Raw genomic sequence first — 144,179 nt, forward strand, 5'->3', positions numbered from 1 at the left:
TGAATTTTTTATTAAAATGTATTTTATAATATAGTTTGCATACTTTTTCCTGGTTTGAGAAGCAAGAAATCGGTGAAGGTCCTGTTCACATCTCAATGCATCATACGACTCAACAATTTTTTTTTTTTAACAAAGACATGTCTTGCACATAAACTTCTCACGATTAAAAAAAGACTACTGATATAATAAGACACTGACATTATACAGTCTTTACATGATTGGCATGGCAAGGACATAAAGTCGTAGATTTTTTCCTTGTGTATCCTGCATAAAAAGAACTATGATTCTGTGCATTTGTCACATTAACCACATACAGATCTCTTACCTTCATCAAGACTCAAGAAAAAATTATTAACCAACTCACATTAAATCATACGTGCTATATACACGGTTGAAGTGACAAAGACATAGAATCATAGATCTTTTTCTTCAGGATACATAAGAAAAAAGATCTATGATTCTGTGCCCTAGTCACATCATCCGCATACAAATCATGTATGATGTACAACATTCATTCATCATTTTACTTCTTTAAACCTTATCATGTATTAATATTGTCCTAGTTGCAATTAGGAACGACCAAGGTATACTATTAAACTTTTAAAAATAATGATTTTATTTTCATTTAAAAAAATTATTTTTGTAATGTGAAATTAACATATTTTCACGTGAAATGCACGTGCACTTTACTATATTTTAAAAATGGGTAAATAACAGTAATTTCGACATCTCAGTCGCCCCGTTTCGGTAAAACACCTCGTTCGTCTTGGGCAAGCAACCGTACAAAGAGGAATGCGAAGTTTCAATTCAATTTTTTCAACTCACTTATAAAATCAACAAAAGCAAAGCTATTTTTAGTTTCTTCTTCGAAGAGACAAGCAACCCCAACCCCTTCTCTCTATATTTCCTCCGCAACCAATCAAACCAACCCGCGAAAAAGAAAACACCTTAAAAGGCTTTCAACCATCTCTCTGCACCAAATCTCCTCGTACGCACATTTGTGGATCTTTTCCTCTCTTTAAATCTCTCGAAGCGATAGCAGAAGAAGCCGATTTGAGAACGAGAGAAGAAAAAAAAACGAGATTGAGATTTGTAGATCTGTGAAAGGGTGTGAAGAGTTATCTTGCTTTGTTTTTTAGGGTTGAAGTGACGAATGGCCGTTGTGGCCTCTTGGAAGCGGGGGTTGCAGTATGGGACGAATACGGGGGTTTCATTGATCAAATTAAGAGGGTTTAGTTCTTCAACAGTTGATCGAGTTCCAATCGATGACTCATTGATTAGGTTGTTTGCTTCTCCGCAGTTGAATTCTCGAATTAACAAATTTGATTGCAGGCAGATATCTCAACTTGTCCAATCTAATGGAAGGCGAGCGTTTCTCGTTGATACATTAGCTCTGGTAACTAATCTTGATCATCTTACTTTTTAATATTTTTTTTTTAATAGCCGAGAATTTCTAAGAAACGATTAGAAGAAAGCAATGTAAGTTTAGGGTTGAAGATGTAATTTGATGTGTTGGAGTCATGTAATTGTGCAAATGAAGTGTTTATTTGAATGTCCAGGTTAGAAAATTGGAAGCACAGGGCGTTCCCACAAAACAAGCGGAGGCGATAACTGCTGCTATAACCGAAGTCTTGAACGATAGCTTAGAAAATGTTGCTCAGTCCTTTGTTTCAAAGGGAGAAATGCAGAAGGTATGGTTTCATTTTTGTCCAATTTTAATTAGCATTACGTTCATCAATATGTTTCTCACATAATCATTTCTAAAGAGACAATCTTATTGCTCATTGCTCTGGAAGTGAAATCCTTTGATGATTACAAATGCTATATAAATTCTTATTCTGTAAACTTCCTTGTGTGTATAGTCTGAGATGATTCAGGAATCCAGTTTGTCCAAGTTTAAATCAGAAGTGCAGAGCTCCCAGGTACTAACTTCAATTTTTTTTTATATATTTATTTATTATAAGCTTGTAATTTGTTTTCCTGCTAGGTGAATCAAATGTTGATTATGATTTCATGGGTTTTAATCGTGTTTGAAACGTTCAAATGGCATTATATGTATACAAAATTCATCAATTACAAGTTTCTTGAATGTATGTCATATCCCATTTTGATAAGGTTTGTTAAAGAAGGAATATCAGCGTGCACACATTTTGATCACAAAGAATTTACAATTCATGAAACTAGATCACCAAAACAGGTCTCCTAAACTAGAAGGACAAATAGACTGATAGAGAAGTAGGTAAGGGATGGACTCCAAAATACAAGACATACTTGTTCATACAATTTAATATATGTACTTGGATTGTTTAACTGATTTCTGAAAATGAATCCAAATTGTAATCGACCTACAACTAGTTCGTTGGATTAAGTGTGCCCTTTAGCAACCAATCGACCATTAAATTGATCAACCGTAACTCTGGATTATATTTCGTCCACACCAATTTGCAACCAATTGGCTTGTTCTTATGAGAATGTGTCATTGGATCCTATGTGATTCATGTGAAAGGATGAGATCTCATCCTTCATTATTGCTCTCCAATCAATGTTAGATATAGTTTCTTGATAGGACTTAGGAATAGAGCATGAAGAGATGAATAAAGAAAATGTAAGGAAACTTTATTGCATGCTAGTGGAAGATTTATGGCTCTTGAGTAGCTTGGAATACTCATTGCAGGAGAATACAATATACTTTCTTGAAGTGCCAATAGAAGGTTACCGAATGCAAATGTCAAAAGGTTTCGGATCCTAATGATCCTATGTAGCATATACGTGATTAGCCTATGTGAGCTTGCCATGAAAATCACAACATTTATAAACTGTGTCTTGTCAAACTACAATGTAAACTATTCCAATTTCCAAGGCCTTTACCTTATAACACCTAGTTTGTAACCTCAGCCGTGAGATGGACGACCTCCAAGTCTACAATGATTTATGTTACCTCTACCCGAGGATGATATGAAAGAAAATTGAGTACCAATATTTGTTATGATACTCCTTCAAATGGAAACACATCTGCAAACAAGTATAAACCTCAACAATTTATGGAATACCATGTCCTCCTAATGTATGAGCTCTAATTGGCTCATAATGTGGGTATCGTCACGTAATAATTCCTCTTAATTAGATGAATCTTCTAAGTGCTTATTTGCGGAAAGATATGTCATTTTTCAATTATCTGTTAAGAAAACCCTTGTAATGTTGGCCGTTGTAAATAATTCATCCTTTCAATTTGATAATGATTATTTTTCCACCCACTGTATAATTAGTGACAACGTTAGAACTTTTGTTTTCATTTTATCAATGAAAATATTCAGATTTTCATATTTTTTCTCATATATATGGAAAAAAAAGGCAATCATTTACATGTATGATGAGGAATATAGTACACGGTCACTTTTTGAGAACCTTAAACACCATACATTAATCGTTTCTTGAATTTCAGCACTACTCTGTTAGTAACTTAACTGATCACATCAAATTCTCTTGTTATTTTTTCAAGAAGGGGAACGGTACACTAGGAATGGTCGCACACTTCCATATCTTCTTCATAGATTTCGAAATCCCAATAGAGTAAGAAAGAAATCCCAATATCAGATTAGGATTTTTTTGATTCAATGTCAAAGACAAGAGGATGAAAAGAAAAAGAATAAGAGGAAAAGAAAGGAAACCCCCCCCCCCCCCTAGCTGTATAGCTTTCATACCGTGTTGTAGTTCCATGATTTCTCAAAATGAAGAAGAATAAGAAGAGGACAATTTGGGTCGTTGCACATATATTGCACCCGTCACCCATTTATATTTTGCAAATGGTGGGATTTTCAGCATCAGTTTTCCATGGGGAATGCATGTAAATGTTTTTATCCCTTTCATAGGGTACTTCTTTGTCCTTATTTTTGTTTACATATATATATTATTGTGCTTATCCAACTCATATATTTGTTTCCTACATTGCCTTCTTTTTTAGAACCATTCCTTCATCCATTCAACTTCTTGATCATAGTAATCAAATTCAGATTCAGTTATTATTCAGTGGGTGGCCAGTTTGATTAATTTTGATAAATTAAAAAAAAAAACTGAAGAAAAAATTCAGGGAAATTTCGGAGACTATAAAAATGATATTTTTCAGTTTATTTTAAAACACGTGCATTTTTTTTATAAACTACAAATTAAACCTAGACTAAAGAATGTATTGTGATAATAAAAACAATGTTTCTATTGATGAACCTTAAGGTATTGATTGTAAAATTAGAAGTTTAAGTATATGATTGTTCGAATGGTTCATCTCAATGATTTGAATCGTTGACGATTTCTATTTGCACATTTTATGGGGTGAGGAGGAACGAAGAAAGAAAAGGTGAGAAGGGCATTAAGAAAGAAAATTTTGTATGGGGGTGAGGGGGCATTAAGGAAAAAAAATTATGGGGTGAGAGGACGTTAAAAAAGAGATTTTTAATGTTGTTAATAGAACGTCCAAAACTCAGGTTGTATTTACAAAGAAGTCCATGTCATAGGGTTATTAAGTAAAATCTATTTTATTTCTTACATGAGGAGATGATAACTTTTGGAAGCTGAACCGCATTTTTAAATTAATCGGCGAATCACTGATTTAATTAGAGATTCAATGATTTATGTAATTAATTGTTGATTAACACTTAAGCCTTCAGATTTTACCAAATTTAGCTGAAAATTCAACGAATTTTGTGACTATGTTCTAGATGATATTGAATTTTTTTCATATCCTTCATGGTGGCAGATGCCATGCATTGTGTCACCCCTTAATATTTGTCAAAGGCCAATGTTAAAGGTGCCCAACAATTTAGCTTGGCTGGGGGCCCACATATTGTTGAAAAATCGAATTTCTTTGCTTTAGTGGGGCCTGATTTGGGTGCCCACACGTTTTTTCAAAAAATTGGTTAGTGTTGACTGGACTATGTTGACACTGCCTAAAAATACTTTCTAATCTCATGTCGATAGGACCCTGTCAACATAGGATGTTTTTTTTCTTTATAAAAAAAATGCTAGTGTCAACAAGGTCTTGTTGACATAGCCTTAATGGTGTCGGCAGGATCCTGTTGACATTGCCTAAAAAAACTTGGTGCCCATGTGATTGAGGGTGCCTCTACTAAACTAAATAAGTCAGAAATAAAATGTGGGTGCCCCTCTGAAAATGGGTTCCCCGACTAAATATATGGGTGCGCCCTTAACACTAGCCTATGTCAAATGCTAGTGAGTTTAAGCATCAGTTTCCCATTTGAAATATCTGTGAATGAATTTATCCCTTGTGGAGGATCCATATTTGTAGATAGCTTTGGTGTTTTTCTTGTGCTTATTGAACACAAATTCGTTTCATGTTTCGCATATTGTTCTAATACCCTTCATGCATCATTCAACTTCTTTATAATATTGATTTCTCCATATTCTTCATGGGGATAGTTACTATGATCAATAGATTTAAGGATCCTAAGATAAATAAGACTTGGGGAAATATTGGATTATGCATAAACTAATTATTCTTTCTATGTCAAATTCACCATTTTGTGTAAGAACCTGCATATTTGTAATATGAAAAAAAAAAACAAAATATCTTTCTTTGGGGACAAATAATCAAGCATTATTTCACAAATCCCCAGAAAATGAGTATTAAAGACTTTACACTTGCTACTTTTATACAGAAATTTTTATGGGCTTCCCTGTTGGAAGTTCCCATGTTGATTCAGCCTTGCTTTTCTTTCAATTGCCCTTATGGGTATGGAGTCTACCTACATTGAGAAACAAAAGAAGGTTTTTTAACTCTATTGTGTCAGCAAAAGACGTTCCCAATGGGACCAAGTATTTTCTCTTTAACTTTAAAAAGAAGAATTTTGTTTGTCATTATTGGCTATTTATTCATCTTATATTAAGTTGGTTGCATTTTGTTTTTGTGCTTTGATTCCAAGGATACTGGCTAATCTATTACGTCGGCAAGATATGCATGAGACCTTAAAGTCTTATGGATGTTTTGTACATCAGTGCACATCTAATTTTTAGAAGTCTGGCTGTCACAAGAACTTGTCAACAGCTGTAACTCCATAAATCACTATAAACAAAGTTTGTCTCTTGCGACTCATTGGCGCCATGTGGAATCCTGAATCAAGGAGCCACTGATGCACCTAGTGGTGATTTTGTATAGTTTTTTATCACTAGGCTAGGGATTTAAGGATCTTGCAGATCCTGTCTGTTATCTCTTTTCCTGGTGAGACCTAAAGCTCATCTGGTCATAGGTTCTCTACAGGGAATTTCAATATGTTAGGCATACTTGGCTCAGCCCCATTAGTTGCAAGTATCCCTCTTTATATCAAGTAGTCATGCTATGCCTGGAAGAGATACCTATGATAAATAAATCTTAATTTGTTTGTCCATAGATATAGATAAGAGTTGTACTGGTTGAAGTATGGCCTTCTTGTTTAATTTGTGTGCCCTTACTTGAAATAAAGATTGGGCATTGGATTCTAGTGAGTATTGGGCAGTTTGGGCCTTAAGAACTAATGTATTTCACTCATTTCTTTGTGTATTGTCCTATACTTGCCAAGTGTAAAATCATTGGTTTTTTCTTTGAACAGTATATGTTTGGCCATGGATGCATTGACCTTACAGATGCAGAAGCAGATTTATTTTCTAAGTGTCTCCTGGAGTATCATGATTCTCTGAAGCTTTTCCTACTATAGTTAACAATGTAATTTTGATTCAGGAGCACCATTTTTCTCTATTGCAACGTGAGACTGAAAAACTTAAAAGTGATATAGAGAAGATGCGCAGTGAATTGAGGTCTGTTTGGACTCAAAAAGGTTTATGATGCTACTGCATACAAGTTGTGACGTGGTTTTGAAAGCATTTACACTTCGAATATGTGATTTTTTGACACAGGTATGAGATTGACAAAGTCACTGCTGGACAACGTTTGGATCTGAACCTTGAAAGAGGGTAAGGAAAATAGAAATCCATAATTTTCTTGCTTATTGCAACTTGAAAGTTGGTCTTTCTGTTCTATGCTTGTTCAAATGATTCACTTTCTATGCACGCATTTCTGTTAATCGATGAGTACAGACGCATACGGGATGAGCTAGCGAATCAGAATGCAGAAACTACCAACCTCACTAACAAGCTTGATCGGGTGAGCTTTTTGAATTTACATTTGTGAAATGGTCGAGTTATAATTGGGTTTTATGACATTAAATATGATCTTATGGATTTTTAATTTTTTTTTTTTCTGTAGGAAATTCATGGTTTGAGGGCCCAATTGGAAGCAGCAAAGTATGATGTGATAAAATATTGCATAGGTACTCTTGTCTCCATCTCCGCTGTTGGTCTCGCCATAATCCGCATTGTGATGTAAGGACCTCTTGCAATCAAAAAGTGATACACAAAAAGAAATTTTAATATGTTCATTTTTTTTCTGGAGGATATTGGACACAAAAAATTTAGAAGATTCAATGGCAGTGTCTATTGGACATGGTCGCTTAGGGATGCATTTCAATAGATCTGACTTCTGACCAATTGACTTTTATTTGATGGCAATTTTTGTGAACTAAGTTTGTACCATGATTGTTGTTGTCCAGTAATCAGTTCATCATCATCAATGAATGAACCCATGAATTTGATGTTGGCTAAGCCAATCCTGTTTCTCCATTGGATTGAACTTGTTATTCAATTTTTTAAATAATTTTATTGAATAAAAGTAAATTTTTGATTGCTTAGAAGCTCACCTTTCGGATTGGATTGAATACTAAACCACCTCCATTGAAGCCTCTTTGGTGTTGGCCAGACGAATTTTGTTCCTCCATTCATCCAACTTTTATTTATTTATTTATATATTGAAAGTGAACTAATAATACCTACTTCCAATATAATAACCCTCCATGATCTTTTCGGTCTTGCTTTTGTTCTTTTAGGTCCTTCAACTTGAATATTTATTTTCTATTTGGAGTCGTATGCCACCTGAATGGTTGAACATCTATTCGACAAATCTGACAAATTTTCAATCCAAATATAAATTAAAAATATATCTTTTATATTCCAGTGCCAAAAGTTCAATTGATGCAAGTCCAGTGATTGATTAAAGAAACTTTTAAAATATTGAGAACTCTCTGTTCTGTTCGGGAGAGGTTCTATGTATATTTATAATGTTGTTACAAAGAATTCTATTTTATCTACAATTGTAAGAGATTAGCTTTAAATAGGAGAGCTGATACGTAGAGATGTAGATACGCAGAAATCAAGTAGTGGTGTACACTGTTGGTTGAACTAGAGCCGTGTGATCCTTAAGTGAATCTGGAGAATTGTTGATATTGATCGATTCAAGAAACAACCAAAACTAGATTCTGAAGAAAGAGTCTGACTATACCTCTTTAATGAATAGAGAGACAACGTTAGCGTTATAACCAAACATCCCTTTTAATGAAACGGTTAAATCCCATGAGTGATTAGTGTTTGTTTTATTGTTCTCCAACACTTACGTTACATTAGCAATATTATGTGGGACATCCAAGTGTTGCTTTATCCGCCCAAATATTTGGACTTAGAGAGGGTGGTGGCCTGCTAGGGCTGTGCAAGTTGCACCAACTAGACAATCCAATCCAATCCAATCCGTCCGATTGATTCATTCTTTAAAAATAAAAGTTTGGATAGTGTGCCAATACCCACATAATTGACCATCATCATTGATTGTGAGGAGGCAAAACGGATGAGCAGTCAACACCTCTTTTTTTCTTGCCATCTGGCATATTCTTTAGGGTCTTTGCCTTATCTTTGGTGGTCCTACATGTAATCAATCATTTTGATTGGTGGTGTGGGTTACAAAATCTGCTGGTCTTCTATCTCCCTGAACTCTTTCTGTGGGTGATGCTCAACTTTTGTTATTAACTCTTGAGAATCTTGCAAGATTTTTTTTTTCTTTTTTGAGTTTCCATTTGTGTATTGGCTACTAATAGGATTTCAAATTTATTATTTGTATCTCATAGTATCCTACTTATATCAAGTCAATAATTGAAATTTCACGTATAATTTTTTTCACATATTAATCACGTGTCAGTAAGGCATGCGTTTATTAAGGAATTGTGTCGCTACTGAATTCACACAATTATATGGTCCTAGAATATGTAATTTTGTGTCATGGATATATTATTTTTCGGAAGCTTCTCTGTTAAAATAGCTTACAGAATGCGGTAATGGTAAAATTCTAATTGATCATGGGGATGGGGAGCAAACCAACGGCTGGGTCATAAAATCAATGATGAAATATATATATATTATATAAAATGGGGCGAGTGTAGCAATTAGGAATTTGGGTCCACCAAACATGGAGTCAAAAATGGTCATAGACCAGTAGGCCCAAATGGCATGACAAGTGGGAGGACAAAATTGGTGGCTTTGGGATAACGATACTCTTTCTAACACGAGGAGTAGAGGATCCGCATTGGCATTGGTGGGGGTGGGCATTTCAATGATGGACAGAAGTTGTAAAGCTAAGCTTTCTTTCTATTTTAAGTGGAATTCACCCAAGGATCTCCACCCTCTCTCTCTCTCTCTCTTACTCTCTCTTAATGCTTTTAAATATCTTAATCACCATCACAAGCTCTTCTCCTTTTAGAGAGAGAGAGAGAGAGAGGGAAAATCTCCAAATGCTACCATCTCTTCGTCTCTTGGTGGGTGAGAAATGCGAATACTACAAGAACCCAACAACGGTAACAAAATCATCAAAAACTAAACAACAAAAGCAACCTCATCATATAAACAACCACCTGCCTAGCCCCCCATGATAAGTCTCAGTATTGTCCACCAGCAAGATGGATAGACAAGTCAAACGCATCGGACAAGATTTAAAATTCTGCTTCATTTTTCTCAATGTTGAACGAGCGACTCAAATGTATCATAAAACTCGTCTGAGTCATTCAAGGACAAGACTTCAAAACGAGTTTTAAAACCATGCCTTAGCCACATAGAACATTCTTTCGAGACCCTTAAACTTTGGCCCATTACGTATACATTACTTAAAAATTAGTGAACCATTTTTTGTAATCCATTTTATTAAGAATCTCTAAGAAATTATTCTGCAAAGTTCTTAGTCAATGTATTGTGATCAACGGATTAGACTTCTTGTATACTTTAAGTGTCCCACGAGAGTCCCGATCTAATCTTAAGTTCATACTTTAAATAGGTAGCGAACCATGTCTTAAAGGCACCTATTATATGCTTTGAATTCACCATCTGTTACTACATTATTTTCATCGTTGGATTTTCAAATTCTTATTTTTTCTCAGAAGAAATCATTAGTCCCCTAGTTGGGCCAAACCTCAGTGGACCAAAATGAATTTCCACATGAAACAATTTTTTTTTTATCAGATCAATCTTTCAATCATCCATCCATCTCTTTTTTATAGCCTTTTTCTTTCACTAGGTATCAATTTCATCCTTTAATTAGTAAACAGAACTACACTATTTTTCACTCTCCTTTACTAACCATCTTTATAGCTAAATGAGATTGATCAGTCATCACCCAGTATTAGAATTTTTCTAGGGATACAAATTCCTTCAATTACCCCAACAACTCTAAATGCCACGTGGCATAACCTCTCCTCCCTCGTTTGATCCAAATAACAAATGATCAAGTTGAAAATCAATATATTTTCGACATGGAAGAGGAACAAATAAAATAAAATAAATAATTTTTATATGCCACGTGGAAACAGCTCAGTGGAGTCAATGGAAATGAAAATTATAACAGGTGGCAAGTTAGGATGTGGGACCCACATGCATTTATGAATTTATTTTTGTTTAGGTTTTGGGTTGGTTTGATTTTGGTGGAAAGTAGTTTAAACTTTGAAACCAAATGTGAAGAGTGAATAGGAACCAGCACTCATCATCACATCACGTGATACTCCCCCCCCCTCTCTCTCTCTCTCTTATAATTCTTTGGCCATAAACCAAACTAAATTGCGGAAAATCTTCGAAACTGTGGACCGGAGAACAGAAACAAAAGCGAAAAAGAAAAAAAAAATTAAATAAAAAAAGCTGTTTTCTTCTCTCATTAAAACAAACAGTCAGGAATCTTTTCTCTCTAAAACTCTCTTCTTTTAACACTGCAAATAAATGGATTAAAAACCCTAACTAACGCTACATAAAAACCTCCCTAAGATCCGTTACAGCCCTACAAACCTAATACCCACCATTAAAATGTACATTCGAACCGGACCCGGTTCAAACTCGGTTTAACCATCACCGGTTCTCTTTTCATTCTATTCTTCTATTTTCTAACCAAATTTCAAAAGCTTTGAACCGCTGGTTCCAATCCATATTCCAACTGAACCGTCTCTTTCTTCCGACGCATCTCCAGCACTTTTCGGTGATTGTTGGAATGAACTTCGCTTAAGAAAGTCGGACTACAAGCCGGTCGGTACTCGGGTAAGAGCCGACCGGATTTATAGCGAACTCCACATGCGTTACAAAGGGTTTTGGCTCCCAAGGGTCCGGTTCTCCACTGTGGGGTCTTCTGAACACCGCAATGGCTACACCTACGTTGTGGCTGGGTCGAACCGGTTTCCAAAACCGGTTTTTTCTTCTGCTTCTTTGGTGGTTTCCCGAAATGGTTTAATAATTCCACGTTTTGTCTGGTACTGAAACTGAACCGAGACGAAGGTGAAGATATCGAAGATGAAGACGACGAAGACGAAGATGAAGATTCCGTAAACGAAAGAGACCCAAGAGACCAAACTCGCCCACCTGTTCTTGAACGTTTGCTTCTAGCCTTTGATGGAACCGAGTTAAGAAAACCGATGGTTCTAATCATAGGTGTTGAGACCATGTCCGGTTCAGACCGGTTCTGTTTTGGTGTTTGGGTTTTCTCTGGTTGGGGTCCCTCCAAATATTGTAGAGAGAAATCTGAGAAGGAATCGTCCACAAAATGAGATAACCATTCAAGATTCTCCAAATCATCCGCCTGAAAAATCAGTTTTTTTCTCAAAATTTAGTTTAAAAAAATTAATAATTTTCCAAACAAAAAAAAAACGGATTTTTATCAAAGAAACCGCTTACAGGAACGCTGAGTTCGCTCTCTGGAAGAGACGCAAAATCATCTTTAACAGAGAAGTTGGAGTTCTGACATTGAGAAGAAACAGAGAAAAACCCCTTCTCTTCCTCACCTTCTTCTTCTTCTTCTTCAACATCATCATTAGAGAAATCAAGAAGACCATCAACAAAAAAATCATCTCCAGAGACACTATTTGCTCCATTTCCAGTCCATAAATCCTCACAGAAAGATTGTTGGCTTGATTTCGAAGTCATTTCTGGCAAAAAACAAGTTTTCAAAGCTTTCTCTTCAACCAACTCCATGTTTTCTTTGGGTTTTAACTGAAATGAAAGAGAAGAGAAGGATTGAAAGATATGAGAAGGAAAAAGAGGAGATGAAGAGGAAGAAATGGAGGAGAATTGAATGAGGTCTGAAAGCGTCCGTGGGCGAAACAAGTGCCCCTGTTTGTGGTTTATCTTCCTTTATTTACTTTTTCTCTCTCTCATATATATTGAATTATTAATAAATAAATATTAAAATGTTTTTATCTGGAAAAGATAACGCCAGACATTTTATTTTTTTAATTAATATGATAGGTATAACCACTCTTTGAAAACTACTGGCGCGTAAGTTCGATTTTGGGTATCTAATGTATTTAGAATCGGAATCTAATCTATCGGTTGTAACGCTTGTACTATTTTTTAAATTTTTTTGTTTTAATTCTGACATTAGAAACAGATAAATCCGGGATTGGACATAATATTTCTTTAGTTTTAAAATATAACGTAATTTTATTTTTTTTAAAGAATCAAAATAAAAAACATTAAACCATATTGATTGTTGATTTTTCTTCACATGTAACAAAAAAAACTGTCTTGAGAAAATGTAATTTTAATAATATAGGTAATTTTTTTTAATTTGGGGATAATAATAATAATAAATTACATCATTATATATCAAATAAACTCCCAATTACAAATATATTAGGGAACGGATCTTTTGTCATACTTTTTTCCCTAAAGTTATTTGTAGTGATTTTTCTATAATTTTGATGGGGTTATTTTGAAAATCAAGAAGAATCAAATCCTCTAATTTTTTTAAGTATAGATCAGATTTGAAAATTAAAAAAAATAACATAATTTTTTTTTAAGACATCAAAGATTTTGAAAATGAGCAATCACTGAACTACTACATTTGTAAGGTTTTGAATTTAATGTTCTAATTACGTGAAATATTTCAATTGTCCAAAATCAATGTTGAAAATTTACAAAAATAAAGTATTGATAAGTGGAGGTAGTGAGATCAATTGGTAGCAACATTAGTAACACACTAGCAAAGTGAATATATTTACAATTATTTCATGTAGAAAAAGAGAGGTAATGGTGTTAGGTCAAGAATTGATTTTGCGTGAGTTCCATTATAGATACGTTTACATGTGATGTTGCTAGGGTCTTCAAGATCCTAAAAAGTATTTTAAACTATGCACCCATTCATTCCTCTTCGACTCTTCCAATACTATTAATTGATTCAATAATCGATTATATTGATTTGAAAATCAATACGGGTGAAATGGATGCAAACACGTTTCTTTAATAATAGAAGACATGAGTCTAAACCAAGTGGAATGGAGGAATGACTTATCCGATGATGATCTATTATCAAATACCTAATTAAACCACTAATAAGAAGGATAATTTATTTATTTTTATATAATATATTTAAATTTTATCAACTATATGTTTATGTAAAATAACTATATTTTTTGAAAAATGCAGAAGAAACATCAAAATTGACATTGTTGAAGACATTGCTGACATGGATGTGTCCATAAAATCATAGATACATTTCATCGAGATGCGAGTGAGAATCATCTATGGTTCAGTGCACAACAATGTCAACGATGTCAATTTTAATGTTACTCAGGACCCAACTCATATTTTATTTTATTTTTGTATTATTTTTAATTTTCAGAGTCCAAGTGCGAAGGAGCGTTGGACCGCATTCTAAGTTCACAAGATTTTGAATCCCAAATCCACCAAAAACCAACCAAAACGGACTTTCCCACGAAACCCACCACCTTTCTGTTATCTTCTTTTTATCTTTATAAAATACTATACCCTCCCTTTTTAAACTTATTTACATATATACCCTCCAAAACTCGCCTGCTTTTTCTTGGAGATTTGTCCACTCTGTTCAGTCGCCGCTCTTTTTGGTTGTTTTCCCCGCTCGTTTATTTTTTCTAATTTTATTATTTATTATTATAAAGATCTAAAGTTTTAGACAGAAATTCTTTTTCTTTTGTTCTAAAAAGTTGACCGCATACTGTCGTTACGATCAGCAGTTTTTAAATAAATAAAAATTAAAAAAAAAACTTTCACCTATCAGACGCTTAAGATCTTACTTTCAAGATTATTATGTGGGGCCCAGTAGTCAGAATTTCTGTAAGTCTTTAACGTCCTTTATGTAGGTACGAATTTGCTGTGTGTACGAATATAAATCTTGATGCTAACACCTGTTATGTCATGTGATATACTTTATAAGTCCACTAGCCATACAGAGATCTTTCAGTGGATCTATATATATATATAAATAAATATTCAAGTTGGTAAGAGATTTTTACTTACTTGATTTGATCAATTATTTGTTCCTTAGATGTAAAGTTAGATTCTTTTTCTAATAATAAAAATAAATATAAATCAAATCCCTAATGACGTGTCAACATGTGCGCGTTTCCCGTTGGTTTTCTTATGGACAGCAGAGTTCACATCAAACTCGTTTCTAGTGTAACATTGTGTCCTATAATATTTGCTACTTTGCCGTACTAAAGATTAGTTGAGGATATTTTCCATAGTTCGATTTTCCTCGAGATATCTCTAAAGAATAACGAGGACTATCAGCGGCTTAGGATTTGAAAGGGCGTCATACACGAGGCAAATAGCGACACAGTTTCAAACGAAGACAGCAACAATGATGAACAAAGGTCCGCGACATGACATGGTCTGGAAACAAGAGGGAAGAGACGAAAGGCATACGGTCTCTGGGCCAGCTTTTGTCCACAAGTAGCGCAATAGAAATGATTTCTTCGCCAAGGGTAAAAATGACTTTTTCTGAAAACTTAGATATACATAATATTTTTCAAGTTGATAACATGTCTTCTTTAATATCCTATCAAAAATGACTTAAAACCTTCAACCTTAACTGTAAAATCTCTTGACTTTCTTTTTCATATAATTTTTTTACTCTTCTCTTCAATTTTAAGATTTTATTTACTTTCAATTAAGGACAAGATAAAATATTAGGAGAATCAGATTATAAAATTTTGGATAAAAAATTTATGAATTCTTATAAAAAAAATTTGAAAGAGGTAAATTAATTGAAAATGAGATTGAATAAATTAATGAGATCTGGAAGATGATTGATCTCGTGAAATAAAGAAAAAAAAATTAAGAATTTTTAACTAAAATATGAGCAATATTCACTTATTGGGACATTTCCACACTTATCTAATGTGTGTGATGCGCGGGCGATGCACATGCCTAAGGGATGGTCCCATATGCATTGGTTCTGATTCTAGTTCATCTGATCCCCTACTCAAATGTAAATATGGACACCTCATTACAAAAATAAAATTAAAAAAAGAAAAGATAATGATGATATTTTGAGCATTTTTTTATTAATCAATAAGAGAAGACTGTGGTGAGGGGGGGAATGTAATGAGTTTGAAAATACAGGGGTATCTCAAACATTCACAAAAATAAGGAGGGCATGTAAACTACTTCAAATTGGCTTAAACCGGACCGGTAATTAATATATAAGAAAAGTAGGTGTGGGGAGAAATTTGAAAAGAGAGAATACATTTACTTAAATACGACGGTTTTACTGGGTAAACGTACGACCGCCGGCTTAAGTCCACTTTGGCAACCCATGCCATTTTTAAGGTACACGTGTGATATTCTTATTTGTTAAGATACGTGGCAATTCATAGATTCCCCAAACATCTCTCTCTTGTTGAAAACCAGTTTTTTCCTACCAAAAGCCTATTGTCGTCAATCTCTAGGGCTTAAATATTTTTACTCTCTTCCTCACCCTCAGGATGTAGATTAGGCAAAAATAAATTTCGCAAAATCAATATTCAGAAATAGTATTACTAGTCAATGAGATATTGATTTTAGATTATAAAATCAATTTTCAAAATATAATGTTATCAAAAGAGATTTTGGATTCTAGAAATCAATGTCAATAGTGACAGTCAATAATTAGAATCAAGTCTTATGATCCTAACTAAATGTCGTTTATGGCATTTAGGGTCTACATGATCTCAGAGAAAATATTTTATTGAGTAAAGTAATTTTTCATAAAATAGATTTTATTTTTAATTTTTTTGCATGCATTTGATTTTACCTAGGAAAATGTCTCAATAAGTTTTTTTTTTTTTTTTAACTTCAGAGAGTGGGGGATAATCATGATAGAATATAGTAGGATTTTCCCACACTTATGAGAAAATCATTTTCTTATAGGATGTTGAAGAATATTTTATACCAAGATGAGAAAATGATTTGCATATGTTCTAATAATTCTAAATTGTATTTTTTGAATAAAATGTTTTTCAACTTGTTCTTTTTCTCAATGAATCAGATTTAATTTTAATAATGAATTTTTTTTAATAAAGTTGTGGGAGTAGGGCATAAAAATGGGTCAAATTTTATTTAAAATCCAAGTAATCAGAATTTGAATTTTACGTGTTTGGACTCTAGGAGTAGACCCAAACAAAAAATGGTTGGATACGGGTTGACATCCCTTGATTTGAGTTGGATACGGATCCATCCCTTTGCCTTGATACAAATGATATATTGCTTTGCAAATTATATTTTAATATTTTTCAAAATATTTTTTTTTTACTAAATAATAACATGAATTATTATAAATAAAAGAATTATAATAATAAAATAAAATAATAGAGCAAGAAAATGTTAAATGGTAAAGAGTTATTTTACCCAATCGACCTGAATCAAATAGGTCAATGAGGTCGGGTCGAATCCGGATTTAGTGAAAGCAAAATGGTTTGGATATTGTTTTAACTAATAGGATTCGAGTTAGATTCAAATACAAATCCATATCCAAATAAAAAAATTCAGGTCTAAATATGGATATACTCAATTGGTCAAGACCAATTAATCATTATTGATCTTGATAATTCACTTTTAAATGTCGAGACCAATCACTGTAATCTCAACAGTTTGAATGTTGATCTCAATGATTCTTGTTCAATCATTGAGATTGATTTACGAATTTTTATCTCAAGTCTTTAACCATTGTAAAATGTTATCTTGACGATTCTAACAAATGTCAACGTCAAGAATTGTCCATCTCGACAATTTGAATAATCAATCTCAATAATTGAAATTGTGTGAGGGACCATTAAGAAACAAAAACCTTACCAAATAGACCTCCACGTTCCTGCGAAAAAAGAGAACCCTCCCGCAAGGTCTATAAAGTAATTTTCCCGTAGAGTTTCCATACCACTTCTTGACCTTGTCTATATAATTGATTGGGATTTGAGACTGAAAGGTGACCGAGATGAGACGCAAACCAAACAATAATTTAATGGAAATATCCTCAACTCTTCTTCCTCTTCTCTCCAATTGTTGGTTATTCAACATGTTCATCACTTACTTTTCCCAGTCTTCGTCACATTTAATGGACTCAAACAGTGTTCTAAAAATTGGACCGAACCAGTGGTCCAATCTGGCTTGATTGGGTTTTTTAATAAAGTCAGTTTGTACAGTGGTTCAGCTTTTATTTTATGAATGTTTTTCTATGAAAAAAAGAAAAACATATACAATTTTAATGCTTTTTTATAAATAAAAATTGGTCCAATAATATTTAGTCAAGGTCTAACCATGATATATGGTTTTAGAAAGTTATTATAGACTATGTTCTTGATAGTATATCATCAGCCCACTAATCTTCCATAGAAAATTTAGTATGTAAAATATTCTCACTGGTAATTTGATTGTGATTATAATCCAGAGTATTGGCAAAGGCTTTGCTATAAAATCTTATAGCTTTGATGTAGGAACATTGCCGCGTTTCAAAGAACAAAATGCTCCTTATGTATGGGTAAAAATTTGATTTGTTAGTCTGAATTAGAAGTTTAATGGACAACTTATAATTATGATTGAAATCTCTTGTGTAAAGGTTTTGGAAAGCCCTTTACTTCTTACATGACCATAATTTTGAGGATATTAAAAAAAAAAAAAACACAAAAGTCATGATAATCTAACACCCCCATCATAGAATTGTAGATCATTTGCCTCGGGATACATAGTATAAAGATGTTTGGTTCTGTATATCTCAAGGCAAATGACTAAAATTCTGTGATGAGGGCATAGTGGGGGCATATGTCAAAAGGGGGGAGTAAGGTATTTTAGTTGGAAAAATGCCCAATTTAATACAAATAATTTTCAACGCCAATCCTCTTGTTTGTTATATTTTAGTTGTCAAGATTTAACTCTATTGCCCTTGTGATTACATTTAGATTATCGAATCAATAGAAATTTTGATAGAATGATGGGATTACTTCAAATAAAAGTGTGTACCTTCGCAATTTTTTTTTTCTATATAATTTCTAAAAATCTATATTCATGTCATGCTTACCTTGTAATACATTAAAAAATCACAACACATGATTTTTCGAGGTTTTGTGGAAGCTCTTTCTACATGTGGTTGATAGTGTCACTATTCGATTAAACAATTTATAGACATGTTGTTTAGTTACATCGGCCTTGCTCATAATATGGAATTTACATATTTGCCATTTTGAGCCTCTTACTCAAAATATGTAATTTATCGAGACAATCCTAAGGATTGCGTGTCAGGACAATCATGGTTTTCAACTTATTAATTATGGGGTAATGGATTTAATTAGATTTTCTTGATATATAACAAGTCATTGTAGTTCTCGGATTCAGAAAATTTTCATATTCATGTCATGTTCCCATGAATAATATATCTAGATATGATAGAAAACACCCATACATCTAGGCTTTTGGTTCCTTAAGAGTAAAACAATCATCAACAAACAAAATATAAATTATTAGGTAGGTGGTACTTACCTGCCCTTTGGATAAGCTATGAAGGGTGAATAAATGTCAAGGCACAGAAGTTTGTGCCAACCGCTTGCCCACCTTAAAAAGGAAAAGTAATATACAATAATTTTATATATAAAAAATTGATTGATGGTGGCTTTTATTTATTTATTTATTTATTATTTTTTTTTGTGGTGTGGATGATCCTTGTAAAAATTCATGAAAATTAATGTTGTTAGAAAATTTACTAAGAAAAGATTTATAGTGAATAACCATTTCATCAGCCGAATATAATGAAATTCTCATTTCGGCAAACTTTTCATTTTAATTCTCAAAACGTGAATTTACAAGATTGCAAATTTTTCAAGAGACATGATCACGGGTTTAAAGTGAAAATTTCACTAGGTTTTTTCTCTCCTAAAGTGACTATCTTGTTGGTTAAATTTAGCGAACGTACGAGATAATCACTTGATATATTTTTTTTTATAACTTTGATGGATTGCACATACCAACCACCCTACACATGACAATAATTAAATATAATCAAACTAGTGGAAGGGCATATATGATTCAAAGTTGTGATCTGAGAAACATACTCAATCACCTTTACCATCTCAACTAGCTCCTGGTGGATAGTCATTTGATACCTGCGAGATTGTCACTTTGAACTTGTAAAACTATTATTTAAAAATCTCTGAAATTACCATCATTCACGCTGTGATAATTGAGATGAACAACGAGTCGAAAATGGTAATTTCATTAAAAGTTGATCACCCTTTGATAAATCTCTCTAAGATTTGTTTTGTACATTAAAAATTTGTTTATCTTTTCTTCTATTTTTGTAAAATATAATTATTGTACGAGGTAGAAAAATATGAGATTTTCCTCCTATTTTCTTAAAGAATGAAACGCAACCTAAAAATATCTAATTTATAATTTCTAGATAGGCAAAACGTTAGACCACCATTCACAAATCGAAATCAAACACCAAAATAAATAAAAGTAAAAAATATAATATCAAATCAAGTAGTCTTCGGATCCATAAAAAAAGTCCACGTGGGCTTCAATTGCGTGCGAAGTTGGATTTGAACAAGGTGAAGTCCAACGTAGACGATGGTCTGACTAATAAATAGTTCACGACCAACACGTGGCAGTAAGAGATAGAGTGCAAATACTAACGACCGCAACGATGCCAATCACGTGATTGACGGATGAGAAAGATTGGTGCAAAATGACACCGCTCATTTCGGTGCCATCACATGTAACGCGTTCTAATCCTTACACCCCTAACTGAACCAACTTTCGTAGGGTTCGGCTGGAAAGCATTTACTTTGCCTTTCCCTTCTTTGGGTCATTTACCATGCCCCCCCCCCCCCCCCCCTAACTTGTTCCTCTCTTACACATTAATGAAAAATTACCCAAATGCCTTTATTTTCAATATAGAACTATAAACTCTTGATTTTTCTTCTTAAAATAAATTATTTATAAGCTCACTAATTCAACTTTTTTGATATACAACCAACAAGTATTGGGCACAGTGACAAAGATATCCCTTCAAAAGAGAGAGGTTTTAAGTTCAATCTTCCTCGTTGATTATATTCTAGGATTTATTCTTGCTTACTTGATATATGTGATTTATAAGGTATAGCATGTACCTAATGGATTTTGATGAGATTTGGTGCTTTAAGAGGCAATTGTCTCACTCCTATTTCTTGAGCCTATTGGTCCAGAATCCTGTCATAAATATATATAAAAAAACTCTATGGTATATTATAATTTTATATAGTTAACCTTAGTTTCAGAAAATCATTTTTTTAATTTTTTCTTAAAATTCTTTTAATTAAAAATCTTAATTTTTTCTATTTAAATTCCTTATCTTCAACCTCAAAAGTCCTATCTTGTTATTAAGAATTGAAGGGTAAAATGAATAGAATCTTAAGGTTGACAATGACAATAAAATTTTCAAAGTTAAAGTATACTGAATCTTAAGATTGATATCTAAGAGTTTAAATATGTCTAATTTTGGAAAGAAAAAACAATTGTGTTTCATTTTTTTTTTTTTTTGATAACGAAGGGTATCTGGGCCAGCTTGCGGGCACCAGACTAGTCCCTACGCCCCGCACTCAGGTTATACCCCACTACGTAGAGCGGTGCGTGGCCACCAAGATTTTTTTATAGGTATTTAAGTTATTTTATATTAATCTATTTGAGAAGATCAAGTCAAGGGGGGCATGTCAACAGTTTTAAAACATAGCGATAAAGGGATATCTCAAATATTCACCAAAATGTGGAGGGGTATCTCTCGATCGCCCTTTCCCTTTTCCTATTTTTTTTTCTTATTAACTTTCCCTGTGAATTATCTACTTGTTTGGTTGTTTTAGAATCTTTTCCTTTCCAACCAATTATTCGAGAACACATTTAATCGATTTTTTTCCCAAAAAAATATTTGCTCACAGACTCTCAGTGTTTGCCACGTCAAATAATTTTATAATTAAAAAAAGATATTTTTATAAATTAGGAATGCCATTTAATACACATGGGTACATGTGATTGGTGGATTCCAGATTTTTGTGCGCAAAAAAAAATTAATGATTAAACTGTTAAAAATACCAAAATACCCTTCAACTTCATAAATATGTAATGTTAATATGGTGCACATGCAAATGATGTGATAACCACTTGTTGGTGGGGCCATTTGAATAGGTAATGCACCCTACCACCTGCTTGAATGTGGACTATGATCGATGTTTTCTTACTGTTTAGTAGCGTTGGTTCATGAAATCCGGACATGTTAGGAGAGCCACACACTTCTTGACCACACGAAGTAGGATGTGTATTCCAGCACAGTAAGGGATTAATTGTAAGGTAAGGTTGTCAAGTTGGCCCACTAACCCACCTCTCATAAGATAAAGTTTAGGATTTTCAGTCCCAAAACGTATAGTCGAGTCCAAAACTTTTTAGTCCACTAAATTTGGTTTAAGGTATTATACAGCATGATTTCAAATCTCGTCCAAGACTTGGACGAGTTGGAATGACACAAAGGTGATATAAATGATGTGGTGACGCGCACATAATCGTAAATGCTTTTTTACTTGTATATCGTAGAAAAACATTTACAGTAATATGCGCGACACCACATCATTTTGGTCACCCTTGCACAACTCTTTCATGATATCTCAAGTTTCACACCATCACACGAGATAAATGAGATTACTCAAATGCTAATTTTGAAAATCCTATCCAAATCAATAAAACCCTGTCAAATAAAGGGATTTTGTATATTTTAAGTAAAATAATATATATATAAACCTAGTTAAATGATTTATCTTGTCCGAGACAACTTGGTCTCATCCATGTACAAGATGAAACATCAAACCGAGATTTGAAATCATGGGGATAATTTTTATCATGATGGAGATTAGATTCGGTATTTTATGTATAGTTATTTCAAACAATTTTAAAACTTGAAAGGTGCATGTATTTATATCTTAGAAGTCTGAAAGTCAACCATAACCTATCTAGGGTTCGTTGGGGCTCGAAGTAATTGATTTAGATCATATTATTATCCTATTTTCTTATATTTTTTGTTATTAGTTTAACATCTTAGTAATATTTTAGTTATTAATTAAAAATTAAAGACACTACCCACCACAAAAACTAAAAACAAAAACAAAAACAAAAAAAATTATCATAAACTTTAAACAAATTCTAACTTTTGCCCATTTTAAACTTCTACATTTGAGAGTAATGTTGGGGTGACATTGGAATTTACTATCATTCTCACATTTTTGACATGAAGGTGTGCACATAACCATAAATGCTTTTTAATTTGTATGTCCGTAAAACACATCTATGGCTATGTACTCTCCTCCACGTCAGAAATGTGAGAATCGAAAGTCACCCCAGGATTTTCCTTATCATTTTTTATCCTATCAATTAGACTATAGGACTTTAAGAGCGTGAATCAGATTGATTCCAATTATGGTATCAATCCTGTTATAAGCTGTTGTTTTTGTCCTCAAATTCTAATCTTGAAAAAAAATCATAGAATTTTAAAGAGAGCTGCTATTGTCACACCAACTTTTGCTAATGCCACCCCATGACATGTGTCAATTCTTTGTGATTTACATATGAATAAGAGTGACGGTAGCAAAAGTTGGTGTGTCAATAGAATCTCTCATTTTAAATAATTGGTTCCAATTTGAATTATATCAATATAAAATGCTACAATGCCATCCAAGAAATTATATGTCCAGCCGTCCATATGCAACACGTGTAATAGAATTGTCATCCTACAAGTGTCTACCATGCAGCCTGATCAACGACTCGCTCAATTTAGTAATATTTCAAAAATTCAAATCAATGGACGAAATAAGTCAGAGCAAGGTCAAGTCAAACCAATCACTCTCATGGAATTTTATATTCAACTTGTTGTGGTTGAATTGGAACAGAATTGGCCCACTTACACATGCAATGGAAACGTTATACCAGTGAGAAATAGTCTAGGTCCACGAGTCTATTTATTGATCCAAGTCGTTTTAATAGCCTAACATCCAAAAAATTGCCACTTGCCTTGCTCTCTCGTGCTATTGACCATAGTCACGAAAATTTTGTAATTTATTGACAAAGTCATAATTAAATTATGATTTTTTTCTTTTATTTCACCAATTAAGCTTACTGATTAAATCACGATTAATTGCTACTTTTCAATATATCACAATTTTTATGAAATTTGCGATTAAATAACAAATTTCATGATTAAATTGAAAAAAAGTTTAAAATAAGAGAGGTATTATTGTAGTGTTTTAATAATATCAAACATGTCAAGCTAGATAATATTTCAACTTTATCATATACAGTTAGATATGATGCATTAGTTAGAGAACCTGAAATTGATTAGATGATGGTGACCACTATACCTATGAGCATCAAAGAGAGTATTCAAATATAAATAGCATTGATGCTAATTATTTTCATCAGAATATGAATCCTTACTTGGATTCGTGATTATGGTTGTTTTATATTTCACATTTAGGGTATGTTTGATGGTATGGAAAGTGACTTTCCATAAAATTTGAAATCCATAGAAAAATAGTAGTGAAAAATAAGTAAGATTTGGAAAATCAAATTCAATTGTTTGATTATACTTGGATAAAATCATAAAAAATTATATGAGAAAAGAGAAGAAGAAGGAGAGGAAGAGGAGAAAAGAGAAGATGAGAAGAGAGGGAGAGGAAGAAGAAGATGATGAGGAAGAGGGAGGGGGGAGGATATGGTGGTGGCGGTGGCGACGAATGAGGTGAGGGATGGAGAAAGAGAAGAAGAGAGAGATAGAAGCTGGCCAGAGATGGTGATGATAGTGATGACGGTGACGACGATGGTAGTATGAAGGTGGTGGTGGTGGTGATGGTGGTAGGGAAGAAGAAGATATGAGTGGGGAAGAATTGGAGATGAAAATTTTGGGTGGTTTGATGGACTTTTTGATTGAGGTGGAAAATGCATTTCTATTTCCATGTGCAATCAAATACTTGAAAAATGTCATTTTCCATGGAATGTAATTTTCCACCCTATTTTCCATGTGCAATCAAACATACCCTTAATGTGTTGTGGGTCTATAATTACTTTTTGTGGATATGAATCATATAAGCATCCCAAGCCAAACACGAAAATCCGATTATCAAAATTAATCCCTTATAACAATCAAACAATCAATTTCAATAACCAAACCTTAAAAATGTCTTGCAAAGCAAATACAAGTAAAATAAAGAAAGTATAAAAATAAAATAAAAAAATTACAACACAAGATATATGTGATTCACCCATTATGAAACTACATCCACGAGCAAGCCAACAAGTAGAAATCCACTACTCAATGAAAAATTACAAGAATGAAGGTTTATATTTACTTCTAACTCTCTTGTGAAACTCACAAAATCTCTACACGTAAGAATCAAAATAAGAAATTGATCCACTCCCATTGTTACAAACCCATAATAACAATTTTTAAATCACCCTCAAGTACCTTGAGCTTTTAGGTTTTACAAGAGAAAAAGAAATAAATATATAGAGATTCAATGTTTTCTCAAACTCTCTAATAAAGAGAAAATCTCATTTTAAAGAAACCCCTTTTATGAACAACAACTATCATCTTGGACAAAATCATTAACCTTAAGAAATAAAAGAATGGTGATTTTATATAACTAAACCCAACAATTTCCACTTTGATAGAAAATCACCTACATGCCAATGCCAAATAATCAAATTTATATTGACTTTAAATCTAGAGAAGTCGAGCTCTTTTTCAACTTTTCTACTTGAATTGTCTTTATTAACATATCCGTTAAATTCTCCTTGGTTCCAACCTTTATCAATCACACCATGTCTTCTTCACTCATGTGGCCTAACCTCCAATGCCATAACCTTATTGAAAGGTCATCATTTTCCCCCACCATGTTTGCATTTCCAACCATCGTTTCTTCAACTAACTTGTACAAGTTATTAATTTGAACACCTTTTGGTCAACCAATGCTCATTTGATGATCTTGAGAACTACACCTTGCCTAGTGAATTTGTAACCACTTGAGACTAATTTGAAAAAAGATATCCAACTCTTATTTAACTCCGGTACATGTCTAACACCTTCTAGTGTTCTCATCATCCCATCAAACATTCTCAACCTTACCATGCCAACTACAATTGTTTTGCTAGTTGAGTTGTTTCCCATCAAAATCGAATTATCTTCACATGGTTTATATGAATTAAACCAAGATCGATAGGGGCACCTGTGATGAGTAGCACCACTATCAATAATCAAATTTTCTTAGAACATGGGATTGTCTTGAGCCATATGCACTTCATCTTTCATAAATCAAGATGTAGACTCCTCAACTTGATTAGCTTCTTTCTTTCCATTGGCACTTTGTTTTTCGTTATTAATATCTTTGTTGGAACTTGAATTTTTACTCGATCTCTTTCTTTTCCAACAATCCATTTTTATATGTCTCATTTTGCCATAATACCAACAACCTTTCTTGTCAAAATGACCTTTAAATCTTGATTGATGCTTGGATTTGCTTCTTGACATGTGAGACTCCATATTTGAGTCTCTTCAGCTTCCCAAGGATGACTTCCTTTGAAGCTCATCGACAAGTAATGCACCACACATCACATCCAAGTTAAGAGCATCTTCTTTAATGCAACTCAAAGTAATGACCACATTTTCATAAGACTCCGATAACACGCATAACAAATTCATCGTCTTATCCTTTATTTTCATCCTCACATAAATGCTTTCAAGTTGACAAATAATGTTGTTAAACTCATTTAAGTACTCCGAAATCTTCGTGTCTTCCTTCATTTTTATAGAATATAATTTTCTCTTCAAGAAAATTCGATTAGTTAGAGATTTTGTTTGATACAATCTTCTAACTTCACCTATAGGTCTTTTGTCGTTTTCTTCTCAATAATATTGAATAGCACCCCATTCGTTAAACACAAACGAATGGTTGCTCGTACCTTCAAATCAAGTTCTTCCCAATCATCTTCGCTCATTGTTTTTTATTTTTGTCTTACTATACATAACCTTGTATTGTCCTTGTTGAATTAACAAGTCATGGATCTTCATCTTCCAGAACTCAAAATCTTTTTTCCCATCAAGTTTCTCCACCTCAAATCGAATACTTGCCATCTTTCTTGCAAAAATCTCTTACAAGCAATTTATCAAAAACTTTGTATACACAAACTGGATGCTATGATACTACTTGTTGTAAAGAACTCCCACAATAATAATATAAAAGATATCAGAAGAACAATAGCAAGCAAAATATGTTTGATAAAAATTAATGGAGGCAAGAGAAAATTAGGAAAAACAACCACAACGCAAAGAGTTATGTGGTTCATCCAATGAGGGTTATATCCATAGGTACTCCGACAACGAAATTACCACTATCAATCTTGGAGAAAATTACAAGGTTGAGTTTACAGAGAATGCCTTATAATGAAGAGAAAATCAATAAGAACCTCTCATACCAACACATGCCATCAAACCCATCTATCTTTTTGCTTCAACTTTGTTCCCACAAGCTTGTAGATCAAAATCCTCTCAAAGATTTTCAATAATGACAATGTATTTGAGACAAAGAAAAAACCCCAACCAAGAAAACCGTCTCTAAGAATTTAGAAAAATTACAAAAAAACCAAATTGACCCCAAATAACTAGGAGACCAAAATACCTTTAAGAAGAGTGATTTTGGATCATTATCCTAATAATCTAATTTTTTATGAGGATGATCTCAAGCCCTCACATAAAATCAGCCCATTCTAAAACTTCTAACCCAAGTGGTTTACAATTTAATGGTAAAAGGGTTAGAAGTTTCAGAGTGGGCTGATTTGTGTGTGTGTGTTTGTCAGGGATGATCTCTTCACCATAGATATCATTCTAACAAAAAATCAGTCAAATTCGAAACTTTTAGTTTTAACCCATATAGCACAACTTTTTGCTCTCAATATTGAGTGCCACACCTGACCCATCATATAAATATGATATTTGACAATTTATTTTTTTCATTTAATATTTGATTCGATGATATAATATGTGAACACAACTTAAGAACAATTACAAAAGCTTAGTTCTAACAGGATTTTTTTTTTCTCAGTTTATCCAACTTATTCCCAAATCCCGACTTGGTGGCCAAGTCATTGACACCGTAAAATTTATGAATCGAAACTTTTCACCTAAGAAAAGTGCACATAATCCAATCTATAGAAATCACCAATCAGATGGATGTTATGATGTTTATCATTTTATTGCTCAACTGGTATTGCGTTATGGCGCGGGGCAACAAGATGATTAGGCATTCGGCTGACCACCATGGTAGTTACATTCTTTACTTGCATAGAAGAGCTGCCGACCAAATAATGTTAGTTAGGAGGCTTTAGACAATGGCAACAATGAAAAACTCCAAGAACAAAGGCCAAAGTGAGGGATCTCAATTCTTATACTTCCACCATTATAGAAGAAAAAAAAATGATGCTGACATCCTGAGGAAGACATTCTACCCAGATCTGGATCATTAGATGGTCATCGTGAATCGTGTTTTATCAATCCCACGGACCATCAACATGGAGAGAAGCCAAAGATCTCCTAGATTATGGTTTGGATCTAAGAATTGTTTATAGTATGAATATCTTGGTCAAAATCAAGGGTATTAATGAACTAGATTTGGGCTAGGCTGTTTCTGCTAAAGCCCTGGTAGAAATATGCTTTCTTAGCTTAAAGATGGCACGGCATGTTTTAGGCCCAAGCCCATTATAATAGTAGGCATAATTGTGTGGGTCTCCATGCTTAAGCATACATACATCATTCAATAAAGAGCTTAATGAAGAAGTTAGATTACAACCTTCATTCAATAGTACTTGAAACTTAATGATAACTTACTAATTAGAAGAAATTATTAAAGATGAAATTACACATAACACCTGATGCACATGTATGTTCAGTACCAGTCACAGATGAAGTTTTTGTCTCTCAGATTTACAAACTTAAGCAATAATTCTGTGTTCTCTCAAGAATTTTGGAAGTTTGTTCAGTTTTCTCAATTTGTTCCACTTCACTTGATGAAGCACTTATCTGGTTTAATTTATTTCTCTCGTAGTGCATCGTTTCAAATACTAAGTTAGCTGAACGACACATATTAAGTCACGAACAATAGATGCTTCGGTAGTTGGAGCCCCATAATTTGCCTTGTTTCCATTGAGGTTATCTTTCCAATTATTATTGTTGCTGCTGCAAACATGCCAATAGGTTGCCAAGGACATGTGAGAGGATACAGCAGGACGTAGTCAATATGCTATACAACTTCCAGGGTCGGCCTCATTAATAACAGTTCGAACGACCAATGGAATCCTTACTACATGTGTTCCATCTTTCCACGAAAGACTTCCAAAGGAGTATCTGCTTTGCACCCTCAGCTTAGAACGGAAAATTACCTTGAACTTTATCTTCTTGGCTGTAGAATTGAATTCTAAAATTGATGGCTCAACTCGCACAGTCACCCCAGGAGGAGATTTAACACGTGCAGTATAAATGGACCTAGCAGGACCAACATTTGTAACCGTTCTTGAGACGGTCAAACTCTCCCTTAGATCCGGAATGGATATGGAAGGAAGATTCAGGTCAGTTTGCAATGTAGACATTTTATGGCACTTTGTTTCACGCATCATCATTAAGCTAATGGCGGAGTCATTGTAGCCCATAGAGCAAAGGAATTGTATATAGTCTGAGATTCCCGCGTCGTAGATGAGGCCAGGTTTTGCTGCTTTGTTTGGATCAACATGACCACCTCCATAGTCAAATGGGTCAGCCTGTTTGTGCGGAAATCCCTCAGCGGTGTTAGGTTGACCATATTCATCTTTTATGGAGGCTGGATGAAAGAAAGAGAGGTCCATGAATTGGTTCAGGACATTTTAATTAGGGTTGCAACTTGGCCCAGTTCAAACCAATAGCTTTGGGCTGGTTTAGCTTGGTTTGGAACAAGTTTGTTGTTCGGTTCTCCATTCAAGGAGAGCATGGATAAATGATATATATATATATGGGCAATGTTCAGCACCCTAAGTTTTACCATACACTTTAACAAACGTTTTTTGTCCTACATGGGTTAGAAGTTTTGGAATGGGCTGATTTTTGGTGAGGATGATCTCTATGATTAGAAGATCATCCTCCCCAAAAATCAACTCATTCCAAAATGTTTAGCCCCATGTTTACACGTTGAAAAATCGTAGACCGTCCATTTTTTGTAAATCATTTTTGATGGGGTTAGAAGTTTTGGAATGAGCTGATTTTTGGTGAGGATGATCTCCTCAGCATAGAGATCATCCTCACCAAAAATCAGCCCATTCCAAAACTTCTAACCCATGTAAGACAAAACACGTTTGTTAAAGTGTGTGGTAAAGCTTAGGGTGCTGAACCGGACCCTATATATATATATATATATGTGGGTGACTTTCGGAGGCCCTAAAGAGAGCCAAACATTTTTTCAATGTATGGGTTAGAAGTTTCAGAATGGGCTGACTTTTTGTGAGGATGATCTCTAAAATTCGGTGCATTCCAAAACTTCAAACCCTTATTTTGAAAAATGTTTGGCTCTCTTTAGGGCCTCCGAATGCTTGCCTATATATATTGGATGGAGTAATGAATTTTTTTTATGGATAGATTAGTAACTTATTATATAAAATTCCAAAGAGGTTTATAAGATATTGGCAACCCACCTTAGTTTGGTTTGGTTCTATTGGAAATTCAGTTTGATTCTTGTTCTTATTTAGTACAACCGATCTATGTCAGTTCGGTTCTGACTTGACCCTAAACCGAACCAAGTTGCATCCCTAATTTTAATAACAGATAATAATGAAACACCAACTGGAAGAAATGCCAGAAAAAGATCTGTTTTTCACCTGTTGTGACCAACGCAGACATTATTGCAGCAGGGCTCCAGTTGGGATGGATGGACTTGAGAAGAGCCACGATTCCGGATATGTGGGGACAGGCCATGGATGTTCCCGATTCAATTTTGAAATTAAGTGGAGCTATTTGGTGATGATACATATCAGGTGAGGGAGAAGCGGGGGACCATGAAGCTAAGATATTCACCCCAGGGGCCGCAATGTCAGGCTGCATAAGAAAATCCAAGATATATTATGTACTCGTCAATGGAATATAATTTTGTAAATAAAAAATAATAGAAGCACCTTCAAAATCGTGGGAGAGAGTGTATTGGGTCCTCTAGAAGAAAAGAATGCCACTTCTGGGGAAATTACTCTGCCCACAGTCGTCTTTGTAATGCTGAACTTAACTTTTGGGTGTCTATAACAAAAACAATTCGTCAAGAAATCTTAAAAAACTTGATGTTTAACAAGCTCAATTTTAACCTCTACATTTTTTATTTTTTTTGGATAAATATAAAATTTTCTATTGAAAAGAAAGGAGAAAAAGTGGCTAAGATAGCCCCCAAACAACAAGACAAAAAAACACGAATAAGCTAAAAACAAAAGAAAGAAAAGAAAAGAAAGTTACACGCCCGAAGGGGTGCTACGAGTCACAAATGGTATCCCAATTGAAAACAAAATCTTGGAAGCATACGCCCTCGAAGTAATTACTCATCTTCAACCAAAAGAAGAGTAACCCAAAAATCACCGTATCAGATGAGCTCTCCTTACTCTAGAACACTTGGTTGTTGCACTCTTTCCAGAGATCCCACGCAATGGCTGAAGGAAGGATAGTCCAAAAATACCTCTTTCTAGAAGAGAAGATATTGAATTTCCAACCCTCAAAAAGTGCGAAAAGAGAAAGAGGGAAAACTCTAATCACCTGGAAATGAGATAAAAAGAATATCCAAATACCACACAAGAAGGGACAATGAATAAGAATGTGGTTGCCGGACTCCCCCATTCTTCGAGCACAAGTAACAAAATTTTGGGGTGATCCACCCCTGAAAGATCAAATTGTCCAAGGTTAGGATTCTACCCAAAGAGGCAAGCCATTAGAAGAAGGAAACCTTGAGTGGTATAAGAGTTGACCAAATGATGGACGGTGACAGAAGCAAGCAATTATAAAGGGATTTAACAGAAAACCTCTTGTCCTTGACCTTGAACCATTCCCTCCTACTATACTCCTTCTCTCTAAATTGAAGCGAATTAAGACGATAAGAAAGATGTGACCTCAGTTAACTCCCAGTCCTTGAAGTTCCTCCTAAAACCAGATCCTAAGAATCCGTATTACTGTCCCGAATCAAACACTGTCTCACCGAGTTGTACTTTTTCAATAAACAAGCGTACAAGGATGGAAATTGAGTAGCCAAAGACAAAGTACAGCACTAAATATCCTCCCAAAATCTAACCTTGTCCCCCAACCCAACTTTGAATCTAATCTCCCTATCAAACATATCAACACCCTTCAAAATACCTTTCCACACACTACACCTGTAAGATCCTTTAGCCCCACCACTATACCAACCAAACCTCTTTTCTCCATATTTAGCATGAATCACCCTCTTCCACAAGTTGTTTCTTTCTTTCCCGAATCTCCAAAGCCACTTGCCTAGGAGAGTCTTATTAGTTGATCTTAGCCCTCTACATCATTTATTAAAATAAGGAAATTTCAATAGCATTGAGGAAAGTATTTATGGCCCAACTAAGCAAATGAAATTTTAGGAGGACCTCATACAGAACGATAACACTAGAAAGCAATTTTAATTGGAGTGCAGGTTGTGCCCAAACACTTACTGCTGTCGGGAATTACCTCGTGGTCTGCATGTATGATATCACAGATGTCCCCTTTTCAAAATCAAGTTGGACATTGGGAATAGCATAGGAAGAAGAAATATCCATGGTTGGAAACTGTGAGAATATGAATCCAACGCCCCCGACTCCCATTACAGTTCTTGCAGCAACTGTGCTTGACCTCTGTTGCCGAGATCGGAAACAGATGACCACCTTTCCTTTTGCTAATGTTTTATTCAGAGATCCCACATCACAACTTCTGGAAAGAAAAAAAAAAAACTTTATACAGAGAATTAACTTTTTTCCCTATATAATTCGAGCTTGAGGAGCTAAATTTTATAGACAAATCACAAATGCACGGCAGTTTTACATTGCTTTATCTTCATCTGAATCTTTGGAAGCAATGGTTTTTCCATACGCTAGTGGGTAGAACTTGTCCACATGTTTCCCTCTATATAAAGCTTGCCCCTGCATGAGAAAATGAATTGCTGAGTTCCGGTTGTCTCTATTATGAAAATTTAAGAAACTAAAAGTGACGTTGAAATAAGGGGTGAATATTATACAAGCTTCCAAGCTGACCCCAAATCTTTGGGGGTAAGGCTTGAGGATAATGAGGATTATGATATTATACAAGGTTCAGATCTGTTTCAGGCCTACGTCTACATACTTCCTTGTGACCACATCAAGAACTAAAGGAATTATTCCGATGTGGCACTTGTTCACTAAAATAAGGTCAACTTGACTACAAATTAACTACATCAGCCTATAAGATAGTACATTTTCAAAGTCAATGTTTGACTGTTCTTGGTGGAAACCAACAATTCAAACAAGTGAGTTGTGACTTGTATTCCACTTTTTTTTTTCTTTTAGTATCTCATAAATACATACATTTAAACATATATATGCATGCATGTATGCTGACATACATATGTAGACATGTATGAGTGTATATGTATGCAGGAAAGTAGGTATGTATGCATATCCTTTCTTTGCCTATCAAAAGAAATATATCAGTTATTTATCATTCAAAATTTAGACTTGCATAATTACACACACACACACACACACACATACATACATACATGCATTGTATATATATTTGTATTACTATTTATACAATATTAGAAGTTAGGAAACAACATGATGCATAATTAGCTTGAATAATTCAACATAGTATCTGCAAAAGCAAAATTGATCCAAACAGTTCAATATAGTTCGGCCAGAATTTAAATGTTTTCATGCATCATTCTGCTCACATGCATCCTTGTGCCTACATGTACTAAAAACACTTATTTACCATTAAAAAGGGGCGCAGGAAATACCACAATCGTTTGGTTGTTCCCAAGAGTGATTGTAGTAGGGAAAGCTCTATCAATTGTGCTTGCTGCAACAGATATAATCCAAGGGGCAGTATTTATAACTGTTTCAGGATTAGGACCGGCATTTCCTGCAGAACAGACTACACTTATTCCTTTGGCCACAGCATGGAAAGCACCAATGGCCAAAACGTCATCAACATAACTATCAAGTGGAGGTGATGCACCCAGAGACGCCGAAATCACATCAACACCATCAGAAATGGCATCATCAAAAGCAGCAAGAATATCGGCTGAGCTACAGCCACCAGTAGCCCAGCAGACTTTGTAAACGGCCAATCGAGCTGCAGAAGCACCACCTCTTGCTAGTCCTCCAGCGAGTCCCATAAAGTTTGCATTTCCTACTGGAGCCCCAGCAGCGGTAGATGAGGTGTGAGTACCATGCCCTACCGCATCACGGGGAGATAAGAACTCTACGCCATCACTCTTATTCAACTTTCCAAACTCAGATTCAAATCCTTTGATGTACCAACGTGCACCAATAATTTTCCTGCAGAAAGAAGTCTAGAAATTGATGAGTTGAACTGAGTGAATTTCAATTAATTTGATCATCACATAAATATCATAGTTTAGAATTTTTGTGAATATTTCATTTTTTTTTTTTTTCACAATAAGATAAAATCACTTGTCCAACAGCTCCAATTTAAGAATGGTTTTAGTGATCTAAAACTGAATCACCCCAAACACCCTAAAACTCTTGACATGAGATTCTTGTTGGAACTCTAAAACTAGAATATGGCGAGCGACCTATTTTTTATAGAATCTAAGCAGGCCTAACTTTTTATTTTGATAAAAATTTATCCTTCAAGGATGTTAATTTTCCAAAATGGGATAAGTTGCTAAACCACATGTGCCAAACAGACAATTTATCTTGAATACGAAAGAACTACAGGACATTTTTCAACTTTACTCTTTAAAATAATATCACGTGGATCTAAACTATACAAAATTTTGTTCACGTTTGTTGAAGGCCATGGGCATGGGCCTTCTTTTTGATGAGCAAGTGGGTGAAGGGAAAATTTGAACCCATCAATATCATCCCTCAGAGATTATATTTGCCTATTAATTTCAAAGGGAACTAGAACAAGAGATGCAATTGTAAAGATCACAAGCGAATTCTAGTGAAATTTTGATGTATGATCATTGTGATGGAGACATGTTCAAAGTGGCAATCAATTGGAAATGTCCACTTAGACATTATTTTAGTTCAAAAAGAAAAAATTATGAGAAAGTGCAAAGTAAAACAAATACGAAACTAAAGTGAAATGAGAAGCTATTTAACCTGTTACAATTGGAAACTTTGAATTTTTCTCCTTCTTGACACACCCCATGCCATTGAGTTGGAACCTTTCCCATTCCATAATCTTTGAAACTCTTGGATTCAGGCCATATCCCTGCACCAACATACATGAACATAAATAAACTCAATTCCCCAATGAAACACTCACAAACAAACCTATGCGTAGGGGTGTCAACGGGTCGGTTCCACATATACCTAGAACTCGGTTCCAGTTCTTATCAATTTCAGTTCCGTGTATGGGATCCTTAGAAGACCCTACAAATATCCGATACCCCTCAGGCACCTATCGGGTACCCATTAAGATAGAGAATATTTTTTTTAAATGGGAAAAATAAATGAGTATCCTTAGAAATAGAATTATTTATAAATGTAACAACTTGTAATTTCTCAATTGAAAGTTAAGATCAACAATGAATTCTTCCAGCAAATCAAACTTTTGAGAATAAAGTTGTAGAAAATTATGGTATGGACCATTTATTTGTTATTGATATTGTATAAAAATGTGTAAAATGAATGAACATTCACGTAAAGAAAAAGTAAAAAAAATTAGACTTCAAATTTTCTTTATATTTTAATTTAGTTCAAGTACAATTGCTTCAAGATATTTTGTTGTAAGTATTTAATTAGACGGCTAATTTTATTATAAATGTTATAAATAAAATAAATTTACTAATCTGATACCCAAAGGAAACCCAATTCTTATTGGGTCCTTAAGATAGTTACCCAGAACCGGACCCAAAGCGATCGGGTCCATAATGGTAGACCCAAAACCAACTAACCGATTTTGGGTACATCGGGTAATTGGGTACCCATTGACACCCTAACCTACCAGTATCCAGGATGCCAATTATTGACCCATTGCCCGATTGACTTCTCGAGAGAATTCCATCCGTCGGATGAGATTTTAGCTCCAGAAAATCCCAACTTCTAGTTGTATGTAAGCTAAGAATTCGATTAGGAATGACGCGAACAACTTCGGGTAATCCTGCATTCGCATTACAATTAAAAGATCATCAATCTCCACTCCATACACTTGGAAACAGAAGATGTGTTAATGGGCACACCTGCAATAGCCTCGGCTTGAGACTGAGTTAACTTTGCAGCAAACCCAGAAAATCCATGCTTGTAACTATACAGAACCGACGCCCTAGCAACTTCTTTGCTACAATTCCAATGTTGGATAAAGAAGTAAAGTACAGTTAACTTAGGGTTCTTAAACAAAGTCGTTTTTCTATGTAACAGTGTATTTAGAACTACTAAATTAGACTGTTTTCAAGCTTAACCTTTTAAAACAAGTAAAAATTCAATAAAAGATCAAAAGCAAATAACACTCCACCTTTTGAGCAGAGTAGAAAGGACGTCGAGATGAGAGCTCTCAACAAGTTGAGGATCCAAATGACGTCTCTCCCCCATGTAAACAATGTGAACCTAGAAATCGAAGAAAACCCATTTCAAGAAAGAAAACGAAAAACCAAACAAACCCATAAATCCAAGAAAACTCACTTTGCTTGCAGAGATGAAGACTAGTTGCAGAGCAAGAGCAAGTACAAGAACAAGAACAAGAACAAGAAGAGAAAACGAAGTAAACATGTTTAGTAGAGTAGACTCCAAGAGATAAGAAGTATGTAGAATCCAGAGAGATTTTATAGTAGCTGAAAGAGAAGAAAAGTAGTTGAACACTTGAACTTGAAGACACGTCAGCAAAGCTATTTGTAAAGAGCTATTAGTCTTTGTCATCGCAGTAAGTATACCTGCTCTGCCACTACTGCTAATAGTGCACCATAATATTGTTTGCCTTTTGGGTTAAATCGACGGGCACGTGACCCAAAACGCGTGAGATATAGTTTGAAAAGGTAAAGGCGAGTTTGGGAAAGATGGACGGATGTGATTTGTTCTCCAATCGTCAAAAATCTGTAATCGTTGACTTGACTTCCATAAATGGTCTAATGTCGCATTTGCAAAAACAAGGTTGAGATTTTCAAAGTGGCTCTCAAAGATATGATAGAAAATAACAGCACTTTCGGTTGTCAAAGGTGATCAGTAGTGCTATGAAAATAATCTCCCATTGACCTTGGTGAGACCCACATTCTACTTGACGCCAAATATATTGCAGTGAGTTTGGCAAAAAAAATATCAACTTTAGATTGTATCATGGACTAACATGATAAGCTCGATCCGTTCCAGATTGGAACTCAATTAAATTGCAATAAATCTGAATCAGACCCGTTGTAGAAAACGAATGGTGGAAGCGTGAATCCCTTCTTTTATTCTTTTAGGACCTTCAACTTGTATTTTATTTCCACTCAAGACAATTGGGGTGGGTCTTCGTTGAACATGATTTTCTCTTAGTTTGTTATCTGTTGAAACTAATGCATTTACTTAAAGAATCACGATAAGCTGATGCGATTGATGTGGTAGTGCATAAAACCATATATCTTTTTTCTTCAGGATACACAAGGGATAAAAGATCTATGGTTCTATGCATATGCCACATCAAGCACGTCATCAGCATGTCAATTTATAGTTAGTCTTAGTAAACCACAGTCATTATTTATTTATTTCCTCTCATCCGCCTATATATCCCATGATCTTGTTACATTCAATTTATTAATAGGAATAATGTTTATTGATCATACAACATTTAATTCTATAAAAGCTTAGTTGATTGTATTGTTGTCTTTTAGATTTGTCAAACAATATTAAAGATTCATATGATCTTCACTTCACGCTGACCTAAATTTGAATTGCACGTTCATATCACGCATATAAGGGAAATTATAGTCTCTATCGACATGGGAAGCTCGGTGTCCAAAGAACAATTGAGTACGTGTAAGCGTGACTTATTTCCTACAATATGTATTTCTCTTCCCCGTACTTGTTTGTTGACACTAATCCTAGTTCCTAAAAGGTCACAGGAGAATAGAGATGAGGTAGATACATGCATTATATTGACACTTGTATGTTATTACTAGTGGGTGCACTAAGTTACTACAAATGAGGCTTAGACCCATAGATAACTTTGAGGTCGTGGGTTCAAGTTATGTTAGCTTACCCATCACCGGAAAAAAAAAAGAAAAAAAGTTACAACAAATGGTATTTTATACAAGGTTTTAGAATTGTCATTTTTACTAATTTAAGATATTGTTAGAAGTTTCAAATAAATAATCTAACTTTATAATATGTTGTATCATTTAAAAATAATGCAAATATATTTTTGGAATTTAAAAAAAAAAATTAACTACTGTTGATTTGCATCATCAATACTCACCCTTTGCTCATTATAGTAATAAATATTTTTTTCTTTTATTTTTTTATTGTTCTTGCTTTGGATAAAAGGAACAATAGCTCACACCTACCATGGATAGAGACGTTGAATGCCGTTGAAGAAAATGCATCCATGGAGTGATTTGTGAAAATTAGGAGGCACAAAAAATGAAATGGGACGATCTACAAGGATGACACAGACAGTAGTAAAGAAACGATAGATGACAGCTTTTATATTCTCTTTCAAAAATTCGTTCTAATTTGCATAGAATAGCTTTTGCATTTTTTTGTTAAAATGTCTTTGTTCTATAATATTCATTGTTCATCACCATCCCAAAATCTTGATCCAAGGGATTTGGAGTTGGTTGAATGAGATCTATTTCTCAATTCAAATTTGTTTTACATCTAAGGAAACATATTGATTACATTACAAACAGTTCATAATGATGCAAATCTAACTGTGAGAGTATTACTTTATGATTTATATTATTAAAGTGTTTTGAAATGCGTTGAAAGATTAAATCATGTAATTAGGATAATTATTAAGTTATGTAACTTGTAATTGATATATTTTTTTAATATTTAATGTATTCTTATCGAAGAAGCATTCCAATATTCAAATCATCTTGAATTTTATCACTAACCAATACACCAAAGCATCTAATGTTAGTGGTACTAAAATGGTAAAGCCCTCGTCTTTTTAAGGGTTGTGACTTGTGAAACACTATCACACTTTGAAGTTGATATCGTTGATGGTCCACTATGTGACAACTTTCAACTTTGTACCTGGACACAAGCCCTTTTCCCAAAGAGAGTTTTTATTACCACACAAACTTTTGATAATGCCACCCCAAATGTTTGCTAATCCTTCGACAATTTTCATATGAATTAGTGTCGCGTTAGCTAATGTTGGTGTGGCAATAGAATCTCTCTTTTTCAAACCTCCATAATAGTTTTATAATGGTTTTTGCATTGTTAAACTTTTCAAATACAGGGCTTGTCCTTTTCACACGGTGTCATTTCCACCAATGTCATCAATGACTCACTTTATGGTCAATTTCTCTTAGGTACTTGTAGATGCAAAAATTTGCTCTACCTTGTGATTCTTACTAATAAGAACTCTCGTCTTCCTACTTTTTAAGGTACGCCTGCAACAACACCACTTTGACATCTAAGTCAAGACTTTTTATATATATCATGTAGAGTATTTTCGGAGAAAAAATTGCATGTCTTTCGATGTGTTGTACTTTTGTATTTATAGGGATTTCTTCCCTTAAATCTTCCCAAATTTTCTCCGTGATTCCCTCCATTGAGTTTCAAATCCTTGGAACTCGGTTTAATGCGAATCGATTTCTCTAATAATTCGGGCGTTCAACTAAATTTCCTCTAGATTGGCACATGTTACATTTTTCAAAAAATACCCCCCACACTACTCTTATTAGATTCCTAAGTAAATATTTCCATGAGTTGCTAATATCAAAGCTTGAACCCACATAGCATTGACTATTATAGCATTTGATAAGGAGTCATTGTATATTCCAAGTTAAAATGTTAATCTTGATTGGTTCCTGTTTGGTTCTTATAAGAACCATAATTAGAATCGTTATTTTTTTTTAATTCCAATTCTTATTGGCTCCATTTCTCAAATCAATGGAACTAGAATTGGAATTATCAAAAAATTCTCTGTAAACAATTTTGATTCTCTATTTTTATTGGTTTCTACCAGTTCTGACTCTCAATCTACTCGACTCCAATAGACCCGACTCTAATGGATTTCAATAAAAAAGGACAGAACCTCCCATCAGTTCAGTTAAATGGGTGCCCATTGAATTTGACACCCTTAATTTGGATAATATGATCAATGGATCTTATGTAAGAGAACTCCTTTATCAAAATAAATAAATAAATAAAAAGTCTGATTGAATGATTCTAACCATCTAATTGCTTGAGCGGGAGAAGTGTGCTCAAACATAGATAAAAATAACATGATACACATTTATAAAAAAAAAAATTCCTTCTAAGATATATGCTTGGGAGATGGGATTATTGAATAAGGACAGTGGTTTAAAATTATTATTGTAAGAAAATTCAAATATAACTGGAACACCCTGGAACTGTTTCAGTTTTTCAGAAAATAAATTATTTCATTTGCCAGCGCCAGCTATTGTGGTTGTTATTTTTGTGTGGATAACTTACACAGGTAAATTTGTTGAACCTATTATTAAAAAAAAAAAATGCTTTTTGAAGAAATAGTTTTGAAACTTTAGCAACATTACTATTTCACTGCTTTGGTCAACAATGATCATAGTTGCTTTTAATTATTTATGCTATAAATTAATAATTCAAATATTATTTAAAAATATTTAGAGCATGCGATACATTCTATATATATTTCAAACACGGGAGACGCCGAATTCTTATGTTTTGTTTTTGAAGGTCTACAGACCAAAAAACTATTTATTGTATATAATCATTTTGATGTATATTTATTGAATACTGATGAATGCATGCGGTAAATCATACGTGGCTGATGTGGCAAGGGTACAAAACAGCAGATCTTTTCTTTGTGTATCCCGAAGAAAAAGATCTATGATTTTGTGCCTTTGTCACATCAACTGCGTATGATTTACCATGTGCATTCATCACAACTCATTTATTTTTACCAAAATTGATGTCCATTGTATGATCCTTTTAATAAGTATATTTTGAAATATTGACCTCGCTATATTAATCAGGCTGCTAGAACTATGGCTGCAACCTGGGCGGGTTGGAGGGTAGATCCATGCTCAACTCTAGTGGCAAAATCCTCAACCTCGACTCTCAACTTGAGTATTGAGTTTGAGCTCAATAACCTCAGTTCAACTTGAACTTAAGTTTCTAAACTAGGGTTGAGTTCGAGTTAATTTGAATTGGACAAGTTGGCTGAATTGGACTTGTTGAACAAGCTTCGTTTCGTGTTGATTAGCAAAGATTTTTTATATATTAAACTATATAAAAATACTTATATTATTAAATAGTCTTGGGTTCAGATTGAATTGGGTTTCCCAATCCCTCACTTGAGCTCAAACCCAAATTAAGGTTGATTAATCTAGGCTCAACTCAAGTTATACATTACTCGGCCCAACCTATCAATTGGGTTGAACCCAGGTTGATCCCAAGTTGTGGTCCTAGCCAGAACCCTTGCTAAGACTGTGTAAAGGAAAAAAACCGGTCACATGGGCCGCCCAAAACAAATAATCAATTATAGTCAATTTCTCTTGCATGCAACACATCAAGAAGTCTTTGTAAGATTGGGAGAATCATTCCTTTTTTATCTTTATTACTAGAGTTTGCCCGTGCCTACAACACATGCATTCTCTTTGAAATTAAAGGAGTATAAGCAAAAAAATAAAAAATAAGGAGTTTCATTAAAAAAATCAAGTTTAGGGATAAAAAATGAAAATAATAAAATATTATTAAAGGAATAAAAAATGAAATATGGTAAAATTAGAAAGAGTGAAGAGGAATTACAATAAAGTGGATCTCACAAAAAATATTATTGGATGGAATGTTTATTCTAAGTAGATGGAAGATTCCCCCACAAAAATGAGCCCTACACTTGTGCTTTTATTTAGTAATCGTTTGCTCACAAACCAACACCATTTTGACATGTGGATGATATAAGGAATAATAAGAGAATTTTTCTCTCTCCAACTCATGGTAAATGACAGAAAATTTCTAATAAGATCATCTTGTCACAATCAAAATATAATCCAATACAAAAATGTTGTAGAGGATGAAATTCTATGAATTTAAAAAATATATTTATTTTTCACCATTATATTTTTATTTTAAATTTGGGTGCTCGGTAGCCGTCCATTTTCAACACCATTGATCAAGCTCAAAATTATATATATGTATTTCATTTTTTTTACCATGAAGTTTTTCATGAAATCTAAAAGTTCCTGATGTTCGATTGCCAATATGATAATCCATATGTATTCCACAATACTTTTTAAGATTTGAAATCTAAAAATAAAGATTTATGAGAAATAGATGTTTGGGTAGAAGTGAAATTTTCTTCTTATTACTTACGTCATCAATACCACATGCTAAAACAATGTTGGTTTGTTAGCAAATAATCACTCGTGTTTTATTAAATAAATTATAATGAGAGAAGATAGAGTAGAAGTGGTTCGACACCAAAATTTGAGTGATCATAAATGCCCTCACTTTTACATTTAAATATAATATAATCTCGTTACTTAATTTTCAAAATTACAAATAAATCCTTTTAATACATGTGCTTTTGCACATGCCACCTTCTAGCACCCTTAATTTGAATTTAATACACACAAAAAAAAAAAATCTTATTCAAATTCAAAGTAAACCATGAAAATCACATATCTGTTTTGGTAAAAATAAATAAATAAATACCAAAACGGAAATATGCTATTGTCTAATAAATATAAATATATTATAAAAAGCGATAGTCAAATAAAGGAAATGGTCATCAAATCCATCGGTTAGAACAACTAACTGGGAGAAATATTTCATACAGCGTAAAGTGTACGTACACTGGTACACACTCGGACAAAGAGCTCCCTCTCCCTCTCGCTCTCTCACAGATCGTCGGACGAGGTCTTGGTTTGCATCTTAGACCGAAGAAGCTCTGAACAACTAACCATTTCGGGAATGGAAGCAATCAGGAAACAAGCCACGAAGCTAAGAGAACAGGTCGCCAAGCAACAACAGGTTTTTCTTTTCTCCCTCCAATCTCTTTTTCTCCATTAACACCAAACCCTATTTGATTTTTGAATCTCTTTAATCGATCTAACGCAATCTCCACTCTTTCAATCTTCGCGATCGATCTGTTCAGATATCTTGAGATTTCTATCTCTCTTTTTTTCTTTTTCTTTTTTCGAATTTCGTTTCGTTTTGTTTATCAGTGTATATAGGTCATAGGCTCAAAGTTAGGTTTCTAAAAAAACTTTGTTCGATGAAGTTTTTGGTAACTTTTATAGGATCAGAGATTGTTTCGATAACATTAGTAATTCGAGGTATCTAGGTTTTGGATTGTGTTTGAGTTTGTTTTGTTTGGATCTGATTAAGTAGCATTGTTATTAAATCACTAAATATTGGATCTAAGTTACAACATCCAAACATCAGTAATCCTGGACACGTTGCGGGGCTGTACTTATGATTAAAGGCAATGAAACAACAATCTTTTAGGAAGTTTTCACAAAAATCTCCTTGAGGCACAAATTTGGATTTAGTTGTCTCACTTAGTTCTGTAGAAATCGTGGTGTTATCTGATCCATTGGATCACTAATCAGGTTCAAATTAATCCGTGAAGAAAATCTCAATGGCTTGATTCCACGAGTGTCAAACTAATTAATTACCCCTATTTGCCGCTGCAAATGGCTTTACTGATAGGTGGAAAAAAGACATTTGGATTGACAGATAGGGATTTAGATAGTTTGTTTGAGTTGCCTTTTTGTTCTTGCCAATTGAAAGTGGTCTCGGTAGTTTATCTTTTTGGTTAGATTAAATTAGATAGATCGAAGTTTGTTATTATTGTTCTTGAAACATTGCAGAGGTGTTTTTACATGTTTGATCTTCAGCCTCCTCGATAGAAGGTGTCCAGGAGGCTAATCCAAATTCAGTGTTGGGTCAATTGCTCTTTGTTATTTGATTTTGAATCCTCATTACTTATAGTTCAACAATCATCGTCGAAGCTTTATCCCTAAGATTTGGCATCTGCTAATCGAATATTGTTCCTGCATTCAGTTCTGTCCAGAGCACTTATAGTTTAACCCAAAAAGAAAAGAACAAAACTTTTTATTTTTTCTATTATTGCATTTTTCGTGGCTTTGCTGAAACATGTTTTTTTTTTTTTTTTTTAAATCTTATGTTGAATTTTCCTTTAGGCTGTCCTCAAGCAGTTTGGGGCTGGGGGATATGGAGGTTCAGATAATCTGGTTACTGATGAGGCAGAACTTCAGCAGCATCAAAAGCTTGAGAAGCTTTATATATCAACTCGTGCGGGCAAGGTAGTCTATCCTGCTTTATTAGTTATAATATTACTTCACTTTTTGTTGTGTGCACCCCTTTGGTATAGTTGTCAGTTTACTCCATTTTTCTTCCTTATTCTTTAAATGTCTTTTTTCTTTCTCTTTTCAGCATTTTCAAAGGGATATTGTCCGTGGTGTGGAAGGTTACATTGTTACTGGATCCAAACAAGTTGAAATAGGTAAACCAGCTTTGACCCGCTGTTTTAATTTTTAGGGGTTGAATTATTTTTTATGTTGCCGCGCCACGTGCTTAAACCATAATTTTTCGTAAGGTACAAAGCTGTCAGAAGATAGCAGGAAATATGGTTCTGAAAATACTTGTACTAGTGGCAATACATTGTCGAAAGCTGCATTAAGTTATGGACGGGCTCGCTCTCAAATAGAAAAGGAGCGTGGAAATCTTCTGAAAGCCCTCGGTACACAGGTGTGATCAAGTATTTGATGCTAAAAAGTGAAATCTTGTTAATCCTATCATCTGGATTTATTTATTTTTATATTTTTTTGTAAAAAAAAAAAACTCTGGAAAGGAGGAATAAAAGTTTGTATCACAACAGTAAGTTATTTACCTCAAGCCTCACTTAACAGTCCACAATGGTATGGGTTATGTTCACTTTGCAAGTTTAATCTATGAAGAGGATGAAGCTCTCAATGATTTGAATATCTGGAAGTGATGTCATAAGTTGTCCGCTTCTCTATAACTACTTCCATTTTCTTATGATTGAAGAAACCTTATATGTTTTTTTTTTTCCTTTGATCCGTGAATTCAAATTTTAACAGCGGTATCTTATATGGCTCTAAAGTCCAAATGCAGGCACTCTTACACTTTTTTTTTTTCTTTCTGTATCTGTATAGTCCTGCATATGTAGTTCTAATTGTGAAAATTGTCCTCTTTTTGAAGCATGTATTGGCTGGACACACATACTGTATGATGTTGATTCAAAATAGTGCTTTTTGTGTGGACCTTACCCATGCCTGAAGTGCCCTCTTCTTATTGTATTTATGCTACTTTCTTAGGAATAGTTTTGGAGAAGTGTTCTTATGGTTTTTTTTTTTTTTTAAATTAAATTCTTTTATCAATGTAGTTTACATGTTAGCTTAGTATTAATCTGTTCTTCCACTGCAGTGGGTGACACCTTGCTTTCTTTCTAATCCTTAGTACAGTAAGTCTGTTGTTCCACTCTAGTGAGTGACAACTTACCTCCTTTCTAGTACTTTGTATTCTGGGGACACGAAGGTATTCTGCAGTATTTCCTTTTCAAGCATAACTTTGTGTTCCGTGGATACGAAAGTATTCCGTGGTTTTTCCTTGTCAAGCATACAAAGCCATATCTTGCTTGTTGTCAAGCATACAAAGGTACTTGTGAGTGGTTTTTCCTTGTCAACCATGTTTGCTTGTTGTCAAGGATACCATCCGTGTTACCCAACATGGCTCAGGTCATTAAATGATGTTAAAGGCCCCATAAAGTTTGATTTGATATTTTGGTTAAATTTTAATGACCTTTTCTGGCATCATGATTTCAGCAGTATGATTTTCTTTTTCTTTTCCTGCATTTTTTTTTCCCGCTTTACTTTGTGTTTTATAGGATTTGATAATGAACTAATCATGTGGTGTCCAAACACCTTGAATCTTTAGGTTGCGGAGCCATTAAGAGCAATGGTAATGGGAGCTCCATTGGAGGACGCTCGGCATCTTGCTCAGCGATATGATAGAATGAGACAAGAAGCTGAAGCTCAGGTAAAATTATAGATGTACTTCGTTTTAGCAAGATGTATTACTCTATATACTTGTTTAGGTTATAATTCTTTTACTACGAACCATAATTTCTTTCCATTTGGTCTAGAAAGAGTATTGCTTCAAATGATTTTCTTCTGTTCATTGTATAATTGTTTTGCAATTCTAAGCTCTACCTGACCTCCGAACAAACAATCTGTGGTACTTTTTTTGTCAAATACTTGAAGATACATAAATAATAAATCTCAGTTTGTGAGTTCTTCCATGCTTTGCTGTTGACAATTCATTTTGGATTATTGCAGGCTATTGAAGTCTCCAAACGTCAGGCGAAAGCAAGGGAATCAATGACTACTGCTGATAGTACTTTAAAGCTGGAAGCTGCGGAAACTAAGCTGCAGGAGCTGAAGTCAAACGTTGCAACGTTGGGGAAGGAAGCTTCTGCTGCAATGGCTGCCGTGGAGTCCCAACAACAAAGGTTAACACTACAGCGACTTATTTCCATGGTAATGCATTATGACTCATAAATCTGATGTAGGTACTGTATAATGCAAAATCGCATGCCAAATACTTTGGGAACTGATTTTGAAATTTTAATTTTAATTTTTTTTTTTTTTGAAATTCTGCATTGAAGGTTGAATCTGAGCGCACTTATCATCAGAGAGTCCTACAAATACTTGATCAACTTGAAGGCGAGGTATGGACTAAGTTCAACAAGTTCTTTTGCTATAGTGACGGCTTCTATTGCTGTTGCATTTGGATTCCTGTTCATTTAATGAAGTTCACTATTTGTGGCCACTCAACAATTCTGCTTATTTAACCACGATTTTTTTGTGATTTTGGTAGATGGTATCAGAGCGCCAACGAATTGAAGCTCCTCCTAGTCCAGTTGTGGACATTCCAATGCCGCCGCCTCCATCATATGAAGAAGTTAATGGTGTCTTTGCCTCTTCAACATTTGATGGGGCAACAGACAGCATGGGGTACTTTTTAGGAGAGGTGATTGTCTCGTTTTTCTGTTTTGTAAATAATGACTTATTTATTTATTTAACATGGTTGTTTAGTGCTTGTTCACTTTCTACATTGTTTCTTTTCAATTTCATGTAGGTTTTGCATTCATATCAAGCGGAGTCTGACGTGGAATTGAATTTGTCAGTTGGTGACTATGTTGTTGTCCGAAAGGTTGTTAGTCGGACTCTGCCAAACTGATGTTTTGTTTATGACATTTGATTACGTATACATTCATTGTGAAGATTCTACTAACGGATTGTATTTTTTATTTCTCAATCCTCGATTTTGACAGGTATCAAATAATGGTTGGGCAGAGGGTGAATGCAAAGGGAAGGCAGGTTGGTTCCCTTTTGGATACGTTGAAAGACGGGACCGCGTTCTTGCCAGCAAGGTTGCTGAAGTGTTTTAAAATATATGATGAGTCAACTTTAGAAGATGGATGGACCTAGCATTTGTATGTGTGTATTTTTGGCTCGGAGGTAAGAGTATGTGTTTATTCTTTCGAAGAGAAGAAAACTCGCTTTTTAGGAGGTTAGAATTTCAGTTTACACTGTCACCACATGGCACCTTTCGCTCCCATATTTTGTGATAAATTTGTGTCTTCCCCCATTTATATATACTGTTTGTTGATAACCAGTGAAGGGACCTTTTGTTTGGTTTTTTAGTTTGTTAATAGTGCTTAGGTAATATTTGTTGTTCCTGGGGAGTTCTTTATAACTTCAGGGTTGGTTCTTAATGTCCTTAAAACCAGGTTATGTTTAAGTTTTAGGTGAAACATTTAAAGTGAATAAGGTATTTAAGTTTTGTTAAAAAAAATTTAAATTAAATTTTAATAAACAAGTTCGTAGAATGGATCAAAATTTAAATAGATATTATGATGGTGGTGTTCCTGCTGGTATTTCAAGACACTCTTTAAGAATACTTTCTTTAATGTTCAAAATCAATTGTTTTTTTTTTTTCAAAATATTATGCTAAAATAACATTGGAAAAAGTACTATAAAAGCTGTAATTTCATCCATAAAAAATAATAATAATAATAATAAATAAAAACAGCCGAGATGACTCGCAAGGCATCTTGGTATCGTGCATGAACAAGCCCGGTGTCTCAGCCTTGCCGAATTTCATGAGATAAATGATATGACTTTGCTGAGATTTTGAAAATCTCGTCCATATCATTAAAACTCGGCTGAGTCAACAACTGGGATTTTGTATATTTTAATTAAAAATAAATAATTTTTTAAAATTTAAATATCTTCTAATCAACATTATTTTATAAAAGAGAATTATAATTATTTTTATATAAATATGCATGACTAAATAATTGTAAAATGAGGTGAAGGATTTATGGACTAGAAAAGACGGCAAACCGAGTTTTGAAACCATGCTGCTGGCAAGTAATCACTGGAAGACTTGTCATGGCGTAATTGATGTGCCCGTTACTTTCAAAGTCATGGAATGAACGATGAATGGATGAATGTAAAGCAAGGTTGATATGACCCAATTTGAGGCTTATCGACCAAAGAATGGCTTTTTAGAGCATTAGTACTTGGTTCTAATTGGTCTTATTCGCTTGCTTTTCCATTAATGGTAATTAACATCATTGTCAATGAGTTGTCTTACAAATATGTAGTTTTTTTTTTTTTTTTTTTCCATTCTTATAGAATGTCCCTCCAATATGTAGGGTGAGGCACAGAGATATCTACCCCCTCCACGTTTTGTTGAATATTTGAGATTCCCTCATTTTTGACCCCAGTCTACTCTGGAAGACTAACAAAAGAAAACCGAAATGCCCTTGTTTTTAACTCTCTAGCCAGAGACCCTCAGATTTTTCTCCCCAAACTTTGCCATCTTCACACCCTTGAACCTCTAGTAGAAACTCCTTGATTTTTTTCTTTCCAATAAAAAAAATCCGAAGCATTATATACTTCCCTAAAATCCCATGTTCTTCTAGTTTAAATGTTGGGTGAAAAATATTCCTCCGACACATTGAAAATGACTGATATTGGAGAGAAAAGAAGCAAGGATTTTTTACTTTTTACCTAGATGTCAAAGATAGACATTTAGGGGCGTATGTCAACTGTTTAAAAACATAAAGAGTATCTCTAAATCACCCATAACAATACCCATGTGGAGGAGAAAAAAACAAACGGATTTTGCCTAGATGTCAATGATGGACATTTAACGGCGTAAGTCAACATTTTAAAAACATAAAGAGTCTAAAAAGTCATGCTTCACTGCTTGCATTGGACACCACGTTCAACACTGAGATGACGTGACAATGCACAGATAACCATAGATTTGTTTTCTAAGTTAAAATCGTCCGACTCAGTGTTGAACGCAGTGTACAGTCCAACTCAGTGTCCAACGCAGTATCTAAATCACCCATTGTTGGATGAGTTATGAGTAGACATAATCAGTAACAGGAGTGAACTGAGATATCAAATACCATAGATGATAAACTAACACAACAATACACCTCAAAATAAATTAACCGTTGGCCCTTCTGAAGTATGGCACCAGGTAAGCTTTTACTAGGCAGCTTCAAGCCAAAGGAACAGTACTGAGGGACATATATTCCATACAAGAAGATTTATTATTTTTTCTGCTACAAATAGATGCATAATAATACAGTCGTGAAACAAACATTTCGTTAAATAGACTTGCAAACGTGCGGCACACTCGTCCATGCTGACAGGAAAACCAGCCCTGAACAAAGAAATGGACAAATTTAGTTCCCGATTAAAGCAAACAAGTGAAAGGTCAGGTAGCAACACTCACACTGATCTGATTCCACAGATCACTTGGTGGAGAGAAATGCGATTATGACTGCTAGCAGAATGAAGAAGGTTACGATCTGCATTGAAATTACTTTAAAATCAGCAGATATTCTTTGTTAATAGTGTCAGGGAGATAAATAAAATGGGGGATTTATTTACCAGAGCTGAATTGTACTTTGGCTGGCTCACAACTATGTAAGATCTCCTGCAAATACCAGAAGGCCTTTGTCATGCAAAGTTACAAACAGAAATCGCATCATTCACCGAGGGACACTAGAAATAGCAACAAACCTTTGGTCCAGCAAACCAGAGTCCCTGCAAACCTTCTGTATTGCTTCTATTCGACTCAGCGTTTTTGTGGCATTGGGATCATTATTCTCAACCTGCATTATTAATAAAGCCAATTTGCGGTTCTCGGAATTTGACAAAATTACAATAGTACAATGTATGGACTAACAAAATTAAAATACTAAGACATCATACCTTAGACTTCAGCATACAAGAAAAATCAAAGAAAGCACCATACACGTCTGCCATTGATTTTGTTCGGTCAATAACTTTAGCAGTAAGACCTAGAAAAATGCCAAAACAGAAAAGAAATTAAAAACAACTCATATGAGATCATCACAATCATTTCAACATCCCAGTAATATCAATTGCGAAACAGAAAGTTATAATAATGTTTTTCTTAAGTGAGGCTAAAAAATAATCAACAACCAGGAACTACTACATCATGCAATAACAACTTTAAAAAAAACACTTAAAAGATAGCGTGCACAAACATCATTTACCTTGCATACATTTCTCTTGGAAAAATAATAAAAACCCCAACTGATCAAAGAAAAAAAGAAAGAAAAAGAGATCGTTTTTTTTCATGAATTCTGATATCCAGGTCTAGGTATCCATGAACAAAAATAGGAGGAATCCTGAGCAGGGGCAGAGCCAGGATTTTGCCCATGTGGGGGCAATCAAGAGTAGAAATTTTTTTGTGGGGACAACTAAGAGTGAAAAAAATAGTTGTGGGGGCAACTAAGACTGGGAAAAAAAATTGCGGGGGCAATAGTAGCAGATTTTTTTATCCGCCGCTAAAATCTGTCGCAATAGCTCACTAATCCATAGACTTTGAAAATTCTTGTGGGGGCAAGTGCCCCCACTCTAAATCCGCCCCTGATCCTGAGTGTGGGTATTCATCATGAAATAGAAATGAGTGTTTTAACACTTTTAAGATAAGTTTCATGCATGCAAAGTTTGCTATTTTTAGGTGCACTAAAATGATAACCAATGACTCGAAGAGGCATTTCCATTATGAACTAGCACACGTCATATTTTGAGTGTATTACACTTAATGTTTGTCCACCAATATCTAGGAGTGACATTTGGTGTTGAGAAGTGTGTCCCTAGTGTCATCATGGTTAAAAAGGCTTCTAGGTAACAGTCAGTCAATTGACATTGATTATGAAATACTCTGCAATTTTAGGCCACAAATTCCAACATCTTTCTTTGGATAAAGATTTTGGATTCTGATCCACTGTTGTTAATAATTTTACATGGAGATTTTTTGTTGGTGCAGATGGTAGCATCACTTGAACTTTTGACCTTTTGGTTGAAGTTTTTACGTTGCTTCCAAGAAAGCAACCTAGTGATGATAATAGGCTAATGGGCTATTGTCAAGAATTTTACAAGGAGATTAATAGGCTAAATACAGTGAGCATTGGAACCAGATAAAAAATTGTTGACAGTATGACCAACTTTTAAAATTGTTAACAAGAAATCAAATTAAACAGAATGACCAACTTTTAAATACTAAAGAATTCTGACCCTAATGCCTCCAATTTCAATAGCTAATAGAAGACAGTTCTCTTACCACGCCTCATTTTCACTACTCCTCTAAAGACTTCAATGTTATTGTAGCATAAAGCCATTGTTCCAATTGCCATGATCTGGTACAAATGAAACAATATCAGTTCAAAGGAAAATTTCAATCTAAGAATATTCTCGAACACATCAATAATGACACATGATTAATCACACATGAAATCATGATATCTTATTGAAAGTGGTGTTTGACCCAAATGCAAAACCTTTATTAATCCTTTTTCATAATCACACATTTAAATTCAAATTCAAAACTTGGAATTGATGAAAGATGATGATTAATACAACTAGGAAAAGCATCTATAGTTCTGTGCACACCACCACGTCAGTGCAGTGGTAGGGGCAGTGTTGTAGGAAGTCAGTTTAGCATTTTTCTTTAAATAGATTACCTTTCTGTAAACTAAAGAAAAAGTTGAATTAGCACATCCCAAAAGACTTACCGATTAAATGATAGCATATTTGGTAGTAGCAGACTATGAAAATCTTTCAAATTCCCTCAAAAATAAATAAATAAATAAATAAAATTCAAATTCCCTAGGTTGACTTTATTATTGTTCCCAAAGTATACTTTCACCCTCAAGTAACTGCTCTTAGAACAGTGTACAGCTACTGCATATTTTTTTCTTGTTCTTTGATTAGATTTGCCAGATTCGGGTATCATGGCATGGTTTATGCCATCATCAGTATAGGTGTTATTGGATCTCTTGTTTGGCCTTTTAGTCGGAACTTTAGGTGGTTCTCGAAAAAAGATAGCGAAAAAAATTATTCCTAGAGTCGAGACTAAGAGGAATGTATAAACCAATGCTTCCATAGATTCGATTGTGGTTTACAATTATAGCTTCCACACCTGTTCGTTTGGGATCATCTCCCAGATAAAGAAAGGGCAAGAGTCAAAGAAAGGGCGGTGATTCAACTCAAGATTTCTCGGGTACCCAATGTTGTATCAGACTACTTGTCTCTTTGTAGTTGGATCTCCAAGTTTTTGGAATGCTCCAAATTCCAAAAGAATTCACCACAAATGGGACCATATTTAATCAGGGGACAGAATAGCAAGACAGATAAGCAAAATAAAGCAAAAAAATCTGCAACGAAATAGTGTAGGATGCTTGTTAGTTCTAGTTCTGGCTTTGGACAACAGTTAAGAGGGGTAAGAGACATATTGAACAGTTCAGTTTGGAAATTTTCACACCTGAGGAATAGCACAAAATCGGAATATAGCAGGATCTCGCAAATTAGACATGTACTTCAGACAATCTTCCGCATGTAGTAATGCATTGGTGACCATGTCATTCAAGCATTGCACTGCTTTGACAGAGTTTTGTTCGTATTTCAAGTCCTGAAGTACACACAAACCAAACCAAACCAAATAAGCCAAATACATTCCTTAATATTGTAAGGCTCAAATTTCAACTTTAGGTATTGAACTTGCGTGTGCAAAATGAAAATTTTGAATAAAAATCAATGATTTTGGATCCATATGAAACAAAAAATGGTAATCTAAAAGAGTTAAATCTCAAGCATAATATATAAGATCACCTCAAGCTTGTCAACATATTTACTCCAGACTTGTCGAGGCCAGAACATACGTGACTTTGGTATCTCATTTATATCCTCCAAATAGTCTCGAATAATATTTATTTTCTGCAATTCGATAGATACAAAGATATAGTATGTGATACTTAGATCAGCAAATAGACAGATTGATTTGAACCATAAAATAAGTTACTTGGATCCATAAATGTCAAAAAGGACCACCTGAAGAAATAGGCCCATTGAATTGGAGAGAGAATCTGGAGGCAAATCTTCCAACTTGGAGGCATGGAAAAGCTTGGACAACCCTAATCCAACAAGTCCTGCTACATAGTGGCAATACTCATCATACTCATCAACTGTTTCTACCTACAGAAAAAAAGGAGAAAGTAATAAGTGATACACTTGAAATGCAATACAACTTGTCTTTATGCCATAACTTTCAGGATGACTTAAGCTTTGTAACTGTCACAGATGCAGTTTTACAACAGAGAGTGACATGAGCTGGATAAGACTCGGCAAGCTTCAAACAGTTAGTAACTGATGAATCTTAATTGCTTCAACAATTATCAAGTAGTCCAGTGAATTGCAAGTGTGTTGGACGTATGCATGTGATCTCCTTCACATACATTAGTGAAGGGATTGCTAGGAGTGCAAATATCCAAGGCTGTAATTTTGTGTGTGCTTGTTAATGAATCCACCTAACCCGACCTTATCCACCAAAGCCAAAAGCTGAAAAACTTTTGTAATATGTGTACCCTTTAGTTCAAAATATTTAAATTGCAGTAAATAAGCATTACAAACCTCTTTCAATATAAATTTCGCCATTCCTGCACCCATTCTTTTGGTTATATCTTCAATTGCCTCCTGATAACTGCAAATAATTTTTAAAGAAAATATTAAAATTAAAACAAAAGCCTGCTTGCATACTTATCAAAAAAAATTATTAATAAAGTATGCATACTGATCATGTTAAAGTGAGCACAGCGAAAAACAAAAGCCTGCTACCTATCTATTTTTTTGATAACCAATGGGTGAAGTTTCAATGTGTTTTTTAACAGAAAGATTTCTTTGGTCCATAGTTCCCTTTGCAATAGCTGGGGTCTTTGGAAGGAGAGAGATAGAATGGTCATTCAAGGAAAGGAAAAAAAAAAAACACAACTCATGATGTCATCCTAGAATACTGGGGCTGCTTTTTTGTTGGTGTAAACCAAGCAAAGATTACAAGGGGTGCTTTCCTTGAGGATTGTCTTCAAATGGGATTTGATGTGTTCTGTTTATATCCTAGTCAGCTTGTTTCTGCTTTTGTTGTTTGTTGTTGCTATCTTATTTAGTCTGTTTTTGTACTTAGGGGATGTCATGTCATCCTCCTGTTTCTTTGAATAAAATTATACTTTAAAACAAATATATTAAAGTCAACTGAAGCTCATATTCACCAAACATGGGTGTAAGCAAGCACAAGGTGTTGCATTTATGGCACCAATTGACGAGGAGTGCCATAGTGAAAAATGCTATCAAAGCCTGTTGGTATGAAATCGTTGAAAATGGATAGCCAAAAAGTTCAGAAAACTGATCCAAAGTTAAAGACAAAGTATGGCAATTCATCTGCAGCACTAAGTTAAACTTGCTAGGAGAAACATAATAATTGAGGAAATACAGGATCCCCATCAACTAGTGAATACAAAAATATAAAATAATGCTGACAATTCCCTGTGATTCAAACTGCTGTAACTGGCAATGAGACAGTCAGAAGAAACACAGAAAGGTCATGCAGTGTACCCTATTTTCTACTTTTATTTGTTTCTATTTCGGTTCTATAGCAGATGGAAATTTTCTTTGGACTTGTAAGCTAAAAGGGTCAGAAGTTGCTCTCATGCTCAAGTTGATATGTATTTAGTGTTGGAACAATTGTACAGGTGACGGGCTTCAAGTTCTACAGTTTCTCCTTCAATAATAAAGTTTTTTATATCTCGAGTGCTTGAACCACAATGTATCTTTACTTATAATAATAATAATAGAATGGATAATAAATTTCCTTCAGTCAATTATATCAGAAAAAAGTGCTGGGATAAATACCCTCTTCCAAGCTCTAAAAATGCAGTTGAGACATCATGAAACTGGTCCATGAGAACTTTGTAGTGCTTCGTACCACCTTAATACAAAAGAAATCAATAGGATTAGCAAACATGCTTAGTCAGAACTGAAACAGCCTTTTTGTAGATGTGAATAAAGACTGAAAAGTAAAGCATGTGACTACCACAATGTGCCTCACCAGGGAGATCTTCCAGGTAGCTTCTTTTTGTTTTTGTTTTTTATAGATAAAACCAAATTTATTAGTCGTTTTCATTTTCTTAACAATTACCCTTTTTTCTCAACACCCAAATGAATGTGACAAGTCAGATAACTAGGATAACTTCTTTTTTTTTTTTTAATAGGTGAAGAAGTATGGGTTCAAGAGGGTCTGAATTTAGGATGTGGGAACAACTTTCCACATCTTGCCACTTAGCTAAGCGACACTTCTGATGACTAGGATAACTTGATGGCTTGATTTTTGACCTTCGATATCCTTGGAGCAACCCAATGAACAATGTTGCAGCTTCTTTTGCCCCATCTGCATATAGGCCATCCTTTATGGTCTATCCAACAGGCACCCTATATTCCTCATTTAAAGAATACAAACCTTAAGTTATCCAGTTCAATTTGGAAAAGATGGATTGTGCTGTTCTTCATTTGCTTAAAACTACTAGCCACGAAACCTCTCAATCCACACCCACATGTTGGATTTCAACATTAAAACGTAGAATTTCCCCACACCGAAATGAATAAATAGTAGCTTCTTAGTGAGCTCCATTAAGTGACACATAGGTTGCTGTGACCTTGCTTTCAGTTTGGCAGCAACCCAAGGGAGCATGGATTCTGGTGTGCACATGCAATATGTGAGGGTAATTGGGTATCTATGTACAGAAAATTGGTAGTTCATGTGCATAAGAGTCCACCTATTTTCATATTTGACAGAAAAAACAGATAAAGTGTAAAATAATGCAATGAATGGTTCAGGAAAACTACAAAAAAGAATAATGTCCAGAAGAAATACTTGGGTGTTAGATTTCCAGAATGCTTACATGAGAAATGCCAATTACGATCATATATGTGGCGATGAAAAGCTTTCAGAATGGGTACTTTTATATCATTAGCTATGCTTGTATCATCCTCTGAGAAATAACAACACGGGAGTTAGATGAGAAGGAAAATAAGAAATAAATGAAACAAGAAATGTTGAATCCGTATGGCTCAAAGCCAACCATCACTAACCATGGTACAAGACCTGTTGGAACAAATTATTTTCTTTTTCTACTAATTTAAAGGTGAGGAGTTGTTGTTTTTTTCTTTTTTCTTTTAATTAGTAATTCAGAAGTAAGAGCTTGAAAAGAGAAAATTATAAGCATAAATCTATCATTCAAACATAACAAATATAAGCATACTGTCGGTTTATTAGTAGGAACATGATATAAACTTGGGCATAGTTCCAAGAAGTTGAGAAGTCTAGCATAAGGCAGATTACTACAATTGAAAATCAAGACCATCAATTTGAAGGAGGTTCTTCACAATGAAAACCAAGTTCATCAACCAAAAATGCTGACTCCAATTGCTTGACCAAAACATGTTTCCTGATGTAACTAAAAAACCAACAGAGATACGAGGCATTATTTGAGGATTGCTCCTGTAGGCTGCAATGAATCTTAGAAAGTGTACTAAGATCTAATAGAAGGAAGAGATTACTCAAGCTAGATGGTAGAAATCTCCAACTTACTACACTTATGCATTTTAAAATTAAAAAAAACTATGAGACTGTATAAGGGTGATTAACAAAACCTAGAACATCTTGATTTATTTATTTATTTTAAAAGAAAAAAAAAAGTGTTACATACAATATCATGTAACTGATGAAAAAAGGTGGAAATGATTTCAGAAAGAAAATCACGCACTGGAAAAAAAAATGTATCAATCAGAAAGCTTTTTATGAGATCACGTGCAAAACAAAAGGCAAAGATAATAGGGACAAACCAACGGTATCAAGGGCTCTGAGAACCAAATAGAAAATGCACACCTGCACAAAGGAAAGAATAAATCAAACAGCACAACTATGAGAATATAAAACTTGGACCTAATTCAAGAGGGTAATGAACTAGAAACAAGAAAATACATGCATATGCTTAAACAAATAATTACAATACTCTAAAGTAGTCAATGCACACATGTATATCCTACTTTTGATTGTGATGAAGAGTCAAAACAAGTACACAATTGTTAATCAAAAGGCATACTAACAAACAAGTTGCTTCGTGTTTTATCAGCAAACTGATTTGCAGGAGTAAGATAATCCCAAACCTCTACTATTAAAAATGAGAGAAGGCGGAGTAGTAGTGGTTCGAGACCAAAATTTGAGGGGCCATAAATTCCCCCACTTTTATATTTAAATTTAATATCATCAGGGTCATTTTAGTATATATATATATATATATAAAATAAAATAAAAACAAGAAAAAAATTGCAACCCATTGCTTAGTGTTCAAAATTACAAAAGTATCATCTTCACAATGTAATCTTCCTTTACTCAAGTTTTGAATTACAAATAAGCCCTTTTGATACATGTGCCTTTGCACATGCCACCTTCTAGTATGTACTTTGAAAAAAAAATTATTAACCAATTGCTTTTGGAACACCATTCAAAAATGTGCCTAGTGGGAAAGAGGGGGGGGGGGGGGGGTGAGGATATTTTAATTGGAAATCTCATCTTACTAATTGCACTCCTTCCACATTTCATTGTTCCCCCCAGACCAAAACCAGAAGACCTAAAGCTGTGATAATGTACCAACTTTCTTATACCTGCACCATTAACCTTGAATTTTTATCAACGAACACATGATTCTTTAGTATATGACCATAGTGTCCCCATGCATTGAACTGAAACATGTTTGGTAATGTGGTCAAAGCTCCACTTAAATGTCAGTTAGGCAAATCCTTTGCTTGGTCGGAACTCCTAGCTCCTCAAACACGGCCTATGGACACACTAATAAAAAAGAGGACTTATGGACCACCTAAGTTGATAAGATGCTACACATGATCCGGACAGACACCTGATTAAAAATGAAATTAGGAAATTTTCTCTTTCTGCTTATATCTTGACTCTTGTGGAGTACTTTTTCAAACAAGAGAGAGAATAATATATTTTCTTTCTCAAACCTTAGGGCAAAGTTGATGTTTTTTCCAACTTTTTTTCTTTTCTTTCATGAGCCCTGAAAGTTAAGACATCAACTATACATAAACCGATCCTGATCATACATGCATAGATAATCTTCCTCACACCAGATCTCCAATTCCACGATCCACATATCTCACAATTTTCTCCAATTTTTTTACCGAGATTTAACATCAATTTATAACCCTATACTAAAACTTTCCAACAATTCACACGTTTGCACCCAAATTTACGCCAAAAAAAGAGGTAAAATTAAACATGCACCCTAACAAACAACACGAATACCTCCAACAAATCTAGCTATCCATTTATTTGATCTTCGAAACTCTATAAATAAGCTCTAGAGCAAATAATAATTAAAGAAGATCTGAAATCCATAACCGATCCTTTAATTACGATTCATTTTAATCTTTCAACAAAATCAGGCAATAATTAACAAATGATGAGTGAGAGAGAGAGTTAGCTTACAGCGTTGCGAAGATCTGGACCAAGTTGTTGAATAACGAGGGCAAAACTACGCGAGACCTTATGAAGCATCGTATAACAAAAGGCCCAATGAGGCTCTGGTGGAATCTGCTTCTCCGCATGCCTTGCTGCGAACTTCAATTTCAAAAGCGGGTAGAAATCGTCTGGATGCTTTAGAATCGCTCCTAAACTTCCCATTATTTCCCTCTCTCGTCACCCCTAAACAGATCTTTCTAACAGCGAGCGAGAAAGAGATATAGAGGGAGGGAGGGGTAGGTGACACTGCTACTCTCTCTTGGTCAGTTGGCCAGTTGGTCTAACAAGGCTGCCTTTCTCAAATAGGTAAATAAATAAATAAAGTTTTGAGTTGAGATAGAGTACATTATCCCGCTCCTATAGTAATATACGGTATCTACGTGGCACACTTTGGTTGAAGGTTAAATACATCGTAAATGTGCAATTTTGAAAACGGCTTGATTAGGAGCCCAATGTATTTTAAACTCCAATCAAAGTGTACCCCGTAGATACTGTTTCCACACTATACCTGATTCGAAAGTTATCTACTAACTCGTAAACAATGGAAACCACGTGATTTGATTTCCCAAACGTGATGAAATCTAATCTAATACAGAAAGGCCAAGACAGAGATTCAGATAACGAAAATAAAAATCTCGAGGAAAGTCAATGGTATATAACATTGAATGATCAATAATGGAGGCAAGTTATTATTTTTCTTCCATTTTTCTACTGCATTATACGGGAAAAGTTTGTTGTAGCCACCCAAGAGCAAAATAGATGCGAACGTGAGTTCAGTGATTTAATAAATGAAAAACAATCATTTTAAAATGTGTGGATCCCACCTATGTTCGTATACGTGGTGGAGCTTTAGCTTGAGAAATGATATTTGCTGTATATTATCAGCAGCAAAAAGTTTCTCATTTGTGGTGTATGGCGAAGACGCTACCTACTCACTCCATTTTGGACCAAACCTGTTATGGTCCCATCTTTTTTTTTTTTTGTCGCGATTCATGAAATTATTGGCCTAATAAATAACAAAAGAGTTGAAAATTCCTCACGATTTCTTCGTGAAGATATCGAGGATCTAAACGGTTTGAACCTTACCACGACATGTTTGACATCTGATTCATGGAGGAGGTAGATATGTTGCTATCAACTGGTTACGGAATGCGTTTAAGTCCAGTCAAATGGACTTCTATTAGGTCCAACGCGTTGGACACTTGGTATCTAATGGAGGGGTTGAGATGAAATGATGAAATATAAGTTTCTTGAGATAAGTACAGATGTTTTAGCCATCAGTTTCTCTGTGGAATCTCTACCGTTGGTTATCTCAGGTGGGCCCATGCAAGCCCAACAGTCAACAGCTCCTTCAATGTCTTCCAGTTCCCACTAATCGGATAGGATTGCATAATGGAAAACGTGGCCTAAATTTTAGGGCATAAAAGGGTCGAGATTTGGTCGGATATGTGTCTATTCATATTCATATATTTCGAGCCTAGATCCAACTATCTTAAATCATGTCTGATTTTTTTACTTTCATTAAACCTATATCTGCATCTTATCTGATCAAATTAATTAATTCGGATTGAATAATGTCAAATCATTACAAAGTAATTTATTAAAAAATATGACTTAAATTTGATTTGAAACCAAGGCCTAACACCTTTTGAAAAAAAGTTTTGACCACTAAACATAATGCTCATTTGTTGATAAATAATAGACGAAAAAATATAAAAATATAACATACAATATACAAAATAATATATCATTCAAATATAGGTGAATATAGGGATGGGTCCGTATCCAACTCGAGTCAAGGGACATCAACTCATATTTTTATTTGGATATGCTTAAAGAAACCATATCCGCAAAAAAAATCGGATTCGGATCACTTGGATTTTAGATAAAATCCAACCCATTTTAAGTCTGACTAAATTTGTCTAAGGTGTTGGTTTCACTTTCAACTTGCCTGGCTAGACCCTGAGGTTACGGTCTTTGTTCCAAAATAGGAAAATTTGAGCGTCCAATGTGACAGTCCAACCAATGGTTAGGATGAGAAGATCTTCCTTAGAGTGAGTCCAACGTTGACTTTAAGTTTTGTCTTCAAATTGGCATCTTCTTCATTTTGAACTCCAATCTGCCGAGATTTCAAAATCACTGTTGAATCACTAAAACACTATTCACTCATCAAAAATCAGCCCATTTCAAAACTTCTAAGTCATATAAGACAAAAATCAATAGTATAAATTTTGTCACAATTATTGTCCCATGAACTGCCCCCATGTATATACACTCATGAAGGAAATTTCTTACTTGGCTAGCGGAATTTATATCATTCTTTCAGTGAAACTTGTCTAACATAAGATGTTTATTCTGTTTCTTAATTAGGTGATAGACAACTTGCTTGATCCACCAACATGACAAAAGCTGCCTGTTAGAGAAGATGCATAGTTTTGAAACTTAACTTGTGAATTCTGATCCTGAAACTTATTAGCATGCATGTTAATAAGGGTACAGTCTGCACTTGTATCTTAGTTCTTGTTTGCTTCATTGTTTTGTGAAAACCATATGCCAATTGATTCTAAAGACATACTATATCAATGCCAAGCAAACCCGTTTCAGTCTCTCCTCTTGGAAAGTGTAATTTCCCCATCTATAGCCAATAAGTTGGCATCAACATTGGATTCCTACGAGTACGAGTACAAGTACAAGCAATGGCATTACAAAAGTTACTTATCGTATTTGGCCTTCATTTTGCTCTAAACTGATCTTTAGACACCCTCCTCTTTCCATCTTACCAGGGTAACCTTGAACTTCTCATTCTGTCATGAACAAAACACGACAGAATAATTTTTCTAAATAGGTATTTCTAACTTTTTTCTGGGATTTATGATCCAAATCTAGTGGATTAATAAAAGGGTTTTTATTTTTTCATTTTTGAAATGGTTTTGCAGTTTTTCCATGTAGTCAATATTTTTGGCCCCTATTTGTACCCAAAACCATGTGACATATTTATTTCTCACAACCTTTAAATTCTAGCTGAATATATCTGTGGCAATCAGCATTCATTACTAAAATGCCGGTTGAAGTCTCCTTTTAGGCTTCCCTTCATCGAACCTAAGAAATACTAAATAAAATCTTTATGGTTGAGACCGGTGTCTCTGTACCTTGTATAGTTCCAGACTTCTCTGGACTATAGATACTTCGCCATCTCTGCACAGTTCCCCGAATTGAATAACAAGAATCGGACAATGGTTTGCCTATAATATATAATATATAAAAAAGTTGTCAAGTGAGGAGGTAGATCAAAAGCAATTTCTAGGTGGCGACAACTAATGACATTGCCATTTTTCTCTTTTGGTGCACATCCATTTGTAAGCTATTTCTACTTTTGTTCTACAGATCGAGTGTTAGGACCTTTCACAACTTCCTAAGTCACTGTAAAATGTAACCGCTCGACCTGTTGTCCATGCTGCACTGGAGAGCGTCATTGGTATTGCATCATATACTCATGATCTCCCAAGTCTTGATCAAAGCTTAGTTGCCAACCAAAATGGATTTTAGTTTTCGTTTCTTTTGGTTTTTTTTATATTTAAGTTGATGGTATTCCTAGTTGAATGCTTTTATTGACTAAACAGAGTTGATTGTATTGAAAAGCTGCCGAATGCAAACTTTACTTGTTTACATTGCAGGGATCATTTTTGCCGATGCTGTTAAGGAATTTCGATGAATATGAAGCCTCTATCCTATGAATATTTGCGTTAACCCATAACCTTGAAGTTGCTTTGCAATGTGTCAAACCAACTGAGCCATAGGTCTAAGCCCCACTATAGATTTGTTTGGTGTTATGGGTATGGGGTTTCTGAAATTTTCTTAGTTTAACTATTCATTTGGGTAGTTATTAGGTTTATTTATTTTTAGTCGTGCTTTCACAATTCATTTCCTTAACTTATATGTATTAATTTGATCAATTTCTGTATGATGTTAATCTCCTTATACCATGGAAGTGTTTTTCTTGATCTATACTATTGTTACTTGACTCTATTCCAAAGTTCAAGGCTTCAAAAAATTGTATCCTCTTTTGACTTATCCCCGAATTAGTTTTTTGCACGGTTGCCAATCTCCTTGCGAACTACAGGGAGAGTTCTTGCTCTGTGTGTCATATCTTGAAATTTATGAGGTCAGTATAAATATACATTTTTTCAATGTATCTAGTGATACTTCATGTCCGCGAATCTTTAATTTGTTTATTTATGCTTTCTTTTCCTAGTTACTCTTAAAGATGTAATTAACGAGCATTCTTTGGTGCTTTTAGTCTATGTATATTCTTTGGTTTTTGAATATCAATTTTTAACAATGTAAAAAAAAAAATTATGTCATTCTTTCAGTGAATCATCTAACATAAAATGCTTATTTCGTTTCTTATTTAGGTGATAAATGACTTGATTGATCCAATAGGACAAAGCTGCTTGTTAGAGAAGAAGCACAGGTTTGAAATTTAACTCGTGAATTCTGATCCTGCAACTTATTAGCATTCATGTTAATAAGGGTACAGTCCACAGTCCGCACTTGTGTCTTAGCTCTTGTTTGCTTTTTTGTTCCTTCATTCCTTCTGGTCCTTTAGTATGGCTTTATTGATTATGAAAATTGTATGCCATTTGATTCTAAAGACCTATAATTTATCAATGCCAAGCAAACCTGTTTCAGTCTCTCCTCTGGGAAAATATAATTTCATTATCTGATTTGGTCAGTGTTTCTCAATTTTTTGGGTTTTTTTTGTTGTTGTTGTTTTTATCTTCTTATCCCTTTTCCAAGTACATAATTTACTCTGATTGTTTTAGTACATTACTTTTTGTATTTCTGATTTTCTTTTCATTCCTGATTGCATGGTTTCAAAAGTTGTAAGACCTTGTGGAGCTTGTTCCCAAGGTCTTAGGTTCAATCCCCTTAAATCCCTTCTTATACTAAATGTCAATTGTTAACCATTAACCCCACCAAGAAAAAAAAACTCACTACATTATTACTACATGTGTCATGTTAAATGTGATTTCTACTTCTTTGGCAAGAATAAGGCGCCCAAAGCCTATCTTTTTCTCCTGAAAATGGTTTCTTTAATTTACTAGTGATATTAAATTTTTAGTTTTCTATGTATTGCTTTCTGCTGTAAAATTTGTACATTGTGAATGTTTTACTTACTACTGTGGGATGCAGATTATCAGTAGTATTTTACGTAAATTTGAAAAGTAAACAAACTTGTGATTGCAATTTTATTGGTTTTTGACCAGAATGACATTGATTATGTCTTGTTTAAATATAAAAGTGGAGTCATTTATGACCTCTCAAATTTTGGTGTCGAGCCATTTCAACTCCGCCTTTTCTCGTTATAATAATACTAAAGATTAGGTCACTTATAGCACTTTGAATTATAACATAGATAATAAAAATAAAATTTAAACAAAAATAGAAATTTGCTTAATAAATTAGAAATTAAATAAAATAGAGACTTGTCAAGGTTAAAATGAAACTAACTGAATATCTAAATTATTTAAAATTGAAAAGAACTATACATATAAGACTGAAATCAAAATTTGGTTGAGTATGGACCCAATGTGGTCAACTCGAAACTGGTTGGTGAAATCAAGTGGAAACATTGTACATTGATTTGATCACAATTTGTCCAATGTTAAATATAACATACCAATTGACAACATTGAGAAACAATCTAAAAACATTGTACATTTATTAGATTCCAATCTTTCCCCGACTTTGTCACTATTCCAATAAGGCAAGTAAATGGATATATTTATTGTGTAGGTAAAAAGTGGTACAAGACACGTAGCATAAATAAGACAAATGTTGATCACATGGTATATTTTGAATTTTATTTTATTTAGTTAAAAATGTAAACTTATCCAAAAATAGAAAGTCTACTAAAGAATTTCTATTTTAGGAGAATACTAGATTTGAATATTGGAGGGAAAATTCCTTGATTGGGGAGAAATTGACTCATTCTATTAGGGTTTAGTTTGATCTTTCTATATATAAAGGGGGGCTACCATGTAAAAGGGAGGAGGTTTTTGGTAAATCTCAAGGGAGAGATTTTGTAATGACTTCAAGAATAAGAGAATGGCTATTCAGAGTCCGGAAACGTAGTCCGATTTTGGGACAAATCCTGTGAACAAATCTTTTTTTTTCCCTCTCTCTCTTTTTTTTTTTTTCTCTCTGATTATTATTTTTATATGATTTTTGATCATTTGTGCGCATCAAGAACAATGAAGATTGATTGTTAGAAGTAAATCTCGAAGAATCAACAACATCCGAGATTTTACCTCTACCTTTACTATTGCCATAATCTCAGATAATCTTATATTCTATTAGTGGATGCGACAAGAGCTCCATAAGTCTTGAAATCTATTAGGGTTTATATGGAATCTAGAAATAGGATGCTTAACCTTTTTGTGTCATGAAAAACTATAAAATCACATGACAATATTTCAGTTCTAGTATTGACATGATAGGCAACATTAAAGATCTTCAAAATATAACTCCAAACTTACATACAACAAACGATGCTTCGTTGCTAGGATACAAAAGCTATGAAATCAAGCAAGATATTGCTAAAAATTACCGAACTGCATTTTGGGAAAAAGGCTGGTGCTTCCCACCATTTATGCCTCACTTCATAGGTGTGGCGCCTTGTGGATATTATGTACACCGCGTCAAATAATTTAAGATGTTTAATTTTTATCTTTATTTTCATCTTTAGGCCCCCATCTTCCATTCCTTTTATTAAATAATGTAAGGTATTCTTATCTTATATAACAAAGTTTAAAAAATAAAAATAAAAATTATCTTTCCACATAAATTTTTAAATGTTGCTTTTTTACTAATATCCATTGTTACATTTATTTAGTGTTCATTTAGAAAGACATGCTCATAGGCTTACTCTCAATCCTTAATTCTTATGCTTCACTATTTGGTCCATTGACTTGCCAGACTCTCCCAAGTTTAAAAACATGAGATCACTGTAGGAATAATTTAAGAGTCGTGTTGGAGTGACCTCAAACTGGACTCTCATATCGCACCTCTTGACGAAACAATGGATAGGAATCATAGATGCTTTTCACTCATATCTGAATGAAAACATCTATGATTCCCATTCACTTTCACGTCAAAAAGTGAGATACAAGGTTCTAGCCTGAAATCACTTCAGCATTATTCATAATTTAATAGAGGAACAAGATTTGTTCAGATTTTTCACAATAGAAGATAAATAAGTAATACTAAAAATTAATTTTTCTAATCAATCCATATCATTTCCCTACCAAATTTTGAAACCAAGATCCAGAAAAATCGTTACAACCGTTAGATATAAGAAGATCTAACGAGATCCGACGATATAGAATATGTAAATATCATGTGCAAAATTAATTCATTTAATATTTTCAATTATTCGCAAACACCTCCTCGATATCCCAAACGAAAAAAATCAAAAACCCAAATCTGATTTTGTTCTCTTTGCTCTCCTCTTCTCTTCTGTAACCCTAGCCCTCTCCCTTTCCCTATCCGTTGTTTTGGTTTCTCCACTCACCAACGACAACGAGTGTATAGCCCATCAGATTTCTCGCAAGGTGCACGACCTCTTCAACTTGAGCACCAAACTTCAGCTTGGGAGCTTCGCTTGAGATAGAGCGTTGGGGAGAGATGAAGACGAAGATGGAGGTCAGTGAAGCAGATGGTGAACTGGGTTTCTGTGAAGAAGAGCTTTGGGGGGTTTTAATTAAGGGCGCAACTTTGGTCAGGTTCAAATCGATAACTAAACCAAACCGATAGCTTCGGAGTGGTTTGGTTTGCTTTGGTTTGATTTGGCTTAGAATAAGTTGTGGTTGGATTCCAGATTACGGAAATGGAGAACCGACCAATTTGATTCGATTCTCGGATCAAGTTTGTATAGAATCAAACTCTTGTGAAATAAATAAGTATATGTATATAATAATTATTATAAATTATTTTAATAGTTAGGACATAGATTAATGATTTTTTATGGATAAATTTAATGATTTTTTATAGATATATTAATGATTTATTTTATGAAATTTTATATTTATTATACAATTGATTTTTCATAAAAAAAATGTTATTTATAAATTAATTTATAGAATATTGGCAACCCATAAAATCGAATTGAAATAAACTGACTTTAATTCGGTCTAGGTTGGTTTGATTCTAATGGAATTTGATTCGGTTCTGATTCTTATTTAGTAGAACCAATCTATGTTGGTTCAAATCCAATTTGACCTCAATCCGAATCAAGTTGCACCTCTAATTTTAATAAATAGAGCACAAACAGATATTTGCAACATTGGAGAGGAGTTGGTAACATCTTATAAGTTTTCAGGGGTAATTGTGCACGTGGTGCTTGAATAGATTTCTACCTTAGGATTGTCATCTATTAAGTGAGATCGGATGGTCTAAACGATTTGTGTGGATTTTTTATTGAGAGTTTGTCAATTAAACCCAACCCATAACATAAAATTTATTATAACTCAAATAGAACATGCGCAAATGCACATTTATCAAAAGTTTTAGTTTTTGATTTTTGTAATTATAATATTGATTTAAAGGTGTTTTGAAGATTACACGATAAAATTGATATTTATGTAATTTTGAAAAGTAAACAAACATGTAGTTGCAATTTTCTTGGGTGTTTTGTCCGGAATGACCTTGATTATGTTAAATTTAAATATAAAAATGGGCGCATTTATGACCTCTCAATTTTTTTATGTCGAAGCACTTCAACTCAACCTTTTCTCATTATAATACTAAAGATTATGACACTAATAGCACTTTGAATTATACCATAAATAATAAAAATAAAATTTAAACAAAAAATAGAAATTTGCAAAATATAATAGAAATGAAAAAAAATCGGAATTTCCTAAGGTTGAAATGAAAATAACTGGACTTATAAATCATTTAAAATCAAATGAAATTAAACACATAGGATTGGAATCAAAATTGGGTTGAGTATGAACCCAATTTGGTAAACTTGAACTAGATTGGTGAAATTGGGTGAATTTGGTCAAGCCAAGTCACTTTGGTCAAATCTGGATGAGTTGATTAGGGTATGACAATTCTTCTCTTTGTCTATTTTTTCTCATTCATTTCCTTTAGAAATTCAATAACAATATATTCTACATCATGGTTAAAGTATCTTTATCTATAAAATTTATATAGGCACCAACATTTGAGGCTATATCTTATCAAACAAGTCAGTAAAAACCTTGCGTAATTAGTGCTTGTCATCTTTTTTCAAATTTAAATTTCGCTCGCCCCTACATTTTCTTTTCTTAATGTCCCCTCATCTCATAATATGTATATATTTGTCTTAATGGTCCTCGCATTTCTTTCTTAATGCCCCATACCTCTCAAAATGCATATACTCAAGTCGTCCATGATTCAAATCATTGAAACGAATCATTCATATGGTCATACTTAAGCTTTTAGCTCTTATAAAAGAAAATGTATTGTATTGCTATGACACATTTTTTTACCTAGATTTAAATTGTAATGTATATGAAAATTGCACATGTTTTAAAATATCATTTTTATAGTTTTCGAAAATTTCCCCCTTTATTTGTTGAAAATTTTCTTGAATTTATCTGAAATTATTGAATTAACCCCTCATCGAATAATAATCAAATCCGATTTTTGTTATTATGCTACCGATCCTGTTAACCAAGATTTGAAACCAACACACAAAACAAAGGGATTCACAAGAGAAATTATGTTCGCTAGGTACTTACAAAAATTGTTTTGTAATGTTCGAGAGATACCTACCAAACAAATTTTTTAAGGTTTTACCTATCAAATCAGCTAAAACATGGGTGTTCCATAATAAGCCAAATATATTTTGAATTGAGGTATAGTTGGTTCCCAATTTTTTTAATCTATGTTGTTAATTGTTTGATTGGATTGAGTCCATCCAATGCCAATTATAAATCTTTAGACACATATGGATTGATGGCTCATTAATATGTTTCCATCAATACTCTAGGATTTAAGAATGACAACAAACAACTCGCTCAGGTTGGTCGCGTCACTTTTTTCACCTGACCACTAATGAGCACATGCAATTAAAATGCACTCGGACTAACCTTACTAAATTAGTTTGGATTCCACCTTTACAAAGGGTCCTTGGACTCATCTTGTACCATCCAAAAAAATAATCCAGATTGTAAAGGATAAATTTCTATCAAATTTCAATATATATAATTTTATCATTGAAATTAGATTTTAAATTTAAGAGTTCCGTGGAAGATGAAGAGACACACACGCACACAAAAAAAATAAAAAGCAAAAACATCTTTTGGATTTGGGTGTTAGAGTGCCAATGGGGTAATTCATTTTAGTAAAGGAAAATCTTTGGGGATTTTGTTTTTTCATTGCGTTGATGTGATAGTCATAAATGTATTTTCTCGAAATACGAGTAAAAAGCATCTAAGACTATGCGCACACCTCCGCCTCATCAGAAATGTGAGAATTACAATAAATCCTAATGTTTCCCCAGCATTACTCTTCAGCAAAGGACCTTCTGTAAGGTTTAAAAGCAAACATACTAAATTAAGCAAGGAAAGTGTTTTTCATTAAAATGTGTAATCTTTATTTGGTACAAGTACCAGTACTACGTGATAGGTGTTTTGGAACTAACAGAAGGGGGAAGGGTTTTGCCCCCCAACAGCTCAAGCCATCAATTCTACGTAATCCCACGTACGAGTTGAACATTGGGATCTGAGTAAATAGTGTACGGCTCCCTAAGGGAACAGGGAATCGCAGAGAAACAATAAGTGGCACGAATCAGTTCGTCGGTCACATCACATCAACCCTTTGATCCTGGGTGTAAAGCGTGTCAGTTGAAGCGCCCGTCACATGGGAGAGTATGCCCATCCTCACCGGGTACCGGCCAAACCGGTTGGGCACGTCTTATAAGTGTGTTAGGAACGACGATGTGATGGTCTGGGACCATTGTAGACTCAGTGACCCCATGTCTGCAAAAATGCATTATAAATCACTATTGGGCCTAGACCAGTACCTTGTGTGTTTCTTACACTGGATCTGAGTGTTTTCATTGTCGACTTGAAAATCAATTTTATTTTACTCGTGATCCCTAATCAATGTTAAATTATTATTTGATGGGATGATTGAAGAGGTGTTGGTGCAGTACATTACACTAGATCTAGAATCGGACATGTGAAATCTTAATATACACATTTTGATCAAATAAGTTAAAAAGAGTTTATTGGAATATTAAATGAAATATGCAGCACTAGGGACTTTAATTTCCAGACAAAAGACTACCCGTGTCTAAAGGGAATCAGTCTCATTCAAAATACTACTTTGTTCATAAACAAAAGATTACTCAAACAAAATCAAAAGTTGATCTAATTATATGCTTATTTTTCACTCAGATTTAAGATCCAACTTAAGAGACACATGTAGAGGTAATTTTGGGTTATCTCTATCAATTTTGTCATGCAACCTTGATAAAATATTTCTTACTCCTTTCATCGTCCTGTGACACTGATGCGGTATTTGTCAAAAATCTTTCAACGATCAAGTTAGATTTGTACACTGATGCGGTATTTGTCAAAAATCTTTCAATGATCAAGTTAGATTTGTAGGAAAAAAGATTGTTAGGTGACCTCTTTCTTATGTCTAGGAAGAAATAAAGGAGAAGAACCATTGTGTTCTCAATCTCTCTCTTTTTTATGGGATTTATCCCATAATGGGTGCTTCTTATTTGGTTCATTTCAATTCAAGACTCGATCATGGAAGATCCTATGTTCTATGGAGTCACAATCGAATAAGAATTATTCCTCTTCTCGTTCCAAGACTCTTGGGATTTCACCTTGATTTTTGAAAGTCAGATCCGTCAAATCTTACCTATTTTACTTTGCTCTAACATCAGAGTGGGTATCTAATATTACCCTATCTTGCAACTGAATAAAATTGGGCCGCTTGATTGATCTAGATACCACTTTCACGGAGTCTTTTATTTCTATTAAACTTCTTTCCTTAGTCAAGGTTCAAACACTTGTTCGGTTTAGATATGTTACAACTTTTATCCTTTATAAGACGTACATAAGATAAGAAAAATGCTAAAGTAACATTAAAATTGATATCGATTCTCACATTGCTGACATGATAGTACATAACCATATATTCTTTCATCGAGATATGAGTGAAAAGCACTTATGGCAATGTATGCACCTCCACATCAGCAATGTGAGAATCAATACATGATGTGATAAGCAATACAACATTGTACTGAAATATAATTTTGTGATCCGAGGCATGTACATCATGGCTCATGTGGTCGATTCATTAAATCATGATTATCAAAGTAAATTCTGAAGCACGAATTACAATTGGATATTCACACGGATAGATGGATTGGACCCGCGGTCCAAAACTTTTGACTTACAGCTTTCTTTGGATTTGAAGATCAATCAATGAAAATCTATATGGGACTGTTTCTGTCATAGGATCACAATGACTTCTATACTAGAGTATTACACAAGGCGTATACAATGAGTGATGCTTCCAACTGCGTCTTATTTTGCACACGTGTCACAAATGTTACCGTCAAGGCGTTAAAATAACATTTCGCGAGCTAAAGCGGACGGTTCCACGTGAAGAAGCATCAGAGTTTGCTGCACAAAATGCCAAGTAAGTCTCTCTCAAGGCAATTGACACGTGGAGAACAATGGGGTAGCTTTTCTCACTCCGCTCCTCGCCTCCACACGTACTTCGGTTTTGTTGGACAATGCTGGCGTCAGCCCGGGCAAACGAAATCCCTTGGTACAGAGTAAGCCATCTTCTTTGTTATACACATGGTATTTACTAAGGGACGACCGTTTACTCGGGCTGATATTAAGTTTTCCTTCAGATTTGATTTTCTATTGTTGTATAATTCTGGCATGCCTCGTGTCTGTCGTCCTCTTCTCCTTACTCTCTTTAATCTGTCTACACTAAAGCCTACGGTTTTTCCCGCTCGTTTTAGTTTAGTTTTCAAAGTTTGGCTTAAAGCGCGGGCAAGATTCTTCCAAGTTTAAAAATTGTCTATATTTCTGAGCCAACCTCTCTCCACGTCATTAAAACACACCAGCTCATCACTAATTAAAGTTTTTTCTCTAAATAATTCTAAACGTAAACCCCCCTTAATTGTTAAAAAACTTAAAAAAATCCCTCAATTTCACTCTCACCAGCTATTTCGGATGGACTTCGCTCCTCTTCTGCAACTCTATCTGGCTTAAAACAGAAGGAACGAAGTCCATCTCTCCCCACTCTCTCTCTCCAACCTAAAATGAAGACTTCTCAGCTTTAAAGTCTCTATAAGGAACCAAAAAAGAAAAAAAAAAATAATCCTAGTTGTTGCTCTATCTCTTTTCTCATTCGGAGCATGTGAAGACTGTCAGATTCTACTTTCTCACCTCCTCCTTTTATTCTTTAGTTTGAGGAGAATCGATCGATCGATAGTTCTTTTGATTGATCAATGGCGGCATCTTCTTCAAGAGGACGAAGTAGTTCTCCATTTGGCTACAGGAAACCTTCAAGCCCTTTCTCTTCGACTTCATCGTCATCTTCACTTATAAATGGGAGATCGATTCCTCGTTCTTGTTCTTCTTCAGCTTCTTCATTTTACGGCTCTGGTAATGGTCTACCTTCCAAATCTTTGACGCAGAATCGCGGCCGAAGCGATTCAATGTACCGTGGCTCGAGAAGCCAGGGAAATCGAACACCGGTTCCTTTTCCTTCTGTGGAAGAGCTCATTGGAGAGCCGGTTGATCCATCGAGATCTGGAGATAGCATTTCGGTTACCATTCGATTTAGGCCGTTGAGGTATGGATTAGATCTGGATGGATTTTGGTAGATCTGTGTGTTTTGGGACTAGAGGGATTGGAATTTTGGGGATTTAGGGTTGCATTGTTTATTTGTGGAGTTTAGAGAACGTGTTTTGGTCATTTTGTTGTTGCAGTGAGCGGGAATTTCAACGTGGAGATGAGATCGCGTGGTATGCAGATGGTGATAAGATTGTTCGGCATGAATTTAATCCCGCTACGGCTTATGCATTTGGTAATTATGTTAAACCTATAATTGAAATTGGGAAATTTTGTCAATTACATGGAAATAATTAAGAGCTGAATTAAGATCCAATATGTGTGTTTTTTCATTTTCAATGTTGATCGGTGTTATATCCTTGTTGAATTCTGGAGCAGCATTACAAAATGTATAATCTTTCCTTCATGTTTTGAAACATTAGTTGCTTTGGCCAGTCAAGAAACCAATGTAAATGCTTTGTTTTCTTGTTGCTCTGCTTAATACTGTATGGTGGATTGAAATGCGAGCAAAACATCCTTATTTTATTTTTCTACAGATCGAGTCTTTGGACCTTCGACAACTTCTAAGACTGTGTATGATGTAGCTGCTCGACCTGTAGTCAAGGCTGCAATGGAGGGCGTCAATGGTATTTCATCAGATACTCATAATCTCCCAAGTCTCGATCAAAATGAAAAATTTTAGTTTAAAAAATAATTGTTGGTATTCGTAGTTGAATGGTCTTATTGACTGAATGCAAACATTACCTGTTTACATTGCAGGGACCGTTTTTGCCTACGGTGTAACAAGTAGTGGGAAGACACATACGATGCATGTAAACCACTATGTCACCAAAACTATATTTTCTTATTTTTTATGTTTGGTATTTTCGCTCTTAAATTAAAGATGAATCAAGATTAAGAAAAATCAGTTTGTCTCAATTGAGTCTGCACTTCACAGCTGTTTTCTCTGTTTTTTTTTTTTTTTGAATAGATCTTGTGTCTGAGATCTCCATGGGCCCTCACAATTGTAGTCAGGGTTATTATTTTCTCATTCTGGAAAATTGAGAAAATATTTTTAACTATAAAATAAATATTAAGGAATTTCGATGAGCATGAAGCCTCTATCATATTTGTATTTATTTTCCATTTCTAGTTGGTTTGAGAAGATTGTTAGCTTCTAGATTTGTTTGTTGTACTTGTTTTTATGGTATGGGTTTAGTTTAACCATTTATTTGGGTAGTTAGTAGGTTTGTTTATTGTTGTCCGTGCTTTCACAATTTATTTTCTTAACTTATTTATATTAGTTATTAGGAAGTGTTTTCTTGATCTATACAATTGTTACTTGACTCTATTCCAAAGTTCCGGGCTTCAAAAAGAGTTTCAATATGCATGTAATATTTTATTATTTTATGCATAAATGCACATTTCCTCCCTTGTATCTAGTTTTGACTTCTACCCATATTAATCTTTTGCAGGGAGATCAAATATCTCCGGGAATTATACCATTAGCCATCAAGGATGTGTTTAGCATAATTCAAGATGTAAGCACACTAATGTGTCAACTATACACTTTTTTAGTCAAATGTAGAACAACTGAACATTTATAGCTGGCATAATTATGCCAATCTCCTTGCAGACTCCAGGAAGAGAGTTCTTACTTCGTGTGTCATATCTTGAAATCTATAATGAGGTCAGTAGAACTATACATTGTTTGAATTTATGTAGTGAGACTTCATGACCAAACTTTAATTTGTTTATTTATACTTTCTTTTCCTTGTTACTCTCAAAGATGTAATCAATACCCAGTCTTTGGTGCTTTTAGTTTCTGTATATTCTTGGTTTTGAATATTTATGTTTCACTATGTAAAACTTTATATTATTCTTCCAGTGAAACTTGTCTAACATAAAATGCTAATTTGGTTTATGATTCAGGTGATAAATGACTTGCTTGATCCAACAGGACAAAATCTGCGTGTTAGAGAAGATGCACAGGTTTGAAACTTAATTTGTGAATTCTAAATCTGCAACTTATTAGCTTGATTGTTAATAAGGGTACAGTCTGCACTTGTATCCTAGTTCTTGTTCACTTTTTTGTTCCTTCATTCCTCTTGATCCCTTATCATTGCTTTATTGATTGTGAAAATTGTATGCCACTTGATTCGGATGACCTATAACTTATCAATGCCAAGCAAACCTGTTTCAGTCTCTCCTCTGGAAAATATAATTTCATTATCTGAATTGGTCAGGGTTTCTCATTTTATTTATTTATTTATTTTTTGGGTTTTTTTATCCTCCCCTCCACTCCAAGTACATAATTTTACTCTTTTTCTGTTAAATATCTGTAGTCCCAATTTCCTATTTATCCCTGATTAAATGGTTTCCAATAAACTCAGTGCATTATTTCTACTTCTCTAGAAAGAATAAGATGCTCACAGCCTTTTTCTCTGAAAATAGTCTCCATCTTTTTTAACTAGTGACTTTATATTTTTGTTTTCTATTTATTGCTAAATCATTGTTTAGGTTTTTTTTTTTGATAAATTAAATCATTGTTTAGGTTAAGAAATAGTTATTTAAAGTCCCCCTTCTTTTGAAGTAATAGATTGTATTAAGAAAAAGATAAGGAACCTCGGGAGTTGGATCGATTCTGAGGTACAAAGAATTCTGATATTACCGTTTTTAGCCAATGAGTTGGCATCAACATTTGATTCTTACGAGTGCAAAACTTCATGGCATAAACATAAATCTACCAATTTTGCCAATTCCCTAGTGTCCTTTCAAGCTCCCAGTGCCCAAGCAATGGCATTGCAAAAGTCACTTGCAAGAAAAAGTGAAAATTTTAATTCTTGAAGGGGAGCCCTCACCTCCACTGCATTAGACTCTTGGTGCCAATTTTGCCTTGAGAAAAAAGATTTGAGATTCCTTTATCTCTTGTTTTGATTGGATGAGTTCAACGACTCAACAATATCCCACTCCAACTATTGCTTTTTTTCTTCTTCCCATTTTAGCTTTTCTTTTTTACTTATTGAATGCAAAAGTCACTTTCAAGAAAAAGTGACATTTTCCCTCATCTCCACTGCATTAGACTCTTGGTACCAATTTTTCCCTGAGAAGAGAGATTTGAGATTCATTTACCTCTAATGCCCCTTGTTTTGATTGGATGAGTTTAATGACCCAACAATATCCCACTCCAACTATCCCTTTTTTCCCCCCATTTTAGCTTTTCTTTTCTATTTCTTGAAAGAAGAATCTTAATTCCAGTATTTCACCTTCTCCTTTCTGGTTTAACATTCACATACAACTTTCCAATCATATCAAGATAAACAAATGCATATACTTTACATTCCTCCAAAGTGAAAACTCACCTAATCATCTTGAGTTTTACATAGGTGAAAATATCATAAGTTGGTTTAGCTTTATACATCACCTTTCATTTTTAAATTTTTATTTTTGATAATTAATGATATAAATTTATTTAGTGTGGAAACATAAAACAGATAATAGAAGGGGCTAGAAAAAAGAGGAAGAGACAATTACATTAGCAGATCCGACTTGCTATAGAAACTGGGTCTTAAAATTACACTTACATTCTTGTTGATCTTGTAGACACGTGATTTTGTCATTACGATGATCACATCTACTAAGGTTAGGAGTCGCCACCATTCATTTTTGTAAGTGGGTGTGAATGGTCACCCGATGTGCATTTTTGGTATTTAGTGACTCTCGATGGATAGGAACTAATCGAACCTTGAGATTCGGGGTAAGCGGCTCGGTTGGAGAAAAGGGAAGGTGTTAGACACCCTTTTCTCCCCACTAAATAGTGGTAACCTCAACTCAACTCGGTCATTTTAATCGAAAATACAAGAATAAAAACGAAAGTGCCACGTGTTGATAATGTGTACCCTAAGTAGGGATTTATTTTTGGCTTGATTATAGGATCATCCCATTGAAGGGGATGATCCTTATAAACCTTTGCCTTGAGAAGAGAGGAGGGGATAATAGAAGAGGGAAGAGGAGAGGGTGTAGAAGAAAAGGGGGTTATTTTGTTGCACCCACCTTGTATCTTCGATCTTCTTTTCTTCTTCTTCTTTGATGTCTTCTAAGGTCCTTAGTAGTTTAGGAAAATGTTATTTTTTTTGTGTAATTGAAGGAGTAGAGAAGAGATGAGAGAGGTGAGTGGAGTATAGTAATTTTTTTGTGAGACTTGGGGGAGAGAATTGGTAGTATTTTTTTTTTGTAGTGAGAATTGAGAATAGTGGTTGGTAGTAAGAGTTGGGGGGAGGATTTTTTGTAGTGAAAGTGGGGGGGCTTTTTTAGGAAGAGGATGAGGGTATTTATAGATGTTGAGGAGTTTTTTTAGGGGTAAAGTTAGGTAAAATGAAGAAAAATGATATAATGGTTATAAGTTTGAGAAAGAAGTGGGTGTAATTTAGAGGAGATTGGAGGGTATTTAGGGAAAGGGGGTTAAATGGGTGAGTTTTGACCCAAATGGTTTGGATCTTACCCAACCCATTTGGGTGGAGTGTTTGGTGAGGTGAGTTTAAGATGGTGGTTGTGATTAAATGGTATTTGGTTTAAGAGAATGGAGGATTTAAAGAGGTGGTTGATGATATTTTGGGAGGGTAAGGGAGATGATGCCATGTGTCAAAGTGGGTGGGAATGAAGGGTTGAGATTAGGTTGATGGGAGAGGCTGAGTGTTTGACTTGAGAGGATGGTGTAGGTTTAGGTTGTAGATGTGGGTTTTGTAGGGAATGATGAGGGTAGATTAGGGGAGGTATAAGTTAGGGGTGTGGGTAGATGTGTTTGATTTGAGAGAAAAGGTGATGGGTTGTGATTAAATACCATTTAATCACAACCACCATCTTAAACTCACCTCACCAAACACTCCACCCAAATGGGTTGGGTAAGATCCAAACCATTTGGGTCAAAACTCACCCATTTAACCCCCCTTCTCTAAATACCCTCCAATCTCCTCTAAATTACACCCACTTCTTTCTCAAACTTATAACCATTCTATCATTTTTCTTCATTTCACCCAACTTTACCCTTAAAAAAACTCCTCAACATCTATAAATATCCTCATCCTCTTCCTAAAAAAGCCCCCCGACTTTCACTACAAAAAATTCTCCTCCTAACTCTTACTACTAACCACTATTCCCAATTTTCACTACAAAAAAAAAATACTACCAATTCTCTCCCCCAAGTCTCACAAAAAAATTACTATACTCCACTCACCTCTTTTATCTCTTTTCTACTCCTTCAATTACAAAAAAAAAATAACATTTTCCTAAATTACTAAGGACCTTAGAAGACATCAAAGAAGAAGAAGAAAAGAAGATCGAAGATACAAGGTGGGTGCAACAAAATAACCCCCTTTTCTTCTACACCCTCTCCTCCTCCCTCTTCTATTATCCCCTCCTCTCTTCTCAAGGCAAAGGTTTATAAGGATCATCCCCTTCAATGGGATGATCCTATAATCAAGCCAAAAATAAATCCCTACTTAGGGTACACATTATCAACACGTGGCACTTTCGTTTTTATTCTTGTATTTTCGATTAAAATGACCGAGTTGAGTTGAGGTTACCACTATTTAGTGGGGAGAAAAGGGTGCCTAACACCTTCCCTTTTCTCCAACCGAGCCGCTTACCCCGAATCTCAAGGTTCGATTAGTTCCTATCCATCGAGAGTCACTAAATGCCAAAAATGTCACATTTTCTAAAAAATGCACATCGGGTGACCATTCACACCCACTTACAAAAATGAATGGTGGCGACTCCTAACCTTAGTAGATGTGGTCATCGTAATGATGAAATCACGTGTCTACAGATCTGAACCCCTCATTTCTTTCACATAGATTTACTGTAGTAAGGGGAATGCTTTTGCCTACAGTGTGATAGCCTTTCCCTTTCCTCATCTTTTTTATATTGAAAAATTCATTATGTTTTATTGCATCTTGGTTGGGCTATTAATCATGCATGCTAAAAGTGTTGCAGGGCACTTACGTTGAGGGCATAAAGGAAGAAGTAGTTTTGTCACCTGGGCATGCTCTTTCTTTCATTGCCGCTGGAGAAGGTAGTGGGCAGCAACACACACGCACATAATGCTTTGATGAACATAGATGTATGTTTCTAACTTCTGATGTTTATGATGGCAGAACATCGTCACGTTGGTTCAAATAATTTTAACTTGTTTAGTAGCCGGAGTCACACTATATTCACATTGGTAAGTACTTTTGGATGGAAGAGGCCTATTCTTGCTCTATTAATCATTGAAATGGCTTATTGGGGAATATAAGGTGCTGCATTATGACTTTGCATACTTTATTCTTGACTTGTCAATGTTTTTGAAAGGTAATTGAATTTTGTGTAATTTTTTTTTCTTATCATCTCTCTAGTTGCTTTTATTTTTTGTAATTTTAAAATAAAGTAGTTACTCCTCCCAAAACTAAAAGAGACCAAAATTTGTTTGTTTTTTTCCTCTTTATTTTATTTTATTTAAAAAACTTGATGGATTACGAGGAAGAAGGAAGCAAAGGAAAGTTCTTTTTTTTTTTCTTTCTAGAAATGATTCTAATTATTTTTTACATAATTTTACAAGTTTAGGACTTGGGTGATATTGATTTATGATTTCCATTATGCTGATGAAAAGCTAAATGACTGATGTGGTTCACCAACCCAAAACTAATAGAGATTGATTTCTGTTTGATGAAAGGTAAGTTGAATTAGAGAGCATAGATTTTTATCTTCTCTCAAAGGTAAGGGATTAAGGAGCACAAGGAAACATAGAAAAGCTCTTCCAAGATATGAAATAAATTGGTTTGTACATAATTTTGAAAGTTTAGGGTTCACTTGTTGTTATTGTGATATTATTATTCGTGGGTTTGTTGGGGCATTTGGAAGGAGAGAGATGGCCGTTTGTTTGAAGGTAAGGTGTGGGAGAAGGAGATCATTATCAACATTTTAGCTCTTATCTTGTTTTGGTGCTCTGTTTGCTATATTTGGTTTTGTTTGCTGAGATTTTATGCCTTGTTGTTTAGGTTTTTTTCCCATCAGGTAGGTCTCCTCAACCTCTTGTCTCTCTCTCTCTCTCTCTCTTTGTTTTTTTTTTTTTTTAATAGGTATAAAAATGGGCACACAGGATCTATCTCCCTATTTGGATTAATGAAAATTTCATTTATAAAAAAAAGAAGATACTTAAACAAAAATGTCTAAGGTCTATCAAATTAATTATGAGGTCTCGGGAATTTGATAAAATAGTAAAATTTGTTTTTAAGTTTAATTTGTCTCCCTTATTGGGTCACAGTGGTCACACATTATAAAATTTGTCGAACTATGGACTATCATAGTTAAAATTTATTGGCTCCAGTTATATGAAGACATTCACCTAAACAATAGTTAGGCCCTGGTATAGTTGCACCCTGTTGTATACCTTGAATCAATATGATCTATGTAATTAGGACATTCATTTTATCATTTTTGGTTGTGCTGGCATGTATTGACTATTTGACTTGGATACACATGTCAATACATCCTGATAGGTGATACTTCAAACGATTATGGAGAGTTGGTTGAAGTTGTTAAACAGAACCAGAGTTGTTGGTTCACAGTCTTTTCTGTTATAAAGTGCTTTATATTTATTTAGTTATTGCATCTATATATGGTATGAAAATATATTATTCTACTATTTCTATTTTTTTTTTTATTATAAAACTTTCGAGTTAAATATAACGAAAATATTATACTATAATGCATGTGTACGATGTATTTGGATTTCAGGCTTCTCAAAGGTGTCATATGAAACACCTACACTATCATGTCATTATTACATATAATATAATGTTCAACATTCTTGATTAAAAGATAGATCCATTTAGTGAGACTCATCTCTCGATGGATATATTACACACATCTTGTAAGCTTTGCCCAATAATGGAAGACAATACATACTTTGTATCTATTGGAGAGCCCAGACCCCCTCTACTGTGATTTATAACCATGGGTTTGGAATTAAGGTTATTTCATATACTTTAAGCATTCACATTCAAGGCTTGTTGGTAGTTCTTTTGGGGGTGGATTTTATGGAGGATGACTCCTATTAATTTTGTTGGTCAATATGTTGGTTTTTCATTTACACCTTTTATTCATGCACAAGGATGAAATCTTGTTTGTTCAATTACCGTGGTTTCTTTGCTATTACATTTTATCGTGATTACCTAAAAATTCTTCCTAGTGATTTATTTTCCTGGCATTTTATATCCATACACAGTCTCTCTCCTTCTGCTTTTCTCTCTGACTAATCTTGTTCATTCTCCATTTGTCCCAGATGATTGAAAGTAGTGACCATGGTGACGAATACGATGGAGTAATATTTTCTCAACTTGTATGTGAGAATCAATCACCATTTGTTGACTATGTATCATTTCTTCTCTCATTGATTGACTGTCATACATTTTTTTCTTCTAATTGTTAGTTCTTTGTTGTAGAATTTGATTGATTTAGCAGGATCTGAGAGTTCAAAAACCGAAACAACTGGACTAAGGAGAAAGGAGGGCTCTTACATTAACAAAAGTCTTTTAACTCTTGGAACCGTAGGTGCTAGCTATTTGCTTCATTACTTTTGGATAAAAAAAAGTTCGTTGATAATTGTTCTTTGTTGTGGCCTATGTTTATTGAAGTATAGTTGGTATTTTTAGTTGGAAAGTTGGGGTTTGGCACAGTTGTTATCGGAGTTTGAAGTTGCAACAAGTTGTTAGTGACTTAACAGGTTGTTGTTAATTCCGAACTGAAGACATTTTCCTTTGAAGATTGAAGGAAAAAAAATTAAACTTCCATGAAGGTCCATTGTGTAAATTTATTGTTTCATTATACATATTTAAGGTTAGAAAAATCATTAGACAAAACTGAAATGAAGATCATGATTCATTAGGCCAGGTCCAATTTTTTTTATAAGGCTCTAATGATAATTATCATATGGATTGAAGGTTGTTTGTGCACTTTCTATAATGATTGTATCACTGCATATTTGTTTCATTTTCAAGAGCCTGCACTGATTTGAGGGATTGAAATTTGAAGGTAATTGGCAAGCTAAGTGAAGGGAAAGCGTCTCATGTCCCATATCGTGATTCTAAGCTTACCCGCCTTCTACAATCCTCGTTGAGTGGCCGTGGTCATGTATCTGTAAGTTTTGTGGAGCAGAAACAATTTATGTTTTTTGTGTAATTAATTGGATATTGAGTGTTTAATTTGTTTGGAAAATCATTAAACTTTTGCATGCGTATTGGAAATTACATAATTCCATTATACATATTGAAGACTTTGTTATCATTCATTTTGTTCATTTCTTTGGGGTTGGTCCTTGGGATTACAGTTTAATTGTGCTATGCATGTCCTCATATCTAGAACTATCATGTACCATATTGACCAATGGATCTTCTACAGCTCATATGCACAGTTACTCCTGCATCAAGTAATATGGAGGAAACTCACAATACATTAAAGTTTGCAAGCAGGGCAAAGCGTGTGGAAATTTTTGCTTCACGCAACAGGGTAAGTAATTTATAATGCTATATGGTCAGAATGTGTTATAAGCTTTTTAACTGGAGATGACCAGCTTTACACTTCTGTTGGAAACATTGGCAACTACAGATTATTGATGAGAAGTCATTGATTAAGAAGTATCAAAGGGAAATTTCGATCCTCAAACAAGAACTTGATCAATTAAAGCAAGGAGTGCTTGCTGGTATCAATCATGAGGAGATCATGAGCTTGAAGCAAAAGGTTCCTTTCACATCATATTTTCAATTTCAGTGATTATACTTCTTAAGCCATTTGTTTGTGTCATATGTATTATTAATTTTTATTTTGTTCTATACATAATATTTTAGGACTAAAAATCTAAGTTTTTCTTAGTCTTACCATTATGACATTGAACATTTCTTGATTTCACATCTTTGAACAGTTAGAAGAGGGTCAGGTAAAAATGCAGTCAAGATTAGAGGAAGAAGAGGAAGCAAAAGCAGCTCTCATGAGTAGAATCCAAAGGTTAACTAAGCTCATACTTGTTTCTACAAAGAATACGATTCCTGGATGTTTGAGTGAAGTACCCAGTCATCAACGGCGTCATTCTCTTTGTGAAGATGATGTAAGTTTCTTGTTTTCTTTCTTCATGAAAAATTATGGCCGTTATTGGTTCTTTAATTCTTAATCTTAATATACATTTAGTATTTTGAGCATTTGAATTAATAATATATGTAGGATGTTGGAAAACCAGGAAAACTATCAAAGGAAATCCAGAGTTAGGGTAAGAGAATTAGGGACATTATAGGCATTTCTATTTTATGGATGGGATCTGTGCTGCATGTTAGGGTATTCTTGTCTTTCTCCCGTCTCCCTTCCCTTTTTTTCTTCTTTCCATTTCTTCTAATTCTTTTCCATTTTAATTTCCGATAGTCATATACATATTTACGTTTAAGAGACTCAATTAGATTCATGTTGTTCTGGATTTTCGTTACATAGTTTTGTTGTTGTTGTTGGGGGGGCGGGGGGGATTAGTGTTCAGTAATTAGTAGGTGTAAGGCGGGTTTTGAACCCAGGTCATGGTAATTGTTACATCGATTGAATTTAATGTTCATAAATTATTTTTGAACATCAAAATGAAAGCTTAGGAATGGACAAACTGACTTGCATTCCCATTTGGGGATGCCAGGGTGTTCCATCACATAAGCTCCTGATTGAAGATCAGATGTGCCACATGGAATAAACCCATGATTTCAAGTTGTTAAAAATTTATAGTTTTATTTATTTATTTTTATTTTTCTGAAGCCACAGTTTAATTTCTGTGCTGGTGCCTGTTCCAATCTGGAGGGCATTATTGAGATGCTGATCCCTCATTCTATTTATTTTCAGAAATTGGATGTTTTACGTGAGGGTCCTCTGCTTTTAGAAAGTGAGAACCAGAAAGACTCTTCATCTTCTGCTCTTTCAGTTCCATCAGACCCTTCTTATGATCTTAAACACAATAGATCTTCCAGCAAGTGGAGTGAAGACCAATCTCCAACGAGCAGTTCAGTTACAGAGTCAACTCAAGTGGGTGAACTTATCAGTGGGACTTCCAGTGGTTTTAGACTGCCAACAGTATGTTTCATTGTCCCCCTTTTTTTTTCAAATAGTAATGTCTAACTAGTTTAAAAAACATTTTTGTTTAATAATATATTAGTGGTATACCATACCAGCATGGTTGCATGATAATGCTGTCACTACCTTAAACTACACAAATAAAAATATTTCAACATGCCCAGCGTACCCACAACAATACAATACCGATAATGACCGTTTACTGGTATTCTATTATTTTCTCTTTCTTATTGTTGTTTTTTCAGTTCTTAACCATTTTCTTGGTTATTTTTTCATGGAAAATATACAAATGTTATATCATTATCAATTCGTTTGACAAGATGTTATACCAAAAAATGTAAAAAAGGAAAAAAAGAAAGAAGAAGATAAAGCTTTAAAATCCCAAAATTAAAGCACATTATCGTTATACTAGATGGGATACTACCTGTGTTTGTGTCTGTCCCGGATTGTGAGAAATAAAGAGTCTTATTCCCATTTCTTGTAGCTGGTTTCTGTGCTAGGAATCTCCATATCTGAGTATCTTAGACTATAACTCATTGAGCTCGAGCAGTATATAGTTGAGAAAAATATAAGGCTTAAGTGTATGATATTTGAGTTGGGATAGTAAAACTGTTCATATAAGCTACTTTATATGCATGATATGTCTTTTCCTCTTCTATTGGTGTACTCGTCTTTTTTATGTATTCATCATCTCTTCACCTTCATATTTCTGAAGCATCTTTAGTATTGGGAAGTTTTGTAGAAAATCCTGTTGACAGACATGCTTCGGTTCAGTAATTATGGTGTCGATTATCTGTTACAAGTGCCATTTAAATGTGTTAGTATCAAAGAAATCAATGAGCAATAGACATATAATTCTTATTGCAATCATCTTCTAGAAGATGATGGTTATACTATTAGTATATGTTCTTCTCATATTCTTGCAATGCTTGTTTGTGGGAGTGGACCACTAAGTTGAACGGTTTTTTCCTTATTGGATTGGTAGGCTGGGATGGCAATGTCAGATCAGATGGACCTACTTGTTGAACAAGTTAAAATGCTTGCTGGAGAGATTGCATTCAGCACCAGTACCCTGAAGCGTTTAATGGAGCAATCTGTAAATGATCCTGAGGGCATGCAGGCCCAGGTATACATTTCCTCTCTTGTCTAAATATATTAAAAAAAGGTTTTGCTGCATCCCATCTCCAATGGTCAGGTGTTAACAAGTTAGAATGGATGGTGTTGAATTCTGATATGCATCACCGAAATGATTTTAAAATCTCGTATGTTGCAAAACCTTATGAGTATTTTCCCTTTGCTAGCAAACAACCTTGCAGGGCTATTCAAGTTTGGCACTTTATTTCCAATGTTGACAATCCAGTTTTTTCTACCTTGTACAACTTCTTGACTTCTTCAATTGAACTGGATGAGTATTACACAGAATTCTAGTACAACCTTTTGTTTGTGCTTTCTGCCCTTGGGCACCAGGGTGGCACCAACCAAAACTTCTCCGATGATTTTGTTTATCTTCTTAGAAAATAGCTCTTTCTTTACCTTCCACTTATGGTGAATGTGATATGATCCTTCCCTTGGTATGTTTCCTTACTGTTTCTCCTGACTGGTTTCTTTGTTTCGTATAACTTAGAATTTTGGATTGATGAGTTCAAAAGGGTCAACTGCTTTTGGAACAAAATCGCATACCAACAATTTTTTATTCGAACATCCACCATCTCAAGTGTTTCTTCTGGATTATGAGCAAGTGACACTGTATCTTGATAGTTGCGCTAAAATGGACCTCCTTTTGCTGAAGTTTTGGTAAGAAAAAAGGAAAATTGCTTGATTAAGTAGCCAATTATCTTAATGGTATTCTGCTAGACACTAAAAAAAACAATGCATTATTTAAAATTTAAATAGACAATGAGGATGAATTTCAATTCACTTGCTTCACATATCTTATATTCTGTTCATTTCTTTGAATTGCCATAACACACGAGTATCTATTAATAGAAGCTACATGTTACTGCGTATTAGTGCCAAGCAGTACCAGATGGTGTGTTGGCGCAACTTCTAGTGATGATACAATTACATAACATACTTTATCTGAGGTTTTCCTTTTTCCACGACTGATTCAGTATTGGTGGATGCTTTGTAAAATACAGATTCAGAAATTGGAGTCTGAAATCCAAGAGAAAAGGAGGCAAATGAGAGTTTTAGAGAAGCACATACTTGAGAGCGGTGAAGCTTCTATGTCTAATGCATCCTTGGTTGACATGCAGCAGGTAGTTTATTTTTTGTCATCATTGTCATCCGCAACTTCTGTTCTGTCTTTTTTACTCTTGAAGATGCTGAGTATCTTTATTTATTATTTAAACTGTGCGTTATTTTGTGAAACAGACGGTTATGAGATTGATGACACAGTGCAATGAGAAGGGTTTTGAGCTAGAGGTTACTCCTTGATTCCTTAAATTTTTAGTGTGAAATGCTATATACTAATGGTTGCGTACCAACTTTCTATAAGCATAATGCTTCATATTTGTCATTTGGTTAAACCCTGTGAGCTATGAATGCAGATAAAATCAGCAGACAATCGTATACTCCAGGAACAACTGCAGGATAAGGTTTTTAACTGCAATACCCTTCTTTTTGGCATTTTCATATAATGATTTTATATGATCGGCAATACTGTATTTTTTTCTCAGAAAATATTTGAACTTTTAATGTTCCTTCAGGTTGGAGACGCTGCCGAGCCACCTTTTATAGGCTCTGTCCTACTCTCCAGTTTTTTTTTGTTTTACAAGGTTTGAGGATTTTTGTTTTTTGTTTTTTTGTATGTGGTTTCAGTGTTCAGAGAACAAGGAATTGCAAGAGAAAGTACTCCTCCTGCAACAGCAGTTGGCTTTGGTCATGGGTGAAAAATCACCATCATCTTCTGTTCACTGTGCTTCTGAAGAACATATTGATGAGTTAAAGAGGAAAATTCAGTCACAGGTGGTTACCATGATCTGCTAATATTATTAGTTTGTGCAGCTGTTGATAATTCTTGGTAAAAGTAATTATGATATATGTTGCATTCTCCCTTACTGGGTAGAACTATTTTAGTTTTTTTTCCTTTAGTGGAATAGAGTTTCTACTTGAAGCTGAAAAATATTCATCAGCACCTTGCTTTTATATATTGCAACATACATACTGAGATGGTGAACTTGGAAATATTGTTCATACAAACTGATTACCGAGGCCAATTTCTATTCTAGCTTTTGGTTTGCATTTTTTATCCCGAATCATATTCATCATTAAAACTTATCCCAAATACTTGGGGTCCACTGAATGAGTCCTGCTTCTCCATTGTATCCTGTCTAAAGCCATGTGTTATGTTAATTCAAGTCTATCCATATCCACTCTCACTACCTCCATCCATGTCCATTTTTGCCTTTCTTTTTCTATTTTATAACCTTCAATTTGCATGGTCATAACTGGGACTGTTATGAGTCTTCGTTGCACATGACGTGATCACATCCTCTATTCAGAATGCAAAAAACTCACTTATGCAAAACAGACTAACAAACTTTTGTGGTAACTAAACTACCAAACTATAGAAGTTTGCAAGCACTTTTTAAAAACTGACTATATTCTTAAATCAAGTGGATGGATATAATCCAGTTGGGCTTTAAATTTGGTGGAAACTGGTCTCTGTTGACTGCTGAGATGATGACCTTTGTTTTTTTTCCCAATCTAGTGCAATTTTTTTCTCATATTGATTTTCTTTACTTGATCAGGCTTTGTTAATTTATGTAGCTGAAAATCAGTCTTTCATTTTCCATTTGTTCTACATTGCATAATCAGTGTCATGTGTTTCTAACCTGTAGCAAATGTCAGCATCTCTCTTGTATCTTGGGACCTCTATGAGCTGTTTTCTTGTTTTTGCAACTAATTTGTATGTATTTGTGGTTGACAACAGGAGATTGAGAACGAGAAACTAAAGCTAGAACATGTTCAAATAATGGAGGAGAACAGTGGATTGCGTGTGCAGAATCGAAAGTTGGCTGAAGAAGCTTCTTATGCAAAGGAATTAGCATCTGCTGCTGCTGTTGAGCTGAAAAATTTGGCAGATGAGGTCACTAAGCTTTCGGTACAGAATGCAAGACAAGAAAAAGAATTGGTAGCTGCTCAAGATATGGCATACTCGAGAGGTACTGGCATGCAAACTGGTAATAATGGTATAAGCCGCAAGATTGATAATATGAAGCTTGGAAGAAAAAGTCGGCCTGTAGGAAGAGGTAATGAAATTCATGGTGCAGTCTATGACAATGCTGAGTACTGGAATCTTGATCCCGATGATTTAAAGATTGAGTTACAGGCAAGGAAACATAGAGAGGCTGTTCTCGAAGCAGCTTTAGCTGAAAAGGAACTTGCCAAAGAGGAATACAGGAAAAAAGTTGACGAGGCCAAGAAAAGAGAAGTAGCTTTAGAAAATGATTTAGCAAGTATGTGGGTACTTGTTGCGAAGTTGAAGAAAGAAGGTGGAGCTGTTCCAGAGTTGAATGGAGAGAGGTCTAGTGCTGGAATAGACTTAGTGAATGATCTGAAAACTAATGATAATTACACCGAGGACAATAGCCTTAAGGAGATGCAAGTTTCCAATAGTACAGAATCAATTGATAATGGCACCGAGGTAGAACCTCTGGTTGTCCGCCTGAAGGTATAATTGTGTAATATTCTTAAATTATCTTACATGCATCTGATTGGCAATCAACTATAAGCATTATGAATTAGATGTGACAGTTAAATAAAACTTCATAGAAATGGTCATCTCACTGTGTGTCAATGTATTTAGGCCCGGATGCAAGAGATGAAGGAAAGACAGCTTGAAGCCCTGGGGAGTGGGGATGCAAATTCTCATGTGTGTAAAGTATGCTTTGAAGCACCAACGGCTGCACTTCTCCTCCCATGCAGGCATTTTTGCTGTAAGCATTCATAGCCTTTTATTTAATGTGTGTGTGTGTGTGATTATTATTTACAATTTGTAATCAATCTTGGTGTAACGTGTGCAGTGTGCAAGCCTTGTTCACTTGCATGTTCTGAGTGTCCACTTTGTCGCACAAAGATTGCAGATAGGATCTTTGCTTTCCCTTCCTAATCACATGTCACATGCTCCAAAAGCTCATGTAAAATGGTGAACCTTTTTTTTTTAAGATTATACTACCTTTCATAAAATGAAAAAATATTATTAAACCAATTTATCATGAAGTATTGATGGATATACCTAAACAGAATTTTTTTTTCTAACACATGTTTTCTTTTTCTTCCAGGGGGCTTATACCATTATTCAGCCATTTGCTATTTTCCCGTGTTCTATCGGGTGCAATTCTTTTATTAGTTGGACTGTATGTAACTGTCTAAAATGGTATCCTAAAAAAGAAAAAAAAAATGAAAAGAAAAAGGACAAAATTCTTGATTGGTGTTTCAATCTCAAATATAGCAGAAAATATTGGTTCTCCTTTTGAGTTTCCATTATCATGTATAGAAGAAGGTTTAATGAAAGCTTCTACAAATAAGGAGCATTGTATTAATCTTTTGAGCATTGTATTAATCTTTTGCTTTGAATGGATTACAAAAAAAGTATTGTTTGTACCTCATTGATGTTCCCTCAGTTAATTTTTTATTTTTTTTTGAATCGTGATAATCTAACTACCCCACGTGGCAAACTCAATCGACTACCCTGATGTGACAAGTTGGGAACCGTGGATCTGCGCCCCTCAGGATATATAATTGCATTTCCCCATAAATAATTGTATCTCGAGGGAACTGTGTATCCCGAAGAGCGCAGATATATGATTCCCAAACTTGTCACGTCAGGTAGTCGATTGAGTTTGCCACGTGGGGTAGTCAGATTATCAGACTCATTTTTATTTATTTATAGGAATGTAAAATTGTGCAGCATTTGTATATCCTAGAAAGTAAGATGCAATTATTCTCTTACATTGAACCGTGATGGTTGCTACCATTAGTTTCATTTTCTTGCTGTTGGCAACATCCAAGATGTGCCCCATTATTAGCCTCTGCAAGTGCCAAGTAGCAGGGATGGCCCCATTGGTATTGTTTTTTTTTTTTCCCTCTCTAATGAGATTTGGGCCAAGCTTTGTGGACCGGATCACCTGACATTTGAATATTGGGGGAATAGTTCAGTCTTGTTAACTGGATCAATAATTGGGTTGGAAGATCTGGGTTCATTTATCAAACTGTGGACGATTGGGTTGGATCTGGTCTTCCCCCCTGACCACAAGCGGTTAAAAAAGGGTGCCAATAAATATGGAAATGAATATCGACAATATATGTTGTCATACTTGCTCGGTAATTGGTATGCTGCACAGTTAAATAAGGACCATTTTCAATTATCTGACATCCTCGTCAAGTCGATGTTGTGTCTTGACTAAGCCACACATATATGGGCAGTTTGACTATCGAAATTCTCTCTTCAAAAAATAATTCAACTACCAAAACTTTTAAAAATGTGTAGCAACGTAAATGCAAGAAACAATAAATAATTGTATACACTGTTCATCCATAAGAGGATTATATCCACAACTTAACTTGCAAGTGAAAAATTATTAGTTAAGATAAAAATTATAAGAATAGAGATTAATACTTATCTCCTACTCTTTGATAAAATCAACTAATCTCTTAAAACTCAATTCTAGTAAAAACCAAAACAAGTAAATCCAATCCCACTTCCATTATCAAAGATCCGTAATAACAATCGGATAATCACACTTAAATAATTTTGAGCTTTGAAGTTTTTACAAGAAAAGAGGAAAGCACATAAAAATTCAATATTTTCTCAAACTCTATAAAATAGAAAAACCACTTTTATTGACCATAGCTATTAGAGGATTTTGAACCGAAGTCTTGAGATCAGCACTCCTCACACCTTCCATCTTATCTGAATTGGGGCTTTCCATCTTATCTAAATCACCCAAACATGCATTTAATTAAGAGTTCTGATCTGATTAAGAAGATGTCCCATTCCTTTCGTAAGAAGGATGTTTACGTGGCACACATTCATTGCAGAGTAAACAAGTTGGGTTCCAATTGAGTAGACAATTGTATTAAATAGGAATGAGACTCCTTACCAGATCCTAATTATTTGATCAAAATCTATATAGATAAATTACCTCTAAATATTAAACTTAAATATCTTCATAAAAGAATTTCTTGAAATCATCCATGTGGGCCAGCTGCAGACCTATTGTGAGAGTCAGAGATCCATCTTCATCACCTCCAGGGATGATAAAACACTTCCCATCATAACCAATCGATGCTGGGCCCATGTGAATGGGCTTTCCCCATCCGAAATCAGCATCATATATTGGTAGGCCCAACCAGCTTGTTACCGCAACATTTGGATTCCCTCTGAAAGTCCCTAGTGTACAACCCACCGTATGGAACGGATTCTTGAACATAGTCAAATCTTCTTGACTTTTCAAATAATCCATGGCTGATCTTACGTACTCATTGTTGACCATCACCACTGTTTCTCTGATCTTGCTCGATGCGTATCCCAATGGCTTCGATCCCAGCTCATCTGATGTTGTGATTACCGGTTTTAACAGAATCGCATTGCCGAAGTAACCATGCGGTAAAGGCGGACATAAACGCTGTCTGCAGTCTACAGATACGCCTAACGTCGTTAATTGACCCGTGGAATGTTTGCGTGCCTTGCATGCACATCTCCACACGTGCCCAGCAATGGCCTCGTAACGGCTGTAGCCAGTGGTACGGATACGGTCACTCCTGTTTTCAGTTTCAGTTCCAGTTCCGGTTTCGGTTTGGACCTCAGTGTTGGCTTTATTCTTGAGTTTTCCAATTTCAACTACCGTCAATTTTAACGTCGCCACAGTTATTTCCTTCTTCCGTTCCTCATCCGCATTTTCTTTGCCGTTTAACAACGGTGGAGGATTAAACTCATCGTGATCAAAGCGTGGTTTTGCTAGAGGATCACCCATGTAGGAAACCGTTCGATCTAAAATGGGTAAATCATCGGGATTCTCGCCCCGAGCGATTGTCGACCATGAACTAATGAAGTGAAGTGCAGCAAGTCCATCACAAACTATATGTGATAGCGCCACACCTATGCTGATACCACCACACCGAAACTTTGTTAGTTGCACTAAAAGCAATGGAAATTCGGTAAAAATACCTGAGGAGTAATTAACACGAGGAACAAGTTCTTTAAGCTTTGGACTTGGGCTAAAATCACCATAATCGTCAATTTCGGATTCTGCTTCTGCTTCTAAGAGCTGAGCTCCCATGTCGTTGCAATGGATCTGAAATCGGCTTCCACTGATCGACTCCAAACGTCCCGCTAATGGGTAGAATTGCACCAATGCTTGACTCAGTGAGTTTTTCATCGTGTCAAACAAGGTTGAAACGGACGAATGAGTCATGTGTCGGTAGAAGTAAATGGTGGGTGCATGGGTCGGGCCCTGAAGCTGATCAAAATCGGTTAACTGGAGCCGGACATTTGGAGTCGTTGGCACAGCTGGCTTAACTGTGTAAGAGGTCATCAAACTCACCATCGTCTTCGATCTTCTACTTTAACACTTCTGTAGAGCTGTTTGTAGTTCGTAATTTTGAGGCACAGACCTCTACATTTATCCTAGTGTTAACTTTTACTTAAGTCCTTGGGCATTGAGGCATATTTTACTTTCCTCCCCCAACTTTAAAAAAATATTGAGTTGCCTCCTTCATAGCTTTTTTATTTTTTATTTTTAACCCTCATGTGTCATGAGAGCTGAGTATTCCCAAATAATAAATGTATAGAATAGAACTAGGACCAAATCCTGACCCTACACGTGCCTGCCCATTTAATTGGTCGGTTTGGCACGGCTGAGTCGACCTGATTACTTGTTCACATGGGACGATTAGTCCTCCATTCGGAATGGGAGAGTTTCCCAAGAATTTAAGAGTAATTGACGGTATCAATCACGACCTGTCCAGGAATGGATAATTTTCTACCTGGGGAAGGCTTTTCTTTATCTAACCCGAAATCAAATCCAGAAGATGATCCTAAAAAATTCCCTTAAATAAGAAAATTGATGACGTGTCTTAGGAAGGGGATTAAACAAAAGGATGAACCCATAAATAATAGAGCATCATCATACAAGAATGTACTTTAGGGTGGTGGTTCAATTTGTAATCATTAACTTTTTGCAACTTTAATATTAATTTGAGCATTGAAGGGTATTTGACAGGTACTTACACTGTTACCTCAACTCAATGAAAGAAGGCCGATTCACTATTGAAGTTAGTGTTGAGGTGCAATTTTAGGTCTGATTGTTGCTTTGAACAGTCATATTTTCATCATGGGTTGTATGAACTGCTTTTCCTCTATGAAGAACTCATATGATATATAGGATCTTTTTTGAGTTAGTGACTACTAATTTGAAAGAACATATAGTTTTGATAAAACTGGGTTATGCACATTTTATCTTGTTTATGGAAAAACATGTGATGAAATCAACCAATAATTCAATCCGGCCAAACCATTAAAAAAGACAAAAAGAAAATCTATAAAGCTATTGAGTTGGTTTCCCAGAGCATTCTAATGTGCCCGGCTTTTCAGGGCTATGTATGGATCCACCACTATTGTTTACCCAATCCTTTGGAAACTTAAACTCAGCTTGATTAGTTACTCTAAGCACTGGCTTCCATTATTATTATTATTATTATTTGATAAATAACATTTCATTCATAAAATAGAATCAGATTGGCCGAGATAACTAACCTGGCGAGGCCTTACAAACATCCGTTATTCATGCGTAGAGCAACAAATCCCATCCCAATTATACAAAAAATCCTCAAAGAACTGACTCCTAAACTCTTTATATACTTTGGAGCAACAAAAGGTAAGACCTAAAATAGATATAATCATATCTGGACAGTCTTTCGGTTTCCCTTAAAAAATATGCCTATTCCTTTCAAACGACACTCCCCAAAATATTGTGAATGGTGTAATACTTCACAACATCGTCTTTGCATTGCTAAATGAGTGACTAATTGTCGACCAACAAATAAAAAGATCCCTAATTTATTTGGGAAGACATGTTATAATCCCATACAACTTTAAACAAAAAGCCCAAATGTCATGTGTGAATTTACATTGAAGAAAAAGATGATCCGATGATTCACCATTATCCATGCATAGCACACAATAACTCGCCCCACACCAGCCATGCTGCATCAAAAAGTCCACCGTTTGAATTCTTCTTAGAGTTGTCGTCAATGTGAAAAAAGACGACTTTACTTGACACTTTTGGGCCCTAAATTGAAATATGAGAAAATGACAAATCCCTATTGTTGCACAAAGAATTATAAAAAGAGTGCACCGAAAATCTTTTGTCCTTACTTGTCGTCCATATTCTCACATATAAGAAGATGAATCGTGATAATCTGACTTGGCACGTTGCCTAATCAATCGGCACCCTTACATGACAGACTCGAGGATTGTAGATGTGCATTCCTCGAGATATAGAACTGTGCTTCCCCATAAAAAGGTGCAGGTCTATCCCGAGGTATGCAAATCTACGATCCTCGAGCCTGTCGCACCAAGGGTGTTGATTGAGTATGCCTGGTGATTTATCATGACTTTAAGAAGATAAATGAAAGTTCCTACAAATAAGGAGCATTGTATTTTTGTTTGAAAAATGATGGACTCTTTTGATGGTCAAACCGTTGAATTTTAATTTGTATGTTGAAGAAAACAAATCTATGGTTACCTGTGCATTGCCACATCAACTATTGAATGCACGCACTGTAGTATGATTCTTTTTTTGATTTTTTTGTTTTTGCTTTGAATGGATTGCAATGAAGTATCATTTGCACCTTGTTCCCTCTCTTATTTATTGGGAAAATTACTTAAAGGACTCTCGTGGAGGGTCTTCTTTCTAAATAGTCCATAAGTTTTGGACTATAGCTTGACAGGACATTTAGTAAATTTTTCCTTTCTAAATGGCCCCAACCCTCATCTCACTTGTATAAGGTATTTGAAATACTCAAACTACCATTTTCTCATCTTCTTCACAGCGTTAGGTTTTCCAACGGTGATTATGATCATTTTTGACAATCTTTGATCATGAATGACAAATGGAGAATTATATTCTCTTAATTTTGGACATATATATATATATATAGGGAAATGTTCAGCACCCTAAGTTTTACCACACACTTTAACAAACGTTTTTTGTCCTACATGGGTTAGAAGTTTTGGAATGGGCTGATTTTTGGTGAGGATGATCTCTATGATTAGAAGATCATCCTCCCCAAAAATCAGTCCATTCCGAAATGTTTAGCCCCATGTTTACACGTTGAAAAATCGTGGACCGTCCATTTTTTGTAAATCAATTTTGATGGGGTTAGAAGTTTTGGAATGAGCTGATTTTTGGTGAAGATGATATCCTCACCATAGAGATCATCCTCACCAAAAATCAGCTCATTCCGAAACTTCTAACCCATGTAAGACAAAACGCGTTTGTTAAAGTGTGTGGTAAAACTTAGGGTGCCGAACGGGACCCATATATATATAGTTTTTAATTTCAATGATTTATAAAATAAAAAATTGAAGAACAAAGTTAAGATTCAATTTGTTTTTATGATTACATCATAATCTTTTGAGATTCGAGTTAGACAGTAATTAAATAAAAAGTGGTGAAGTCGATGCTGTAATGCAAATAAGATTTTTCAAATTTTTTTTTTTTTCAATTTTGATATTTGGTTAATCTCCTCGAAATCTCAAAGATGCATAAATATGATTGCAAATCAAAAGTTTGATTTAATCAAATCTCAACTTCATTCTTCAAATTTTTTGTATTATAAATCACTGAAAAAAAAAAAAATTACATCTAGATATTCAAAATTAAGAGAATATCATTCTCAATTCATTATTTATGATCAAAGATCGTTGAAAATGATCGTAATTACCATTAGAAAACCTAACTATGTGAAGAAGATTAGAAAATGGTAGTTCCCTTATTTCAAATACCTTTATACAGCTGAGATGAGGTTCAATGACCATTTAGAAAGGAAAAGTTTATTAAATGTCTAGTCATGTTATAATTGAAAATTTAGAGACTATTTAGAAAGAAATCCCTCCACGAGGTCCTTTAAATAATTTTTCCTTATTTATTTGTACGATTAAATTGTGCAGCATTTATATGTCCAAGGAAAAAATGTACAATAATTTCTAAAATTGAAGGGTGATGCTTGCCCTAATAGTGTCATTTTCGAGTCATTTGCAACATTCAAGATCTACCCCATTGTGGTGGTTTTTTAATCCTCAAAGAATGATGACATTTGAATCAAGAAGTCGTCACTGGGTAAATACTCGGCTGACGTGGTACGAAGACGAAACCACATATATTTTTTTTTTCCTCGGGATACCAGTTAGACATTTTCTATGAGGATTAATGTAAAGTTATGTTCATGCCACGTCAGCGGAGTATTGACACTTGCTAGTTCGAAAATCAGCACTCATCTTTAAAATGAAATTTGGGCTAAGTTTTGTAGACACTGTAACCTACATTTGAATCCTATTGTTTTAAGAGACCAAAAGTACCCTTTTCTGTCTGGATCAATAATTGACAATAAAAAAACGAACGATTGAGCTGGATTTGTAAAATAACGACCACACACTCAGCCAGAATTAGAGAGCGTACTATCTGCTCTAAAAATCATCACACTACCACCACACACACCGTTCTTGAGCTACCACCACACACTGATCTTGATGTTATCGGGATTAGGTTAGGTGTTCCTATCATGGTTTGAAAACCCACGTTAATTCTTCTCATTTTTTAACCGCTCGGTATCTTGCATGACGAGACGAGACGCGAAATCAAGTTTTAAAATCATGATTCTTATGTTTACGTGTCACGTTTCGATTGGAGTTTAAAACATAATGGTATGAGTTTCTAACCATGTCTATTCAACATTGCATGCACGCAGCCCATTGTCTATCTACTCTATGGTAAGAGATCAATCGGACAAAAAAATCAGTCCCATCTAAAATTTCTACATTTTCATCGTCTTAATCTTATAATAAATTCTGTGGGTGGGATGTCGTCATATGCACTTCTTATCGCATTTTCCATTACCAAATGCATCCGTTCATACTTTAAATTCAATGCTATGGATCAAATAAGTTGGTGAGTTGCAGCAGTACAACATATATATGTTCTTCGAAAATCATGTTCAAGTTTCTCATGCGTGACATTGATGTAGCAAACAATATGATTAATTTATGATAGATAGTAGGTATGGAGGGATAAAATTCTTTCTCATCTGAATCGTTCATGTCGTACTAATTAATGGCAATGATACGTGTGATCTTATTTGGATGAAGCTCTATATAACTAAGAGAGAATCGAGAAGTATATATCTTGAACTTATGGATATAAGCATATTTATTGAATCACGTAAAAAATCTCTTTCTTTTTTACATATATCTTTATATTATTTTGTATGATTTTATGCAGTTGTGATCTTGATTTGAATGGAAATTTTAAAATAGTGAAAAAAAAAATAAAAAATACATCTAAAATAATCACTCCCAAGAATAAGAGGAAGCAACTAAACCAACTTATTTATTTTATTATTTGTTACAAAAATTCGTTGGAAAGTCACGTGTGTGATGTTGGAAGTAACAATACATACGACTGCATTATCGTACATACTACATAGCCATCCGAAATCAAGGAGGAAACTAAAAAAGAGGCGAATCCAAACAAAACTTCCTTTTCCCAGGTCAATTCGCATTTTCCCACTTGAACTACTACGGCTGTCAATATGGGCCCATCTGAATTTTAATATGACAGCACCTTATAACATTGATATAAAACAAGTCCAAGTCAGGGTCCAGCCCATTAACAACGAACTACTATCATAAATAAAGTCTAGGTCCAGCCCATTAAGGACAAATGACTACAACTCATTGTAGCCCAAATTTTGTATCGTTATATTATAAAATAGCACAATAAGTGAAATTGTTACTGATAAAGCTTATATATAACACCACCACACCACACCACAAGGATAATTTTCAAGAGCCCCTTCTGAGTTTGGTGGAACATCCCTATGTTTTCAAATTGATGATATATCCTTTGACTTTTGTCTTTCATGAGAGACCAAAATAAAACGGTTGAAATGCTCTCGACCTTTACTTCTCCAAAAGTCCATTGTCTTCAACTTTAAGGGTAAAGATTCTATCTCCTACAATTATCAAACCTTAAGAAAAGATAGAGTTTTGGATGAGGTTGAAAATGATGAGTTGAAGAAGTTCAATAGGTTAAAACATGGTCTTAGATGTTGAAAATAAGGGGTTTCGGGAAAAGTGAAAATCAAGGGATATTTTCACAAGGTTGAAGATGAGGGTATTTTGTTCATTTTATCTTGGTCTATCATGCAAGACTGAGTCAAAGATTGGGTAATCAAACATTTTAAGGTTTATTTTCATTGTTTTAATGATGTATTTTTAAATTATTTTAAATCTGGCTTTAGATGAAGCATTTTCATAATAGGCTTCTTGAACACGCCCATGATGATCGTGTCTCGCTTTGATCTCCTCTCAACCTCTTCATAATCCCTTGGTCCAGCGCCACAAGGTCACAAGTCTTTGTTGCCTCCAGTTCCCCAACTAAACTCCTTAAGGTGGCTCTCATCTATCATGCACAGTTTCCAAACTCAAAAACTCGAATTGACTCGAATGTCCATGGAGTTGAGTCAAATTGAAAATTGGGGGGTTGACGAGGCTACATAAAGTAAAGGCATTTCTTCAATTTCGACAGTAGCAGTTGTGGAGGGAAGTTTAGAGTCATGAAAAAATGACACGCTGTTTGTACGTGGTTGACTTGACAAGTGCACAGAACCATCTTTTTCTTTGGAATACACAAGGAAAAAGATCTATGATTCTATGCACTTGTCATGTTAATCACGTACAGGCCTCGTATGTGTCAGCACGTCATTTTATCATTAGTTGGAAGTTTAAGGTTGAGAAGTCTCTCTTTTTCCTTTTTCGCATATTTTTGGGTGCTCTGCTTTGCTTTAATCATTTCTCCTTTGGTTTAATCTTTCCAACTCAGGCTTTTACAATCGGGTGCTCCATGACATTGACAATGGACTTCTTCCTTGCTCTTTTGCTTTAGTCTTCTTCTAGTTTGGCATACTTCTCCCCTCGGGTTATCAAGTCTTGTAAGTTGTTGGCCCTGCTCTTCGCAAGGGGAATTATACAGTCTAGTATCAGGCTTGATTGCGTTTCTTAATGCCATTATCATGGTGTGGTCTTATCGTTACATATATATATATATCCCAAGTTCGAGGTTGACACCTCCCTAAACCGCCCTCTGAAATCCTAGATATTGGAGATTGTCTCATTTGCCTTGCCTTCAATTACAAGCATAATGCGACACAAATGCTATGCAAAGGGCTTCCAAGCTATGGATCAAAACTGATTCAGCCTATGGTCAATGGATTCCCTTCTAGACTTGAAGTAAATATTGTGGGGGGAAATTCTTGAGCACGGACACGTGGCTCGAGCAGGGGCCAAGTTTAATGATTTGAGGTCGTGGCTCGGTTTATTAATCCCGACGAATGCATGTATTCGAAGCTCGGAACTGTGCCATCAGCTCGTAGGTCGGTGTGACAGGTCTGACAGATAAGCCTGCAATAGACAGCCAGTTCTAACACCCACGTCATGTCAGATCAAATCTGACTTTCTCAGAAGCGATAGGGCAGTTGCAACAACTCCTGCAGCTGACATGTCAGGGAGTAAGCTAACTACCTCAAGTCACCTCAAGGGGTGGCGCACAGAAAACGATCAAGTTGAACGCCTATATAAGGAAGAAAACTATAAGTAAAAGAGGTTCGAACGCTCCTTCTCAAAAACACACTACACTGATCAATTTTGCTAACTTGATCGTCGGAGTGGGCTGTTTTGCAGGTCCCCCCGAGCTTAAAGAGAAGGAAAGTGTAGAGCCATTTTGCATCTACAATTTGGCGCCGTCGTGGGAAACTTACAAGGAGAAAACGACCAATATGGGAAGAGCTAGAGGCGAAAACGTGGAGAACCATCAAATCCACTACCAGCAGACTCGCCCCCAAACGCGCCGGATCCAATGCTAGCAATGTACAACTTACTCACAGAGATGAGAGAGGAAATGCGCAGGGGGTTGGAGAAACAAAATGATGAGATAGTGAAAATAAGAAAGGAAAACGAAGAGCTCAGGCAAAGGTTAGGCGAGCGTGCGGAGACCGAGGAAGGCCCAGGGGCAGAGCAGAGTAGCGACCATCCTGTTCGAGCGGCAAGAACGGAGGTAGATTGGACTGAAGATTCAGCAGCAGTAAAAACGCAGCAGGGAAGCTCCGAAGTTAAAGAAACCATGACGAGGAAGGAAGTGGAGGAGATGCTCAAAAGGAGGGATGAGGAATTCGCGCGAGGAAAGGATCCCGCGCAAAAGGTACGGAACGCAATTCGGGAACTCAAGGGGACACCATTCTCGCAGGCGATAATGAAGTCAGAACCACCCAGGTCGTTCCACATGCCAAAGTTTGAAACTTACGACGGGACGCGAGATCCCATGGACCATATACTGCACTACAGAAGTCAAATGGTGCTGTACCAAAATGATGATCCGTTGCTCTGCAAGCTGTTTCCGTCAACCTTGAGGCTCGGGGCCATGATGTGGTTCCAGGCCTTACCAGCTGGGTCCATTACGAACTTTTCCGAGCTGGAAGAAGCGTTCGTTGGGCAGTTCGTGCACCTGCGAAGGAAGAAGGTCGGAGTTAACACTCTATTTAACCTTCGACAGGAGCCCGGGGAGAGTATTAGGTCGTTCGTAACCCGTTTTCGAACGAGAGCCCTGGACGTAGAGGGCATGGACGAGGCCACAGCATGCGCGGCGTGCATCGCTGCGGTGATCCCGGGAACACGGTTGCATGAGTCCTTGATCAAGTCTGATCCTACTCGTTTAGAAGATTTGTATGCGAAGGTGGAAAAGTACATCCTGGTGGAGGAATCTGTGAAGGGCAGAAGAAGAAGCACCCAGACAGTGGCTAACAGCGAAGGAGGAGTAGACGCTTCAAAGGTACCGACCCACCCCGGAGTGGAAGGAAGTAAGAAAAGGCGGAGAGATTCGAACGAGCAGTCGTGGTGGAAAAGAGGCCGGGTGTATACCCCGCTCAACGAAAAACTATCCGTGATACTGAGGCGCATAAGGGGGGAGCCCGATTTCGTTCAGCCGCCACGGGGGTATAAGGGGAAACCCGGAAAACCATTCTGCGAGTATCATGAGGCTGAGGATCACCCTACTGAGGACTGCTACAGGCTGCGCCATATCATCCAGGATATGATCGATGCAAGGAAGCTCAAAGGTTATGTTTCCACGGGAGGAAGGAGAAGTGGGGAGACTACCGAGAGAGCTGAGCGAAAGCCCGAGCAAAGAAGGCCAGCTAAAGGAGGGCGTCGAGAGACGGAAGAACGCAGGATAGTTCATACCATCACAGGATTATTAGGGGCCGAAGTACCGTCTAGGAGGGAGATTCGAGAGAAGGTAAAAAAGATCCGACACATGGTCGGGGTTAACAGCGTGGAATCAGGAGTACGGGAAGTTGGAACGACAAACCGCGGAGCGAACCCCCGGGCGATCGTATTCACAGAGAGTGACCTAAGGGGGACGGTAGGGCCCCATCAGGACGCGTTAGTAATCGCGCTCCCAGTGGGAAACGTCGAGCTCCGAAGAATACTTGTGGATTCGGGGAGCGCGGTGGACATTCTCTTCCTAAGCGCGGCTAAGAGAATGGGGGTTTCAGGAAGTTTGGAGCCAACGCCGACCCTCGTCTATGGGTTCAACGGTGCCGCTAGCAGTTCGGTAGGAGAAATCACACTCCCGATCTCAGCAGGGTCTAAAGTGGTAATGACAAGATTTGTGGTAATAGATGCAGACTCGGCTTATAACGCGATCTTGGGCCGGAGATGGATACACGAGATGAAAGCAGTCCCGTCAACCTATCATCAAGTTATTCGTTTCCCGGGTAAGGAAGGAATAATGGAAATCAGGGGAGATCAGGAGATGGCGCAGAGGTGTTTTCACCTGGCTTTGAAGCAAGACCGAGGCCCCGAGGCCGTCCCACCAAAGAAGAGAAAGGTAACTCCAACTGTTAATGAGCTTTGTAGCAATTACAGAAGCAGCCGCTGCGCGAGCAGCGAGTAACAGTGAGGAGGAAGTCGAAGCCGTGGATCTCGGGGGCGATGGAGGACAGATAGTTAGTGTTGGTACCACGATGTTGCAGGAGGAGAGGGCAGCAATACTCCAACTTCTGAGGGCAAACAAGGATGTATTTGCATGGTCATTGGAGGACATGCCTGGGATAGACCCGTCGGTGGCGTGTCATAGATTAAATGTTGATGAAAGCTTCCGACCTATTAGGCAGAAGCCCCGGAGGCTGTCGCCGCGCCTCAGGCAGGGGGTGAATGAGGAAATCGAAAAGCTTTTAAAGGCCGGGTTTATCAGGGAGGTAGAGTACCCAGAATGGATAGCGAACATAGTAGCAGTGCCGAAGAAGGATGGAAGGGTGAGAGTGTGCATCGACTTCACGAACCTGAATAAGGCATGCCCAAAGGATAGCTTCCCGCTGCCAAGGATTGATAGGTTGGTCGATGCCACTGCTGGACATGAGAGAATGTCGTTTATGGACGGATATTCGGGGTATAACCAGATCCCCCTAGCAGTGGAAGACCAGGAACGGACATCATTCATTACCGAGCAAGGGCTGTTCTGTTTTAAAGTTATGCCGTTCGGTCTGAGAAATGCCGGGGCAACCTACCAGAGACTCGTGACAAAAATGTTCGAAGGATTGATCGGGAAGACTGTGGAGGTATATATCGACGATCTGTTGGTAAAAAGCAAGAGAGCGGGAGACCATCTGTCAGACCTCAAGCAAACATTTGATCGGCTGAGGAGTTTCAAAATGAAGTTGAATCCGAAGAAGTGTGTCTTCGCCGTTTCCTCTGGGAAATTCCTCGGGCACATTATTACCATGAGAGGTATCGAGGCAAACCCAGACCAGATCCGGGCGTTGGTAGAAATGCCGAGCCCCGCTAACCAAAAGCAGGTGCAGAAGTTGGCAGGGAGAATAGCTGCGCTAAACAGGTTTATCTCCAGGGTATCCGATCGATGCCGCCCGCTCTTCGCGTTATTGCAGAAGGAGAAGAATTTTGCATGGAGTACGGAGTGCGAGGTAGCCTTTAGCGACCTAAAGAGGTATTTGGGGCAGCCACCGATCCTTAGCTCTCCGGAAGAAGGAGAGGAGCTGGGGATTTATCTGGCGACCAGTCCATCATCGGTAAGCTCCGTTCTCTTTAAAGTTGAAATGGGACGGGAATATCCTATTTATTACGTTAGCAAAACGTTGGGCGTATCGGAGGTTAAGTACACCAGGACGGAGAAGGTGGGATTGTCGCTCGTTTACTCGGCACACAAGCTCAGGCCCTACTTCCTTTCCCACCGCATCCGGGTTGTGACGGACACCCCGCTGAAAGAAATGATGCACAGGTCCGAAAAGTTAAGGAGGATGGCGAGGTGGGCTGTAATCCTCGGAGAGTACGACTTACAATTTGAGTCCCGGACAGCAATAAAGGGGCAGGTATTGGCAGATTTCCTCGCGGATTTCCCGGTTGAGGATCCGAACTGGGAAGAGTTAGAAAATGAAGACGAAGGGACGGAAGAAGTGGAGCTATGGGACAAGCAGGCAGGATGGAGAATTTTTGTCGATGGATCGTCAAACTACTCAGGCTCGGGGGTGGGAATAGTAATTGTAACACCGAGCAATGATAGATTGGAAAAGGTCATCAAACTCGGGTATGGGGCATCAAATAACGAAGCAGAGTACGAGGCAGTCATCCACGGGCTAAGAATGGCGAGCGAGTTGAAAATCGGCCGGGTAAAGCTATGTACCGACTCCCAACTTATAGCAAACCAGTGCAATGGGAAATTTGAAGCAAAGGACGAACGCATGGCGAAATACCTGATCTCAGTTAAACGGGAGATTGAGAAGTTCGACCAAGTGGAGATATGCCAGATACCCAGGGATGAGAACAGGCATGCGGACTCGTTGGCTTACATCGCCTCAATGCTAGGAGAGACGGAAGGACGATCTTTACCGGTGGAATACCTGCCTAGAGCAAGCATCGAACATGAGGAGAGGGAGTGCGCGCAGGCCGAAAGAACGCCGGGATGGATTGAAGAATTCACTCAATATCTGCGCACAAAGGTTCTTCCCGCAGACAGAGGGGAAGCCAGAAAGTTGCTTCGGCAGATCGGGAAATATACTCTTGTTGGGAAAGAACTATATAGGATGTCCTTCGGGGGGCCACTTCTTAAGTGCCTTACTAAGGAAGAGTCCAAGCTCATAATGGCGGAAATCCACGAGGGAATCTGTGGCAATCATTCGGGAGGACGGTCGCTCGCCAATAAGGTTATCACCCAGGGCTACTTCTGGCCAAGGATGCAGGAAGACTGTAAGAGGTATGTGAGGACCTGTGGTCAATGCCAAAAGCATGCCCCCATGCATCTGCAGCCAGCCAGTGAACTCCACCCTATGAAATCACCCTGGCCGTTCTCGATATGGGGAATGGACATCGTGGGACCTCTGCCTCGGGGAAAGGGGGGCAAGCTATTCATCCTAGTAGCCACGAATTATTTTACTAAATGGGTGGAAGCTGTTCCCCTTACACGGATCCGGGAGGAAGAAGTTATCAAATTCACGTGGGAGCACATCATAACGCGGTTCGGGATCCCTTATGCACTGATCTCGGACAATGGAACTCAGTTCAAGGGCAACCGCGTGCAATCGTACTTCAAGGAATACGGAATCCGTTCTCTACAATCGTCGCCAAGATATCCACAGGAAAATGACCAAGCTGAAGCATCAAACAAGACAATCCTCGCGAACTTGAAGAAGAAGCTGGAGGAACACAAGGGAAGATGGGTAGACGAGCTACACAGCGTCTTATGGGCATATCGGACCACGGCAAGAAGGGCGACAGGTTTCACTCCGTTCGCACTAGCCTATGGAACAGAAGCTGTCATTCCCACCGAGATACAGATTCCTACAACAAGGACGCTGGTGGCCGAGACAGAATTCAACGACGAAATGGTGGCTCGGAATTTGGATTGGTTGGATGAGACGCGGGAAAGGGTCATAGAGAGGCTGTCACGGTACCAACAGGTGTTGAAGAGATCTTATGACCGGAAGGTACGTTGCAGGGGGTTTAAAGTCGGAGATATGGTTCTACGAAAGGTATTTTCTAACACCAAGGAAGTCAATAGCGGCAAGCTTGGCTGTAACTGGGAAAGCCCATACATCGTGCGTAAGGTCGGGGAAACAGGCGTGTACTACTTAAGGACGCCGGCAGGAGAGGAGATTCAGTCCCCATGGAATGTATTCAATTTAAAGAAATATTATCAATAAAGTCATCTTTGTGCCTATGCCTGCTGTTCAAGGAAAAGCCTCGGCCCCTCCGTAGGAGCCGAGCCCAACTGAGGAGTTGGTTTGGAGGAAAGCCTTGGTCCCACCACGGGGACCAAGCCCAACTGGGGAGTTGGTCTAAGGAAAAGCCTCGGCCCCTCCGTAGGAGCCGAGCCCAACTGAGGAGTTGGTTCGGAGGAAAGCCTTGGTCCCACCACGGGGACCAAGCCCAACTGGGGAGTTGGTCTAAGGAAAAGCCTCGGCCCCTCCGTAGGAGCCGAGCCCAACTGAGGAGTTGGTTCGGAGGAAAGCCTTGGTCCCACCACGGGGACCAAGCCCAACTGGGGAGTTGGTCTAAGGAAAAGCCTCGGCCCCTCCGTAGGAGCCGAGCCCAACTGAGGAGTTGGTTCGGAGGAAAGCCTTGATCCCACCACGGGGACCAAGCCCAACTGGGGAGTTGGTCTAAGGGAAAGCCTCGGCCCCTCCACAGGAGCCGAGCCCAACTGAGGAGTTGGTTTGGAGGAAAGCCTTAGTCCCACCACGGGGACCAAGCCCAACTGGGGAGTTGGTCTAAGGAAAAGCCTCGGCCCCTCCATAGGAGCCGAGCCCAACTGAGGAGTTGGTTCAGAGGAAAGCCTTGGTCCCACCACGGGGACCAAGCCCAACTGAGGAGTTGGTTCGGAGGAAAGCCTTGGTCCCACCACGGGGACCAAGCCCAACTGGGGAGTTGGTCTAAGGAAAAGCCTCGGCCCCTCCGTAGGAGCCGAGCCCAACTGAGGAGTTGGTTCGGAGTAAAGCCTTGGTCCCACCACGGGGACCAAGCCCAACTGGGGAGTTGGTCTAAGGAAAAGCCTCGGCCCCTCCATAGGAGCCGAGTCCAACTGAGGAGTTGGTTCGGAGGAAAGCCTTGGTCCCACCACGGGGACCAAGCCCAACTGGGGAGTTGGTCTAAGGAAAAGCCTCGGCCCCTCCGTAGGAGCCGAGCCCAACTGAGGAGTTGGTTCGGAGGAAAGCCTTGGTCCCACCACGGGGACCAAGCCCAACTGGGGAGTTGGTCTAAGGGAAAGCCTCGGCCCCTCCACAGGAGCCGAGCCCAACTGAGGAGTTGGTTTGGAGGAAAGCCTTGGTCCCACCACGGGGACCAAGCCCAACTGAGAAGTTGGATTAAGGGAAAGCCTTGGTCCCACCACGGGGACCAAGCCCAACTGAAGAGTCGGATTAAGGGAAAGCCTTGTCCCCTACACGGAAGCCAAGATAAACTAAAAAATCTAGTACGGAGTCGGGGCCCGGTTCTTTGCTAGCATCAAGTCCATGGAGAAATCTTATGGTCGAAACAGTATGTCGGTCTTGGACAAATAACGAACCCAAGGGCTTAAATATAATAAGCTATTCCGTTTGTTTTTTGTTTTTTTTTAAAGCAAAATGTCTTAACATAAAAAGCAGGGAAAAGAAAGCAAGAAAGGACAAGAGTCTCAGAAAAACATCTGTTTATATATATTTTCGTTGATTACATAAAAGATTACAGAAATGGGCCACCAAAAAAAAAAAAAAAAGAGCTATTCATCCGTTTCAATCACGGCCGCGGCATCATTGGGAGCTTGATCTTCAGCTGGTGCAGCTGGGACTTCGAGAATAGGCTCGGGAGTGGCAATTGGAGCGGCTTCTGGGATCGTCTCTGGCCTTTTTGCTAATGCCTCGACTCTCTTCAGTTTCGCCTTCAACTTGTTGTAGGCCGTCTCCCAAGCCTCCTCTGAGGAGTCCAGCTGGGCTTGGAGGGAGTTGAGTTGATCTTGGAGGGCTCTCTCCTGCTCCACCTCTTTCGCTTTCACCAGCTCTTCTAGGGAAGAGATTTTCCCCTCCGCCAGAGCCAGTTTATCTTTATTCCGCTCCAGGTCGGACAGTGCGCTATCCAAGCTAGATTGGAGCTTCTGGGAGTTGGCCGCAGCCGCATCCCTTTCAGCCTGAAGCTGAAGAAGGCGACCTTCCGCGGACCGAAGACTGTCCACAGAAGCATCGCGGGACTCCACGAGCTTGGCTAAGGCATGTTGAGCCTGGTCAGGAAGGAAGAAACCGCGTTAGCGAAATGAAAGAACCAAAAAATATATATATATATATGTAGCAGATTAGAAGAAGAGAATTAAGTAACTTACCACGGCCAAGGCTCGGAACGCGTCGCGAGAGAATTTCGCCGAATCAGCAGCAAAACTTCGGCGAACCTTCTCGACGTCACGCGGGAGCGCGGACGCGTCAAACATTGCCCGGGCTATTCCCGGGTCGGATAAGGCAGAATCCTTGTCCGACACTGGCCTCCCCCGGATCGTGGGCTGTACCACCCATGGAGAGGGAGGGGGCAGGCTCCCCCTTTGTGCCGATCCAGCCGACGACGCCTGTGATGGCTCGGCTGGATGGATGGGTTCCTCGGATGTGGGAGGTGGTGGCAGCTGGGGAATTGGGGCCGGAGAGCGGGGCCCTCTTCTTAACCTCTTGAGAAGAGGTTGACGGTCTTCCTCTTCTTCTTCTTCCTCGACCTGGGCAGCGCGCCCCACCATGGTAGCCCCGGTAGGAAGGGCTGGAGGAACTTCGACCGCTTCGTCCTCGGAATCTGAGCCGAGGATCGGTGGAGGGCGTTTGGATTGGAGCGCCATGTCGGATTGGCGTATGGTGGGGGGAAGAAGAGCTGTCACCTGGTTGTAGAGTTCGGGACTTGCAAGGAGATGAGCGATCACCACCGACTCCCCGGGGAACTTATCCTTGCTCGGATCTGCAGTATCGTTCAACCAACTGATCAGAGAAACGCAGAAAAAGGGCATGACAAGAATCAGGGCGGGAACAATTAGTAAAGCTCACCTTGGGGGTTGAAGGATGAGAAGGCAAGAGGGGGAAGCTCGTCCCCTGGAGCGTTTTCCCATTGCCCGGCCATCTGGATCGGGAACAAGAACCATTCCTTGTCCGAGTCCGGCAGCTCGACCAAGGACGGCTTCCCTTTCCTCTTTGACAAGTAAAAGAAGCCCGGCCTATTCGGGCACTTCTTTAAGGCAAACTGGGCCCTGATGTCCCAGAGCCCGAGTTGAAGGCCCTCCTCCAAACTTCTGTTCATGTGCTCAAAAGCACTGATGAGACGGAAGAAGTTTCCGTTCATTTGGCCAGGGGCCCTCCTATAAAAGTTTAGGACCTCCCGAGTCAACCTACTTAGAGGGACTCTGAGGCCCGCTCTTAGTTGCCCCCAGTGCACCACTGTGGTGCCCGGGGCACTACCTCTGAGCAGCGTGGCATCATCCACATAGGACATGCCCACGCTGTCAGGGATACCAAATGTATCCCTAACCAGCTCAAGGGGAGGGCAGGCGGGGGAATAAGATTTCCCCCTGGCCATTTAAAGGAAGGAAGGGAAGGGGTGAAGGAGTTTAGGAGGAGAGGGAAAGGGGCCCTGGCCGCTGTACCTTTTTCTTTTTCTTTTAGTCCTCTCTGATTTCTTCCCTCGCGAGAAGGATGGATGGATGCTTCTAGTCACCGGTCGTGCAGCGGCGCGGCGAAGGCAGAAGTAGGCACGCGAGAGGGCAAATGGGCAGCGTAACAGCAAGGAAAGCAAGAGTGAGAATGAAAGTAGGAGGTGAGGGGGATATTTATAGACAAGGAAGGCCTCGAGATGCGCGTTTAGGATCAACGGACAGGATTTTCCCAGGTCAATAATGAGGCATTAAATGCTGGGAAATCCAATACGACCGTTCGACCCTTTACACACGAATCGATGCCACTCTCCGGGCGCCACGTGTACTCCTTGTAATAATTGCGCCGTTTAAACCAACAGACAGGGCGCGAACTGCGATAATAGCCCAACCGACCGCCGCCCTCGAGAAGTGAGAAAGATATCTTTATTCGTCGTAAAGATATCATTAATCTTAGCTGAGACCCAATGAGAGGCATCCACGTGTCAATTTTTGTTATTAATATTCCCGAGTACCCGATCATTCTGACCGAGCCCTCAGGAGGGGGTATTGTGGGGGGAAATTCTTGAGCACGGACACGTGGCTCGAGCAGGGGCCAAGTTTAATGATTTGAGGTCGTGGCTCGGTTTATTAATCCCGACGAATGCATGTATTCGAAGCTCGGAACTGTGCCATCAGCTCGTAGGTCGGTGTGACAGGTCTGACAGATAAGCCTGCAATAGACAGCCAGTTCTAACCACCCAAGTCATGTCAGATCAAATCTGACTTTCTCAGAAGCGATAGGGCAGTTGCAACAACTCCTGCAGCTGACATGTCAGGGAGTAAGCTAACTACCTCAAGTCACCTCAAGGGGTGGCGCAGAAAACGATCAAGTTGAACGCCTATATAAGGAAGAAAACTATAAGTAAAAGAGGTTCGAACGCTCCTTCTCAAAAACACACTACACTGATCAATTTTGCTAACTTGATCGTCGGAGTGGGCTGTTTTGCAGGTCCCCCCCGAGCTTAAAGAGAAGGAAAGTGTAGAGCCATTTCGTGCATCTACAAATATCATGCACATTAGAGCTTCATTGTTCTCCAATAGCGCTATCAGCTGGTGGACATGAAATAAATGCTCCACGGGATCTTGCGTTCTATTGAAAGGCATTAATTTTGGCATCACAAACTTCTTGGGTGGCTTTGCTCTCACCATCTATCTGATGAAGTGAGTTTTTCTTGGGATCTCTCTATCCATCTTCACGCTTTGGAATTGGATTGATTCTGGTCAGAATTTTGCAACGTTTGGGCTCAAAGGTAGATAATTGCATGCCCCTTGCATTTGTTGGCTTCCCTTTTATTGATTAGATAGACACCCTTCTATACTAGTTTCGTAGCCCCTACGTCATAATATTAGCTAGTCTTGACATGTATTGAGATGGACACGTGTCAGCAGCTTACTCAATTGACCAGCCCACTCTCAACTGATGTGACGTGGCCAGGTAAGGGGCCCATGCTTTGCCAATACGGCGTTTGGTAAACGGGGGGGCAAATCCTTTGAAGCCCATTTTTCCTATAGCTCTTTGTGAGTCTTATTTGACGGTTGAGGGTGTGCCATGTCATCAAGAGTATTACATCCAATCGTTTAAATTTAGGAGTTCAATAATTTTCCAATGTCAAACACTTGATAAGAGTTTAAAAATGCTTAAATTTTTTATTTTTTTTTATATCAAAACATGCATCACATTTCGACTATTTACCAAAACGATAAATTGGAGCAATTAATTTCAAAAACGATAATTTTATCATTTTCGGAATTAATATTTTTTATCAAAATACCCTTTTTTATTTTTTTGACTAAAATTTCAAAAAAATCCTCTCTTCTTTCATATTTCTATTTAATGTTGGAAAGATTAAAAAGAAGAGAAAAATTTAGTTGGATTTTAATTTATTTCTAAGATTAAAATGGTAAATACATATATAAAATAAAAAAAAGGTATTTTCGATAAACTTTTTTTTACATTTTACTGTTTTGGTAAAAAATATTAATTTAGAAAATGATAAAATTACTGTTTTTTCGGAATTAATTTCTATAATTTACTATTTTGGTAATTAATTATGAAAACTGTACCGATTTGATAAATTTCTCTAAAAAAAAAAAAAAGAGATGGAACCATTAAATTCATTGATTTTTAGGCTCTCCATCAACATCACCCTTGCGATGCTAAGGATTCCCAAGAGAAACATATCCCTAAAAAAGTGTTTTTGCTCTATAAGATTGAAATTGATCTCTAGGAAATCTTCATTTTTTATTTAAATCCTAATGGTCATGTTGATGGAGAGCATCACCCACGAATTGAGGGTAGAAAAGTCCTTCTGTGTGTAGAATAGAGTGGCAGGTTACAAGGGCTTCCATGGGAAAATCGCCAGTGTGAACAAAGAAGAAAACAAGTTAGATGCTATTAATATTTGAGAGATTTAAGAGACAGACCTATTTGTTGCATTTATACATGTATATATATTACAAAAAACTCCCTGACTTCATCAACTTTGTTACTCAACATCCTTTCATGGGATCTATGTCATTTTAAATAATCAAATACCTAATACTGTCATTTCTTTGAATCACATATCTATTATACCTAAGGTATTATAATATTTAACTTTGAAAAATGTGGGTGGCACTTCAGGATTTGTTAAGAAAGGAAAACAGTTTCCTTACTAAATTATTAAGGAAAGGTTCCCCATTGTTGGCATCAAAAACATGATCTGATACCATCAGCTGTAGGGAGCAAAATTCTAAGAACTTTGAAAAAAAACAGCTCATTTTCGTAGTTAGATTTCAATTTTAACTTTGAGAGTCTGGTAGCCGTCCCTTTTCAACATCATAGATCAAGCTTAAAAAAGATTTTTCCATGAAATCTAGAAGATTGTAGTATAGGATTGCCAATTTGATGATCTATGTAGGCCCAATGACTCTTAGTACTAGGTAACTCAGGTTATAGTGGTTTTTTATTTTTCTAAGAATAATGATTTTCTGACTCTCCACATGGCATGTGACTAAACTGTAGAGTTTATTCCTCGAACTGCACGTGTTAATGGGGATGTGCACCCTGAGGAAAGAACATCTATGATTCTATCACATGCCACATTGAGAGAGTACGTGGGGCGAGTTAGAAAACCATAGACTCTTTTCTTTTAGAAGAGTCGTGATAATCCGACTCCCTCTCACGTTGAATACTCTTCTGACTTGGCATGTGCTCTACCATAGATTTTATATCTCGGGATGCACATCCTTATAAATATGTGTAATTGTGTATCTCGGAGAAAAAGATCTATGGTTCTAGTACATGCCACGCTAGGAGAGTATTTTGTGTATGGGGGAGTCAGGAAATCATTACTCTTGGAAAGAAAGGTTTGCTCCGCTAACAAATAAAGTTGATAACATAAAAGAGTTTTTGTAAGGAGTCTTGATAATATGACTCACCAGGTGACATACTCAATCGACCCCCTGACCTGGATGAGTTCGGGATAGTAGATCTATAAGTCTCGAGATACACGACTCTCTTGGGATACACTTTTTTATGGGAAAGCACAATAGTGTATCCCACGCAGTACAGATCTACGGGTTTGAACTTATCATGTGAGGGAGTCAATTGAGTATGCCACCTGGCGAGTCATATTATCTAGAACTCTTTTGTAATAGAATGCAACATATATAGGTAGTAAATCTCTTTTAACATTTACAAAATTGTTTACAATACTAGTAATTCATATTTAACCATGAAAATTAATCCAAATCCCCAGGAAAGAAAAACACACGAAGACGAAGAAATTAACAGAGGCAAAAGAGAAAAAAAAACACACACACACACACAAGCGTAAAAGATGAGTCCAAAAAAAAAAAAAAGTCACAAGAGATCAGTTGGTCTAAATCTGATTACCAAAGAGTTCTGGATCTCTTGTTAAATGGAGGGCTGATCTGAGGAACTGTAAAACCATGGTCGCTCCTTCTCTTGCTGACCTTTGGGTTAGGGTTGATCACCTCTTTTAACTCTTTAAATAACCCATTATGTTGGTCATCAATTTGGGGAAGATGAAGAGGAGGTGGTGCTTGAGGTACCCATATCGCCAAATCTTCAGAATTGAAACAATGCGGATTGGTTTCAAGATCATCAGTCTGCAATAAACCCAGAAAGAAAAATCGACAAATTATCCCAAAAAAAGTAAATAAAAAATAAATAAATAAAACAAAATAGTGGAATGTAACGCAAACCTTACAGAAACCATGTGTGGGAGCTGATGAGTCAAGAAAGTCTTCGACATGCCAGCCAGGTAACATCTGTATCAAATACTCTGATATGCTACTTGTCGAACCACCTTGACTTGCCTCCTTATCATCAACACCACCCTTTATTGGCGTTGGAGTAATTTTATCAATCGGTTGTGGTTGTGGTGGTGGTGGCGGTGGTGCTGGTATTGGATCATGTAGTTCTGGAGATACAGACACAATCTTGTTCTTCTTCTTAATTGAAGGTTTGGAATTATTTAACATTGTAGATTCAATGGAAGAAGCATCACAACCGTTGGATGAAGAGGAAAGCTTGACACCAGGGAGAAGAAACCTATTGTGATTCTTGGTGTGCTCGTTTGCTGTGTGAATGGAGAAATCACATTCTCTGCAAAGAATTGCTCGATCCTCTCGACAGAACAAGAAGGCTCGCCTCTCCTACAATAATATAATAAAACAACAATATCAATAATAATTAAAACCCATTATCTCTATCTGTAATTCCTTCTGTATGAGTGTGTGACTGAGAAAATTAAGTGAAGACCTGGCAGACGTCACAACGAGGGCCATCTTTGGAGGAAGGATTAAGGAGGGAGAAGCGATGGTGTTTGCTGGCGAGTTTGTTGGCATGGTGTACACGTTGATCGCAACCATGACAGAGGGCAGCCTCATCAGCAGAGCAGAAAACCGAGGCTTCGTCTTTGTTACAACCGTCGCACTGGATCTTCATTTCTCTTTACTATTCGTAGATTGATTGGAGAGTAAGTTTGACTCAAAAGATTTTATGGTCTGGAAGTAAGAGAGAGACTGTAAGGGGAGTGGATGCCCATGGCGTTCTCATCCATCACTTAGCTTCTCTGATCTGAGTCTGACAGACAAGAAAGAAGGAGAGAGAGAGAGAGAGAGAGAAGGGTATCTGATCTCACATCTGAAAGCAATTAGCCCCCACTGTAAATATTTTCATTTTGAAATAGAGATCACTTTGTCTTTATGGTATTAAAAATGGCTTCTATGCTTTCTTGTCTGGAATTTGATTGGGTGATTCGAAATTGGAGTATGAGATCAAGAATTCGAGAAGAATAGCATGGGCAAGAGTGCGTGGGTGGGTGGGTGGCGTACGGCGCACTCGTCGTAGTCTCTCTCTCTCGAGTAAAGGCACTGTGCCAACTTGTATCTTCCTTCCTCTCCTTCTCTCTCCGCATTAGAGGGCGTTTGGACAAATTCCATTTAAAATTTTAAATATCTTGGCGTTTCCTTCGAATACATACATTTTGAGAGAGAGAGAATATTATCTAGTGGTTAGTTGGTTATAATGGTGCTGTGTCAGCTCATGGGTGAGCAAAGCTGGTGATTCATTACATTATGATTGTACTGGGGGTGTTAATGGGTCGGTTCCGATTCGATTCCTAAATAACTGAGAATCATAATCATTATATCTATATTGATTTTGATTCCAAAATGAATAGAACCTTAACCAAAATCCCTAAAAGTTATAAGTATCGATCGATTTCGATTCTTAAGAATCGAATGAGAAAAAAGATGTTTCAAATCATTATTAAAAAAAAAAAAAAATTAGTGTATTAACCAAAAATAATATTTACTTTAGTTAAAATTTGTTATACTAAATATATTAGTTAATGAATTTGTTTTTTCAAAAATAAAAATTTATGTTATCTAAAAATGATAAATTTTAGAAGAGATAGCTTATTTTATGCTCCGATCCATTTTTTTTATATGAAAAAATGAATTTTTTTATAAAACGTATGTTAATTTAAAATAAAAGAATACCTTAAATCATCTAATATAGTATAAAAAGAAATGACAACGTAAATTGATTCTGGGTATCTGTGGATACTCATTGGATAGAACTTAACGGTTTTGATTTCTATCAGTTTGATTCTATTTTAGATTCGGTTCTAATCGATTCCAATAAAAAAGGAATCGGAATTGGGGTTTTCGATTTTGGTTCTGTTTCGGTCTCGATTTTCGTTAAATGTGTACCCATTGACACCTATGATTGTACCCTTTTTAACTTATTTAGTTTATTCAAAATTATGAGAGATTTATCCGATAGATCCAATTATTGTAGTTTTATTACAAAAACTCCCTTAGAGTTCTGACATTTCTATGCGAACCTTATTTTATGAAGTTCATTACCCAACGAATCTTACTTTATGAAGTTTATTACCCAATAAATCTTAGAGTGGGAATCCACGTTAGAAAATTCAAATTGATGAGAATAATTTGCTACTAAACAAATCTTGGAGTGGATCTAACCACATCGATTTGTGTCATCTAAAAACATGATTTGATTCCATAGGATTATAGAGGTTGAAATTTGAAAATAAAAAATAATTTTACCATTGAATTTTAGTTTTAAATTTAGGAGTTTGGTAGCCATCCTTTTTCCACACCTAGCATCAAGCTCAATAAAGAATTTTTTTTATAATTGATTTCTTTGATCCCAATTTTTTTTTAATGAAATCTAAAAGTTGTGGGTTGGATTTCCAATTGAATAATCCATGTGGGCCCAAAGTAAGATTTGAAATCTTAGTATTAAGTCATGTTAGTCTGATCATAAAGTAAGGTTTGGTTCGGTAATAGGTAGGTCTGCTTGGTAAATCTCTCTATAATTTTTTTTTTTTTTTGATAAGAAGCATTGCATTCATGAATCAAAAACAAATCGGTCGAGATGACCAATCTGGGAGAACCTTACAAGACAAAATTACTCACGAACAGAACAACAAATCCCATCCCACCTAAACACAAAATCTTCAAAAAATAAACCCCTAAGCTCCTTAAAAACTTTGGACCAACAAAAGATAAGACCCAAGATAGACATAATTGTTTGTGGACGATCTTTCTGCTTCCCCTCGAATATGCGCCTGTTCCTTTCCATCCACACTCCCCAAAAAATTGCGGAGGGCATAAGGTTCCACAACGTCCTCTTTGTGCCACCAAACGCGTGTCCAATTGACGACCAACCTATGAAGATATCCTTAACTGATCTCGGTAATTATATTAATAAAATCTGATAACAACAATTTTAAATATATTTATATTAATAAAAATCTGATTGAAAAATAGTCTCATTCATAGACTAAAAAGCTAAAAAGGGCATTCATGAGTAGCCGGCATACCCTATTATTTATCATATCTGAAACCAATTATACTGGCTTCAGACCATTCTTTTTATACCATTTTAATATGCTGCGTCACCAGCACGATTTTCAATCTCGAAAAATCTTCATGAATGATACCAAATGACTTGTCTGAATCATCTCTTCTTGTTTCGTATGAGATGACCATGTTTTTTAATCCGTAAATTAGATATAAAGTAAGAAGAATGACTAAAAGAGGAAAAGACTTTTAAAAAGAAAAAAAAAAAAAACAAAGTCCCTTTTGATATTGTCTTATCTCTTGAAGTCCAAATCCAATAAAAATACTAAACATCTCACAATAGAAATAAAACCCATGTAAGAAAAATGTATGACTAATTCTAGTAAGCAATAAAATAAAGTTGATTTAAGGTTTCAAATGATTTAAATATGTGCAAATAAGTATATGATGTTTTTCCCATCACCAGCACCTCAATATTCACAGTACCATCAACTCAAAATTGCAAGAAGAATCTATCTAAGTATTGGTGTTGTATCAGTCAAAGAGACTCCGATGCCTAAGTTAAATTCATAGAAATTATCTAACAAAAATAAATAATTTTATCTTTTATTTATATTTGTAGACACTTTTACTTAGAATTTCTTTCCATTTTTGTATTGATTTCTACTTCAACTTCCTTCTATTTTGATAAAATCACAATCAATATCTTCTCCTTTATCTCAAAGATTCGAACCTAATTGAAAAAAATTCTATCATTTCTAACCGTACCTTATAAGGAAGGATGCTTTTATTATCTTCGACCTAAGCACATGGGAGTCTCTAGTGTTGGTATAAGGACTGTTGGTTGGTTCTCCTTTCTTACTTCTCCCTTGACCTAAATTTGCTTTCCAATTGCTCAGTGGTGATGTCTGAAGGCTATTTCTTGGGATTGTTTTAATTCCCTCCTTATTGTGGGTTACGTATCCACACAAAGTCTATAAATAGTAAAAGGAGAATGGAGATGTTTGTTACAGAGAGGAACGCTTGTTCTAAAACTAATTGAAGTGAAATAAACATACCCCAACGTGAAAATTGAAGCAAAAGTGTAAGAAAATTCCTTGGCCATTCATGAATCAAATCTTGAAATGTGAGTGAAAACTTTTCCCCTCTTCATCCACTTGTTTCCTCTAGATTTTTTATGTTTTCCTTTGCATGGACAATTAATCATCTTCTTTGTGTATATATCGAGCTATCGACTATTCATTATTGTGGCATTCGGTCATCATTAATTTCAATTGGGTTCATATCTCCTACCATGTCCTCTGTTCATAATCTCTATGATGTTAGAATTATCAAATTGATTTACCTCAGCTTATCTTGGCATATTCATCATTAATCTAATGTATGACGTTGAACTTAGGTGTTCGCCTAAAAGCAAGACAACACATTCATTAATTCATTTGGATTGGGTACAAGTTGAAAATTTTTCGGATTGGTATTAGAGTGGTATTGAATCGATCTGTTGCCAACCCTAAATTGATTCCTGCTACAAAGGAAAACAAAATCCCAGTTTCCCTTAATTTAGCAAATTTTGTGCAATTCTTTTATAATTTATCATCTTAATTGATCATTGAAGTGTCTTTGACAAATACCATATTGTTGTTTAAATAATATCATTCTAGTGAAATAAAAGAAACAATCAGTTGACGTCTTTACGAAATATCTAATATGAAATTTTCGCTAATGATACATATCTCGTGGAGTATGAGGTCAACCAAGTCGACATAAGTTCGATTTGCTCTTGATATTTTCAGATGCTTTAATCTATTTTTTAAATTTAAACCATCAATTATTGTCCGCAATCTCTATAAACAATTGCTTTGAAATTGAGAATAACTTTCCTTAAAAGACAAGTATTTAAATATTGCTTAACAGTGGATTAGTGGCTTCCCAATAAGTTATTTACCTTGCAAAGTCTAAAAAAAAGAAGAAGATATATTTTAAAGTACGATCCACAATTCCCCCATATTTTATCTACTATTGAAAGAAATAATAAACTGTTATTTGCAATTTTTTGCTCACAGCATTTCTCGTCACACGGTGCTCACAACGCATGCCACGTCAAGACTAACGAGGGTAATTTTATTAATTTGGGGTGCCATTCAATACTCGCGGACTCATGTGATTGGTGGATCCGGAGTCTTGGAGCAAAATGTTTTTGTTATTGCTTCCTACCTATAAATGTGGCACCAATCACTCACAACCAAGTGTGTAAACCTTGGAAAAAAATACCCAAAAGATGGGTATGGCCCACAACTTGATGGGTCCCATTTGATTGGTAGAGGATGATATTTTCCCATTATTTGTGGCTATGAGAGACTGTGAATGAGATACGTAATAATATTGATGTATGATTTATCAGTTAAATCTATCAATATGAAAAATTTATCATTTATTAACATTATCTTGATGCTTCTTGCATTCAGTAATTATAGATAAAATTAAATAGATGAATTATTCATTTGGAAAATTGCAGATTTTTAAGATAAGGTTTTAATGATATTAAAGATGATGATGTCCCAAAGATTTTTGTATTAGGATTATCTTTTTGAATTTATCATTAGGATTAGACTTGACGTGTTCAAATATATTTTCAGGTTTAAACATCAACACCACTCTAGTTGTGGATCTCAGGGTAGATGCCATTGGCACCTAAACCCATTTATTAGAAGAGGAATCTACACTAAGACTAACCAGATCCGATGTCTTCTTAGCGTCTCAACGATTTTTAAGAAGACAAACTTCTCAAGGATAATCTATTGACCCTGCCCCATTAATTAATGTACTTATGATAAATATCGTTTCAAAACTTGTTCGAAATTGAGATGACTCGGACAAGTCATCTTGGTCTCAGATTCAACTAGGTCAGATTCATCACATTGATTGACTTAGAATTATTAGTTGGGTTTATTTGTTTTTGTATATGTTGAATTTAGTCTCACATCGAACACTCGTTACATTTGTTAAGTTGTCACTTTGCTTATAAATTTCTAGGCCTCTCTACTCATTGTTAATTGATTTTTAGTTAGACTCCCAAATTTATTATGATATCAGAGTGAGTATTTCTTTCTTCTATGTTACTCAATTCATGTTTCCACGTGCTTTGATCCAATCCAACCCAATAATACGAGAGTGTTTTGAGTTTAGTCCCACATCGAACACTCATTGTCTTATCTTTTTCTTATAAGCTCATGTCCCCTCCACTCATTATCAATTGATTTGGAGTTGGACCCCCAAACTTATCAATATGAGAATATGATTTATAATTAAAGAACACTTGTCTAATCATCTGTATAATACTTGTCAAAGAAACTCTGATGTCAAAGTCATACTCACAATAATAATTGAATTAAAATCAATTAACTTAAAATAAACATATTTATCTTATATTAATATTTGTGGGTTTTTCTTCTTTTTATTTTTATTTTTAAATTATCTTTGAATTTTATATTCTTCAAATATTTTTTTATTTTCTTACGTTCTTATCATAATATATATATTATTTTTTATTATGAGATATCAATTAATTTCTAATTTTTTTTTCCTTTATTTTCAAGATCTTAGCTTATTAGACTTTCTAGGCATGAATCTCGAGCGCTCCTCCCTGGGAAGATGCTTTGCTTGATTTCATTTGACGCTAGGGAATCCATGGCATTAACTAGGGAAGCTCTTGATCCCGAGGTCTTATTTGGGAGTATTTTATAGAGTATCCTAAAAAGGCTCTCGGAATTGTTAGCGGCATGTTCATCACTTTAACACGTACATCTCTAGAAATATTGAGTGGTTTTCACTAGCTACTACTAGCTTGTGCTCGCACAAATGCATAATAATTACAATAGTTGGGAGAAGTAAAATGTGGTCCGTTGTACATTTGGCAAAAAGAAAGAAAAGTGAGGCACGCCGCACGTGTCAATGAGACATGAGGTGAAAATTTGATGATAGATAGAAGGTCAGCTCCTCAACACGTGTCTTAACTAACTGGCGGGTTCTAGTGGGCCTAGCCTTTTTATTTATTTATTTTAATTATATATAATGTTAACCAACAAATGGGCTGGATCTGTGAGCAAAAAATCACTCTATATTTCGGCAACTGGGCCGAGTAAGAAGGGATAAATTAAATACAGCCATATGACATAGTGAAAAAGCATCTATGTTTCTTTTTTAGGCTGGAGATAGTGATTTGGTGATGGGTTCAACTTTCAAGCCCATATCTAACTGATTGTATTGTCTCGTGAATGTGAAGGCTTTTTACAGCTTCTCCCTCTTAACTTTCAATTGGGCTTAAGTACGAAAATGAAGATAAAAACTCGCTACTTTCAAATTGAGAAACACGAAACTTATCATGGAGCATAGGAGGTAGTTTTGACGACCTAGGCTTACAATCTCATCTTGAGGCAATATTTTGGTTGGGATGGGAAAGTTAGTCTTGACTCTTGACCATAACATTTCAAGACAATCTGAAATATTTAAAAAAAACATTCAAATGATTTAGGAATAATATTACATTCTGATCTTGGCTGAAATCGGAATATCTCGGATGAAACATTTCCAAATGATACTAAACATTGAATCAAGATAACGATTGAAGACAACACAACACAGTTTATGTGATGTGTCAGATCACAAGGTGGTGTCCAGATCTTTTATTATCTTAATTATAAATGCCGAGCTGATCTATTAGGTTAATTATTAAGTAACATTGCCATTCTTTGGATTTGGAACTTGTTGACAAAATCAAATTAATTATTTCTAATATTTTTTCAAGTGAAGTTTATGTGATGATTTTGTTCGAGCATTATGTTTTATTAAAAGATTTCTTATTAAATTTTATGAAAAAGATGTTTTTAGATTCTTTCGTAACCATTTTTATAGTTCAAATATATTTTAATCTGAGATTGCTTTTGATTTGAGTTCTAACATTTCTTGGTATAAATTTAGTCCGAGTTCTTGATTATCCTTCATCATTATTGTATCTCGGCAATAAGTTTTTCCGAGCCTTTCTTTATCTCTATCTTATTGTTTATGTCATCTACGCCACATGTCAACCCGATGTTGAGTTGTGAGCAAAAAATATTTGATAGTTGGGATGATTGGGATTCCTTATAAAAGTGAAATACCACAAAAATTTTTACTAACTCCTAGAAGAGTAATGATTTTCTGACACCCCCCCATGCCTCCATCACAGAACTATAGATAATAAATCAAAAATCTTTTTCTTGTGTATCTTGAGGCAAATGATCTATGATTCTGTGATGGGGGCATATGTTAGAGGGGGCCTCAGATTACCATGACTCTTCCAAGAAATCAAGTTCAAAAATTGGTATTTTTCTTCTCATCTCACTCGTTTCCGAAGATGGAGAAGCTCGTCGGTGAAGGATAGAAAAGTCCTAATTCCTAGCACCAACCCATATATTTGATAATTTTACTAGAGCTTTGAACATCCACCACGTGTCAACATCAGAGACCAGTTACTCGATGTAGAGTAATTGATTGCTGCAACGGTTAGTACTAGACAAAGTCCCACGATTCCCTGCAATGGAAATCCAAGTCTTTATGCCCTCCGTAAGATTTTGTCGCTCTGTTCTTGCACTCTGTACCCTATTCAAGGTAGGATTGAATACAACAGAAGATCCTATAATACAGGAGTTTATTCACGTAATCAACCTCTGCGTCTAATTTTCAATACGTGTCTCACTCCCAATTAACGGTTCTGGAGTAGAGTAAAGTCCTGGAAGTGCTGATTCTGGAGATTGAGATGAGTATATCGAGGAAAAATATATGGCTCCGTAACTATGCCACGTCATTCGAGTATTGATCGAGTGAAATTATTTCTATTCCTGGAATACGGCAATCCACAGAGATAACAAACAAAAGTTCTACTCAGTCACTATTGACGGCTGAGATGGAAAGATGAAAAATCAAAATAAATCACTAGACAAATCTTTTAATCTCAGCTGTTTGTTGGCCACTCAGTGTCCAACATCGTTGGACCCTGGAAAGGACCGAAAATAATACTTTTGTTTTTAGATTACCGAAAATAATACTAAAGAGGCGAGAAAAAGGGAGGATTAAGAGAAAACTGATTTACAATTTTAATAGAGATTCAGTTCTCTCTCACTGAACAAAATTCTCAAGGAATTATAGGCCCAAATCTCTTACACGCCATTAACGACTTCTGAACTCCACCTTGACAGAAGAAGAAACTCATTGGACACCTATACAAACAGTTATCCACCAGGCTCACGTTAGCAGAGCCCGGTTTCAGACTCATTAACGGTTCTGGAATCGGTCCAAACAAGTAGTTTCCTCCAAGCAACAACCTCAAAAATGGCGAAGTACCCATCACAGGAACAACAGTCTTCAAAGCATATTGAGTGGGTATCATCCCTGTAAACTTGTTGTTCTCCACCGACAGTGCAGAGAGCTTCGGCATCATCGCCATGAATCCTGGCAACAATCCTTGAACCTCATTGTTGCTCAGATCAAGCGCTATTAGCTCACTTTGGGTACCCATGTTTCTTGGTTCTTGTAAAAATGTGAACTTGTTGTGAGAGAGGGTGACTTGTTCCAGAGATGGATGATCGAAGAAAACTGATAAAACAGGGCCAGAGAGTCTATTGTGACTCAGATCCATAACCTGTAAAAAACCCAAATTTTCTATATTTTCGGGGAGATTTCCTTCTAAGTTGTTGTTTCTCATCGAAATCTCAACTAGAGATGGTGGTAAGGTAGTAAGAAATCTTCCTGAGATACCATTATTGCTGGAATCTAAGAAAAGGAGGTTTTTTAGAGAACCCAAGTTGGGAAACTCTCCTGAGAGCTTGTTCTCTTGAAGCTCAAGCCTTTTTAAGCTCATCAGCCCATTGAAGCTCTCTGGGATTGGACCTCGAAGACGATTGTTGTCTAGATAGAGCTCTTCAAGACTAGACAGAGACCCAATCGAAGTGGGTATCTTTCCATAGAACGAGTTTCTCGAGAGAGCGAGTCGGCGGAGATGAGTCAAGTTAGAGAACGAGCTTGGGATCCTTCCAGAGAAGAAATTATCAGAGATGTCAAGGGTATCTAAGTAAGGCAGGTTCCAGGTAGAGAGAGAAAGGGAACCATTGTACCCAGCTTGGTCAAGGCTGATCTCAGTGACTCGGCTCAACCCTGACTCGTTGAGGTCGCATCTGAACCCACAAGTGAATCGCTCGCTGAAGATGTGGTCGCACGGGTCAATCGAGAGGTCCCATGAACTCAAGCAAGATCCGGGAGTAATGGAAGCAGGATCGATCCCTCTCTTCAGGTCTTTTAATACCTCAATATCTCCCCAATATGTCTTCGAATCTCCCTTAATGAACAACTCTGTAACTGTTACCACTAAGATTAGAAACGGAAATAGTGAGAAGCGTAGACTACCCATTGTTCTCTCAATCTCTCTCTAACTTCTTTCTCTTCTATCCCAGCTTTGGGTACAAGAAAGAAGATAAGGGTTGCAGAGATAAGGAAGGAATGGTGTTTGTTTGATCAACAAAATGTGATGGTTGGAAATGAGTTGAGTACAAAAAAAAAATTTGAAAGACAATAGTGGTGTCTTTTTCTCTTTCGTTTCAGAGATTTTTCTAGGTCTTTCACGGGCAAATGTCAGAGACACAGTGACTAAGTGCCCCCCCCCCCTTTTAAATTTGTGTACTTTGAGAGAGAGAGAGAGATTGTCTGTGCGTTTACAAGGTCTCTTGTAACTTCATTTAGGATCACGGAGACACTTCGGTAAACTTATATTTATGATTAATGGATGTATGTGAGAAGGCTGGGCTGTCATGGGCCCATGGGCTGCCACACAAAAAACAGAAAAAAACAGAAGGTAGTTAAGACACTAACATGGTTCACATACCCGAAGGTTAGTAAGGTTGGTGGATTGGCCCACCATTTTATAAGGTGTTGTTGGGAATTATATTTTTTTTAATTCATTAAGTAGCACTTGTTGAATTATGCATCTATTATTGTTAATAAAGTTGAATTTGATATACCTATTACATATCTTCTGGTTGGGATTCAAAGGTGTAATGTAGTATGATGGCCCAAAATTAATAACAAATGATGTGATATGGTGTACCTAACCATTGACAACACCTTACTCTTTCTTTCCCAAAAATCAGAGAAAAATATGGATAGGTGTGTTATGTAAGATGAACAGATGATCTTTATTTTTGGGTATTTGTTGAAGATTGTTGATTAAAAGGTAACAAAGAACAAACATGTTACCATTGTATTAGATTGTTCGTGTTATTTTCTGATTATTATTTATATTCAGTATTAGATGGTCTTGATCAGTTTAATTATCATCAAAGTCTTATTAAAATAGTTTGGGATGCACTAAATGAATCTTCTTCGATTCAATTTTGTCTAAATTCATAATTTCTCTTAATAAATTATAACAAAATCTTATCCCAAAAATCTGGGTTCAATTGAATGAATCTTGTTATTCCAATCCATTTTTTCTAGAGTCGAGTCTTTGTTATTGAAGCTAAGTTGATATCTATTTTCTCTATGGCCATTCACCCTCTTTTCAATGTACCAAAATCATCTGAGTCCATTTTCTATTGGTTAATTGTGTATGCTACTTCTACTCTTTATTATTATTTTTTTTTTGTGGAATGGATTCATTTCCAATTTTATCTTTTCTAATCTTTCCTCAAATCCACCTTAAATGAAGAAAGATAAAATTAGAAACTAATGCATTCCGTAAAATGCACTGTAGAGGGATAATTCAGTAAAGCATTTGGATTCTACATGTGTCCAGATAATTAAACTAGTGGGAGGTAAGAACCAATTGATTTCCTCCCAAGTGGTACCTAGGGCACCCAACTCGTATAAGGGGCAGACCTCGGAAGTCAACTCTACCCAATATATACATCGAGCAGGATAAACTTATAAATGGACTTCGAATCAACTTAGATCCCATAATTTCAGAAAAGATCCCAAGAACCGAGGGAGTCAATAGTGGAGTTCAGAGAATCTTTCCCTTTTCAGTATCTTCTCTTAAAGGTAAGATATCTCTGTTGGAGATCCCTGAAGATTTGAGATTTCTTATTCGAAGAGATCTCTCGAAGAGAATTATAAATAAAGGAGGAGACTCAGAAGGGAGGGTGTTTGAAAGATCGGATAGTTCATTACTAATTAACCACGCAATTGACTTTATCATCGAAGATTTTTGACAAGTACCACGCAGGTATCACCATTGTAAGTTGGAGGAAGCAGGTGACAAGAGATGAACAAAAAAAGCTGAGTTGTAAGAAGTAACACAAAATCGCCTCTACAATCATCAATAGCCAGTAACCTAAGAGAAAGTTGATTAAGATGGTTTGAACATGTAAGTGGTGGTCAATTAATCAAATAAGTCCAATGATCCTAACCATTGGATCACTAATAGATGGATTTGCTCATTGCTCATCTCCGCTGAAAGTGTAAGAATGATATATAAAATAAATAAAAAAATGTATCCTGGTCCCCTCAAATCCGACGAAAATAAAAACAAGAGACTAATTTTCATGCTGTGGGTCAGCACTTGAATCCTACCAATTACTACTACATTTTGGTTCTTAGTGTTGTTTTTTATTGTAGTCCCTATAGTGTATTCCTCTCACCAAACACTGACACCTGTATTTAAGCATTTTTAGTTAAGTCTGGTTGCATATTACATTAAGAGTTCCATTATACACGTATTATACCAACAGCTTTAGGCATATTTAAATTGGAAAAAATATTCATTAAAAATATAAATTAGGATATCCTTACAGACAAACCCAGTGATTGGAATTTTGGATGATGGCGAGGAGCAACCAATCATGGAGCAGTTTCGAATTTTATTAGTCAGGCCTCACTCTAAACTCTTAAAAGTATTTTTCTAACCTCAAACCAGGTTTGACATTAAAATATATATATATTATTTCTGTAAGGATCAATACAGATTTACTGGGGATTCTCTTTTGGTCATCCCAAGGAATATCTTCCAATCTCAGTCGTACAACATCTAGCTATAGTTGTAGTTGATTCTAAGAATTATGAATCATGGATATCGAACCAAACTAATTCAATATTGAAGCGTTGTGTATGTTTGGTGGAGTCATAATTCAGTATATCTGTCTGATACCATTATATGGTTGGTCAAGTCAACTGGAAGGGAAAAACCTGAGATATTAAAACCGAAGCACAAAACACAGAAATCTGAGAGTTGAATTTCTGTACAAAGCTAATTTGAGTAGTGGTTTGGCCGTCATTATTGTTTCTTCAATTTGAAAAATTCTCATATGAAGTGAACGCAAAGCAAAAGAAATTTCATTTTTGAGGTTGGTACAAAAAGATTTAAGAAAACTTAAAGGGGAAGGAAAGGCTAAGGGAGAAAATCCAATATTCACACAACATATAAAGATTACAAGCACAGCAGTGATGCCTTTTCTTAGTTTAAATCTAGTGGGTTGGTCTGTTTTTTGTGTGTGTGAAAGATCAATAAAATAGCCACAAAGAAGATTGCTTACATTATAAGATCACTTTCTTCTTTTCTTACTTTTCGTTAATGGTTTTTTGAGTGGTTTGGCGGGATATAAGTCAGTGTTATCATATGATCTGATGAGAGATTTTCATTACAAATGAAACCTAACAAGAACTCACGTGGCATTCTTTCAGCACACAAACTTCCAATCCATGGGTCCAACACCGAAACATTTGATCAGATCCGTCAAGCTTCTTTTGGATGGTTAAAAATTAAAAAGATCCAACACATAAAAAAGACAATGGGCCACCTTAGGCTCTAACAGATTCACTTCACGTCTCATCCCTTCAAGACCCAGAACATTTCCTCATGGTTATAATCTATATGCACCACAACGAGATAAAATCTGAAACATGAAGCCAAAATCATTCCTGGGGCCAAAACATAAATGCAGTGGACCCGATGATGCAAGTTTCAATTTTTTATTTATTTTTACATTATTGAACATGCATATATATTGGAAAGCAATCAAATTTTTCATACATTTAACACAAAGATACCTACATTGGTCAAATGGGGTTGTAGAATCCGATGCTCTCTTCATGTGGGAAAAACTAGTACAGCAGATCCCAATACAACTGAGAAAGTGAAGCAGGAAAGACTGTAATCTAATCATCCCCCACCTCATTGAACACCCGGGGGTGACCATTCGAACTTTGAACTCATGTCTTGATTCTTTTTGGCTTTGTTAGACAAATACAGCTTTACAAAATTCTGATTTTCCTCGAAAATCAACCTCATGCCCCTCATCTGCAGTTTAACCATTTGCTATAAATTAGCTGCACTGAAGTCCAACAGAATAACGAGAACAGATAGAGTTGCATATAAAAGGTATACCAACGGGGCACCAGTTCCAGCTTTTTCATTTTCACCAATTATTTTCAACGGTTCATAGGTACTTGGGTAATATAGGAAATTTCTAAATGGGGCCCATGATTTGAACTACTTAAATTAAGAGAAATGAACATGTTACATTATCTCCCACAAATCTAAAAAATACAGAATCTATAGATAGTGCATCAAATCCTATCAAAACACCAACAGCACGAAACTAACTTGCTTCAATACATTTATTGCCATGCAGAAAGTCTTCTTTCCTCTGTCATGTAACCAGACACCACAGTAAATGAAATACGTTGGAATAACTGTAAGGAGGGGGGAGCAAGAAGTGAAGAGGAAGGTTGAGAGTTAAGTATTCTGGACTTCTTTGCAACTAAAGAAATAGAGACTGAATATCTTTATAATGCACAATAGGATCACAAGGTTACCATATGAATGTACTCTTCCTGATCATACTCTCTGAATGAAGGATTTTGCTATATTTAACCAAATATGCCTCTAATCCAAGATGAAAGTTTATGTTTCATTATTCTTTTATGCAAGTATGAATACTTTTGAAGTATTTTAATTTTGGCTTTATCATTTTCTATAATTTTGACAAATATTTCTATATAATATGTCCATCATTTCCAAATATTTTACAATTTTCTCCATTAATAAAAAACATTTCCATTTCTAAGATGAACTGAAATAGACATCAAAATCAAAATTTAAAACCATGACCACAAATAATGATTGCTATCTTTTTCCAAGCATGATGGTATAAGCTTCCAAAGAGTTGATGCATAATCACTGGTTTTTGTTTTAAAAAAAATTGTATAAAAGGAAAATAATAAATAGATACTCAGAAAAGCAGGGCATAGGAATGATGCTAGATAAAATGGAAACTACCATTATCCAAAGCAATCTTGAAAATTTGCAATGATAGTAGAAGAATCCCTAGAAAATACTGATCATTCACCCCATTAGGGAACAAAAGGTACATACCTCAATCAAACAACTTGAGCTAAGTCTCAGACGTTGTCCGCTTGCTACTTCCTTGCAATTGACTAAGATTGAAGACTTTCCAAGATTTGTCAAACAGAAAGATCCATCTTCCTCCATTTTTATAATTGCCTACACAAATACATAAACAGAACTGATATGCACCTAGAACACCCGGAAGCACTAATTCCTCAATGTGCCCTAGCCTTGTTAATATTAGTATATGAATTTTTATTCTGTTTAAATAACTTAATAAAAACAATCATCAGAATATCATAGGTTTGGCAAAAAAAGGGTAACTAAAAGATTTGTTAATTGAATGTTAGATGAAGCAAAGAGTTATTGATAACATAAATAAACTACCAAGTAAAATATCAAAATACGAGTCTATGAAATAAGAAATATAATAGCCAATAGAAACTTGAGGGGATAGAAGAAACTGCCACCTGTCGCCGAGATATTTTATTAGCCTGCGCTTCTCTTGCCAGGTCAACGTCAACATTAACATCGTCTGTAGCTCTCCCAAGTAAAACCTACACAATCAAGGAATTTCATACAAAACAAGACACTGGTTAAGCATAAGTAACCGTATTCACCACATGAATGAATTCATGTTAACTCTGTTGTATTAGATTAATCCATGAGTAGAGAAGCAATAGAAGAAAAGGAAAACAAAATATCCTATTATCATGTTGGGAAAGAAGATATTATGATAGATAATGTATTCCCTTTTTCCACAAATTTCTAACCAACTTCATTGAGGGTATCCAAACTTTATCATCCAGGAAGTAATTTGAATTCTTCCTTATTCTTCCCCCTTGTAGCGGCACTGCATACTTTAACGTCAATCTATGATATTCAAAAATTTGATTATGTTCTTTCCAAGTACCCTAGCAACAACAAGATGGAATGATGAAACCCTCTCTATCAGAATTGCCAAACGACCAGGGAAAAAAATCTTCTCTTAGAAGAACCCATGCAATGCTAATTTCCTCCAATCACTAGCTTCAACTTGACATGATGAAAGAGAAACCTCATACGAGCATTTCTTCCCAGATAACAGTCTCTAGGTGTGTATATATATCAGACTTGTGGACCTATGATACATTTACACGGTATTTCTAGGCACATTTTTAAATTTTTAGGACAAGATTCTGACAAATGGGCAAAAACCCCAATTTCCTTTGATTTCAACCTAAGATCCATAATTGCATTTGAAAGAGTAATATGTTGTGAAGCTTCACCTGATCATGACTATTAAAATTATTTTAAAAAATATATATTTTTAATACATTTCTTTAAAATTTATGTAAAATCTATTTAAACATTATTAGCACTTACTAGTAAATTGGACATACATTGCGTGTAGGATTTAATGATATGTAAAACTGAACTCTAATGGGGAAACATTGAATTTTTGAATATTAAAATATAAAATTACGAGAAAATAGGAAATTCTTAGTTCAACAAATGCATGTGAGATATGCTTTAAGAATGTTAGCACATACACATGGCATTTTATATCCTAATTACAATAGCACATTAGCAGTATCTTATCCACAAATTAAAAATAAATAAATAAATAAATAAATAAAAATCCTAGAACAATATAGAGCTATTCATGAACATAACAATTGATAGTCTATACTCCATAGACTCTATACTGTTAAGTGTTATACATATTCTGCGTTCATTAAGAAAATTAATCTGTTGTCTAATGCAAATTGATTGTGTTTTTCGTCTAAATTTCTTGTACAAGTAGATTGTTTGTTAGATATGGATATGCCATAAAAGAAGGATATTGACCAGCAGCATGGAGTGCCAATCATAAAGGATAAGCAGATTCTAAAGTGTAGCCACCATGCAAAAGTGTGTGGGGAGTGGTGTGTCCTGGATGAAGTAACACTTACTGGGTAGATTCCTTAATGGTGTAAAATGCAGAATGCATGGAGTTTTTAATTGCAAAAAACTTTCATAAAAGGTCAGACTGAAGAATGGCATTAGAAATTCAGATTGGAGGAAGAGCATTGCAAGGCAGGTGGAGCTCATTCGGTGTTGAGTTATAGGAGAGTTAAAGATCAATAAGGCCAGACATTTGTATTTAGCTTTTATGTACCTAAAGTGACATGATTATGAAATGTATATTATTAATTAAATTGTATTCTCAGCACTACCAAGATAAGACAACATCTTTTAATCCAAGTAAATATATTTAACAATTCAAATTCCAGCAAATGTACACCACATTTTATATTACTTCATACTGATTTGATGCACAATAATTTGTACCCAAAAAAAAGGTGAAATATACAGTAGACATAGTAGATAAAATTGAACAATTTCGAAGTGACAATATGTAATTTAAAAGTATTGTTCTAAAAGCTGAAAGGACAGCTATACTTCATATTTCATCAAGAATAGTAATCCTTGACAAACAGTACTTTCAAGCAAAGTGAAGCAAGTTACGGGAGTAGTACCTCAGGTTTCTTAATATAATACTTCAAGTGGCGGCCATACAAAATTGCAAATGCTCTGTGATTCGTAATAGCTCTTTGCATATACGAATGGGCACCCTGTTCCAACCTTATGATTGTCCTCTTAGTATCCTCGTATCTATACCTTGACACTGAAAACAGGGGGAATCACACCAACAAAAACAGCACATACCATACTACTACTACTACAACAACAAACATTATCTTTACAATTGTCTTCAACTAATATGTATAATTGAACAACATAGAGACAATAGTTCTGTAGTAAAATAAAAATTCAAACATAATGGTGAAATAGTGAGTAATTTCATGAAGTGAACAGTATCAACCCATCTTGAAGCCACATGCAAGGTTTACACCTATGATGAATATCTCAATGTTGTTATGTAATCTCATGTTGATTAAACAAGTTGTCTTCTCATTGAAGGCTTGGTCATCCGAGGTGGGATCCTAGTCACTAAGATGAGTACGAATTGAAGTGTTCAACCCCATGGTTATCATTTAGTGGTAACCTGTGAACTTGTCGAACTACTAAGCAGAAATTTGCCTTGAATTATAGCCTATCTTCAATGAGCAAACCAAAGATGTCAAAGGAAATAACCACATTGTTAGGGATAACGCTTTCATCATCATGATGGCGGGTATCTTCTCAAAAGTTCCTAGAAGGGACCACTATTGACAAATTCCAAATAAGATTAACAAAAGACAAAAGTTCATTTTCTAAACAAGCTAGTCCCAGGAAAATTACCTTCCCTCTTGAAATATGAATCCTCACCGCATAGACCCAAGTCCATATCAAGTATCTGTAAGCAAACATCAACAAATCAAATAGATATTAAAAAAAAAAAAAAAACCAAATAAGTGATAGATGAATCAAAGAACAGATGATCAATTTGTCACCCCAGCCAATGAACCAACAATCAATATAAGTAAGAAAAAAGCTTAAGATTTACCATGGCTTCTACATCAGAAAAATAAGGTACACCATCATCATTGTCAGAAATATGTTCTTCATGATCAGATATTGAAGGGTTTACTGTTGGTTCCGGAAAAGCCATTTCAACAGAACAGGGTGCTGCAAGTGTTGGCGCATGATTTTGAATATCAACCGAAAATTCTGCTTCCTGTTTGCAACCATCAACAATTTGAGGATGATTTCTTATATGATCTGAACCATGAACCGGCCTCTTGACAAGAAAATCAATAGAATTGTCAAAATCGCAGTGTTTCCCGTCTTCAACTTTTTTAGTATCTTTCTTTCGTATCCCAGCTGGAAAGGAGTGTGGAGTCAACGGTATTGATCTGCTTTGACTTGGGTCTCCTCCGGCAATACCTGCATACCTGGAGACTACAGCTAGAGAATCGCTCTCAGGCAACTCAGATTTAACCCCACAAGTTTTTATTGGATTATTGGAACACATTTCTGGTAACAAATGTGATTCCCTCACCCGAGAAGCTACGAGAAGCTCTCCTTCTTCCTTGACAAGGTTTAGTCCATGTTCACCAGGCTTTCGATCAACAGAAAAATCCTTGGAGGGGGGAACTGCCTTACCAGCCTCCACAGAATTGGGTTGCATTTCAGAGGAAACAAACGGCAGCAACACTTGAGTAGATGAAAAAACATCATCATTGCATGGAATTTCAGGGTCTTCAGTGTTCAACGTGCAGCAAATCACCCCATTGAGAAGTTCAGGGAAATGAGGATTTCGTGCTGATATTGAAGATGGAACATTAATCTCTGAATCACAAACCTTGTCATCAGAATGTAACTTGTCGTCAATAACATCTAAGTCTCTAGAACATGCAACATCCTGAAACATCAGACATGTATCCAGAGCCACAGATGCCTTAGGTTCACTAGTACTGGGTCTATCATCTTGATGAACATCATTAGGAGAATTCAGCAACATTGAGCTTAAATTATCAAGGCAAGACCTCTCCATGATATCTTTCCCATCAAAATCCATAAATTGAAGAACTTCGTTTGAAAAGTTCAAGATAGAATCTGAAAGCTCCAAAAAATCACCTTCTGATATAGGGGTTGAACTACATAATCCATCACCAGACACCCCATCTTTCATTTGGGGCTCTTCTGAGTGGACAACATCATATCCAGAGGAACTAATTTTCTTGGCATCATCAGCAGGAACTGCCAATGTATCTCCTGACCTCTTATCTTTGTCTCCACGATTCTCATCAATTGGAATAGATGGCGTAGACATGTCCTCAATTGTACTCCAGATAGGCATTGTAGAAGACGAATATCCCAACTGATGAAATGGAGCACTACAATCTGAAACGGGTGAGCTGAAGCCCTGACTTCCTCCAAATCCAGAAGAAACAGTTCCAGGGTTATTATTTACTGGATCAAATACAGCCAATCGTTTTGTCTTTAAATCATCTGTTTCAAATAGGTTTCCTATAGGCAATGCTTGAGGTGGTCCTTTTCCATGAACACCAGAGTTGTTCCCAAAAGCAGAAATATGAGGATTATCTTTATGTTCATTATCATGCTCAAAAGAATGCCCCATATTGTCGTTTCTTACAGGTTCATTGACTGAGACAGGAGAAACATTTTCCGCAAATCCATACAAACAGTCCCTGCCCACTATTCCATCTGGAACGTCACCTCCAAGGGAGTCCCGATGCCCAGTATGAAAAGCATTATCGGCAATCCCACCGCTAACCACAGCAGTGTCGGTTCTTGCAACTTGTGGAAAACCATGATGTAATATATCGAAGTCCATATCTTGAAGCTCGAAATGATTTGTTATAGGATCTCCAAGGATGCAATTTTCAACTGGGTGCTCATTATGAATTGTTAACTGCTCTTCACACCCACCACCTCCATCACCGGTGCAATTATGAAGATTGGGTGCATTAAGAAAGCTAAGATCAACAGAGTTAAAAGGTTCATTGCATATTCTCTTTCGCATTGCATAATAATGACTACGAACACTTTCAGCTTTCCTCTTGCCAGGCACTCCATTTCCTTTAGAATCACCCAATCGGTTAGATTGTGGTGATAGATTAGAAGCAGAAAGTTCAAGCTGAACCAAGTGAGTTGAAGCCTCTGCTGAAATGTCAGGATCATAAAGGAGAGAATGCCACCGATCCCGCAGTTCTCCAATAGTAAATCGGCGAGAGAACCGCACTGCACCTTTCGCCAGTGATTCTAAAGAAGCACCAGCCTGTCAAGCATATGACAACAAAATGTAGTAAACATTAATGTATAGCACTAAAGAAAGAAAGCCGATTGGAGCTCAATATAACTATTTATTCAAAGAAGAAAATCTATGAATATATTTTTTTGAATAAGAAATCTATGAATATAGCTTGGGACATACAAAAGAAATGTGCCAGAAACTATCCATGGTATCCTTTCAAGTTTGCAAATTATCGGGTCTTGTTCAACATTGTGTCATTCCATTATTTATCTTCATCGCAATATTGGAACTCGATACGACTATAATTCAAAGAAGAAACCTACCAGACAAAACAAGTATAAAACATTTCATGGCACAAGACCAAGAACCTCTTATGAGATATTCCAAATGCAGAACAGAGCATATAACCTACTGTTTTAGATCATATTTTTCTTCCTCCAAGGAGAAAAGAGCATTAAATTGAAACTGCCTTATGAAAACCGTATTGCTCATCAAACCCAAGCTTGTGAGATGCAGTTAGCGCATCAAATCCAAACCCATCAAGAAGACATGCCTTTTCCAGATGATTACCCATTAATGGTTTGATGAAATTTTATGTTTCCCTAGCTTCCATCTAACACCAAGCTTCAAAATATCTCAGGGCATCTTTTCGTCTTCAATAGATGTACTAAGTGCCCATATGTATTTATGCAATGATTAGACATTCAATTTCATGTCACATATTACCACCAGATTAACACCCTGTATTGTTTCAATGTTTCAGTTTTTCCACAAACCGAAATAGAACAGAAACATCAGAATGTTCCAAAACATTCATTTTAAATCATTAAATTTTAATATTTATTAATAAATACAGAAAATATCTTTTGAAGTGTTTAAAATCGAAGTTAGAATTATAAATCACATTTTTTTTTCACATTGGTATACATTAGAAATGCTTTGAATCATTTTGAAACAAATATAGGAATCTCAAAACATTGCATTTAATGCATATAATGATATAAAAGTCTTGAATATGATTACCAAATCTTAGTAAGTTACAAAAAATTTCTAAGGTTAATTCAGTATCAAAATATTACATTTGATCTTAGTAGTACCTTGGCACTTCCAATTTCCAGGTTTTTGTTGTTTGTTAGTACAAACCAACACTTGATAGAATGGCATGACACTCATATGTACTTGCCACTGCAGTGCCATGACAATATTCCTTTTGGGGTGTCGACACTTAGCATGTCAAAAATGATGTGTTAGGTCGGAAAAAAAAATTCTATTTCTAGAGATTTAAAATATTTTTTCTAAAATTAGAAATGAATCTCTTCAAAGTGAACGTGTTATTGAAAAATCCAAATTAGCAAAATCAAAACACAATAATCACATGCCATATGGGGGGACAAATTTTTTTTGGAAAAATATATTTTGAGGGGAAACCCCTTGGTGAACCTACACTTCAACAACTAAACTTACTGTAGATTCCCAGAAGCTAACTTTTCATGTATAAGTCCATCAATAGGTGAGACCCAATACTAGTGAGTCATTGGCTTCTATATCTATTGCATTTTGATAATGATTTGCTATTCATGAGGGAAACATCTTTATAAATCTCAATCAACCAACATGCAAACCTCATCTGATGATCATCTGGATCAAAATTTAGTCATAGCAGACGATCCTAAATGACCATACAATTGTAGTTGTTTCAAAAAGTTCGAAATAGAACAAAAAAGAGCCTCAAAACGCATAATTGTAATATGATTAGGATCACCTAATTTTTGAACAACATCCTCTCTTATATGGGGTCCACAGATCCAGTTATTGAAATGAGCACAACTATGCATGAAAAGGACCGTGTACTACCCCACAAATATGGCAGAACCAAGTTTGTATAACTTTTTTCTCAAATGAATTAAAATTAATAGTGTGAATCCTATACTCTAGTAACTTTGTTAGCTATCCAAAAGTGTCCTTCACGTGTCACAAATTACTGGTAAACCATATCGAAGATTGGTTGTACCACGAGTTAATATTTGTACACCGTGCCACCATATTGAAAATCCAGAGATTGACAATTATTACTACTCACACATGTCAAGGTGACACTGTTTGACATATTTTAGTATGTTTATTGGAAAACATTTAAATTTCAGTAAAAAACTTTTTTCCTTGCATGCAAGGTTTAAAATGTCATATCGATTGAATGTTTCAGTTAATGAAAAAATCAATACGGTATCGGCCGAATGTTTTGGGATCAATGTTTCATATCAGTCTTGGCCAATTCTGATACATATCAGCCGGTACATTCCGATAATTTACCATGCTTTTATTGTATGTACGAAATGTTTCCAAATGTTTCGTGAAACAAATCAAAACATTGCAATACATCTAAAATTTTGTTCCAATATATCAAAAAACTGAATGTTCGACCGAAACATTCCGAAATGAAACTTCACTTTGAACCATGTTACGTTCTTTGTGGAGTCTATTAACTCTCGTTAGTCACCATCAAATTAAAAGGGTAATTTGCTAGGACTCAACCGATTTGTGACTCAAATTTATAAGAGATATCTGTCACCAAAGCAGAATTTAAATGCAAGTCATCGCAACTCAAAAGCAAGAAAGGCACTGAATACAAGATATGTTTCCTATACTTCACCACTGCCGACAAGGTTTCAAAAAGATGAAACTCCAGAATTAGTTATGCGGCTCCAATTGAACTTATACCCCAAATTTTAAAGTACACGAAAGCAATCGTTTCAAATTAAGAGAATAAATGATATAAGTAAAGCTATAAAAAGGGGGAAAACAGAACCCCAATTCTAATTGCAAAATTAACCTCACTTTTCCCCCAATAGACCTAGATTTTCACTTTTTATTATGTAATGAAGAACCAGTGTGTAGGGGAAACCATAGATGGCGCAGAATCTTGTGTCGAAGAAAATCGTAAAAAATGAAAGAGATATAGAGGTTTAAGATGTTACCTCGACAGCATTCTTCAACAATAGATCGTCTTCAGGGATCCAAGGAGAGACGGGAGCAAGCGCCCCCATGTCTAGAACCTAAATTCTCTCTCTTTCTCTCTCGGAACAAAGAAACCTAAAATAAAGTAGTAAAGCTAGAGTTCAGAGAGACAAACTGAAAGCTTCTGAAAGGGCGGGGAACGTGTTGGTCTCTTCTCTAGAGTTGAGCGGTTCGATTCGATTTGATTGGGTTTTCACTCACAAACGGGTCGATTATGAGTGCTTGAACGGTTGAACCCTCTCGTACAAACAGCCCAAAGTCCTAATGTGATAAAATTTTCTCATTATTATTATTATTATTTTTTTTTTTATAGTTTGAATTTAAGAAGTTGGGATGAACAAAGTAAAAGTTGATTCATCGGTCCAATTATTGAAGACAGCTGATATTACCACAACATGTGTGTTTTTATAACGGAGAATTTTATCGACACCAATAATCTCTAATGGATGTGAGTTGACCATTTTATTTATTTTCAAGTTTGACAATAAATAAAAAGCGATGAACTCCACAATAAACACTTGAGAGTTCGACAATAAAAGTTGTAATTTGACAATAAATAAAAAGCGAGGAGTTCGCCCAAAGTTTAGTAACTATTTAAAAAGAAACCCCTTTGTCAAGATCTTTTAAGTAATTTTTTTTTAATATATATAAATAAAGGGAAATGTTTAACACCCAACATTTTGCCCAACATGTTTTGTCCTACATGGGTTAGAAGTTTTGGAATAAGTTGATTTTTAATGAGGATGATCTGTGTGGTGAGGAGATCATCCTCACAAAAAATCAGCCCATTCCAAAACTTCTAACCCCATGTTTACAAGTTTAAAAATCGTGGATCGTCCATTTTTTATAAATCATTTGTGATGGGTTAGAAATTTTAGAATAGGTTGGTTTTTGATGAGGATGATCTCCTCACCAGAGAAATCATCCTCACCAAAAATCAGGAGATCATCCTCACCAAAAATCTACCTATTCCAAAATTTCTCACAAAAAATCAGTCTATTCCAAAACTTTTAACCCATGTAGGACGAAACATGTTGGGTGCCGAACGAGACTCATAAATAAATGGTAGTACTTAATAGTTGGAGAAGAATAGGATAAAAAACAATAGAAGGTTTAAAAAATATATTTTTTGGGCACACCAAATACTTCAAGTGTGATAGAAAAATATAGTGCGGTAACATCAAGTCATCAACCATCTTACGGAATTATGGCAAATACAAAAATGGCCCATTTAATGAAAAGGCTTGGTTAGAATAAAGCGAAAATTACAAAGTGACACAATGGCGTGGTGGCCATCACATAACCGTATATACTTTTACTTGTATCTCGAGAAAAAGCATCTATGATTATGTGTGTGCCACCACATTATTTGTGTAAACCTTATGTCATTCCAGCATTAATCATTACTTACTAAAACAGTTCTGTATTTTATGGTTTTTTCTATGGGTCCCGTTCAGCAACAAATATTTTGGCAAAACATTTTTCAAAACATGGGTTAGAGGTTTTGGAATGGGCTGATTTTTGGTGAGGATGATCTCTACGGTGAGGAGATCATCCTCACCAAAAATCAGCCCATTCCAAAACTTCTAGCCCCAGTTTACAAGTTGAAAAATCGTGGACCGTCCATTTTTGTAAACTATTTTTGATGGGGTTAGAAATTTTGGAATGCGCTGATTTTTGGTGATGATGATCTCCTCACCATAGAGATCATCCTCACCAAAAATCAGCTCATTCCAAAACCTCTAACCCATGTTTTGAAAAATGTTTTGCCAAAATGTTTGTTGGTGAACATTTCCCTTTTTTTATATATCAGATGTGTATTTATGGTTAATTTGATGAATTTACCTTAATGCCCCCTGCGTTGAATGTATAAAGATGGACTCCCTTTTGGCCAAAGATGATATTCATGTACCTGAAATTATATTATACCCTACCCTTATTGTAAAGGACCATTTAAGTTCCAACAATGTTGGACCATCAGCAAGTTTCCAGGGATCAGTGCAAGTTTCCTTGTGATTAGTTTTCGAAGGAAATTCTTAAGAAACATCTATCCATATCAGCCATAGTTAGCCATCTGATGTCCCACCACATCATACACCATAAATAATCTATCAATGAGTATAGATAGTGAAGTGGTTCTACACCACCCATTTTTTGTGTTTGTAATTACACTCGATATGGGAGTTTCATATTGGTAGTTTGCTTGGTTGTCAACCATCATCGCTAAAATATTAATCATCATCAAATAATGATGAATATTTTTTCGAAGGCTACAAAACCACATGGCAAACAATAAAAATTAGAAATAGAAATATAACGATTTGCATGATTCAACAATGTAACTCTCAATGTTCACAGATCAAATAAAAAATATAATCACTATTTTCTTTCGAGTTTTATAACCTTAGAGATCTCTAGAAAATATTACATAATTGTCTTTTTCATAATCCTAAAAAATATGGTTCAAGGGCTCTGTCCTTGAGCCCCTGGATAGGGGTATGCTGCCCCTTACACCTCTACATAGTGTACCCCTAACATAATATAAGACATTTACACACTAGGGATATCAACCTATTTACTTTTAGAAAGAACTGAAAGTTGAATAACATTGGAAGGTCAACTGAAAATAATTATGCACCCAGTTAATGTATTGTCTAATCTTCTTGCCAAAAGTGTCAAAACTTGAACACCTAACGTAGATATCGAGCCATGGAAATAGAGATTTGTGGTCTGATGAATCAAACCATTCAGGTGTGCGAAATGTCTTTAAACATATTGTTTGACCATCATCATCCACGTAGTCTAGAAACTTAAATTTTCAGGGAGTTTGCATCTCCTAAATAGAAATTTTTTCGTCAGCTCTTATTTGGCTTCATCCCAATTGCATTGTTATATTAAGATAGTTTCCTTGAAAGGAATAGAAGTCTTTTTTTGGAAAAACAGAAAGATAAAAATCACTGTCCAACTGGTACATCAAAGAAAATTATCTACATTGAAACGTGACTTAGTGGTTGATTATTAAGAAAAGTCATTCATACTTTTAACGTAGTTGAGTACAGCAAGCCCTTTTGTATCTATTACTCACTTTCCTCGCTTAGGAAGGTTTTGAATAAAATATACAATATAAAAATGTGAGTGAGATGAGACAAGCGTGCTTGTAGCCATTCGCCCAGACAATATCGTATCATAGGCGAAATATAATAATAGACCCAAGGATACTGTATCATTACATCTTGGCACATATTACAGATGCAAGGGTGGGACAGCATTTTGTGGGTTCCACCAAAGAAATCCACCCCAAATCTATGACAGATAAAACAACATTGTTATTTCTATTATTATACTTTTGGTGGCAAGACTTGCTAGATTGTAAAATATATATTATAGAGTTTGCGAGGACCCTCTTCGGGGTTAAGGGGTATACAAGGAAAGAAAATAAAATTCGACAGTATTATTAGCAAAGACTAGGTAGAAGAGCAAAATCAACAAACTTAGGGGTATTCTTGGAAGAATGGAGAAGTGAAAAAGTAATAAGGTTATCTCGAGATATTTTCTATATAGGGGGATAAAGATTGAGAAAAAGGGGATGAAGCAATATAATACATAACCGTTCTAATCAAATTAAAGGATTATGAAATTGAGCATATGACCATTGTTGTAAATATTTCAGTACTTTTTGCAAAATACTTATTGTTTTCATGAAACATCATATATAATTTCCCATGTGCTAAGGTCTGGTAGTACATTCATACTTAGTCATGTTTTCACGACATACGTACAGGGATGTGTACACCACACCAAATTAATTGCTTGGCAAGTCATGTACGGTACCATGAGAGCGATACATCATGTTGTGGACTTTGTCCTCTCAATGTGGATCACATAAGGTGAACTTGATCAATGCAAGGAGTATAACATAAAGTAAGGTTTAGTGGCATGGAAAACAGTTGTGTTTGTAATCCAATTTTTTTGAAAGATGTTAGGTACCTACGGAAGAGGTTGCTTAAGCAAGGTTGCATACAAGGATCGGCAAATTGTTTGATTCGTGTTAGGAGGATGTCACACTCATTATCTTGTGCTGCCTGACCTTAATATGTCTCAGTACCAGCCAGGCTCTTAACATACGTGCATGATTATATCTTCTTTTTTTATCGGTAAGTGGGGCTATGAAGGGTCCCACCCTTTTCATTAAGGATGTGTTGATTAAATAAAAAATCATTTTCCATGGAATTTGAAATTCATAGAAAAATTAAAGTAAAAAAGGAGTAGGGTGGAAACATCAAATTCCATTGTTTGATTGCATTTAAAAAATATTAGGGAAAATAAATAGAGGAAAGAGAGAGAGAGAGCAGTAGGGTTAGGACTGAGGGAGGATGAGGTTGGTTGTAGATGGCATCGACGATGACTATGACGATGATGATGGTGGGGAAAAAGAGGGGAGGACGTGAGGGTGGTGGCGGTGGCAGCAACGGAGGTAAGGAAAGAAAAGAGAAAAAAATAGAGAGGTGACCGACAATGATGACAATGGTGACGACAATAGTGGCGATGATGACGACGATGAGGTTGAGTGTGATAGTGGTGGTGGTGGGGAAGAAAAAGAAGAAGATATTTTGGAGATGAAAATTTTAGATGAATTTCACTTTCCCACCCATATGGGTGAAAAAGTGAAATCAATGATTTGGTGGACTTTTTGATTGGGGTGGAAAATGAATTTCCATAGACATGTGCAATCAAACACATGAAAAATGTCATTTTCCACCCTATTTTCCATGTGCAATCAAACATATCCTAAGAGAAAAAAAGCCTACATCCAGGTACAAGAACTAGTTAAGTCCTCTAACAAAATAAGCGACAATTCATGATTATATCTTCTTAGTCCTAGGACTTTAAGGAGAAGAAGAAAAATTGCCTCACGGGGATCCATAGTAAAAATTGGAACCTGTTGAAACTGAAGGATAGGAGAAATAAAATAAAATCATCTACGAAATATTGCGGACGACAATTTAGATGTTACTAGATCACTATCTTAAACTCAAAAGATTGCTACCTTAAATATAAAAAGAAAATGTTGAAGTGACATTAAAAATGACATCAATTCACACATTGTTGACGTGGATGTGTGTATGGAGTCATAGATGCTTTTCATCAAGATATGAGTGAGAAGCATATATATAGTTCTGTGCGCACCTCCATGTCAGCAATGTGTGAATCAATGACATTTTTAATGTCACAGCAGCACGACTCTAAATAAAATACTTGCTAAGCTAGTCACTTGGTTCTCATTTGTATAACCTAATCTAACATTTTAGTTTTACAATATATAATTATTTCATCATCCTCCAAGGATTCTATTAAGTAGATGAATTCAATCAATTAAAACTGAAATATAATCCTCACCCAAAAAGAGACAGATAAATTTTCTAGGGCCTAATTGAGGATCTAAAAAGTAGGAAATGTATGAGAGAAGATACAACCAACATTGATAGCCAAGAGCTACCTTAAAGCGCTCACTTTTATTTTTTCTATAGGATTATCAATTAAAAAAGAGAGTTCGAGGGAAGATGTTGCCATAGAATTAGAGTTGCATAGTTAAAATGAAGATTTGTAAGCTAGCTCCCCATTAAAATGGGGAAAAACACTTCCATTTTCGAAAAGCCAGCCCCGATCATTTATTAAGAGAGGTACTAAGGAGTGGCCAGAAATTGTCGAATCCAGCCCTAAAACTCTGAATGTCACCAATTTCGGGAGGTGGATGAGTGCTAGTGGTTTTACTTATGTAGTTAATTGCAAAAGATGATAAAATAAGTAGGATGGATACTAATAATAAAAATAAAGAATGAGATGGGTTGGAGAGGTTGGTTGAATCTAATTTAGAACAACATTAAAAACAGCAAAATACCAAATATGGTTCTATGGCTCCTATTCGTCAAGATCAAAGGATCCACATCTAGCCAATGTTTATCGAATTCATTTTTAAATTGAGAACAAGAAACCAAGGGAGAAGTTTAGAAAATTGATTTCTCTCAAATTAGGATTGTAATCTAATTTTTCTTTATAATTTAGTTGTAAGTATTAAATAATATCAATGGTATGAACTTGTTAATGTAAAACTTATATATATATATATATATGTATAAGAGCTCAATAGATGAAATTTTCAAAAAAGTCCTTGCACAGTTTCATTGTGGATTGAGGGTTATGAATTGAATCATCAAACTTATTAATTGTACTTTTAGACTGTCAAGTGGATCAGACTATAAAAATAAAACATAAGATGATAATAAGATTAATTGGACTTCAAAATAAAAATAAAAATAATTGTACAGAGAAAGATGGATCTGACGTGAGGAGGTTTAGTTGGGGTAACAATGCTAGCAATCTATCAAAAAAATCAAGGAAAAATAACAATATAAATGGATTTTAAGATGAAAGGGAAATGTTATAAAATAGACAATATTATTAGTAAGTTGTACTTTATTGCATCATTACAAGTTAAAGGCTCTAAAATGACAAGAAAAATGTTGAAAATGATGTGGATGAGATTAAAAAAAAGAAAAAGAATTAATGACATGTCTTGAAGGAGATATAGGTCTAGATAGATTTCCCAACCCAATATTTGAAGTAATATATAGAGAGTGATGATGATCAAATCATCCACCACACTAGCATACCTTCTTCAATCATAGTATTTTATATAATCCTTTGACAACTATCACAGTATT

At 35.9% G+C, this 144,179-nt stretch overlaps 11 protein-coding genes across 15 annotated transcripts; 4 read left to right on the top strand and 7 right to left on the bottom strand.

Moving 5' to 3' along the window:
* The first annotated feature begins 741 nt into the window (after positions 1-741).
* LOC147408848 (protein FMP32, mitochondrial-like) lies at positions 742-7,649 on the top strand. Its single transcript, XM_086422745.1, has 7 exons — positions 742-1,396; positions 1,560-1,691; positions 1,863-1,922; positions 6,725-6,801; positions 6,901-6,957; positions 7,081-7,147; positions 7,250-7,649. Exons 1-7 carry the CDS (start codon positions 1,154-1,156, stop codon positions 7,367-7,369), a joined length of 756 nt encoding a protein of 251 aa, XP_086278871.1. The 5' UTR covers positions 742-1,153; the 3' UTR covers positions 7,370-7,649.
* Positions 7,650-11,029: 3,380 nt separating this feature from the next.
* LOC147408849 (GATA transcription factor 5-like) lies at positions 11,030-12,519 on the bottom strand. The gene is made up of 2 exons (XM_086422785.1): positions 12,064-12,519; positions 11,030-11,968 (listed from the first exon to the last, which is right to left on the bottom strand). Exons 1-2 carry the CDS (start codon positions 12,358-12,360, stop codon positions 11,294-11,296), a joined length of 972 nt encoding a protein of 323 aa, XP_086278911.1. The 5' UTR covers positions 12,361-12,519; the 3' UTR covers positions 11,030-11,293.
* Positions 12,520-28,516: 15,997 nt separating this feature from the next.
* Positions 28,517-36,732, bottom strand: LOC147408850 (subtilisin-like protease SBT3.9). Of its 3 annotated transcripts, none has more exons than XM_086422798.1 (11): positions 36,577-36,732; positions 36,410-36,501; positions 36,138-36,235; positions 35,903-36,058; positions 35,056-35,167; positions 33,720-34,263; positions 32,768-32,865; positions 32,417-32,653; positions 30,868-30,982; positions 30,574-30,790; positions 28,517-29,546 (listed from the first exon to the last, which is right to left on the bottom strand). In XM_086422798.1, exons 1-11 carry the CDS (start codon positions 36,661-36,663, stop codon positions 28,966-28,968), a joined length of 2,337 nt encoding a protein of 778 aa, XP_086278924.1. In that variant the 5' UTR covers positions 36,664-36,732; the 3' UTR covers positions 28,517-28,965. The 3 variants fall into 3 exon arrangements, with proteins under 3 accessions (XP_086278924.1, XP_086278921.1, XP_086278930.1); XM_086422795.1 differs by having other exon boundaries at positions 32,417-32,656; XM_086422804.1 differs by having other exon boundaries at positions 29,352-29,487; positions 32,417-32,656.
* Positions 36,733-42,841: 6,109 nt separating this feature from the next.
* LOC147408851 (SH3 domain-containing protein 2-like) lies at positions 42,842-47,794 on the top strand. Its single transcript, XM_086422826.1, has 10 exons — positions 42,842-43,071; positions 44,247-44,369; positions 44,500-44,569; positions 44,663-44,814; positions 46,024-46,125; positions 46,425-46,625; positions 46,754-46,816; positions 46,966-47,118; positions 47,227-47,301; positions 47,423-47,794. Exons 1-10 carry the CDS (start codon positions 43,012-43,014, stop codon positions 47,537-47,539), a joined length of 1,116 nt encoding a protein of 371 aa, XP_086278952.1. The 5' UTR covers positions 42,842-43,011; the 3' UTR covers positions 47,540-47,794.
* A 1,819-nt stretch (positions 47,795-49,613) lies between these two features.
* LOC147408852 (squalene synthase 1) lies at positions 49,614-59,340 on the bottom strand. The gene is made up of 14 exons (XM_086422817.1): positions 59,041-59,340; positions 57,378-57,420; positions 56,435-56,524; positions 55,389-55,464; positions 54,117-54,186; positions 53,538-53,681; positions 53,319-53,423; positions 52,972-53,118; positions 51,772-51,847; positions 50,391-50,479; positions 50,199-50,290; positions 50,067-50,112; positions 49,909-49,984; positions 49,614-49,836 (listed from the first exon to the last, which is right to left on the bottom strand). The coding sequence occupies exons 1-13, from the start codon at positions 59,233-59,235 to the stop codon at positions 49,928-49,930; spliced, it is 1,230 nt and encodes a 409-aa protein (XP_086278943.1). The 5' UTR covers positions 59,236-59,340; the 3' UTR covers positions 49,614-49,836; positions 49,909-49,927.
* A 12,802-nt stretch (positions 59,341-72,142) lies between these two features.
* Positions 72,143-89,539, top strand: LOC147408853 (kinesin-like protein KIN-7D, mitochondrial). 3 transcript variants are annotated; one of them, XM_086422839.1, is made up of 25 exons: positions 72,143-72,957; positions 73,094-73,191; positions 73,493-73,582; positions 73,716-73,768; positions 74,411-74,476; positions 74,572-74,625; positions 74,868-74,927; positions 78,927-79,005; positions 79,088-79,155; positions 81,256-81,312; positions 81,416-81,520; positions 82,005-82,109; positions 82,371-82,478; positions 82,578-82,709; positions 82,891-83,073; positions 83,838-84,065; positions 85,051-85,191; positions 86,204-86,323; positions 86,439-86,489; positions 86,615-86,662; positions 86,886-87,032; positions 88,000-88,740; positions 88,876-89,005; positions 89,093-89,214; positions 89,351-89,539. In XM_086422839.1, the coding sequence occupies exons 1-24, from the start codon at positions 72,611-72,613 to the stop codon at positions 89,176-89,178; spliced, it is 3,297 nt and encodes a 1,098-aa protein (XP_086278965.1). In that variant the 5' UTR covers positions 72,143-72,610; the 3' UTR covers positions 89,179-89,214; positions 89,351-89,539. The 3 variants fall into 3 exon arrangements, with proteins under 3 accessions (XP_086278965.1, XP_086278974.1, XP_086278983.1); XM_086422848.1 differs by having other exon boundaries at positions 89,093-89,206; XM_086422857.1 differs by lacking the exons at positions 78,927-79,005; positions 79,088-79,155.
* Positions 89,540-90,789: 1,250 nt separating this feature from the next.
* Positions 90,790-92,673, bottom strand: SHT (spermidine hydroxycinnamoyl transferase). Its single transcript, XM_086422869.1, has one exon. It carries the CDS (start codon positions 92,615-92,617, stop codon positions 91,229-91,231), a length of 1,389 nt encoding a protein of 462 aa, XP_086278995.1. The 5' UTR covers positions 92,618-92,673; the 3' UTR covers positions 90,790-91,228.
* A 7,795-nt stretch (positions 92,674-100,468) lies between these two features.
* Positions 100,469-102,298, top strand: LOC147408855 (uncharacterized). Its single transcript, XM_086417137.1, has one exon. It carries the CDS (start codon positions 100,469-100,471, stop codon positions 102,296-102,298), a length of 1,830 nt encoding a protein of 609 aa, XP_086273263.1.
* Positions 102,299-112,625: 10,327 nt separating this feature from the next.
* Positions 112,626-114,558, bottom strand: LOC147408856 (B-box zinc finger protein 21-like). The gene is made up of 3 exons (XM_086422882.1): positions 113,811-114,558; positions 113,252-113,704; positions 112,626-113,155 (listed from the first exon to the last, which is right to left on the bottom strand). The coding sequence occupies exons 1-3, from the start codon at positions 113,994-113,996 to the stop codon at positions 112,916-112,918; spliced, it is 879 nt and encodes a 292-aa protein (XP_086279008.1). The 5' UTR covers positions 113,997-114,558; the 3' UTR covers positions 112,626-112,915.
* A 7,915-nt stretch (positions 114,559-122,473) lies between these two features.
* LOC147408857 (uncharacterized) lies at positions 122,474-124,086 on the bottom strand. Its single transcript, XM_086422893.1, has one exon. The coding sequence runs from the start codon at positions 123,825-123,827 to the stop codon at positions 122,556-122,558; it is 1,272 nt and encodes a 423-aa protein (XP_086279019.1). The 5' UTR covers positions 123,828-124,086; the 3' UTR covers positions 122,474-122,555.
* Positions 124,087-127,266: 3,180 nt separating this feature from the next.
* Positions 127,267-137,635, bottom strand: EMB1967 (Forkhead-associated (FHA) domain-containing protein). Its single transcript, XM_086422906.1, has 7 exons — positions 137,418-137,635; positions 132,229-134,466; positions 132,024-132,078; positions 131,258-131,406; positions 129,227-129,313; positions 128,784-128,912; positions 127,267-127,706 (listed from the first exon to the last, which is right to left on the bottom strand). The coding sequence occupies exons 1-7, from the start codon at positions 137,484-137,486 to the stop codon at positions 127,581-127,583; spliced, it is 2,853 nt and encodes a 950-aa protein (XP_086279032.1). The 5' UTR covers positions 137,487-137,635; the 3' UTR covers positions 127,267-127,580.
* Between the last annotated feature and the right edge of the window lie 6,544 nt (positions 137,636-144,179).

The sequence above is a fragment of the Akebia trifoliata genome, chromosome 2 (genome assembly GCF_017979445.1).
Source record: "Akebia trifoliata isolate Shusen 1 chromosome 2, ASM1797944v1, whole genome shotgun sequence".
Classification (NCBI taxonomy): domain Eukaryota; kingdom Viridiplantae; phylum Streptophyta; class Magnoliopsida; order Ranunculales; family Lardizabalaceae; genus Akebia; species Akebia trifoliata.

What these genes read in the sequence shown, in the direction of transcription:
- LOC147408848 (XM_086422745.1), top strand. Translation starts at nt 1,154, where the DNA reads ATGGCCGTTGTGGCCTCTTGGAAGCGGGGGTTGCAGTATGGGACGAAT. An exon ending in CAGAAGTGCAGAGCTCCCAG is followed by an intron (nt 1,923 to 6,724) that starts GTACTAACTTCA and finishes ATTTTGATTCAG; the next exon opens with GAGCACCATTTTTCTCTATT. An exon ending in GATCTGAACCTTGAAAGAGG is followed by an intron (nt 6,958 to 7,080) that starts GTAAGGAAAATA and finishes CGATGAGTACAG; the next exon opens with ACGCATACGGGATGAGCTAG.
- LOC147408849 (XM_086422785.1), bottom strand. Translation starts at nt 12,360, where the DNA reads ATGGAGTTGGTTGAAGAGAAAGCTTTGAAAACTTGTTTTTTGCCAGAA. An exon ending in AGAGCGAACTCAGCGTTCCT is followed by an intron (nt 11,969 to 12,063) that starts GTAAGCGGTTTC and finishes CTGATTTTTCAG; the next exon opens with GCGGATGATTTGGAGAATCT.
- LOC147408850 (XM_086422795.1), bottom strand. Translation starts at nt 36,663, where the DNA reads ATGTTTACTTCGTTTTCTCTTCTTGTTCTTGTTCTTGTTCTTGTACTT. An exon ending in TCTTCATCTCTGCAAGCAAA is followed by an intron (nt 36,502 to 36,576) that starts GTGAGTTTTCTT and finishes TTCGATTTCTAG; the next exon opens with GTTCACATTGTTTACATGGG. An exon ending in TCAGATGAAGATAAAGCAAT is followed by an intron (nt 32,657 to 32,767) that starts GTAAAACTGCCG and finishes TTTTCTTTCCAG; the next exon opens with AAGTTGTGATGTGGGATCTC.
- LOC147408851 (XM_086422826.1), top strand. Translation starts at nt 43,012, where the DNA reads ATGGAAGCAATCAGGAAACAAGCCACGAAGCTAAGAGAACAGGTCGCC. An exon ending in TGAAAGCCCTCGGTACACAG is followed by an intron (nt 44,815 to 46,023) that starts GTGTGATCAAGT and finishes TTGAATCTTTAG; the next exon opens with GTTGCGGAGCCATTAAGAGC. An exon ending in TGGGGTACTTTTTAGGAGAG is followed by an intron (nt 47,119 to 47,226) that starts GTGATTGTCTCG and finishes AATTTCATGTAG; the next exon opens with GTTTTGCATTCATATCAAGC.
- LOC147408852 (XM_086422817.1), bottom strand. Translation starts at nt 59,235, where the DNA reads ATGGGAAGTTTAGGAGCGATTCTAAAGCATCCAGACGATTTCTACCCG. An exon ending in TCGTAATTGGCATTTCTCAT is followed by an intron (nt 55,465 to 56,434) that starts GTAAGCATTCTG and finishes TTTTGTATTAAG; the next exon opens with GTGGTACGAAGCACTACAAA. An exon ending in TTTTTAGAGCTTGGAAGAGG is followed by an intron (nt 54,187 to 55,388) that starts GTATTTATCCCA and finishes AATTATTTGCAG; the next exon opens with TTATCAGGAGGCAATTGAAG.
- LOC147408853 (XM_086422839.1), top strand. Translation starts at nt 72,611, where the DNA reads ATGGCGGCATCTTCTTCAAGAGGACGAAGTAGTTCTCCATTTGGCTAC. An exon ending in TGCAATGGAGGGCGTCAATG is followed by an intron (nt 73,583 to 73,715) that starts GTATTTCATCAG and finishes TTTACATTGCAG; the next exon opens with GGACCGTTTTTGCCTACGGT. An exon ending in AGGAACAACTGCAGGATAAG is followed by an intron (nt 86,663 to 86,885) that starts GTTTTTAACTGC and finishes ATGTGGTTTCAG; the next exon opens with TGTTCAGAGAACAAGGAATT.
- SHT (XM_086422869.1), bottom strand. Translation starts at nt 92,617, where the DNA reads ATGGTGAGTTTGATGACCTCTTACACAGTTAAGCCAGCTGTGCCAACG.
- LOC147408855 (XM_086417137.1), top strand. Translation starts at nt 100,469, where the DNA reads ATGACGAGGAAGGAAGTGGAGGAGATGCTCAAAAGGAGGGATGAGGAA.
- LOC147408856 (XM_086422882.1), bottom strand. Translation starts at nt 113,996, where the DNA reads ATGAAGATCCAGTGCGACGGTTGTAACAAAGACGAAGCCTCGGTTTTC. An exon ending in CTCGTTGTGACGTCTGCCAG is followed by an intron (nt 113,705 to 113,810) that starts GTCTTCACTTAA and finishes ATATTATTGTAG; the next exon opens with GAGAGGCGAGCCTTCTTGTT. An exon ending in CCACACATGGTTTCTGTAAG is followed by an intron (nt 113,156 to 113,251) that starts GTTTGCGTTACA and finishes GGTTTATTGCAG; the next exon opens with ACTGATGATCTTGAAACCAA.
- LOC147408857 (XM_086422893.1), bottom strand. Translation starts at nt 123,827, where the DNA reads ATGGGTAGTCTACGCTTCTCACTATTTCCGTTTCTAATCTTAGTGGTA.
- EMB1967 (XM_086422906.1), bottom strand. Translation starts at nt 137,486, where the DNA reads ATGGGGGCGCTTGCTCCCGTCTCTCCTTGGATCCCTGAAGACGATCTA. An exon ending in TGTTGAAGAATGCTGTCGAG is followed by an intron (nt 134,467 to 137,417) that starts GTAACATCTTAA and finishes TATGCTTGACAG; the next exon opens with GCTGGTGCTTCTTTAGAATC. An exon ending in GCTCAAGTTGTTTGATTGAG is followed by an intron (nt 127,707 to 128,783) that starts GTATGTACCTTT and finishes GTTAAACTGCAG; the next exon opens with ATGAGGGGCATGAGGTTGAT.